Source organism: Ovis canadensis, chromosome 1, assembly GCF_042477335.2.
Source record: "Ovis canadensis isolate MfBH-ARS-UI-01 breed Bighorn chromosome 1, ARS-UI_OviCan_v2, whole genome shotgun sequence".
Lineage (NCBI taxonomy): Eukaryota > Metazoa > Chordata > Mammalia > Artiodactyla > Bovidae > Ovis > Ovis canadensis.
Genome location: NC_091245.1, coordinates 95,210,627 through 95,354,805, shown reverse-complemented (window position 1 = coordinate 95,354,805; position 144,179 = coordinate 95,210,627). Strand labels below are relative to the sequence as shown.

The 144,179-nt window shown below is 42.6% G+C and overlaps 1 protein-coding gene and 2 long non-coding RNA genes across 3 annotated transcripts; 1 reads left to right on the top strand and 2 right to left on the bottom strand.

Annotated features, from left to right (window-relative positions):
- Positions 1 to 69,095: 69,095 nt before the first annotated feature.
- Positions 69,096 to 141,649, top strand: VTCN1 (V-set domain containing T cell activation inhibitor 1). Its single transcript, XM_069602102.1, has 6 exons — positions 69,096 to 69,232; positions 112,637 to 112,701; positions 124,440 to 124,787; positions 129,796 to 130,074; positions 133,484 to 133,652; positions 139,829 to 141,649. The coding sequence occupies exons 1-5, from the start codon at positions 69,201 to 69,203 to the stop codon at positions 133,606 to 133,608; spliced, it is 849 nt and encodes a 282-aa protein (XP_069458203.1). The 5' UTR covers positions 69,096 to 69,200; the 3' UTR covers positions 133,609 to 133,652; positions 139,829 to 141,649.
- LOC138446760 (uncharacterized) lies at positions 71,425 to 100,716 on the bottom strand. The gene is made up of 3 exons (XR_011259551.1): positions 91,546 to 100,716; positions 81,370 to 81,469; positions 71,425 to 80,552 (listed from the first exon to the last, which is right to left on the bottom strand). It is a non-coding gene; the product is annotated as an uncharacterized lncRNA (long non-coding RNA).
- Positions 122,282 to 128,581, bottom strand: LOC138446754 (uncharacterized). The gene is made up of 2 exons (XR_011259549.2): positions 124,072 to 128,581; positions 122,282 to 123,317 (listed from the first exon to the last, which is right to left on the bottom strand). It is a non-coding gene; the product is annotated as an uncharacterized lncRNA (long non-coding RNA).
- Positions 141,650 to 144,179: the final 2,530 nt, after the last annotated feature.

Genomic DNA, 144,179 nt, shown 5'->3' with positions numbered 1-144,179 from the left:
TCCACTGTACAACCAATGGGCATTTGGGCTGTTACCAGCTTGAAAATATCAAGGCTGATGCTATTTTGAACACTCCAGTGCATACCTTTTGGAACATAGACCTCTTCAAGCTTTCATCCTTGGATCTGTCATTTTCAATGCTTTAATTAATGACATCAGAACCATGAATCACACAAGTACATTAGGAAAGTCAAAACTCAAAAATCTGTTGATATGTTGTAGTTATTGGCAAAAACTAATGAAGTTAAATTTAATGGGGATTAATGTAAAATTTTTTTAATATAAATTTATTTATTTTAATTGGAGGTTAATTACTTTACAATATTGTATTAGTTTTGCCATACATCAACATGAATCCACCAGAGGTATACACATGTTCCCCATCCTGAATCCCCCTCCCTCCTCCCTCCCCGGACCATCCCTCTGGGTCGTCCCAGTGCACCAGCCCCAAGCATCCAGTATCATGCATCGAACCTGGACTGGCGATTTGTTTCATGTATGATATTATACATGTTTCAATGCCATTCTTCCAAATCATCCCACCCTCTCCCTCTCCCACAGAGTCCAAAAGACTGTTCTATACATCTGTGTCTCTTTTGCTGTCTCGCATATGGGGTTATCGTTACCATCTTTCTAAATTCCATATATGTGCGTTAGTATACTGTATTGGTGTTTTTCTTTCTGGCTTACTTCACTCTGTATAATAGGCTCCAGTTTATCCTTAATGAATGTATCATTGTACATGATATCAGTTAAAACTGATATCCAGTTTTAAAAATAAAAATCCAATAATATGGAAATGGTTAAGTAAATTGTTATTTGTCTTCTCAATGGAATATTAAATATTCCCAAATGAGAATTTAAGGTTGTTTGAGCTTCAGAAAAACATTTCTGACACGTTATGCCACAAGACACAGATGCGTATATATGTTATGATTAATTTAGAATAATTATATGTATACGTAGCAAAATGTTGAAAAAATTTTAAGAGAGCTATGATGAAATTGGAGATTCAATTCACTTTCAAAACTACCTTTAATATTTTTAATGATATTATTTCCATGAAAATTAAAACTAGAAATTTTCAAAATTGTTGGACAGAGGGGCAAGGAAGCAGAGATGTGAATATGAGATACTAACCAACTTAGGGATAAAAATGCATTCATCTTGTAAGTCATAATAAAGACTAAAAGTTGTATGAGCCCAATCATTTTTGGAAATGGCCCTACTACTAGCACTGGAAGGGTGTGGGAGCAGGAGTGTGATGTAGGAAGCATCTCGGATGAACCATTAGGGGGAAGATGTGGGAACATGTTCATGAGCGGGACTTATCCCTTTCCAGTGAAAGCCAAACAAGCCTCACAATAAGCCTCTTCCACCCCCCTCCCAGAGCATAAGTGTTGTAGGGAAGACAGGGAGGATACAAAACAGCAGCATCACAAGGTTGCGGAGGGTGAGGGTCAAGGCAGAAATGAATGCGATCCCTGCTGGGGCGGCAGTTGCCGCTGAGAGGCCAGTCAGCTGCCTAGGGAGCAGTGCGGCAGGGCTGTGCTAGGAGCAGAGGGTGCTGGCAGCAGAGGCCCTGATGCCTGGCACTCTCCATCCATCATCTGAGTTCCCCTCCACCAACGGTAAATTTATGGCGCTGCATATACACTCTGAGATGGGGATGCTGGGAGGCTGTTAGCCTTGATGATTTGTAACCTATGGATTTAATGTTTGCTATATATTTTCTCTATAACTAAACTTCTTTCTACAGGTTACACTGGTAGAATATGTAATGTGGTTGGGCAAGACACCATTTGCCCCATTCGCATCAGTGCTTGCTCTAGAACGGTGATCGTCCTTAAATGGGTGGCCCTCTTCCCCCTCCTAGATAGCTGTGACTTTGAACTTGAACACTGTTACTCTTTATCCTGCTGTATTAACTTCTATCTCTGCCCAGGATATCTGTAGTATACTTACTCATGCATGCATGTGTTATATAACAAACATACAAAAAAGTATGTTTTTTAAAAAAGATAACGATTTAGCAATTTGTAAAACAAACCCCATGTAATGATACAGAATATTGCTAGGACCCCCAAACCTTTCCTAATTATAACCCCTTTCGTTCCCTAGAGGTATATACTTTCTTGATTTTCACAGTGTTTACTTCCTTATTTTTCTTTATAATTTGTCCTAAAACTTATTTAATTTTGCCTTTATAAAATTTTAATATAATTTATACCATACAGTATATGCCCTGTATTGTTTGGCTCTTTTCAATTAATATCACATTTTTAAGATTCATCTTCTTTGCGTCATGTAGCTATACTCCACCACCCCAGCTTTTCACTGTGTAGCATTTTATAATATGAATATACCATAACTTTTATTTACTCCACTCTCTATAGACATTTAGGTTGTTTCAGCTTGGAGCTATTATTCAATACTGCTATGAGCATTCTTAAATATGTATACTGGTGCACATAAGCATATGTTTTATGGGGACATATGACTCGGAGGGGAATTGCTGGGTCATAAATTATGCTTATCTTCTGTTTTACAAGATGATGTCAATCTTTTCCACAGTAAAGTGCCAGTTTATAGTTCTACCAGCAGCCTGTCAGAGTTCTTGGCACTCAATATCTTAGCAACACTTGTTGATGGCTCTCTAGTGAGTGTATGTACAACAGTGTGGCTTCAGTGGCATTTCCCTGCCAACTAAAGAAGTGAAGCGTGTTTGGGGCTTGTTGTCTATTCAGGTTCTCTTTTGTGGAGTGCCTGTTCAAGTTGCCTAGCCACTTTTTATTGTGTTGTTTACTTCTGTCTTCTTGTTGATTTATAGATTTGTGGGAATTCTTTATATAGTCTCTTGTTGGTTAAACTTATTGCAAAGTGTTCCCAATTTGAGCCTTGACTTTTCCCTCTTTTAGTGGGATGTTTTAATGAACAGATGTTCTTAATTTTAATGCAGTCCTCTGTTTCAAACTTTTATTTACTGGCAAGTGTTTTGGTATCCTGTTTAAGAAATTTTTCCTGATAGAGAATTTGTAAAGGTATTCTCCCATATTACCTATTAGAAGCTTTACTGTTTTGTTTTTCTCATTTGATTTATGATCTACCTGGAAATGATATCTGTATACAGTGTTATGTAAGGGTTTGTTAATTGTTCTTAAATAATTCATCCTTTTGGTGATGTTAAGCTTCTTCATGCTTGGTTCTACATACCCTAAATTTGAGGTTAATCTAAGTGGCAAGTCTACCAAATATCTTCACAGAATAATAATCTACCAGGTCCTTAAAATATAGAAAAGAACGTACAAAAGATCGTATGTACAGCTATACATAAAGTCTATATTATGTATAATAGTATTTATATATGCAATACACATATATATATATACAAGAAATTAAAATAACAATGAGCAAGAATGAGAAGATGTGCCCTTTACAAGGAGATGGAAAGATATGATGGTGAAGGTTACAATGTTTTGAGAGAAGGCCAAAGAGAGGAAATCTGAAGGACTGGTTATTGACAGAGAGGTCAGGAGTCTAACAGTTGGTAATTGTGGTGGATATCTATTGTTTTTCATGGTCAGAATGATAGGCCTCTTCTAAAAATCTTAGTAGAATGTTTGCTTCATGAGACCAGGCATTGATGGTCTTGTTTTCCACATTTAGCATAGCATTAATACCTAGCACAGCAGAAGCACTCAATAAATATCTGTTGAATAAATAAATGAAATACTCCTACTAAATCATAGTTGAGAGCTATCATCTTTTCACAGACCACCTACACAGCCTTCATGATAATGTTAATGATAACTTTAGTTGCATGCTTACTTTGTGCTAGGCAAGATGCTAAATGATTGACATTCATCATCTCACTTACTCCTTAAAACTACTTCACAAGATAGGAACCATTATTACCCCCACTTTAGAGATGAAGAAGCCAAAGGCATAAAACAGTTGAATAACTTGCATAAAGTATAGCTGGCAAGTATGGCAGTTAGAATTTGAAACCAAATCACTGGACCTCAGAGTTGATGTTTTTAATCTCGCCATTAAATTGCCATAGCGATTGATCTAAGCATGGCCTCCTAATCCTGCCAGCTAAACCAGTAATAATAGCTAGTGATTATTGATGACTTACTTTGTGGCAAGTAATACATAAAATTATTTGTACATGTTTCATCTCCTTTAAAACATCACATGAAACCTGTTAAAGTAGACAGTATTTTTATACACATTTTACATGTGAGGAAACGGAAGCAAATGAGCTTAAAGAACTTTCCCCAATCATACAGCTAGCAGGTAAGGGAGTCAGTATTTGGACCTTTTGCCTGCCATGCTATCTGCCTCTCCTAAGACCCTATATCCCTTTTCTCAGAAACACCTCAACAAGAGAAGCTCACCAGAATCCTTTTCTGTTCTGAAGGACGTTTGAACTTGAGCCTGTCCTTTCTGGTGGGGAACACATGAGGCTCTGAGCCCATGACAGCCGTAACCCCCATGGCGTGGCTGACCCATCTGCAGAGGAAGAAGAGTGATACTGACTGACAGAGATAAGCACCAAAGAGAGAGAGACTGAGAATCCCAGTGACTCTTTCACTCACACCCAGCTCTTCCTTTTGGAATGACAGCTTTCCAAAGAGCTATTCCCTTCACTCCTTCTTAGTCTAAGTTAGTTCAGTCTGGTTCTTGTCACTAGCTTCCAGAAAAGTCTTAGCTAAAACAGAAGGTAGTGGCACTCTCCCAAATGTATCAACATTTATGAAAAAGCATCAGAACACTTTAGAGTTTAACACATACTCTCTTTCCTGACTTTCCATTTGATGAATGAATGAAGATGATGACTTTTATAAAAGTGCCCTCTGTGGGTTTCTAAATGAATAATACCTGGTCTTGTTTTGTCAAATGCTACAACATCTTGTGTTTGACTTTCCAAAGAAGAGGATGGCCTGATTTACACTCTTTTGAACTAAGCAATTTTTTCTACCTGCTGATTTAGTTTTTTTTTTTTTTTAAATGTGTACACTTTACAAGGGATAGGTCCTCTGGGGATAATGTTTCTAAGTCCTGGGCTCCCACAGGGAGATTTCATGGTTATTTTCTTCATTGGGTTTTGAGACTATACTCTTTTTTGGAGCTGAGGAGATTTTCTTTTTCCTTTCGGTTTATTTTTTAATTGAGGTGTTGCTGCTTTTCAATGATGTGCTAGTTTCAGTGTTGTACAGCGGCGTGAACCAGCTGCATATAAACACATATCCCCTCTCTCTCGGACCTCCCTCCCAACTGCTCCCTCCAACCCACCCATCAGAGCCATAGCAGAGCACCAAGCTAAGCTCCCTGTGCCCTACAGCAGGATGCCACTGGCCATCTGTTTTATACATGGCAGTGAACACATGTCAGTCCCAACCTCCCAGCTCACTCCAATTCCCTCCCCAACCCATGTCCACACAACAGGTTCTACATCCGTGTCGCTATTCCTGCCCTGCAAGCAGGTTCATTTGCACCATTTTATCTAGAGTCCACATTCCTGTGTTAATAGATGACATTTGTTTTTCTCTGAGTACTTCACTCTGTATAACAGATATTCTAGGTCCATCCACATCTCTACAAGTGACCCAATATTGTTCCTTTATGGCTGAGTAATGTTCCATTGTATCTATGTACCATGTCTTCTTTATCCATTCATCTATTGATGAACATTTAGGTTGCTTCCATGTCCTGGCTGTAAATAATGCTGCAATGAACACTGGGGTACATGTGTCTTTTTGAATTATTATTTTCTCAGAGTATTTGCCCAGCCATGAGATTTCTGGATCTTATGTACTTTCTTTATAGAAAGTCTCTGAATCTCCAGCCTTGTTTACAAAATGAAAGGATTGGATTGCAAGAGATCTTTAGGATCTTAGGGTCTCTTCCAGCTCTGAGCTTGGTGTTTGAAACTGAGTATAACGTTAACTCGTGAGATATTGGAGGTTATTTGCATCACTGATCCTGGTATTGGCTTGAGTGAGATAACATCTGTCCTTTCATAACGTGGAAGGGGATCTCTTTTTCCTAGCTCATCTCATGAATGTTTAGAGTTGCAGTGTCAGACTCATCTACAGGATGGGACGCTAGTCCTTGGAATGCTCCTCAATAAAGGATCTATTATTCAAAACCTGTATGTGTTATTTTCCTCAAAGATTCACAACTCTTAGTTTAAAGGCCCTGAGAAAGCTTTCTTTACCCTAAGATTTTCCATACTTATTTGGTCACAGATCACTTATCTTTTTGAGGAAAAGGCATGTTGCACATTATACATGGGAGCCACAGATTTTATATCTTCTCTTTAGGTCTACTCTGTAGAGTAGATGTCACAATTGCCTTAATGTGACCGTATTGAACTGCAATCATGTTATCTTTAATTACTCCACTTTTGGGGTGTAGCTTTTTGTGAATTGAAAGTCCAAAGTTTATGTGGAGATTATGATTTGGTTTCATTGCTAGTTACCAATGGGCTTTCCTGGTGGCTCAGTGGTAAAGAATCCACCTGCCAGTGCAGGAGATGCGGGTTCGATCTCTGGGTAGGGAAGATCCCCTGGAGAAGGAGATGGAAACCCATTCCATTATTCTTGCCTCGGAAATCACATGGACAGAGGAACCTGGCAGGCTACAGTCCATGAGGTCACAAGAATTGGACATGGCTCAGTGACTAATAGGTTAACCTTTTCATTGAGCTCTACATGGCTATAAAGAGTCCTTCCAATTGACCAGAAGAGGGAAGCAGAGGATCTGGGATGGCATCCAAGGTCCCAGTCCAGACTTGGGAACAAACCTAAGACAAGGCAACAACCCTCCAGGAGTCTGTACTGAGAGGATCAGCTCCAAAGCAAAGTGATCCATTCACATTTCAACCACTCCATTGGCAGAGCATGGGGTCCCAGTGTTGGAAGCCATCGCCTTTCATCATTATGCATTTCTCAGAGTTTGCATAGGGACCAGGTTTCCTTAAAGTTGGGGAGCACCAGGAGATCCATCAGGAAGAGAGAGGTGGAAACAGCAGAAAACAGGTATGGCCAGGAAAAGAGGTCACAGCCGCAACGCTCAGGACCCGGCTTCCTCGCTGTTGTGTGTGCGTTCCCTCCACTCCCTGCGAGCAGTCTCTGCTTGGCTGGGCTCAGGTCAGAGGAGCCGCTTGCCAGGGCATTGGCCACAGTGGCCTTAGAATAGCAGCCCTGTCATCACCTGTGCCACTTGTTTGGGGTGACATGGCATTCTTTTGGAGTGGTGTCAGCCTTGGGCATAAGGTTGAAAACCAAATCCAGTCTTGTCCAAGTGATGCCCATTGCCCATGTGGTTCACAAGGAGGATATCATGTTCAGAGGACAGAGCAGGGCAATCACATAAATTCTTTATGGCATTGCAGCCTCAATCATTACTCTAGGCCATTGAGAAGCCGAGAGTAATCACTAAAGGGTTCTTCTTGCCTAACTGAAAGGCAAAAGTCAACATTAAAAGTAGACCGAGAACTCCTTGGTTTTTCTAGTAGTTATGTATGGATGTGAGTGTTGGGTCATAAAGAAGGCTGAGGGCCAAAGGATTGATGCTTTCAAACTGTGGTATTGGAGGGGACTCTTGAGAGTCTCTTGGACTGCAAGGAGATCAAACCAGTCCATCCTAAAGGAAATCAGTCCTGAATATTCATTAGAGGGACTGATGCTGAAACTGAAGCTTCAATACTTTGGCCACCTGATGTGAAGAGCTAACTCATTAGAAAGAGCCTGACGCTGGGACAGATTGAAGGCAGGAGGAGAAGGGGATGATGAGGACGAGATGGTTGGATGGCATTAATGATTCAAGGGACATGAATTTGAGCAAGCTCCGAGAGATGGTGAAGGACGGGGAAGTCTGGCATGCTGCAGTCCATGGGGTCACAAAGAGTCGGACACGACTGAGTGACGAAATAACAACAAAGACCTCCTTGGCACATTTCTCTCTATGTTTATACCTCTTTGGGCTTCTATATTTTAACTTTCTGATGGCAAGAAAAGATGAATCCAAGGAGAAGCGTGTTAAGGAAAGGAGAGAGAAACAAGTTTCTTCCAAAAGATCTGGAAGTGAGATATTGTAAGCCACTGAATATAAGCCTTCTTAGCACACCAGGGATTCAAAAGAAAAGTTTCCAATACGTGTACACTCAAAAGAATGACGGGGCCAATAAAAATACCTATGAACTTGACTCATCCTCATTACCTTTTTATCACTCTCTTGCTTGGATGTGTGGGTGGGAATTAATGGGGGTAGGGAAGTGAGGAGAGGAGAATGAAGTGGGGAACACAGAGGAGACTGTTTACTTATTCCCCTTCTTTCCCCTCCCGCCTGCCTCCTCCTCACCTTCTGTCTACCCTGTCCCCTCTTGTCAGAGCCCCGAGTTACAAATTTGAGTGTTCTCTGTTGAATGTCAGCACTCATGCTGTGTTCCCTTGCATTTTCTGCTTCCTATCTCTTGGTGGTACTGTAAGAATGAGAGAGGGGTTTTGGTGTGACTTGATGATGTTACTTCTCTTCCCCCTACACGCAGGGAACCCAGAAATACCTGCACCCTCCGCTTTCAGTGTTCTTCTAGCCATTAGTTTCCCAAGGGAGATCTCTGCAAGGCACGGAAGAGCAACAAGTGAGAATCAGTTGCTGAACTGGCACCTGGTAATTCTTAATGAGGGGCTTTCTGATAAAAGACAGAGCTTGAGCCTGTGGCTTAAGCCTCCAAGTCTGTGTTGGGGTCTTTTATGTGTGTGTGCTTAATCACTCAGTTGTGTCCTACTCTTTCTGACCATGTAGACCATGGTCTCAAAATCTGTGGCATATTGGTAGATAGAGAGCTCCAGGCCCAAAGAGGAGTATTAAATTCACATATCTTCTAGCACAATGTTGAGGAAGAGCTAAGAGATCTCATGGCTGCGCATTAAGGAGAGATAAGAAATAGAAAGTACAAAAGAACAGGGCATGGGTCCTGACTTGTCAACATAGTGACCTTCCCTACTAATAACTGGCTCTAATAAAAACCCTGGACAGAAAACAAGTTTATAGATATTCTTCCTTTGAGTTGGGGGAATTGATGAGAGCTACAGAGGGTGTGGTCAGAGGCAGAATTCCCTCATGCATAGAGAGGAAATTTCCCCATACAACTTCTAACATCTGGAAAGAAGTCATTGCAGCTTTTTGACTCCTAGGAAGAAGGCCAGCATTTCCTGAATATCTATTGTGCTCTACACTGGGCTAAGAAAGTTTCCCTGGACTATCCGTTGGGTTTCTTTAGGTGCAAGTAACAAAAATAATTCTGATCTATTTTTTAAAGCTGAAGAGGAAAGTTGTCAGGAATTTTTTTGTCCTTAGTGTGTATAATATGATATATATATCATGTATATATATATATATATCATAGTATACAGTCAAATTACTGTCTTAAAGCCACATTGGATGCTTCATAAAATTGCTAGTCAGATTGGGCAACCAGGCTCAGACAGTCTGTAGTCAAAATCAATTTCAAAATCAACTTATCCCATCTTAGTCTAAGGGAGGACCTCTCAAGTCAGTTCCTGAGGCCTTTGAAATAACTTTAACAACTTTCTTGCCACTTGAATGACAAGATATTCTATGCCCAGCTTGCACATTTCCCTTCTCAAGCCTGGAATCCAACATTCTCTAAGGAGCTCTCATTCAATTTAATGAGAAATGAGATTTAGAGGGAATAATCTGGGGAACTATTGGTCTCATTGTTAGTAGATTGTTTCTATATCTTTTCAATGGGTGGATACAGTGTACATATTTATGTAATATATATTGTATACAATAAATAATATATATTATATAACACATATTTAAATTAATACTAATTATAAATAAGTTATTCATTAAAATACAGTGTGAGCTGATACTGATAGTTTCATTTGAATTCAGGACTACAGAGATTTTATTTGGCGTTATCATCATCTTATATCCATATTCCCTTTCTCCCATATCTGAAATTTTACTTCTCAAGGATACCTATTAGGGATTGAATTGTGTCCCTCTCAAATTTATATGTTGAAGCCTCAACGTCAATGAGGCTGTATTTAGAGATAAGACCCATAAGTAGGTAATGAAGCTTAAATAAGGTCACTAGAGCGGCAGCTGTAAGAAAAGAGATGCTATGGGGCACTCTCTCTGCTTGTGCACAGTTCAGTCTAGTTCAGTTGCTCAGTCATGTCCCACCCCATGGGCCACAGCATGCCAGGCGTCCCTGCCCATCACCAACTCCCAGAATTTACTTAAACTCATCTCCATTGAGTCAGTGATGCCATCCAACCATCTCATCCTCTGTTGTCCCCTTATCCTCCTGCCTTCAATCTTTCCCAGCATCAGGGTCTTTTCATTTTGTTTTCTTTTTATTATTATTATTTTTTACTTTACAATATTGTATTGGTCTTGCCATACATTAACACGAATCTGCCACGGGTGTACACGTGTTCCCAATCCTGAACCCCCCTCCCACCTCCCTCCCTATATGAGTCAGTTTATCTCATCAAGTGGCCAAAGCATTGGAGTTTCAGCTTCAACATCATTCCTTCCAATGAACACTCAGGACTGATCTCCTTTAGGATGGACTGGTTGGATCTCCTTGCAGTCCAAGGGACTCTCAAGAGTCTTCTCCAACACCACAGTTCAAAAGCATCAATTCTTTGGCATTCAAACTTTCTTTATAGTCCAACTCTCACATCCGTACCTGACTACTGGAAAAACCATAGCCTTGACTAGATGAACTTTTGTCAGAAAAGTAATGTCTCTGCTTCTTAATATGCTGTCTAGGCTGGTCATTCCTTTCCTTCCAGTGAGTAAGTGTCTTTTAATTTCATGGCTGCAATCACCATCTGCAGTGATTTTGGAGCCCCTAAAAATAAATCAGCCACTGTTTCCCCGTCTATTTGCCATGAAGTGATGGGACCAGATGCCATGATCTTCGTTTTCTGAATGTTGAGCTTTAAGCCAACTTTTTCACTCTCCTCTTTCACCTTCATCAAGAGGCTCTTTAGTTCTTCTTCACTTTCTGCCATAAGGGTGGTGTCTTCTGTATGTCTGAGGTTATTGATATTTCTCCTGTCAATCTTGATTTCAGCTTATGCTTCCTCTAGCCCAGCGTTTCTCATGATGTACTCTGCATATAAGTTAAATGAGCAGGGTGACAATACACAGTCTTGACGTACACCTTTTCTTATTTGGAACCAGTCTGTTGTTCCATATCCAGTTCTAACTGTTGCTTCTTGGTTTGCATACAGATTTCTTAGGAGGCAGGTGAGGTGGTCTGATATTCCCATCTCTTTCAGAATTTTCCACAGTTTGCTGTGAGCCACACAGTCAAAGGCTTTGGCATAGTCAATAAAGCAGAAGTAGATGTTTTTCTGGAACTCTCTCAGTTTATCGATGATCCAGTGGATGTTGGCAATTTGATCTCTGGTTCCTCTGCCATTTCTAAAACCAGCTTGAACATCTGGAAGTTCACAGTTCACATATTGCTGAAGCCTGGCTTGGAGAATTTTGAGCATTTCTTTGCTAGGGTGTAAGATGTGTGCAATTGTGTGGTAGTTTGAGCACTCTTTGGCACTGCCTTTCTTTGGGATTGGAATGAAAACTGACCTTTTCCAGTTGACCTTTTCCTGTGGCCGCGGCTGAGTTTTCCAAATTTGCTGGCGTATTGAGTGCTGCACTTTCACAGCATCATCTTTTAGGATTTGGAATAGCTCAACTGGAATTCCATCACCTCCACTAGCTTTGTTCATAGTGATTGCGCACAGAGGAAAGCCCATGTGCTGACACAGCAAGACGGCAGCTGTCCACAAGTCAGAAAGAGGGGGCTCATCACCCTATTGGCATCTTGACCTTGGACTACCAGCCTCTAGAACCTTGAGAAAATAAATTTCTGTTAAGCTACCCAGTCTATGGTATTTGTTAAGGCAGTCTTAGCAGACTAATACAGTAGCATAATTACTTCATTGCTTTTCCTACAATGCACATACAGTAATACCATTGCTGCCACTAATAATACAATTATCATAAATAGTTTAAAAATTGTTTGCAATTTTTTTTGTTGTTCTTAGATTATATACAACTAAAGATAAACGGTCTGCCACAGTGGTCATTTGTGTTTTCTCTCTGCTTACTTTTATGTTTTTTCTTTCTCTTTTGTGCTTTATAATTTATCACAACGTATGTAGTTTTGCATGTGTGTGTGTGTGTGTGTGTGTGTGTGTGTGTATTCCCATAAGACTTAATCCCATCAAGATGTAATGTGCTTCTTGAATTTAAGGTTTATGTTTTTTAATAATTCTGAAAGTTGCACAGAAATTTTTTTCTTGAAATATTTATTCTCTGTCATTTTCTTTTGGAACTACAACTAATTGCTCTCAGTCTATTCTTAACTCTAAGTCTTTTTCATATTTTCTATTCCTTGAACACTTTTCTGCTTAATTTTCTTAGATTTACCTTCCGCTCCACAGTTGCTTCTTCAGTTGTCTTTAAATCTGCTGTTTAATTTTTCATTTGAATTTTAATGTCAGTTACTGATTTTTCTTTAATAGACGTTCTTTTAAAATCTTTTAAAATCTACCTCCTTTTATCTCTTAATCATTTAAAAATATTCACTGTGTAGTCTCTTCAGTTTGCATTATTTAATGTTTGCAAGATTGCTTAATCTACTATTGTCAAGTCTACTGACTCTCCTAAATTGTGACTAGCTTTGCCACATATTAATTTTTTATCATAAGCTGATGTTTAGTGAGGGATATTTTCCCTTTGGGGGCTTTCATTGTGCTCTTGATCAGATGTTGGTAAGTTTTTTATATAAAAAGCCAGGTAGTAAATATTCTGGGGCTTCCTTTGTGGCTCAGCAGAAAGAATCCACCTGGCAATGCAGGAGACTCAGGTTTGATCCCTGGGTCAGGAAGATCCCCTGGAGAAGGAAGCCCACTCTAGTGGGAACCCACTCCAGTATTCTTGCTTGGGAAATCTCATAGACAGAGGAGCCTGGAAGGTTACAGTCCATGGGGTCGCAAAGGAGCCAAACATGACTCAATGTCTAAACCGCCACCACCACTATATATTATCTACTATTTCTCCATGTTGAAGCACGGAAGAGATCCAAGTTAGCTTATTCTTCCAAATTGCCAGGGGAACTCTTAATCAGAAAAAGTAATGAATTTTATACTCATTGGGGAGAAAAGGACATCCCATGCTAAATTATGTTAATGTGTTTTTCTGATTTCAAGTTACACTTGAATTTCTAGAATGAAAGTTTCTTGGTTGTGATGTATGAGTCGTTTAATATACTATGAATTCAATTTAGTAGGTTTATGATTCCAGATTCATAAAGAAGTTTGCTCTAAGGTTTGGTATGTTTTTCTCTCTTTTTTCCATCCTTCCTTCTTTCTTCTCTCTTTCCATCTCTCCCACTCTCTTCCTTTTTTTTTCTTTTCTTTTTTTCTTTTTGTAGATTTTGCATTTCAGTTGGGCTTTCCTAGTAGCTCAGCTGGTAAAGAATCTGCCTGCAATGCAGGAGTCCTGGGTTCAATCCCTGGGTTGGGAAGATCCCCTGGAGAAGGGAACAATTACCTACTCCAGTATTCTGGCCTGGAGAATTCCATGGACTGAACAAGGTCCATGGGTCACAAAGTTGTCTCAGTTCTATTAAAAAATTGGATAACTTTCTATATTTATATTCTTAAAAACTTGATTAGATGGTTATCTTTTATACTTTACATGCAAAATAAATAAGTCTTGGATTTTAAATATCAATCCTGCTTTTTAAAAAAGTTATTTATTTTTAATTGGAGGACAATTGCTTTACAATATTGTATTGGTTTCTGCTATACATCAACATGAATCAGCCATAGGTATATATATGTCCCCTCCCTCTTAAACTTCTCTCCCACCTCAAACCCTGCTTTTTTGTTTTTGCATTAATTATTTTGCTTGTCATCTTTATTTTTCTTTTCTCCTCTTAAAAGGATTTTTTATCCTTATTCTAACTTCTTGAATTTCATCAATAATGCAATTATTTTCATTCTTTCTTCAATAATGAGGAAGCTTAAAAGTTATCAATTTTTGCATTGGCTGCAAGCAATTTCCTAACTTTGATTTACAGTGTGTAGGTATTCCTCTCTAAAGGAATGTTCTTTTTCCAGATCCTGACATGGTGAATTCTTCCTGACATTCAGAGCTCAGCTTAAATGCCATCTCCGAGGGGCTTTCCCAGCCAAATGTACTACCATCCTCCCCACCCACATGCCAGGCACTCCTAGTCATATCATTCTGTTTCCTTTTGTTAAAGCAAGTATCACCCCCTGATATTTTCTTGTTTTGTTGGCGTACTTCTTTATCAGCTGTCTTCCCCTACTCTAGTAAAATACAAGCCCAAGAGAACAGAGTTTGTCTTCTCAGTGCTGTGTATCCTGCTATGAGACGATGTCTAGTATCTAATAGGTGATCACTAAGTGTTAACTGGGGCTTCTGATGATAAAGAATTTGCCTGTAAGGTGAGAGATCTGGGTTTGATCCCTGGGTTGGGAAGATCCCCTGGGGAAAGAAATGGCTACCCACTCCAGCATGCTGGCCTGGAGAATTCCATGGACAGAGGAGTCTGGCAGGCTACAGTTCATAGGGTCACAAAGAATTGAACACAACCGCACGACTTTCACTTGCAAGTGTTCATTACATGAATGCACAAAAGATATTCTCATTTCATTATTTTAAAAATAGCATAATGTCATGTCATGTCAATTATACCTCAATTTGACTTTTTAATTAAAAAATAATAAATAAATAATTATAAGCCCATATGTGTCATTTTTATTTCACTTCCTCATAATAACTGTTTGGGAGTTTGCCCTTCACCTCAAGTGGATGTTTTATTTGTTTGTTTAAGTTCCAGTTTATCACTTTCTGATATGATAAAATGGCTCATATAAATTTTGCTTTGAAACTTATTGAGTTCATCTTTGTGCCTTATTTATGATCATTCTTTGTAAACGTTCCACAGAAGCTTATAAAGATGTCATATTTTCTCTTTGTAAAATAAAAATTCTATGATTCAGATTTTTTCTATGTTTTTGACAACTTTTGTTTATTTCAGCTGTCAAAATTTGAGATATGTGTGTTTAAAAGTCTCCTATAAATACAGTATTTCAAGTATTTTTCCCCTTATGTTTCTAGCATACTTTGTTACTGTTACAGAAAGCTTCCAGTGATGAGATCTTCAGTGTAGAATGTATCTTTGTTGAGTATAAAATGTTCTTCTTTGACTCATTTAATACTTTTTGACATGAATCCTATTTGTCTGAAACAAGCTACTCTGTTCTTTTTCTGAAGACAGAATCTGGGAACCTCTGATGGCTCCAGGAACTCCTTTCCTGATATAGAGCAAAAGATAAAAACAAAGCCTTAAGGACCATCTGAACTCCAAGGGGAATTAACGCACTGTATGTTTCAAACTCTTATCATGTAGGAAAAAAGGATGTATTGGTGAATCCTGCAGGAATGCTGAAATCACAGTTTTTCTAGGGCCAGGAATTACATACCTGTCAGCTAGCTTAGAAATATCCTGTAGTGTCCAGACATCAAGACTCTTCCCCGAGTGGTTGCACCCTGGACGGTATAATTGACCCTCTTGGAAGCTGTCCCTAGCTCAGACTGTGATTTAAGATAGTTGGATTCCTAACAAAGCTGAGAGAGCAGGATGAGGGGCAAGGTGTAGGAAGACCTGGCTCCTGGGTGTCTGGGCAAGAAGTTTTGCTTCCCTTAGACTCCCCTGCTTCATGTGATTGGCAAGAGTCCCAGGCATCCTCATCCGCTCCCACCTTCCTAGTACTGAAACTGAGTTATGGCCATGGAAGATGCTTGAGAAAGTTCAGGATGCTCTTAAAATGGGGTGGCGCCCTGAGAAGTCATCATTCTCCATGAAACAAAACCCCAGATAACATTCAGATTGTACCTTCAAGGCATCTGGCTAGGGTAGCAAAATAAGAAGCAAGCAGTAATGCGGTAGCAGAACCCTTGCTGAATGGCAGGACCCCCGTGCATGATTTCCCATCACTGTTCCTGGCTTGCCATGGTCACTTCTCATTATGTGAAAATGGCCTGAGCAGGGCAAGGAGCCCCTCACTTTTTCAAGAGCCATCTGCAAGTGGATGAGAAAAATGTGCTAGTTTGTGAAGTGCTGAGAGCTCTTTAGACGAAAAAATACAGCTTTTTTTTTTTTTTTTTAAAGACAGAAAGAGTCCAATGAGTTGTAGTGGAAACTGGGATTTGCCACCAGGCGCCCCTTCCCTTTCAGTGAATGGCTGGCTGGTCTGCTGCTGGAGATGCTATTGGTTGGTCACTCTCTCTTGCCCCCCTGCAATGAGTCTCCCCACTCAGGTGAGCCCCTTTCTTGGGTTAACTCACAACCAGTGACTGATCAGTAGGAAGTATAAAGCTCCTGTCACTTTGCTCCAACTCAGGAAACCCTGAAGGTCAGTCCGAGTCTGAAACTCCCTTGTGTCTTCAGGAGCCGTCCCTGCGATGCTTTTAGGGGAAGCCCCAATACACGAGCCTTGTAAAGTAGTGAGAATGATTTATCTCTTCTATGTACTTCCTCCAGAAACTGAAGCACATCTTCAGTAAGGAAGGCTTTTCCTTTTTAAGGAAAAGCCACTTTTTAAAATGTGGATTAAAAAAAAAAAAGTGAAATTGGAGGAAATTTTAACAACAACTAACATTAATTTGCCTGCCAATGCAGGAGACATAACAGGTATGGCTTCAGTCATTGGGTGGGGAAGGTCCCCTGGAGGAGGGCATTGCAACCCACTCCAGTGTTCTTGCCTGGAGAATCCCACGGACAGAGGAGCTTGGTGGGCTACATACAGTCCATAGGGTCAAAAAGAGTCAGACATGATTGAAGCAACTTTGCACACACATTGGTTTAACACTTAATAGTGGTGGTTTAGTCGCTAAGTCATGTCCAACTCTTGCACTTGATATGCACTCGCTAAGTATTTTATGCCCATTAACTCATTTGATTTTCAGAAGTCTTCTGAGGTAGAGCCTCATATTAGCTTCATTTTATAGCTGTGAGAAACTAAGCTTGGAAAGGTTCAGTGATTTGCCCAAGTTCACATCTAGGGAGTGGTGAGGGAAGACCTGAAACTCTGTTCTCTTCGACTCTAAAAACCTGGCAAATGAACAACCACACACTATCACCTCTTAGAACTATGCTACAGCGTGCTTCCCTGTAACTCCTATAAATAATGAATTCTTTTGTAGCACTGACAAGAGAATTGGATTTGGGAGAAAAAAAGGAGGGTGGATATATTTTCTAGAAAAAAAAGGGGATACTAGGTACTGCGTAAATATTAAATCCTTCCTCTTGGTCTATTTTCTTCCATGTCTGTGAAAGGAACTGGAAATAGAGTAAGAAGCATTTTTTCCAATATACAATTCATCAGGAATTTATAAAATATTCAAGACAGTAGTGTCCACAGAATGGGGCATCTTTAAAATAGTCCTTATCTGTTGCCTGAGAGATAGGGAACTATTTATCATTTCAATGACCTCTGGTTTATGCAGATAGTGTTAAGCAAAATAACTTTTAGGACATTTAAAAAATCTCTTCAAAAGAGAGTTAATTCTGTCAAGGCTATTTTCAATGTTTCCATCCTTCCTGCCTGAGTGTTTCATGTGCTGGGTTCCTCCATCCTAGCTGTAGCCACTGTGGACTATGCCCTGTGAAGTCTTGAAGCCCTGCTCATTTGAGCAGCTTTTGTATGCTCTCAAGAGATCCAGCTCCCAGCCTTCAGTGAGCAGAGGTAAATTTGCATTTCTACAAGGGCACTAAGACCCCCAGATACCAAGCACCACAAATATCAAGCACCACAGCATCTCTTTTTTTCCTTTTTTTAAAAAATTTTTGGCCACAGCGCCCAGCTTGTGGAATCGTATTAACAGTTCCCCAACCAGGGATTGACCCACGATCTCTGCAGTGAAAGCGCAGAGTCCTAACTACCAACCATCAGGGAATTCCCAGATTCTCTCTTCAAATTCTTTTCCATCCTTGCTGGGAATTTAAGTACCACCCAAAGCACTTGTTGGGCAGCATTTCAAAGAGTCTTCAACCATGCTGAAGCCTTCATGGGCTCCATCAGGCACTGCAGGCCAGATCCCGGTCTTGGGCACATCATTTGTGGCTGCCTGACTGGCTGAGAATGAATAGGACCAAACTCTCTTTCAGGTCAGGGGCCACATTCTTATACCAGATCGTCTGAGCTGGTACTGGACCAGTGTTTGCCTCCTTACCCAACACTGCAGGCCTAGCACCTGAGCCACTCTTCCCTCTGTGCATGCTCAGAGCCCTCCAGGTCTCTCCCCTATGATTTGAGCAGCCTGTCAGGTATGCTGGATTTGTCCATTCCCACCGGGAACTATGAGCTTCCCAGGTGGCTCAGTGGTAAAGAATCTGCCTGCCAATGCAGGAGACGCAGGTTCCATCCCTGAGTCAGGAAGATCCCCTGAAGAAGGAAATGACAACCCACTCCAGTATTCTTGTCTGGAGAATTCCATGGACAGAGAAGCCTGGTGGGCTACAGTCTATAGGGTCACAAAGAAGTTGGACACGACTGAGCGACTAAACAACAACAATGGGGAACTACCAGCAAGGACGCTGTTATGCTAACGAAAGATGCTCAGCAGAGGTCGCGGAGTCACAGAAGCTGCTGTGCCGAAAACTGGCCACAAGGGAGTGCAAGTGCTGGCCTCGCTTGAGAGAGTTTTCTGGGCGGAGCTCTGGCTGGGGAACCTTCGGGCCATTATGATCCAGTTTCTAATAGTGACAGTGCTAACTTCTATCGAGTATTGATTATGCGCCTGGCAGACTTCTGAGTGCTTCATTTACACGATGGCGCCTAATCTTCCCAAGAACACAGTGAAATAAGACCAATATTACCTTTGTTTTATGGATTAGGAAACCGAAGTTTAGAGAGGTATATTGCCCAAGGTCACAGACAGGGGCTGGGCCAGGATCCGCATTGGTCTGTCTTGCCGTAGTGTCCATCATTAACCTATGCTACGCTGCAGCAGCTGTGTCAGTGGCTCACGGGCTGGGCTGTGTTTAGCCTGCGAGGGTTTTGAAAGACATTTAACGTGTGAGCCAACATTTTCAATGTGAGAGATTTGACTTCTGGGCACATACAAAATTCTACTATCTTTTTAAAAAATGCGTCTGTCTGGTATCCGTGGTCCCTCAGTCCAAAGGCTCCCATCTACCGGAGGTGCGTATTGTTAATAGCTGCCTTGTTAGATGGAGACTGTGCTCCCAGTTTCTACAGAACCTGATCCAGCAGCCTGGTTCTGTTCACCTACCTGTGTGCCTCCCAAGTGCTCTTGAATCACCCAGTGCTGTGAGACAGCCCCCTAGTCCTTGGTATGGGGGTGGTAGGTATATCCCTGACCTTGTACTGCCTTGGAAACAGTTTGGGGCTAACATTCCTGTCCTCGGTTGATTTGGAATAGAGAACACAGATGTAGGCTGGTGATGATATGAAGCAACATGGCAGGTTACTAGTTTAGAGTTAACTTCAGTCAGTTTATCTCCCGGGCAGATACTGGTAGGATGAGAGGGTAGCTTGGAAAGCTCTGGAAAGTAACTGGATCTGAAATTTACCCAAGGTTGTGCCACAGGCTAGTTGTAAAAGCCAGGTTGAGTCACTTTTCTCTGTACCTATAAAAGGGAGAGATTGAAGTTGATAAGCTGTAAGACAGGTATCAGCTCTGAAACTCTGCTACTGCTTGTAAGCCATATTTTCACATGAGAGGACTGACTTTGAGAGCGTCTCTTAAGGAGGGGACAAACCTTTGTACAGATGAAAGATTTCAGTGGGTCCAGACGAAAGGTAGGTAGTAAACAACTCTCGCTGGCTCAGCTGAAGAGCCAAGGAGAGGCCATAGACCCAGCCCAGTGAGAAAAGGTGTGGCCTGAGTCTCTAGAACGCTTCGGATATCAGAGCTTTCCTTTATTTTAGTTCAGGGTCAGGATGGGCTTGGTTCTTTATTTAGAAAACCATGATAGTCATCACTGAAAACAGTCCTTGCCAGAACAAACATCTCACCCCAAACAATATCACTGGGAAATATAATTATGTTAATAGATGGAATTTCACAATCTTTCAGAGCATTCAGAGGTACTCATAAGAGCTGTACCATTTTCTACTCTCTCTTTTAAAGCACACACCTTATCACAGCAAAGTAAACCTGTTTCTCAAATTAGAGTAGCCTTGAAAATAAATAGTTATGTAACAGATTGCACTAAAAGAATGAAAGATAAGCCAAGAGATCAGGCATGAGTCCAAGAAAAAAAAAAACTTCATAATACATTTCTCTTAAACACTTTTTTAACTTCTAGAGTCTTGTAATTTCCTCTGGCCCATTGGCATCTCTCAGTGTAATTCTCACTGGCTTCTCAGAGTTGGCCTTATTTTCTCTCTGGCAAAGGTGGTGTTTACAACCTGAAATTCAGTCACTTACCTGAGAACTTGATCCCAGGTGTGACTTCCCAGTATCCCCCAAACTTGGGCAGGTTTGAGGGTAGATGTGGGGGACCTATAGGAGAGGTGTGGCCTCTTACATGAACCTGATACTGCCTGAGGCTCTCTAGGACCTCTGTGAGGAGGCCAACTTGACTGGGACCGAGCCTTCTGGCTTGACTTTATAGAACCTGGCCTCTATATCCAGGGCCAGTTGGCTTCCCTACTTGTGCTAGGACCCATCACTTAATAGAATGAAAATTTTGATCCCATAGGTCTAAAGGTACAGGCAGAAAGAGAGAGCCTGTGTTTCTAACAGGCTCCCTAGTGATGCTCATGCTGCTGGTCCACAGACTGCATCTTGAGCTGCAAGGTCTTACACGGGTGGTTCTCAGAATGTGCTACCAGGAAGACCAGCAGCAGCAGCATCCATGGGAACTTGTTAGAAATGCACATTCTTAAGCCCCACCCCTGATCTCCTGAATCAGAAACTGGGTATGTGACCCAGCAATCTGTATTTTAACAAATACTTAAGGTTATTTTGGGTTTCCCTGGTGGCTCAGCGGTAAAGAATCAGCCGGTAGTGCAGGAGACACAGGAGATGTGGGTTTGATCCCTGGGTGGGGAAGGTAACCTAGAGGAGGGCATGGCAGCCCTCTCCAGTATTCTTGCCTTGGAAATCCCATAGACAGAAATCGTCCATAGGGTCACAGAAAGTCGGACACGACTGGAGTGACTGAGCACGCATGCTAACTTTTGCTGCATGCTCAAGTTTGAAAAAACACTCTCTATACTACGGGTACATGTTGAATTGTGTCCCTCCCCAAAGATGTATGGACGCTTTAATCTCTAGTACCTGTGAATGTGACCTTATTCAGAAATAGGGTCTTTGTAGATTCTATCAAGTTAAGATGAAGTCATTAGCATGAGCCCTAATTCAATATGAGAGTGTACTAGTAAGAAGATGACCATACGAAGATACAGAGGCAGAGGGAGAAGGTGGCCATGTAACAAAGGCAGCAGAGACGGGAGTGATCCATCCGTAAGCCACAGAATGCCCAAAATGCCAGGAAAAAGCAGAAACTATAAGAAGTATTATTGCCTGCATGTTTTACAGGAAGTGAAGCCCTGCCAACACCTTGATTTTGAACTTCCAGCCTCCCCAACTATGAGACTATAAATTTCTATTATTGAAGCTGTCTGGTTTGTGGTAGCTTATTATGGCAGCCCAAGGAAACTCCAACTGTGAAAGGCTTTCCCTGCTCTGATGGAATAGCAGCTGTTGACAGGCCCTGGATGCAAGAGTTTGACTGATAGGTAAAAGAATATGGAGGAGGAAGTAGAAGAAAGTAAAAAAGCAAACAGGAAGCAGTTATAATATACAGTCAGAGGTATGTATGGTACTGAATTTTTTAAAGATATTTGTAAGTTAATTTAACAAACATTTATTGAGGCCCTGGAAACATGACAATGCTCAAGAAAAGATCCTTTTCCTCAAGAAACAGCATGAGAAAACAGGCACTTACCATTCAAGGTAGCTGCTACTCTAACGGGAAGTACAGAGAACTGTGGGAGCAAGGCAGCCATAGACAGTTGTTCAGGTTGTACACTATGCAACATATCTCTGATGTCAGCGGCCTTCCTTAGGGTCCTATGATTCATAACTGCTCAATTGAATGTGGTTACTACATTGGAAAGATATAAGAAAGACATTTAATTCATTCTTGGAGAGGAATAAAAGCTCCCCAAGGGAAGTGGGATCTAAACTGAGACCTGAGGAGTGAGCAGAAATTAGTCAGTTGAAGGAAGATGAGTGTGGGGGATTAAAAAGGTAAGTGTTTAGGAAAAGAAAAGAGCATATGCCAAACCGAAGGATGGTCAGAGTATCTGTGAGATGTGAGTCCAGTCAAGGACTCTATAGGGAAGAAGTTAACTATTAATTAAGGGGATCATCCTCTTACATTAGAGCCTAGAGCCCTCCAGGTAAATTCAATTTTGTAGCAAGGCTTTCTTTGGTGACTCAAGTATCCCCCAAGGTAGTTAAAGCTGGTAAGTCTTGGTCATAAAACTGATACAATTTGCTTGTAATAAAACAGAGTAGATATCGAATGGGAGAGGAGAGGAGAAAAGAGGGTAGGATAAGATAGAATAGGATAGAAGTCAATGCTGTGTTCAAAGTGTTTGTGTATGCGGACTGAAAACCTGTAACCTCAGCTTTCTTTTCTGGCCAGGAGTTCTATCCTTTTTTGCTGCAGTGACGGTCAGGTACTGACAAGGCCATATTGAAGCTGGCTTGTGTTTTTATTGTATCCCCTTGGAAACCTGAGACTGTGCAAAGTCCATTCATATAGAGGAAAGAACTCGCTCAAGTTCTACCCTTGGATCTAGAGAACTAGTCTTCCCCTTTGTGCTAAGGTTGAATCTCTAATTGCATAGTCCAAGCTGAGGGCTTGGCACTAGCGTGGACGAGGTAGCCACAGCTCGGCGGGGCAGCCGTGAGCCCAGGGTCAACTGGCCAGGCTGTTCCTAGTGACACAGGGTCTCCAGAGAGTGTGCTCGGTGCTTTCGCAGCAGCACATAGTAATTTCAGGTGAGATTAGGCTACAATGAGCTCCTGGGCGGTAGATGGGGTGTGGGGGGTGAAGGTGCGGCTGGGGTACCAGGGGAGGCCCAAAGGGCAGCACACAGATGGAAAGCAAAAGAGCAGGTCACAGTCTCATTCCTAGACTTGGGACCTGAGGGGTAAGCTAAGGGCTGGTTGCTTGTTTATAAGCTTCAGATTCCTTTTGGAGAAACTGATGCCATTTCCCCCAACATCAGAAATGCTAGGGATGAAAGAAACCTAAGGGTTATCATATACAAGAATCCTCCACTCCTGTCCTCTATCTCTCCAGAGCTATCCAGGCCTCCAGCCCACCAACACCTGGGCACCTTGGAGGCAGCTCCCCTTCGCCTCCAGAGAACAGCTCTGCCTGTTAGAACTTTCCCTTTGAATTGAGAGAAAATTGATCTTTCTGTAGCTTTCCTCCATCTGTTGTCCTTTACTTGGAGAGTGTTGGCTCTTTTTCCCCCTTTATTCTACCTTGCTGAGTGACCTTGGATGAGCAATTCTCCTTGGCTTTCTGTGCCTGTACCCTCTCTGCTGGTCTGAGAGAATTTCTGTCAAGATCAAATAAAATAATTATATGAAAGCACTTTGAACAAGTAGATCAGTCCTACAACACTGCAAGCCCTGGTGGTTCTCGGTTTGTTTGGCATTACCGTGTTTTGGCTCTCTTTGACTGTAACTTCCCTGAGACCTGCCAGCTGACTCTGCAGAGAACAGCTCATGTTCAGTGCCCAGTAGTCTGAGTGAGTCACTCACTGGTCTGACCTCCCCAAAAGGAAGGAAGTTAAAGCAAAGTGAGGACTTGGAAGCATTTTGGACCACATCCCTAAACATAGCACTAAGACACAATACACGTCCAAGTGTTCTGAAAGGATGGGATTTGGTCCAGGTATCCCATCAAGGACTATGTCCTGGTACATCCAAGAACTCTTCAGCAGTGTGCTTACACAAACCAGCCACTGAAGCCACTTGAACTTCAGCTGCTGGGTTGCTGCAGCAGCATCTTCTGAACCTCTGGTACTTGTGTCCTTTCCCACTCATTGTCCCCGAGCCAGTGATGCTGAGACACTGAACATCATCAGAAAGTCCCACTGCTCCCAATTAAGAATCCGCTTCCCTCTAACCAAGAGTCAGGCCCACAGGTACCTGCCATGATCCTACTCACCTGTAAAGAAATGACTATAAATGCAGTATTTCCTAATTATTATTTTGGTTGCACTGGCTCTTCATTGCAGCATGCAGGCTCAATAGTTGTAGCATGAGTACTTAGCTGAGGATGTGGGATCTTAGTTTCCTGACCAGTGCTCGAACCTGGGCCCTCTGCATTGCAAGTGCGGTGTTTTACCCACTGGACCACCAGGGAAGTATCAGTAAGTATTTTAATGAGTGTAGGTTCCTTGCTCTGGAAGTATATTCCAAGCCGTGGACTGACTTCCATCATTCAGTATTTGCTGAATGTCTTCTGAACACCAGACCCTATGTGACATGCTAGGAAATATGGATATATAAGCACAGCGCCTGACCTCAGGGAGCTTTCACTGAGGGGAGTCTTAGAGACCTCTGAACTGTAAGCGCTCTGAAGGGCGCAGGTGCTGTGACAGACTGAAGTGTAGGGAACAATAGGGGACACAGGGAGGAAGGAATCAGGGCTGTCTGAACAGGGCAGGGTAGGGTAGGGGGGATCAGAGAAATGGCCATAGAAATGTGATGCTCACAGCTGAGTCTTCAAAGAGTGTGTACTTAGTGTGGCTGGGGGCCTGAGGCAGTAGGCCGTCCATCTGAAGCATAACCTCTAGTCACCCGTCGAGGTTGGCAGTCCCATTGGATGCAATCTGATTTCTCCGTTGCTTGGTTGAGGAGCAGAACCTGGATTTCAGCTCTGTGGCATTCAACGACAGCTGCCATATTCTCATTTGGAGGCTATTTTCTTTGTATTCTCATGTCAGTTTCTGAATTCCACTAATACTGGACTTGCCCAACGTAGTAATTACATGTGTGTTTGTACCTCCACTTACCCACTTAGGTTGTGACTGTCTTGAGAGAAGAGTCTAAGTCTCTCTTTGTTACCCCTTCATTCAACAAACATTTACTAGGCCCCACTAGCGCCAAGCCCTGTGATAGCACTGCAGATACAGCATCAAATAAGACAGATGTGGCTTCTGTCCTCATGCAGTTTCCATTCTAGCAGAGAAGATGGTCATTAGACAAATGACCAATTGCAAGTGTGATCAGAGCTTTGAAAGGAAAAGCCCACTGTGGTGTCACAGGGTAAAGCAGCGGACCTGATCTGGTCCGAGGATCCCTGGCAGGTGACCCCAAAGGATGTCTAAGCTGGAAGACACTCATCATCAATTCCTGTCTGACTTGTTTTACACCTTGGTGCTGTGATCTAGGACTTCCCTGGTGGCTCAGAGGGTAAAGCGTCTGCCTACAATGCAGGACACCCGGGTTCGATCCCTGGGTCAGGAAGATCCCCTGGAGAAGGAAATGGCAACCCACTCCAGTACTCTTGCCTGGAGAATCCCATGGAGGGAGGAGCCTGGTAGGCTACAGTCCACGGGATTGCAAAGAGTCAGACACGACTGAGCAACTTCACTTCACTTCACTTCACTTTGCCATGATCTAAGGGACTTTCCAGGCGGGACTAGTGGTAAAGCACCCACCTGCCAATGCAGGAGACATTGGAGAGACTGGTTTGATCCCTAGGTAGGGAAGATCCCCTGGATAAGGGTATGGCAAACCCCTCCAGTATTCTTACCTGGAAAATCCCATGGACAGAAGAACCTGATGGGCTACATTCCATGGGATCACAAAGAGTCAGACACGACTGAAGCTACTTAGCACACACTCCATGCTCTCATGTCTACCCTCCAGTTCCAAATTCTGCAAAAACTCCAATATTTATTCTTCCCTCCTTCTTCTCTTCCTTCTTCCTGTTTCTTCATAATAAAATACCAAGATTTATCTGAGCAAAAGGTCATCCAGGAAGCAACCACATTCCCCAGCCTCCCTTGACGCTAGGAGAGACATATGACTACTTTCCTGCTACTGGAATGTGAATGGGAGTGATGTGAGCAACATCAGTACTGTATTCTTTATAGAGAAAGGGTTTGTGCTCCACTCTCCATTTCCTACTGTGTGGGAAAGAACAGCAACTGCAGTGGCCACCTTAAACCAAAGATGGGAGCTACCTCTGAGGATGGGAGAGCTGCCCAATGCCTATATATCTAGATCACCTTGGGCAACAGTGCTGTGTGTCTGCTCTAGACATCCAGCCCATCTGTGAACCTCCCAGCAAGAAGAATTAGACTTCTGCCTTTTTGAGCCACTGTATTTTGGGTCTTTCTGCGGGGAAGTTAAGTCTATAAGCTGACTCACATATCCAGGGTGTGTTTCCAGCATGTCTTTAGCTTAGCAGGGACCACAGAGGCATTTACCCAATTTGTCATCATCTGTGAATAGTTATAGCATGAGGTTTCTCTCTCTTTAGTTTAAACACATCATGGTCCCCATCTGGCTATTGTTTCTTTGAACTCTCCCTCCCTCTTTCCGTGCTTACTTGCTCCTTCTTTCATCTTTCAGGTGTGCTAAATATCTGAAGGAGAATGAAAGTCATACTGTTACGGGGTTTTTTTTTTTTTTCTTTCTTGGCCAGGTCACAATGCCTTCAGAAGAGTGGCCTAGGAGAGAAAAGGGCTGTGAATGAGATTCTGAGATGAAGAGGAAAGCCTTAATTACCTGAAACTTGGTGAATCACAGCTCTCTATTAATGAGAATGCTTCTACCACATCTTCAGAAAGAAGAAAACTGCAACCAAATAAGCTGTTATGGAGAGATGCATTCAAAAAACCAGTTTTCTAGCTTGTGCTAGAGTTTCAGCCCAGTTGGCTCTTCTCTCATGGTGGCAGCCACAGCCCAGTGAGAGATGGGATGGGAATTTGCCATACTGGCTCTGAGGCTGTCCTTTCAACCTTGCTTTATTCCTGCTTTCATATCATGGGGAAATGGGCTATAGGGTCCATCTATTATGCTTAAAAATGTTCTACAAATATGCAAGGCTGCTTGTATAACGACATTGGTTCTGGTGTTGTTTTCATTAGTAAAACAATGAAAACAATATAATGTGCATTAATAGGAAGACACTTAAATTTAAAAGTATGGTTTATCTTATAAAGAAAACAAAGGCAGTCACTTCAAAGGAGATAGTTTTCTATGGACTGACCTGCAAAAAATGTGCATGGTGTGTGTGTGTTAGCCAAACAATTGTTTTTAAATAAAAATGAACACCTGATGTTTATGTATATATTTTCATATGCCTAGAAAAACAGAGTGGAAGGACACACATGAAATTATTTATAATGGTTATCTCTGGAGAGCAGATCAGGGGAGAAGAGGGTAAGTTTTCATATTTTACTCTATAATAATTCTATGTTGTTTGTTTTTATAGTAGTAGAATTTCCCTGTGAGGCGAGATCATACTTATCCTGCTCATTGCCCATTCATGGAGAGAATATGGGGGTGATAATGACAAGGACAGTAATAATAATAACAATTATTATTATAATGTAGGTTATATAACATTTATAATACAGTAAGCACCATCCTTTGGATTTTATATATATTAATATATCTAATTTTCATAAATACACTATGCAGTAAGTACTTTATCATCGCCATCTTACATATAAACAGACAGAAGCACAGAGAGGGTAAGCAAGCTATCCAAGGTAACCAAGTGACAGAGCTGGCATTGAATCCAGGGGGCCTGGCTCCAGGGATTATTCTTAATCACTCTGTGTTACGTTGATTAATGGATGTAATGAATGAATGCTACATTTTAAAAAAAAAAATGTATTTTGGCCAAGTCTCTGATAAGTAGAAGAATCAATGAACCAGTAAAGTTCGTTCCCAGAGCATTCTGCTTAATCAAGGTCCTACAATTTATCTTTCATTGCAAGGTAATGGGCTGTTTATACTCAGAGCTTTCCAAAAGCTGAGAAGACACGGATGTTAACAGATGTTGATGAGTGACTGGGAAAGGCTGATTGTTTTAATTAAAGTAAGTGAAAGAATTAATTGCTAGCAAATTAAAAGGCTTCATCTGCCGTTTCTCGGTTCCTCGGTTTTCTGTCTTCCACCCAGAACAATAACAGGGGCGTTCCGAGCACAAGCATGACTGCCTGGCTTTTCCTGTCTGAGCAGCCTGGTTTTGCCGCTTGTGCTTACATCTGGGGATCTGGAAAGGTAGGAAAGAATTCTGTACTCCAGAAGCATCTCTATGTACTTAAGGGACTAATAGGAACCCTCACCTCTCCATTCAGGGAAAAAGGCTAAAGCATAGACTATGAGTCTTGGAGTAGAGGAATTAGATTTCATTCCATTTTTATTCTCTGCATCTCAGAGTGCCTGGCATCTAGCACATGTTTTACATAGGAAAGGTTATCGACACTGTCTGACCAGGAGAAATTTTGATGATATAGAGGAAGCTCTAAGGAAAGTAATAAACACTCCTTCATTGAAATAGTTTTCTGGATCTGCAAATAACATTCATTTGGCAATTATGAGCACATACTCTTTGCAAAGCCTGTTACTAAATACAGGTAGACACAAAATGGTCTCAGTCTTCAAGAAGCTGAAAATAGAGTCTGAGAGATGTACACATGGTGTCAGCGCTCTGACTTTAGAATAAGGAGAAGACGTTTGTAAATTTGATGTCGAGGAAAGGCTCTCTCTCCTTTTCTCCCTCTCTACTCTCCACTACCTCTCTCATCATAAAGATTACTTAGGAGTAATTTTGTGGATATATGAGATTTGTATACGTGTGGGAACTGAATATTGGCAGTACATGGGGAACAAATTAAAATTACTTCCCCAGTACAATTGAATGTGGCTTCCTGGCAGAGTGGAGATTGGTGTATCTGTGCAGAGTTGAGTTGAAGGTTTGTGTGCAGATAAATCACTCTTCCATGGAACATCAGAAGAAGAAACCACAGGGAAAAAACAGACGTGTATCAACGTGCTTAATGGGACTAACGACCTGGGGGAAGGAGAGGAGAGTTTAAGTTAGCAATTGTGCTGGCTGTTGCTCTTTCCCAGTCTTACAGAAAGGGCCCAGAGCACTACTTAACTGAGACAGAACTGTGACGGAGTTAGAAAAGTGCTAGGACAGAATTGGTGCCCCTTGCAGTTTGCTCTTCCTCAGAGTAGATCTGTGCAAGCACTGCAGTTCTGAAAAGTGAAAATGTATCAGTCGCTCAGTTGTGCTCTACTCTTTGCAACCCCATGGACTGTTCCCCCGTGGACTGTAGCCCGCCAGGCTCCTCTGTCCATGGGATTCTCCAGGCAAGAACACTGGAGTGCGTTGTTGTTCCCTTCTCCAGGGGATCTTCCCAACTGAGGGACTGAACCTCTATCTCTGCATCTCCTGCATTGGCAGGCGGGGCTCTTTACTAGCTGAGCCACCAGGAAGTTAAAGGACACCGCAATTCTCAGATTGTTTCCAGTCAGAATACTGACACTTCATTGATTATTTTTCATGAATATCTTAGTCTTTGGGAAGACAGCACAGTGTAGGGGAGGCCTCGGTGTCAGACCGCCAGTGTACAAATCTCATCAGTTATGTAATCGTGGATCAGGAAGATTTATGTGGACGGTAATCTATTCAAAGGGCATTGTTAAGATTAAATGAGATGGTATATGTAAAATATGTGGCAATCCATAAATCCTCAATAACTGCTAGATATTATCATGTTCCATAGGAACAACAAGGAGTAATGTGCGCAGGACCTTAATTTACCAAGTGTTTCATATGAATGTTCCCAGATGAAGCACTGTCCTTAAGAGTCAAACCTCTGGGCTCATACAGATCTGAGTTCAAATACTGGCTCCCTTCGCACCAATCTTGCAAACATTAGCAAACCAGTTAACCTCTAAGCCTTAGTTTCTTTATGTGTAAAATGGGATAACAGTACAGCAGATGCATAAGGTAGTTCTGAAGATTAAATAATGTAAATTGTTCAGCACATACTAAGTGCTTGATAAATGTCAGCAATTACTTATCATCCCATTTCTCCTCCTAATAGCTCTGTTCTGAGGGACCTATGACTCTGTACATTAGAGTTTTCCAGGTTAGGTTGACTGCAAACATCCACCACATTGACTTCCTTGTAGCTCAAATGGTAAAGAATCTGCCTGTGATGCAGGAGACCAGGGTCTGATCCCTGGATCAAAGATCCTCTGGAGAAGGGAATGGCAATCCACTCCAGTATTCTTGCCTGGAGAATTCCATGGACCAAGAAGGCTGGTAGGCTACAGTTCGTGGGATCGCAAAGAGACGGACATGACTGAGCAACTAACACACACACAAACATCCACAGCAGGACTTAGATCACACTCCGTACAAGCCCAGCACCTGGCTGAAAACAATCTCCAGTGGTAATGTAAGGGAGATGTTTCAGAAAATGAACTGGAGATGACTAAGAGGAGCAGCGGCTGCCCTGTGCTGGAGCAGCCGTGAAGAGATACCCCACATCCAAGGTAAAAGAAATTCAAGTAAGACAGTAGGTGTTGCAAGAGGGCATCAGAGGGCAGACACACTGAAACCATAATCACAGAAAACTAGCCAATCTGATCACACAGACCACAGCCTTGTCTAACTCAGTGAAACTAAGCCATGCCATCTGGGGCCACCCAAGATGGGAGGGTCATGGTGGAGAGGTCTGACAGAATGTGGTCCACTGGAGAAGGGAATGGCAAACCACTTCAGTATTCTTGTCTTGAGAACCCCATGAACAGTATGAAAAGGCAAACAGATAGGACACTGTAAGATGAACTCCCCAGATTGGTAGGTGCCCAATATGCTACTGGAGATCAGTGGATAAATAACTCCAGAAAGAATGAAGGGATGGAGCCAAAGCAAAAACAATACCCAGCTGTGAATGTCACTGGTGATAGAAGCAAGGTCTGATGCTGTAAAGAGCAATATTGAATAGGAACCTGGAATGTTAGATCCATGAATCAAGGCAAATTGGAAGTGGTCAAACAGGAGATGGCAAGAGTGAACGTCAACATTCTAGGAATCAGCAAACTAAAATGGACTGGAATGGGTGAATTTAACTCAGATGACCATTATATCTACTACCATGGGCAGGAATCCCTTAGAAGAAATGGAGTAGCCATCATGGTCAACAAAAGAGTCTGAAATGCAGTGCTTGGATGCAGTCTCAAAAACGATAGAATGATCTCTGTTGGTTTCCAAGGCAAACCATCCAATATCATGGTAATCCAAGCCTATACCCCAACCAGTAACACTGAAGAAGCTGAAGTTGAATGGTTCTATGAAGACCTACAAGACCTTTTAGAACTAACACTCAAAAAAGATGTCCTTTTCATTATAGGGGACTGGAATGCAAAAGTAGGAAGTCAAGAAACACCTGGAGTAACAGGCAAATTTGGCCTTGGAATACAGAATGAAACAGGGCAAAGGCTAGTAGAGTTTTGCCAAGAGAATGCACTGGTCATAGCAAACACCCTCTTCCAACAACACAAGAGAAGACTCTACACATGGACATCACCAGATGGTCAACATCGAAATCAGATTGATTATACTCTTTGCAGCCAAAGATGGAGAAGCTCTATACAGTCAGCAAAAACAAGACCAGAGCTGACTGTGGCCCAGATCATGAACTCCTTATTGCCAAATTCAGACTTAAATTGAAGAAAGCAGGGAACACTACTAGACCATTCAGGTATGACCTAAATCAAATCCCTTATGATTATACAGTGGAAGTGAGAAATAGATTTAAGGGACTAGATCTGACAGAGTGCCTGATGAACTATGGAATGAGGTTCGTGACATTGTACAGGAGACAGGGATCAAGACCATCCCCATGGAAAAGAAATGCAAAAAAAGTAAAATGGCTGTCTGAGTAAGCCTTACCAAAAAACTATGAGAAGAAGAGAAGTGAAAAGCAAAGGAGAAAAGGAAAGATATCCCATTTGAATGCAGAGTTCCAAAGAATAGCAAGGAGAGATAAGACAGCCTTCCTCAGCGATCTATGCAAAGAAATAGAGGAAAACAACAAAATGGGGAAGACTAGAGATCTCTTCAAGAAAATTAGAGATACCAAGGGAATATTTCATGCGAAGATGGGCTCGATAAAGGACAGAAATGGTATGGACCTAACAGAAGCAGAAGATATTAAGAAGTGGCAAGAATACACAGAAGAACTGTACAAAAAAAGATCTTCATGACCCAGATAATCACGATGGTGTGATCACTCACCTAGAGCCAGACATCCTGGAATGTGAAGTCAAGTGGACCTTAGAAAGCATCACTATGAACAAAGCTAGTGGAGGTGATGGAATTCCAGTTGAGCTATTTCAAATCCTGAAAGATGATGCTGTGAAAGTGCTGCACTCAATATGCCAGCAAATCTGGAAAACTCAGCAGTGGCCACAGGACTGGAAAAGGTCAGGTTTCATTCCAATCCCCAAAAAAGGCAATGCCAAAGAATGCTCAAACTACTGCACAGTTGCACTCATCTCACATGCTAGTAAAGTAATGCTCAAAATTCTCGAAGTCAGGCTTCAGCAATACGTGAACTGTGAACTTCCAGATGTTGAAGCTGGTTTTAGAAAAGGCAGAGGAACCAGAGATCAAATTGCCAACATCCGCTGGATCATCAAAAAAGCCAGAGTGTTCCAGGAAAACATCTATTTCTGCTTTATTGACTATGCCAAAGCCTTTGACTGTGTGGACCACAACAAACTGGGGAAAACTCTGAGAGAGATGGGAATACCAGACCAGCCGACCTGCCTCTTGAGAAACCTGTATGCAGGTCAGGAAGCAACAGTTAGAACTGGACATGGAACAACAGATTGGTTCCAAATAGGAAAAGCAGTACATCAAGGCTGTATACTTATTTACACCCTGTACACCCTGCTTATTTAACTTCTATGCAGAGTACATCATGAGAAACGCTGGACTGGAAGAAGTACACGCTGGAATCAAGATTGCTGGGAGAAATATTAATAACCTCAGATATGCAGATGACACCACCCTTATGGCAGAAAGTGAAGAGGAACTGAAAAGCCTCTTGATGAAAGTGAAAGTGGAGAGTGAAAAAGTTGGCTTAAAGCTCAACATTCAGAATGTTGAGATCATGGCATCTGGTCCCATTACTTCATGGCAGATAGATGGGGAAACAGTGGAAACAGTGTCAGGCTTTATGTTTTGGAGCTCCAAAATCACTGCAGATGGTGATTGCAGCCATGAAATTAAAAGACGCTAGCTCCTTAGAAGGAAAGTTATACCAACCTAGATAGCATATTCAAAAGCAGAGACATTACTTTGCCAACAAAGGTCTGTCTAGTCAAGGCTATGGTTTTTCCAATGGTCATGTATGGATGTGAGAGTTGGACTGTGAAGAAAGCTGAGCACCAAAGAATTGATGCTTTTGAACTGTGGTGTTGGAGAAGACTCTTGAGAGTCCCTTGGACTGCAAGGAGATCCAACCAGTCCATCCCAAAGGAGATCAGTCCTGGGTGTTCATTGGAAGGACTGATGCTAAAGCTGAAACTCCAATACTTTGGCCACCTCATGTGAAGAACTGACTCACTTGAAAAGACCCTGATGCTGGGAAAAATTGAAGGCAAGAGGAGAAGGGGACAACAGAGGATGAGATGTTTGGATGGCATCACCGACTCAATGGAGATGAGTTTGGGTAAACTCTGGGAGTTGGTGATGGACAGGGAGACCTGGCATGTTGCAGTCCATGGGGTTGCAAAGAGTCAGACATGACTGAGCAACTGAACTGAACTGAAACCTAAACATCTTGGTTTCCTAAACTAAGGCAAGTCTGAAAGGTAAACTTTCCTTAAACCTAAAAGCTTAGAAGAAAATGGCTTGGTTCAACATAAGACAAGTAATAGAATTTTTCAAAAATTGCTTATTCTTTTAAGCATAGATAACTCATTTATATAATTCAAAATTAAATTAATTTATTTACTTATATGTTTCTATTTTCTATCCCTGTCTTCTACATGTCCAGTTTCACTTCACTTTCCCAAACTGGTGAAGTGAAGTTGCTCAGTCGTGTCTGACTCTTTGCGACCCCATGGACTGTAGCCTATCAGGCTCCTCTGTCCATGGGATTTTCCAGGCAAGAGTGCTGAAGTGGATTGCCATTTCCTTCTCCAGGGGATCTTCCCAACCCAGGAATGGAACCCAGGTCTCCCTCATTGCAGGCAGACACTTTACCATCTGAGCCACCAGGGAAGCCCTCCCAAACTGTTAGCCATGTTAATATTTCCTGTGAATTCTTCCAGAGATTTTTTAAATGTATGCAGGAAAACACAGGAATGAGAGCAGGATATGTATTTTAGTCTGCATCTTACTTTTTAAATATTATAATCCATGTTGGGAATTTTTTAATTCATAAGAAGTGCCCTCATTCTCATTTTATAACTACATAGTATTCTGTTAAATGGATGTATCATAATAGGTTTAGCCAACCTCTTATTGGAAGACATTTAAGTTGTTACCAATTTCTTACCATAACAAGTAGCTATTGTTTAGTCATTTAGTCATGTCTTACTCTTTTCATGACCCCATGGACTGTAACCTGTCAAGCTCCTCTGTCCATGGGATTTCCCAGGCAGGAATACTGGAGTAGGTTGCCATTCCCTTCTCCAGGGGATCTTCCCTACCCAGAGACCGAATTCCCATCTCCTGCATTGGCCGGCAGATTCTTTACCATTGAGCCAGCTGGGAAGACCATAGCAAACACTACTCCAGTGAAAAACCAATTTTGATGTTTATTACTAAATTGCCCACCTATGGGAATGGCAAAGACAGGAGGAGAAGGGGGTAACAGGATTAGATGGTTGGATGTCATCACCAATTCAGTGGGAATGAGTTTAAGCAAACTCCGGGAGATAGTGAAAGGCAGGGAAGCCTGGCAGTCCATGGGGTCGCAAAGGGTAGGACACAACTGAGCGACTGAGCAGCAGCGGCAACGGCGGTGGCATCAACTGGCACTTGAATGACAGGAACAGTAGAGCAGAATGCTCATTTTCCTCTTCCTTGCCCAGATCGTATATTAATATATTGTAATTGTGATATGGTGATTTTTTTTATGGCAACAAAACTTGGTGCTTTCACTGCTTTTGTTTCCTGTTGGCTGGTGGGAAGGGTTCTGGGCTTGGCTATTGCAAGCGGGTGGTGGATAGTTGACACTGTCCTCAGGAAACGTGCAAGAAGCCTTGGCTGGAGGCAATGGCACCCCAAGAATCTCATCTGGTTCTTTGTTTTCTCCCTGGCAAGTCCTGCTAGGGAGATTTCTTTCTTTTTTTTTTTTTTTTTACTAATTTGATAGCAAAATGATATGATATTATGATATTGTATTTTGAATTTATGTTGCTCTTAGTGAACCGTTTCTTTACAGTCTTTTCCCAATTTTTCCCTGGATAATTTTTTTTTCTTATTGACCCATAGAAGCTCTTAAAATATTAAAGACATTTAACTTTGTAAAATGAATTATAAACAATTTGCTTTCATTTCACCATTTGTCTTTTTACTTTACTCAAGGAGATTTTGCCAAGCAATGATTTTTATGGAACTTAATTTTTAACTCTTTTACTTTATGCCTCTTAGTTTTTGTATCATAGTTAGAAGGTCTTTTCTACTCTGAATTTATAGAGGAGCTTTCCTTTTTGGATTTATGTTTTACCTCTTTTATTTGATTCATTTGGAATGGATCCTAGTATAAGGCACTTTACAATTTCAGTAAGAATCTGCAAAGTAGGGCAAGGAAGGAGGTCAAAAGGATATTCCCATGTGGGCTGATGACAAGTCAAACACATCCAGAAGATTCTCATAGCTTTGCCATGTTCTTTATGCCTCTCCACCCAGTCCTTTGGCTCAGAGGTGAGTATCTGGCCCAAGATAGGGCAATCAGAGCCCTTCTCCAAAATTTCTGAACTTGGGGCCGGAACGAGAATCAGTCAGGCAGCCATAAAAAGGTAAACCTTGTGAGTTCCAGGGGCCAGACTTCCTTCTGCCTGAGATAGCCAGACAGCACTGAAAGAACACACCAACCCAGAGGAAAAGGCGGAGATGATGGAAAACTATTCCGGAGTACAAAGGAAAGAGCCGCAGATACACACAACAGCATGAATCAGCCTGGGCGGAAGAAGCCAGGCAAAAGTAAGTATCGACCATATGATTCCATTTTACAAAGCTCTTGAAGATGCAGACTAACCTAGAATGTCAGAACTCAGATCAGTCGTTGTCAGAAGAAGAGGGTGAAGTGTGCCAGAGTGGAGTGGGAGAGTGGAATGACAAAGGGGTGTAGGGGAAATTGGGGGTGACAGATATTGTCCCTGTCTTGATTGTAGTGATGGTTCATGGATGGGTGCGTGTTTCAGAACTTTTCAAATCATGCACTATAAATCAGTACAGTTCACTTTATGTTGATGCTATCTCAACAAAGTTGTTTCAAAATAAAGCAGAGATGAGGGGGAAAATAAATCAAGTACAAATGAGGAATGTATGTATAGGAGGAAAGGAAAACAAGAGAAAATGAATTCAGTTGGGATCTAGTTCTCTCATTCTAGATGCCCACACTTGCCCTTGAGTGCGCCTATCCTATTTGTCCACCTGACAAACTTCTAACATATTCCAAGTCCAATTCGGATGTTATCTTTTTATAGCCTTTTTGACTCTCTCAGGATGAATTAATTGCTCCTTCATTTCTGTATGTGTTCCCATAGCTCTTATCATCGCTGCTGTGGTGACTGATGAGTCTGTCTTTCCCACAAGATGATAAAACCTCTGAAGAGCAGGAAGTGTGTCTTATTTATCCTTAAAAACCCAGAAACCAGCATAATTCACAAAATGTAGCAGGTGCTCACTTAATGTCTTTTAATTGATTTAAATGGAGGGAATCAAATTCAACCAATGGTTATCAAGTCTTTTTGAACACTCCTTAATATAACTCTTTTTTAAAACAAAATATTGCAAGGACTCTCAATAGAGAATTCAGATAAAGGTGGAACTGACCTGGCTGACAGAGTCAATTTGAGTTTGAATCAGAGGCTATTTTCTCACTCTGGTTTTCAATAGTTTTCTATCTGCATCCATGTACAGCATATTTGTTTTTCTGTCGTCTTCCTCTGTTTCCTGATCTTCTCTGCTACCTAAAGAAGACTCCACTCACCCTCTCTGGGAGCACCCATAACCCTCCTGTATCTGTATTTCTCTTTCTGACTTACTCCACTTTGTATAATAGGCAAATACTGTACATTGACGTATATATGGGGAATTTAGAAAGATGGTAATGATGATCCAACAGGCTGGGTGGCAAAGGAGACACAGATGTAAGGAACAGACTTTTGGACTCAGTGAAGAAGGCGAGGGTGGGATGATTTGGAAGAAGAACATTGAAATATATATATATTACCATTTTTACGTATTTACATCTATATGTAAAATAGGTGGCCAGTGCAAGTTTGACGTGTGAAGCAGGGCACCCAAAGCTGGTGCTCTGGGACAATCAGAGGGATGGGGTGGGGAGGGAAGAGAGAGAGGTGTTCAGGATGCGGGGACGCATGTATACCTGTGGCTGATTCATGTTGCTGTATGGCAAAAACCACCACAATATTGTAAAGTAATTATCCTCCAGTTAAAATAAACTAATTTTTTAAAAAACTCTCCTGTATCACAAAAGACCCCAGAAGAAAACTCTCTTGTGTTACCAGGTGTTCCTGCTCCAAGGTTTCCTGTGCCGTAAGAAATTCCAAATTGTGGGGGTGGGGTGGGAGAAATGGTTTTGGACAAAGAGATCCCTGACCACAAAAACAGATCTCATTAAAAAAAGGCCTGTAGCTACTTGCTTAAATTACTAAGCTAGTTTCCAAAAAGTTAGGTGATAGAAACAGCTCACCTCCAAAGGGCCGAGGAGGCTGGGAGTTAGGCCACTGCTGTTAGGTGCTTCTCCTATCAGTTGGTCCTGCCAGCAGGGTCTTAGGGCTTCCCTGGTGGTTCAGGTGGTAAAGAATCTGCCTGCAATGCGGGAGAACTTGGGTTTGATCCCTGGGTTGGGAAGATCCCCTAGAAAAGGGAAAGGCTTCCCACTCCAGTATTCTGGCCTGGAGAAATCCATGGACTTCAGTCCATGGGGTCGCCAAAAGGTGGACATGACTGAGTGCCTTTCCCTCCCTCACAGAGTCTTAATCTAAAATTTTGAGTCTGTGGTCTTCTATTTCCAAAATTCCATTTTACAGAATTGATTCTGGAATTATTTTCTGACTTGTATTATCCGAAGACTCACCACATATTAATTTTCCCTGCAGTTTTTTCATCAGAGCTGGTTCAATATGAAACCCAATAGGCTATGTTTGGAATGCATAGAAACCATTCAGAACATTGTGGCCTATAGAATTTATGATAAAGATAAAACGGAAGCAACATCATTGTGTTTGCAGGCCAAATGAGGACATTGGATAAGATGGTCTCCAAGAGCTCCTCCAACCTTGTGAGTTTATGATTTCTGGGCAGACAGACAAGAACAGCAGCATAGGTTTGGGGTGAGCTGTGTGAGAAATAAATTGTTCTTTGCACAGATGAATAGAGTATAATAGCAATAAATCTCAGAAAGAACATTTCAAAATTATCTTCAATGTGTCATTGTCTGTACAGTTTCATTTTTGTATTGTTTTTTCTTACTTTTTAAGTAATGCCTCTTGTAGAGGGTTTAAAGTGTTCAGTGTTCAGTGTTCAGTTTAAAGTGGTTCAGCAAATGTTATGTCCATTTGTGCTATCTCCCATACCCCAGGACAAGTCATTAGAGGCAAGGACCTAAGGACATTTGGCAAGGTCAACAGGACTAAATGAGGAAAGGAGAGGATTTTTTCTAACTGCTAAAAATGCAGAAAGAGGGTGTTTCAAAAGTTAGTCTGTTGATAAGAATTTAATGTGTATTTGCCCAAACCATTAAAGTTATATGGTTAGGTTACCAGGCTAGATCCCAACCTAAAATATGAGAAAACATTAAAAAACTTTATTTTTATATAGGTAACCTCATCTATAACATCATTTTCTTGGGGGAAAAAAGTCCATTTTGGGTTCTCTGCTACAATGCTGTGGACCTGTCTCCCTCAGCCTAGCAGTAGAAGAAACCTGCAGTGATGGGGACAAATGTGGGAAGTTGTCTTCAGACACCCACAGTTCATCCAAGCTGTATATCTGCCTTCTCTTAGAAGGAACACTTATTCCAAACTGGGGAACAAGGGAAAATTACCTTGAAGGGTGGAGTTCTGCATTATTGACTCTCACCATTCTTATGTTTAAATTACGTTACAAATTGAACACTCACAACAGACTGCCTGTCTTTGCATTTAGTTTACAATTCTGTTTTGTGACTATGATTGAGAACTCAAGGGTTTTTTGCTCTGTGTTACAATTAGTAAATGATTTTATGTTGCTTGATGATGATAAATTTGTTTTTGAATTTCATTATAGTATCTAAATTGATTATCATCATAGACAAATAGGTACTGACAAATAGATGTCAGTATTTTTCTTATGGTAGAAATGAATGATACAAATTGTTTGAATTACTATGTTGTGGGTTTCTTTTTAACTTACAGGAAGAAAACAAAAAAAAAACAAAACACAGAATGACGAAGTGTATTTTGAACCAAACAGGAGTTCAGTCATTCATACTACAAACATTTATTGAGCATTCTGTCCTCTGGATTGAAGATAAATAATTCACATTTCCTGCACTCATAGAACTCATGAATTACAGGAAATAAAACAGATAAATAATTCTACTCAAGGCAAAATGAGTAAGTACCATAAAGAAATATTAATAGCAGAGCTCTTTGGGCAACATAAAAGGAGGAAAAAGCATTTCAGCTGAGACAAGAGAAGTTTCCTGGAGAAACTGGTGCAGAAACTGGTCCTTCTTAAAGAAGAATCTAAAAAGTGATGGGCAGAGAGCCCACCAGGGGGAGAACGGAAAACCATTGGTGGTTTTTGGAAGGGGAAGTGGCATAGTTTAGCTGAGTGGTTTAGAAGGCAAACATATACAAGTCCAATGATAATTGTAGTGATTCAGATGAAGTCAAGATGCTTGAACAGTACTAACGGGTGTGTACAGAGCACACAGATTTAAGAGATGCTAAGGAATCAGGGCTTCCCAGGTGGCGCTAGTGGTAAAGAACCCCCTGCCAATACCAGATATGTAAGAGATGCAGGTTCGATCCCTGGGTCAGGAAGATCCCCTGGAAGAGGGCATGACAACCCACTCCAATATTCTTGTCTAGAGAATCCCATGGACAGAGGAGCCTGGTGGGCATGACTGAAGTGACTTAGCACACATGCACATATGCAAGGAAACAGAATCAACAAACTTTGGGGATCCTTTAGAAACACAGATTTGAAAATCAGGAAAGGCAATTACTGAAATTACAAAAGAGTGGTTTTCAAGCTTATCAAGCGAGAGAGTTACCTGGAGAGCTTAAATATCAACACAGGTTTCAGGCTCTACCTTGTGGACGTAAAGATTCAGTGAGATTTAGGTTTGGTCCTAGGAATCTGCATGTTTAAGCAGCATCCCAGAGGATTTGGATGCACCGGGGCACTGACCACACTTCGAGAAACAGCTCTATGGAAACAGAGGTCACCAAGAGGGTAAGCAAAGCCCCAAAAGGGGCTGACCTGGCTTTTTGGAAAATGAGGAGACCTGGAGTTCCTCCCTTTTCCCCTCTGATTCTCCAAGACCTGAGATTAAAGTCACCTTCTGGGAGCTCACTCTTCTAATGTAAAATAATGCATACAATAGACACACACAAAAATAAAATGGTTTTAAACAGTGCCATGAAGAAAATAAAGCAGAGTAAGGGCTTGAGAATTGTGGGGTTTGCGGGGAGAGGGAAAGGAGGTGGAAGGAGAGTAGGGGCAGCACTTCTGGACTGAATCATAAGGAGAGGCTTTCAGAAAACGACAGGAGTCGAGGTCTGAGAAGAGGACGTGGCCAAAGGAGATGCACGTTGCAGGCATGGGAGCAAGATGGGCAAAGATGATGAGTGAGGAAACCACCCTGTGTGTTCAGGGAATGACTGCAGGGCCAGAGTGCTGGAGCAGAGTGAGGAAGGGGGCAAGTAGTGAGAGCTGAGGGCAGAGGAGAAAGCAGTAGTCAGGCCACAGAATAAGACCCTGTTGGATTCGGGAGTTAGCTCTAAGGTGTGGGAGGACCTCCTTGGAGGCTTTGAGTAGGAGAGTGTCATGATGTGATGTGCTTTTTGGAAGAGTCACTTTGCCTGCTTTAGCCATAGAGTGTGGCTATGTGGGATGAGCTGGAGGCACTGAGATGGTTTCAGATAGATGCTGCAGCAGCTGGCACATGGATGGTAGAAGTGGAGAGATGGGGGCAAACCTGTGTTCTGAAAGGAAAAATGACGTAACTTGCCAATGCATTAGCTATGCGGTAGCTTTTGAAGTTTTTTGCTTGGTGGAAGGAACAACTGGACACATGAGATGAAGCTTATGTCATATGGCGGAAGCTCAGGGAAAGGAAACCACAGGGGCTAGTATCTCAGCATTGCTAATGCCTCAAACCATGATGGCACGTGGTAAGCTCGCAATAAATATTTCTTGACTGAATTATTGAAAGACTCGATGCTAGAGAATAGCTAAGAAGATAAGTTCAGTTCAGTTCAGTCGCTCAGTCGTGTCCGACTCTGCAACCCCATGAACCGCAGCAGGCCAGGCCTCCCTGTCCATCACCAACTCCCGGAGTTCATTCAAACTCACCTAAGGAGTGGGAAAAAATCCCTTGGTGGGATTTTGAAGTGTGTCGGGGCAGCTGGCGGGGGTTGGAAGTGTGTCGGGGCAGCTGGTGGGTGTTGGAAGTGTGTCCAGGCACCTGGTGGGATTTCGAAGTGTGTCGGGGCAGCTGGCGGGGGTTGGAAGTGTGTCGGGGCAGCTGGTGGGGGTTGGAAGTGTGTCGGGGCAGCTGCTGGGATTTCGAAGTGTGTCGGGGCAGCTGGTGGGGGTTGGAAGTGTGTCGGGGCAGCTGGTGGGTGTTGGAAGTGTGTCCAGGCACCTGGTGGGATTTCGAAGTGTGTCGGGGCAGCTGGCGGGGGTTGGAAGTGTGTCGGGGCAGCTGGTGGGGGTTGGAAGTGTGTCGGGGCAGCTGGTGGGGGTTGGAAGTGTGTCGGGGCTCCTCTGGTGTCACAGTGACCAGCACCAGTCACACCTAAACTCCTGAAGTCACCACCAGGCGGTTTCAGATCCACTTGCATCTGTGCGTGCCTGCTTCTTCCTGCAGGTTTTTCGGCATCCTTGGGTCAACTGTGTGCATTTCAATTGGTATTATCGCAGCAAACGCCTATATACCAAAATTTACCATTTTAACCGTCTAAGTGTATAATCCAGTGACGTTTTGTACATTCAGTATTGTACATTGACAGCTTGTACATTCACACTATTTCCAGAATACTTTTATCATCCCCAGGGAAATCCATGAAGCAGTTTCTTCCCATTTCTGCCTGCCCCCTCCCCTTCCCTGGCAACCACTAATCTGCTCTCTGTCTCTATGGATTTACTTATTCTAGACTTTTCATATACACCAGCTCACGCAGTCTGTGGCCTTTGTGCCTCGCTTCATTTACTTAGCATAATGTTTTCCAGGCTCATCCATGTTGTAGCACGTATCAGCACATCATTTCACTCTGTGGATGAATAATATTCAGTTGTATGGATAGATCATATTTTGTTTATCCATTAGTCCATTGATGGATATTTGACTTGTTTCTATCTTTCGGCTACTGTGAATGGGGCTGCTATCAACATTTGTGTATAAGACGTTTTTATGCCTGTTTTCAGTATGTGTGTTGGGAGGGTTGTTGAGTTATATGGTAATATTTTTTAACTTTTGTTTATTTATTTTGGTTTCAGTAGGTCTTTGTTGCTGCATGTGGGCTTCCTCTAGTTGTGGCGAGCAGGGGCTAATCTTCATTGCAGTCGCACAAGCTTCTCATTGCTGTAGCTTCTCTTGCTGCGGAACACTGGCTCTAGACAGGGGGGCTTCAGTAGTTGCCTCACATGGCCTTAGTAGTTGAGCCTCAGGCTTAGTTGCTCAGCGGCATGTAGGATCCTCCCTGACCAGGGATCAAACTCTTGTTCCCTGCATCGGCAGGCAGACTCCTAACCACTGCACCACCAGGGAAGCCCTTTGTGTTTAACTTATTGAGGAAATGTCCATCAGTTGAGCATCTTTTGAGACATCCTTTCTGATGTCTTTCTTGACACGTCCTTTCTCCTCCCATTCGAGCTTTCCCTTTTTCTGTGTATTCCCACTGTTTCTGATGTACACATGTCTCCTGGCACCTGAACTTGAGTTTAGCTACCTTGTGCTAATATTACCCGTCTTCTGTTTAGTGGATTATAAACTCTTTGAGGGAAGAACTCAAGTCTTATTTTTCTCTGTATGGTTTACTGCAACTCCATTTACCTTTAGTAAATTTACAAACTCTCAATAAATCTTTGCTGGGAAAATGACAGTTCTCAGTGCAGAAAAGAGTTTCAAGCAGGGTGACTTTTCATTTGGGGAATGGAGAACTTTAGATGCTACAAAGTGGTAATTGCTGTTTTTAACTGTAATTGCTGGGGCTGTGATGGCACACCCAGGTTGCTAGTACGTTTATACAGACATATAAAGAGGGGGTATGTGTGAATATGTGTGGGGAAGAGGAGGCTGTGTTGTTTATGTTGAAGCTTTTTGACAGTTCACCTACATCTGCAAAATCCCTGCAAAATCTCCCTACCAGCCAAGTGACCTCAATCAAGGTAGAAAAAACTTCTCCGAACTTCATCTTTAAAAAAGCCTGAGTTGTTGGACTTCTCTACCGCTATGCTGATATCTGAAAATGCCGCCTTTGATAAGCCATAGCTCTGCCTAGAGAGACTGAATTTTTGGCAATCTTGCAAAATCCCAGGGTTTAATTAAATTGCTTTCAAAGTAGCTTTACTTAATGGGTCATAGGACAAAACATTGAATTAACACAAAGCATTTCCTAATGGAGTGAAAACAAATGGGAGGTGGCTTTTCGTGTGAGCTTCCTGTAATTGGAACTACCAATCAGATGTGCCGCATGAAGGCTCCCTGATGGAATGCTTTTTGTCTCTGAGTCAGCACACAAAATCAAATGCTGAAAAAGTGTTGACTTTCCAAGTCCAAAAGCAGATCAGATAGAGCCGAATAAGGCATGGCTTCCACTCACAAGGAGCTTATAATCTAACTGAGGAGTTGAGAAACAGACATATAAATGATAAACATCAATTTCAGACATGTAAGAGCTAAAGGGGTAATATAAACAATTGGTAGTATTAGATAGGGCAGGGGGTCGGTGTTAGGGGGCAGGGAGAGATGCTACTTGAGAGTGTGGAGAAGTAGATTACAAGGTTGTATATTTCAAGTGACAATCATGACATGCGTCAGGAGCATGTGATGGTTAAGGGCTTTTTAATAAATTATTAATAGTCTAAATGGAGCAGTATATTCAGGTAAGGGAATATGGGGATACTCAAGTGGCAAGGAGAGTTTGGAACTCAGATTGAAAAGAGCATGGAAAATAAAAATAAGTTTAGACTTTATCCAGTAGGGAATGAGAAGACATAAATGGCTCCTTAAGGCTTCTGAGAGGGAGAGTGACAGACACATTGACAGTTATATTTATGGAAAAGTAATCTAACAAGGTTTTATAGGCTGGCGTAAAGAGAGAAAATAATGGAAAAGAGAAATAAGTTAATAGGCTATTGAAATAGTCCAGCAGCGAACTGAGAGCTTGAACTAGAGCAGGGGCAATGGGATATAAAGAAGCGTGGGAGTAGGAGGTGGATTTGCAAATAAAGTTGGCTTTTCTATAGTTTTAGACAGACATTAAAAAGTGTGAGATTTTATGTTTAATTTTTTTTATTTCTGCTTCATATTTTCCAGCACTACTCTGTTGGAAATCAGAACTTCCTTAGCTGATGAAGGGGATCATAGTAAGCCACCCCCAAACATACCACTTTGGCTTACAGGTTATTTTGAGCTGAAGGCAATTAAGAAATAGCATATACAGGAGAAACTCTGACCTCCCATTTTTGCCTGAAAACAGGGCATAAATTTCCCCTTGGAAGGGTAACAAATTTACATTTATAAAGATTTCTCCCTCTCCAGCACCAGAAAGAGGAGAAAAATTTTAATCACCAGAGATGACTCATCGCTGGAGACAGCACTGACTGTCTGCATAACAAGCCTGACTCAATAACCTTTACTACCATACTTTTACTAGTCACCTTCCCATAGTTCACTAAAAGCCCAAACACCCCCTTTCCTTTGTCTAGTCACTTCTCCACAATTTACTGTTGTTCAGTTGCTCAGTCATGTCTGACTCTTTGACATGGACTGCAGCACGCCAGGCTTCCCTGCCTGTCACAATCTCCAAGAGCTTGTTCAAACTCATGTCCATTGAGTCGATGATGCCATCCAACCATCTCATCCTCTGTTGTCCCCTTCTCCTGCCTTCAATCTTTCCCAGCATCAGGGTCTTTCCAATGAGTTGGTTCTACGCATCAGGTGGCCAAAGCATTGGAGTTTCAGCATTACTCCTTCCAAAGAATATTCAGGACTGATTTCCTTTAGGATTGACTGGTTTGATCTCCTTGCAGTCCAAGGGGTCTCAAAAGTCCACAAATTATTACCCTTTCTTAAGGTGCTATGTGAGAAGGCAATGACACCCCACTCCAGTACTCTTGCCTGGAAAATCCCATGGATGGAGGAGCCGGGAAGGCTGCAGTCCATGGGGTCGCTGAGAGTCGGACACGACTGAGTGACTTCACTTTGACTTTTCACTTTCATGCATTGGAGAAGGAAATGGAAACCCACTCCAGTGTTCTTGCCTGGAGAATCCCAGGGACGAGGGAGCCTGGTGGGCTGCCGTCTATGGGGTCGCACAGAGTTGGACACGACTGAAGCGACTTAGCAGCAGCAGCAGCAAGGTGCTATGTAGGCACCTGGGTCTAACTTCTTTGGGTTTTCCCTTATTTTCTGTGAAGCCCTCATGTATATGCAAAAGAAAACTTTTCCCTGTTACTCTGTCTTTTGTCGTTCAATTTGCTGGCTTCAGGTACTGAATCTAAGAGGATAGAGGAAGAGTTTTTCTTCCTCTATAACGAACATTCAAAAATGCCCTCAAGCAACTGATCACTGCTAAATCATGTGACCACTTTCATGTATAGACTTGAGTCTTAATCTCAAGTGGGGCCTAAGTGCTGCCTGGCAAACTGAATACACTTCTTTAGTAAATTCACTGGAATGTGAAATCTGCATGGGCAGGGATCTTTGTTCAGTTTACTGGCATATCCCAAGAGCCTTGAATACTGCCTGGCACAGAGCATGTGTAGGACAATGTTATGGACAAGTGTTTTATACTTTTTCTTCTTTCCTCAAACCTCAAACCCCCAAATCCTCAGACCTCAATACTCAGCTATTGGCCTTGCTACTTACTTCACTGAGAAAATGCAATTAATCTGAGAAGAACATGCACATACTCCCACACCTAAGTCAACCACCCCCTTGCAAACTTACCCATATTTTTCCCTTCCCACTTATCACAAAGGACAGTTTGTCCCCGCTCCTATCTAAGTCTGACTCTCCCAACTGTACACTGCATCCCACTCTCTTCTGCCTACTCAAGAGTTTGTTCCTGCAGTCAACTCTTCTCTTTCCTGCATCATCAGTTTTTCCTCTCAACTGGATAATTCCCATCAGGATACAGATGGATTTAGGAGAAAACCCTGATGCAGAAAGTAAAGAGGTGTTCCAGTGTGTGCTTGGGTGCTGGCAGCCTACAGCTCTGTCAAGCAGACCTGCCTTTATGTGTCCTTGGGCACTCAGAGAGTCTGCTAAGGGGTTTTCCCCAAGGTATAATATTGTGCCTGACAATTAGTAGGTGCTCGGGAGGGATTGGGGGCAGGAGGAAAAGGGGAAGACAGAGGATGAGATGGCTGGATGGCATCACTGACTCAATGGACATGAATCTGAGTGAACTCCGGGAGTTGGTGATAGACCCGTAGGCCTGGCGTGCTGCAATTCATGGGGTCGCAGAGTCGGACACGACTGAGCGACTGAACTGAACTGAACTGAATCAATATTCACTGAAGAATGAATAATAACCCTCATCTTAAACTATCCTCTCTTGACTATGCACCCTCCAGCTACCATCTCATCCTTCTGCACACCTTTTCTAGAAAATTCCACAAGAGCGTTATTTATATAATTGCTGTTTTCACTTTTGAGCCTCTTAGTCTCTCTTGATCTCACTCCAATTGTGCTTTCATCTCTAGGACCCTACTAAAAACTTTGAGATTGTCAATGACCTCCATTTCGACAAGTCCAATTCCTAGACCTCATTTACTTGACCCTTCAAGCAATCATTTGACCCAGGGGATAACCTCTCCTTTTTCCCTCACTGACCTCTCTTTCTCAGTCACATTTGCTAGTTTCTACTCCGCTCTCCAACTTCTTAATGTTGTAATGTTCCCATTTCTGCCCTCAGACATTTTCTCCATCACATTTATTCCCATACTTTACTTCCTAAACTAGATGCTGATGATTCTCAAATTTATATCCAGGCTCTGAATTTAGGACTTATCCAACATCTCCTCCTGGATTTTGAGTAAGCATCTCTCTCTGTTTCTTCCTTTAAATTTCAGATGTATAGAAACAAATGAATTATAATCTTTTGTTGATGCCATATTCATTTTTTTGTTTATTTTTAGTCAATGCTTGGCCTTCTTTTCCATTTATTTATTTATTGCTTAATATACTATAATAAATATCTGTGAACATATTACATGATAAAGAAACTAGAATGTCTACAATAATGTAAGTCATCCTCTATGATCTTCCCCTACCCCATCGCTGTACTTCTCCCCACCCAGTTAACACCCTGGTACCATCTCCATTACCACAACTGCCCAAACCACCATCGACTCTCTCCTAGACTGATGCAATAGTCTTCTAACTGGTCTTTCTGCTTCATTTTTGCATCAACAACCTCCCTTCCCCATCCATCCCCACCTCCTCCTCCACCCCTAGCCAATCTATTCTCTTCACTGCATCTGGAGTGATGCTTTAAGGTCAGCTCATGTAAATTCTATGTGACTAACCAAAATCTTCAATGGCTTCCCATTCTCATACCAGATAAAATTCAAAATCCTTATGATGGATTGCAAAGCCCTCCATGATCTGACTCTCTGAGTCCTCATCTGCTACCATCATGCTCGCTAGTCCTTCGGCCTAATATCTTTGAAGTAGCTATTCCAGCTGCCTACAATACTCTTTCCCAAAATACCTCCCCGTCACTCTTCCTTATTTTATTCAGGTTGTTACTCATCAGTGAAGCCTTCTCAGCTAATCATTAAGAATAGCACTCCTCCTCCACTTCCTGAGTCACTTCCCAATTTCCTTATTCTGTCCACTTGTACTTACCCTATGTGTATTTGTTTATTTTCTGTCTCTTCCCAGTAGAAGGAATGTTCCAGGGGCTAGGACTTGCTTGTTCACCAGTCTAACCCCCAGTGAAACATGTCTGGTGCTGGGCAGGCACTTGTTCCCTGGAAGCAGACTCTGAGACTGGGTTAGTGTGCGTGACTTCCCTTAGGGAGGGCTCTGTCAAAGGGAAGGGGGAGGAAAAAGAACTGGGCACAGGGAGAAGTTGGGTGATGATACAGTCTTAATAAAGGACTTGGTTAATCCCATAGGAAGCTCTGAAGCTGGGATGGCCCTTCAGAGTTGTACCAAACACCTGGGTTTTTATGATCCAGGCATTCATGGGGCTTGCTCGAGAAAGTGGCATGACCTTGGAGGAAGGGCTCTCTTTAGCTCTGCAGGGTATCATGGGCTAACAACTGAGCGCTTACTGCCAGCAGCACTCCTGGGACCTGGGGAAATAATTCCTTCATTTCCAGAGAGATCTAGGTGGCCCGCCACAGCAGTCAATAAAGTGGTTGACAGATGAACTTTTTGAGCTCCAAGAACACCAGAAATGGGTGAGGGTTCATGACATGCAACAGAGGGAGGAATTGGGAACCAGGTCAGTGAATCTTCACACCCACAGTCCTCCGGTTGCCTCCCGTGCCCAGGACCATGTGCAGGCGCTCTCTGATGGGCCCCAATGGTTACAGTGTGACCCTGCCCAGGAGAGAGAAATGAAACATAAGCACAAACTTCCATGGTACAAAGCAGTGTATTGTAACCAAGTAGTGCTTATGAAGAGAAAAGAGGAGGGGAGTGAGGGGAAGGATTGAGGAAGGCAACATGGGGGAGACTTTTGAAGCCTTGGAAGGTGGATAGGTATTGCTGAGCATGATCAGAGGGAAGACAGCCAGCAGGCTAAGAGGGGGTAGACCAAGAGCTCCGATGCAGGAAATCCTGTGCCATGGCATCTCCCCTCTCTCTCCTTCGATACTTGGAGGCTTTATTGCACACAAATCCCTCCAATGCCAACATCACATGCATGTTCAAGTTCAGTCCTGAAAGAGGAAAATGCTGCCTCTTTGCTACCAATTCTATCAGCCTCAGGGAGATAATTTGTAGAGTTTTATGTGACCTGTTCTATTTTTAACACTGTAATGAGCCAGTAAATCCCATCAGGCACACTATAAATCTGTCCCTTGTATTTAGGAAACAGAATCTAGCAGCTACAGAAAAGACCATGTCTTTTGAAGAGAAGCCAGTGCAGCGGTAGCTGTCTCTGATTAAAAAAAGTTAGACTCGGGCTTCCCTGGCGGCTCAGCCATAAGATCGCCTGCCGACGCAGGAGACACGGATTCGATCCCTGGTCTGGGAAGATGCCACATGCTGCAAATCAATGCAGTCCGTGCGCCGCAACTATTGAGCCTGTGCTCTAGAGCTGGGCACCACAGCTGCTGAGGCCACGTGCCCTGGAGAACCTGCTCCACAACAAGAGAGGCCACCGCAACGAGAAGCCCACGCGCTGCAACTAGAGAGCAAACTCCACTTACCACAACTAGAGAAAAGCCCGTGGAGCAACAGAGACCCAACACAGCCAAAAATAAACAAAGGGAAAATGTAGACTCAAATAAACACGTGTAGAGATCATCACTGAGGTAACCTTACCGTTGAAGAACTTGAGCCCAGAAAGGTGATAGGACTTTGTCAAAGTGACACAGCAGATCAGTGTCAGGTGAAGCCCAACAATACGCACATGGCCCCCAGACTCCTTGTAAAGGACTGTCTAGATCTTTGGCCAGGGCTCCTTAAAGGATGCCTGCCTCCCTCCTTCTTAAATGAACAGCAGCAGGAGCCACTGGCCAACCCAGATGCTGGGTCAAGTGGCAGCTCCCACCTAATTGTACCAGTCCAAACAGGAGTGACACAGTGAGTCAGCTTGGAGTCTGGCTTTCTGTAGCTCAAGAATGGCAAGACGGGGAACAAACCATGGGCTTTATTTTTGGGGTAAGAGAATGATTTACAAGGCCCTGGCCCTTGGCTGGGATAGAGAATAGAAAATCCTCTAAGGATGTGATTTCAAAAATAATCACTTGAAACCATGGTTTCAGCTTGAGGGTCCAGTATGGCTTTGTGTTTTCCTGCCAGTGAACTGATTTCTGTTTGCCTAAGCTAATCACCCTGAATAGCGCCTTCCTGATCTGCTTTAGAAATGAGCCTCTCCCTCTCCCTCCTTCCACTATAAATGGATCCATTTCTTAAGGCTCTAGATCTCTTTGATTGTTTGGTGGCAACCTCTGGCTCTAGCTTGGAATGTGTGGGATATCTCATGACCAAACAAGGGACCAGGATGAAGACTGAATGTCAACAGTGATTACTGCAGTGTTTGACTCCTTGGAATCAGCAACTTGATGGGAAATGACTTGCTTACAAATTAGACCTGGAAGACACAACAAGCCCATGTATGAAATTATACAAAGTCTGATCGCAGGCCTCAGAAACTTAGAAGCAGGTAGAGGAAATAAGAGAGAGAAGCCCCAAAACTCTAAAAATAAATATTATTTATTCCCATGTGGCAGCTTTAACTCATGCTTAGTTTTTTTCAGTAGCGAGCCACACGACCACAAATCCTTGGGTGGGGGCCATGTGAATCTTTTATTCATAATTATCAGAATTCAAATAATCCACGCTTAGACTAAAAGTTTCAGCAGGGACTAAGTTCACATAAACACTTTGTTGATCTTTATTATCCTATTTGTCAGGATTCTCATAACATCCTATTTCAAGATGAAATTTTGGTAAAAATTATATTTTATCAAATTATATTGTTTCTATTATTATTTTAATGGATAAATGCCAGGTGGGGCTAATCCAGGCAAAAACAGTTATATACCTGTTATGGGTGTGGGATGGAACTTGTTAGACACTAGTGGCCTACTGGCTTGAATGTGAAATAATTGGTAAAAATGTTTTTGTTCATCTGAAAATCTCAGCCTCTCCTTATGGGTCACATTTTGCAGGCTTGAGTTCAAGATGTCAATCATCCATCCCTAGATTTTCCATCCTCCCCTCTTATTCATTTAGTAGTGGGTTAACCAGGCCAGTAGACGTCCCTGGTGGCTCAGATGGTAAAGCGTCTGCCACCTCGTGGCTATAAAAGTACTCAGTTCAATCACTTCCTATTATTCAGGTTTAACCAAGATGTGTCATGGTGGTGGTGGTGCTGATAGTGTATGTCTTGTACACTGATCATTATCAAATTGATGCCAAGTTTTCTCACCTGTAAATTGGGGATGATTATTCTAAACTGAAGGCTTGATGGGAAGATTAAGTTAGTAGACACTATGCCTGAGAATCTTTGACACACAGTTGGTCACCTTCAATATGTTTGTGAACCTGAATTCATGGGGATCTTTCCACACTCATTGGGCCACACCTGCTATCAGTTATTTGGGTTAAGTCCATGTGGCCTCAGGCATCTGTGCTAAGAGTGCACCTTGGGAGTTTGGTACATGGCTTGTTATGGAAGGTCAGGGCAGAGAAGGGAACTGGGCTTTCCCGTCAGGCCATGAGCTCTGGAACTGATTACATTGGGCCAGTACTTCTGAATCCATCTAACACCAGACTCTTCCATGACATTTGCCTTCTCTCAGTAAGATTTTCCTCTTTTGTGTGTCTCCTGGTCCCTCAAGATGGCTACATTTTCAATCAGCAATCATTTGTTGAGCAGATGCCAGGCACAAGGCACTGTGTCAGATGTTGTGAGGGAGGCCCAGAGAATCACTTTTGTTGAGTATTTGCTATGCAGCAAACTCTGAGCTGGGCTTCCCTCTTGGCTCAGACAGTAAAGAATCTGCTTGCAATGCAGGAGACAGGGTTTGATCCCTGGATTAGGAAGATCCCCTGGAGAAGGGAATAACGGCTCATTCTAGTATTCTTGCCTGGAGAATCCCATGGACAGAGGAACCTGGCCCGCAACAGTCCATGGGGTTGCAAAGAGTTAGACATGACTGAGTGACTAATACTTTCACTTTTCAAGCCCTGAGCTAGGCCTTTTACATACTTTATCTCATTTACAAAGATGAATAAGACTGTCTTCAGCCATAAGGAATGAAACATCGTTAAAGGAAAATAAGACATATACACACAAAAAATAACTATTCCAAGTGTATAAAACTGAAAATCAAGACATTAAGAGAACTGAGAATTTAGAGAAAACAAAGGTTCTTGCCTGGAGAATCCCATGGACAGAGGAACCTGGCCAGCAACAGTCCATGGGGTTGCAAAGAGTTAGACATGACTGAGTGACTAATGCTTTCACTTTTCAAGCCCTGAGCTAGGCCTTTTACATACTTTATCTCATTTACAAAGATGAATAAGACAGTCTCCAGCCATTAAGAGAACTGAGAATTTAGAGGAAACAAAGGTGACTGCTAAGGGATGGGGCCATGACTGTATTCAGAAGGAAGGATGGGTTTGATTGGGTCTTGAAGGATGGGCAACATTTGGGCTGGGAAAGAGAAGAAAATGAGGCTGCCCACTTGGGGAATTGCACAAGCAAATCTAAAAATGGGGATGAATCCCAGCTGTGCCCATCAGACAGTGAGTAGCCCACTCGTGAGGTTGGGGTAGGACAATTTCCCTCCCCTCTCTGTACCTGCCCCCCACCCCACACAGACAGACAGAATAATGGAGAGGCAATCACTTCAGCATCAAACAGACTCAAATCCCACTTGTGTTCCATGCCAGCTAAATTAATAAACCTGTCTGAGTCTCAATAACTTCATCTCTGAAATGGGAATAAAATACTTCATCTCCAGGTCTGTTATGAAGATTAGATGAAATGATGATATGTGTAAACTGTCCAGCTCTCCATTCTGGCAATAGTGAGACCAGAATAAAAGGCTGTATCTCAGCAAGCACGTGTATATTGATTGAGCATCTGTGGTTAGAGCCGTTCGTGGTTTGCAAAGTACCTTCACCTACACAGGCTCATCAGGGTGGGCCTCCCCTTTGCTCTGTGTGTAGGCAGGGCTGGTGTCACTGGGGTCCCATTTTACAGCTGGGAAAATGGAAGTTTAGAGAAGCCTGGACTTTCCCAAGCTCTTAACTTTACAGTCAGATAGACCCATGCTCAGACACTGGCTCTGCCGCCATCTGCTAGCTGGGGCACCTCTCTGAGCCTCAGCTTTGCCTTCTGTGGTCAGCTTAACACATCCATACCTGCATCCTTTACTAAACATTTAATTTGATCATTTAACTTTTTTAATGTATAATAAGTTTCAAAACTTAAAAACTGCAAGAAGCTATGTGATGACAAGTGTCCTCCTCACCCCGTCCACTATCCGTCATGTTGCACCACATCCCGTAAGTAACCTGCGCATGCTTCAGCCAATCACTGTGTGTCCTTTTCTGAGTCTCTACACATACAGAAGCAACTCCAAATGCATGTATACGTGCTTCTGCATCTTGCTTTATTTTTCAAAGCGCGTCTAGGAATTCTTTCACATCAGCACACACCAGCTTCCTTATTTTCTTCGGCAGTCGGTGTTTCATTACCTGGATGTGCTGTAATTCATTCAACGAGTCTCCTACTGACTGACACTGAGGTTGTTGCCAGTCCTTTGCTATTACAAACAATACTGCAGTGGATAACCTTGTACATACACCACTTTGTTGTTTTCATATGATAAATTCTTAGAAGCCCATTACTGGATCAGACTTGGGCAATGTCATGTTCATAGCTATTGTTAAGTTGCCCTCCATCAGGTTATATACCCACCTGCAGTATACAAGTGCCAGGGCAGTGTGTTGTCAAACTTTGGTCCTGTTACCAATCTGATAGGTGAAAATAGCATCTCAGTGTAGTTTTAATTTGCATTTATCTTGTTATGAATGAGATTGAGCATATTTTCAAAAAGCTCTTTGTATTTCCCTTACTGTGAACTGTATGCTCACATCCTTTGCTCATTTTTCCATTGGGTTGTTGGTCTTCTATATTTTATAATAAGAACTTTATACAAGGAAAATTTAATCTTGGAAATGTAAACCCTTTGTGATATGAGTTGCAAATAACTTTTTTCTTTCTTCATTGGTTGTTTGCCTTTTCATATGGCTTATTGTATCCATTATTTGCACGTATTTGTGTGTTAGAATCCATCCCCAAACTTATCAGCTCATCACAACAGCCATTGCGATGCTATGGTCTGGGCTTAGCTAAGAGTCTGTCTCTGTTCCACAAGGTGTCAGCTGGGCTCACGGACGCTTTAAAGTCAGCCAGTGGTTAGTGTCCTCACTCATGGGCCTGGTGGTTGGCTGGCTGTCAATAGAAGGTCACTCGTCATCCAGTAGGCTAGTCTGGTGTTCTTCTCATGATGGTCACAGGTTCCAAAAACAGCAAGACAACAAGTACCTACCAAAGCCCAAGTGTTTTTAAGCCTCTACTTGAGCCACATTTGTTACTGCCTCAGTGGCCAAAGCAAATAAGGCTGGATTCAGGGTAGGAAGGGAACATCTGAGGGTATAAATAAAGGAAAGAGATTTTTGGCCATTTTTTAAAACAATCTACATTTATGGGATTTGTTTGGGATTTTAGTTCTTTTCCTTGGTGTTACTATTGTTTGTTTTCCTATGTAGCGTTTTATTTTTATAGTAATGTAATTTGTCAGTCTTTTCTGCCATAGTGTCTAGATTTTAAGTTATAAGTAGGACGCCGTTCTTCCACTCTGAGGTTATAAAGGTAATTCTTACTATCTTCTTATACTTTTATGGCTTCACGGATTACATTTAAGCTTTTATCCATTTGGAATTTATCCTTGTGTTCACTCCACATTTATATTCTTAAGTAAAACGTAATCTTTCTCTATTGTCAGGGTAAGCAGTTATACTCAGTAACAAACAACTCCTAAATTTTAGTGGCTTTTAACAAGAAAGATTTATTACGTGCTCACGCCGCATGTCCACCATGGTCTGGGGTAAGCTCTGCACCCCATCAGCTTTACTCTGGGACCCAAGGTGACGGCCCACCCTCCCCCTAGGACACTGCCCATCTTGTACAGAAGACAGACCAAGACCACATACACAGTACTTCTTACAGCTTCCTCTCAGAAATAGCACTTGCTTTTCATGGGCTAAAATGAGTCACACAGCCAATCCTGATGCCAATGGAACAGCAAAGTATAATCCTCCCGTGAGGAGGGACAACAAATAACCAAGAACATTTCAGTCTTTCACAACTGTCGTTTCTGTTAACTTGCAGCTCTGGGAAAGGATACACACAGGGCTGAAGCTGCTGGTGACTGCATCTTACCAGCTAGGTCAGGAACACCATCGCTGGTCTGGGATTAGGCATGCCAGAAGCAAATGACCCTCACACCTGACCTTTCTCTCTCAGATCTTGTACCCTGTTCAGAGCAAGGGATGTGTGTGTAGTCTGGAGCAGCAGAGCATATAAAGAGAGGAACAGTGAGCCTCACCTAGGAAACTGGTATGAGTTGAGTGGTGTCACCTTAAAAAGATACACTGCAGTATGAACCCCACCCCAGTACCTCAGAATGTTACCTTTTTTAGAGATAGGGTCTTACAGAGGTAATCAAATTAAAATGAGTTGATTAGGATGAGTCCTAATATGACTCATATCCTTAAATAAAGGGGAAACTGGGATACAGAGGGAAGATGATATTGAAACAATTTACCTCAGATTGAGACTTGAACCCATGTCCTGGGACTCCATCCCAGCTAAAACCCACAGTCTTCCAAGTGAGATCACAGACCTGGTTTTAGGACCTAATGACACTCTGGTTCTTGATGTCTCATCACAGAAAAAACTCAGTGAGAGACAAAGTGATAGGTGAGAGTGGATTTATTTAGAGAGAAACCCTCCCACAGACGGACTGTGGGCCATCTCAGGTGAGAACGGTCTCAGAATGTGGCGTGGTTCCCTTTTATGGGCTGGATAGTTTCCCTGGCTGATGAGTGGGAGGATTATTCCAAACATGTCAGGGAAGGGGCAGAGATTTCCAGGAATTGGGCCACCACCCATTTTTTGATCTTTGAAGGTCAGCCTTGGAACTGTCTTGGCGCCTCTGGGTGTGTCATTTAGCTTGCTGGTGTGTTACAATGAGCGTATACTGAGGATCAAGATCTAGTCAAAGTTGACTTGTCTGCTATCTTGGACCCATTTGATTCCAGTTTATGTTGTGTCCTTGGGCTATGCCATGCTTTCAAAAGTTGTGCCCTGCCCCCTCCCCTCCTGTTTCAATATGAATACACAGGAAAAAGACAGCCATCCACTAGTGAAGGAGGGGCTGGAACAGATCGCCTCCAAAGGAACCAATTCTGTCATCAGACTTCCAGCCTCTGGGACGGTAAGAAAATAAATGTCTGCTGTTTAAGTCACCCAGTTTATGGTGCTTTTTCATGGCAGCTAGCAAAGGAATACAGGGACCATATCCCAGAGCTTGGTAAGGGCTGCTTGGGTGCTAATTTGAAGCATTTCTGATGTCACAGGTTAACAGAAAAGAAGCCCATGGTCAACTAGCAATGTCTTCCTTGAATGCGAGGTGGGAAGTGGCAGTGAATTTGGAGACAGCTGGCCAGGGAATCCACTCAGGTTCCAGTACATGGTGACTCTGTGATGACAGCAAGGGTCACAGCAACTTGTAAACGGGTGAACTTCGGGGCAGGACTGCCAGGAATCCATGACTGAGGGCTTCACTGAGGATGAGGGAGGGGGGACAGAGAGTAAGCCTGCCATCTACCTAAATGTGGGTCCCTAGCCTGTCTGGTGATGGAGCAGCCAGCACTTCACAGATGAGAGGGCACCAGCAACCAGCAAGAGAAAGTCAGGGTCTCAAACGAAATGATAGCTCCTTAATATTTTACTAGATGTTAGCATTCCTTTCAATTAGCCTTTTTGAAGTTTGCTATATTAAGACCACAAAGTCTGCCCTTCTCAGCTCTGCTAAGCATCATGAGATCTCTGCCTCTAGCAGAGTAGAGTAAGATTCCACAGCCCTGAAAAACACAAAGTATTTCTCAGAGCAGGTTTTAGAGGGTACTAGTGTGTAGGAAAAGTCCTGAAATATTGATGAAAACGTCCAGAGATGTGGATGTAGTGGTTACACTTGCAGCAAGTATTTCCTTCCTGAAGGCAGATTCAACACCAAAAAAAAGCAACAACAAAAAAAATTTTTAATGTTAATCTCTGAGGTGTGTGTGTGTGCACATGTGTGTGTGTGTGTAATATGCCATAGCTTGCTGGGTGCTCCATGGGACACCGTTGTAATGTGGGAGCCAGACAACACTTTGGATGTAGATATTAAGTTTGACTCAACAGAAGTGGGAGTGATGAGATGTCTTCGGAAGTGACTTCAGAGGTAGAGCCCACCAGAGAGAGAGATGGAGCAGAATAAGATAAAATAAGTGTATCTTTTGCTTATGGAACAAACTACCCCAAAAATAATGACTTAAGGCAACATTTTATTTGTTGGTGTTTATGCAGGTCAGCAATTTGGGCTGGGCTCAGCTGGGCGATTCTTGTATTCCCCTAAGGTCACTCATGGGCTGCAGCCAGCAGGCAGTTCAGCTAGAGGCTGGTTGACTGGGGCTCTCAACTGGCGTGGCTCATCTCTGTGCCACAGGCTTTATCACAAGGCAGCAGGAGAGCCTTCAGCAGCCAGAGAGGGCAAGTCTGAAGACACACACACCCTTCAGACCTCTGCCTGTATCACATTTGCTGACATCCCAGAGTCCAGCCCAGGGTCAGTGCAGGAGGGGACTGCACAGAGGTTTAGATATATGAAGGCATGAGTCCTTGGTGCCTTCAGTGTAAGACTCTTCCACGGTTTGCCTTTCTGAGGGCCTCTGTAACATGTTCTGAAACTCTCCGAGATAAAAGCCTGTAGTCTGCCAGAGATTAGACGGTAGAGTTCAGGAGGCAGTGAAAGTTTTATTGTATTCATTTCTGTGATCCCTTCTATACACACAGGCAAGTAGGCCTGGGAAAGTTCACATTATTGACCTTGAACAAATCCCTTAATCTCTAAGATTCAGTTTCCTGTTGGCAAAATTCACCCCACAGGGTTACGGTCGGGGTCATGTGAGCTCATGGCCTTTTGCGACACATGTTAAGTGGGCGCCTCCCTGTCAGTCAGGATAGGCTATGCAGGAAACTTTAAACTGGTGCACAGGGAAATGTACAGTATTCAGTGAGAAAACAGAGCTCCAAGTGACTAAGCTGCTTAAATAATTTAAAAAAATTCAGAAGATCTTTCAGTTCTAGATACATTGTTAATCTTGATCTTTGTCTACTCAAATCTGACAAGGAGAAAACAGATCGGCTTTGCCTTTTGTCCTAATCCTAAACTATTCTTCTATCTCAAAGGCAGCTCATTCTCTCTTGCTTCTAACAGCATCAATCCAGCTCGCAAAACATCTCCTCTAGAAAGTGTTTGATGAATCACACCCGATTTGATCCCTGCTCACTTATCCATCAAATATTACCAACTCCTCTCTAAGTGTCTGGTGTGGTGCTAGGACCTGTGACACAAAGATGAATGAGGCCTTGTTTTTATCCCCTAGTTGCTCACAGATGTGATAGATGCTTAAACAGGAAATAGTACTGTCATTGTGTGCTGTGAGAGAAAAACATACATTTACTCAACAAACATGTAACACCCCTTACTCTCTGTATGCCTTATGCTGGTGTGAAATATAAAAATGAACAAGGGGGACTTCCTGATGGCCCAGGGGTTAAGAATCCACCTGCCAATGCAGGGGACATGGGTTCCATCTCCGGTCTGGGAAGATCCCAAGTGCCACGGAGCAACTAAGCCTGTGTGCCAACAGCTACTGAGCCCACGCTCTAGATACCATGTGCAATAACTACTGAAGCCCGTGAATCCTGGAATCCATGATTCGCAACAAGAGAAGCCACCACAATGAGAAGCCCTTGTACCGCAAACCGTGAAAACCCGTGACCAGCAACCAGCGATGAAGACCGACTGCAGCCAAATAAATGAGAAAATAAAATATGAACAAGATAGCTTTGTATTCTCAAGGAGTGTCTAGTGAAGGAGTCAGAGAAGTGTCCAGTCATAATTTAGGAACTCAGAAGTAGGCATGAGGTTCTCATGGAAGCACAGAGCATGGCACCTGCTGGGGGGAAGTGGTCAAGAGTAGTTTCCTATAGAGTTGATCACAGACAAGGAAAAGGCAGACACAGCAGCATGTTACAAAGGCAGTTTGGAGCAGTTTGAGAGTGCAACATCTGGGGGAACCCAAAGCAGCTCAGCATGCCTGGTACACAGATCTAGAACAGGGGTGCGAGAGCAGAGTCTGGAGAAGTTGGTAGAGGCCAGACCATGGACGCTGAGGAACCATAGATCATTGCAATCCAGAACGTGGACTGATCAGAAATGCATTTTAGAAAAGTCACTCCAGTGGAAGTAGGTAGATTGGCACTTACAGGGGCAGACTCAGAGGTACAGTGAAACAGGAGGCTGTTTAACAATCCGCGTAAAGTGGGAAGTGATGAGGATCAAATTTAAGAGATACTAATAGGGACAGTATTAGGGATAGATAGAACTAACACCCCCAAAAGATGTCCTTTTCATTATAGGGGACTGGAATGCAAAAGTAGGAAGTCAAGAAACACCTGGAGTAACAGGCAAATTTGGCCTTGGAATACAGAATGTAGCAGGGCAAAAGCTAATAGAGTTTTGCCAAGAGAATGCACTGGTCATAGCAAACACCCTCTTCCAACAACACAAGACTCTACACATGGACATCACCAGATGGTCAACACCGAAATCAGATTGATTATATTCTTTGCAGCCAAAGATGGAGAAGCTCTATACAGTCAGCAAAAACAAGACCGGGAGCTGACTGTGGCTCAGATCATCAACTCCTTATTGCCAAATTCAGACTGAAATTGAAGAAAGTAGGGGAAACCACTAGACCATTCAGGTATGACCTAAATCAAATTCCTTATGATTATACAGTGGAAATGAGAAATATATTTAAGGGCCTAGATCTGATAGATAGAGTGCCTGATGTACTATGGATGGAGATTCATGACATTGTACAGGAGACAGGGATCAAGACCATCCCCATGGAAAAGAAATGCAAAAAGGCAAAATGGCTGTCTGAGGAGGCCTTACAAATAGCTGTGAAAAGAAGAGAAGCAAAAAGGAAAGGAGAAAAGGAAAGATATAAGCATCTGAATGCAGAGTTCCAAAGAATAGCAAGGAGAGATAAGAAAGCCTTCCTCAGTAATCAGTGCAAAGAAATCAAGGAAAAGAACAGAATGGGAAAGACTAGAGATCTCTTCAAGAAAATTAGAGATACCAAGGGAACATTTCATGCAAAGATGGGCTCAATAAAGGACAGAAATGGTATGGACATAACAGAAGCAGAAGATATTAAGACGAAGTGGCAAGAATACACAGAAGAATTGTACAAAAAAAGATCTTCACGACCAAGATAATCACGATGGTGTGATCACTAATCTAGAGCCAGACATCCTGGAATGTGAAGTCAAGTGGGCCTTAGGAAAGCATCACTATGAACAAAGCTAGTGGAGATGATGGAATCCCAGTTGAGCTATTTCAAATCCTGAAAGATAATGCTGTGAAAGTGCTGCACTCAATATGCCAGCAAATTTGGAAAACTAAGCATGGCCACAGGACTGGAAAAGGTCAGGTTTCATTCCAATCCCCAAAAAAGGCAATGCCAAAGAATGCTCAAACTACTGCACAGTTGCACTCATCTCACATGCTAGTAAAGTAATACACGAAATTCTCGAAGCCAGGCTTCAGCAATACGTGAATCGTGAACTTCCAGATGTTCAAGCTGGTTTTTAAAAAGGCAGAGGAACCAGAGATCAAATTGCCAACATCTGCTGGATCATGGAAAAAGAAAGAGAGTTTCAGAAAAACATCTATTTCTGCTTTATTGACTATGCCAAAGCCTTTGACTGTGTGGATCACAATAAACTGTGGAAAATTCTGAAAGAGATGGGAATACCAGACCACCTGACCTGCCTCTTAAGAACCCTGTCTGCAGGTCAGGAAGCAACAGTTAGAACTGGACATGGAACAACAGACTGGTTCCAAATAGGAAAAGCAGTACGTCAAGGCTGTATATTGTCACCCTGCTTATTTAACTTATATGCAGAGTACATCATGAGAAATGCTGAACTGGAAGAAGCACGAGCTGGAATCAAGATTTCCGGGAGAAATATCAATAACCTCAGATATGCAGATAACACCACCCTTAAGGCAGAAAGTGAAGAGGAACTAAAAAGCCTCTTGATGAAAGTGAAAGAGGAGAGTGAAAATGTTAGCTTAAAGCTAAACATTCAGAAACTGGAGATCATGGCATCTGGTCTCATCACTTCATGGCAGATAGATGGGGAAACAGTGGAAACAGTTTTTGGGGGGCTCCAAAATCACTGCAAATGGTGACTGCAGCCATGGAATTAAAAGATGCTTACTCCTTGGAAGAAAAGTTATGACCAACCTAGATACCATATTGAAAAGCAGAGATATTACTTTGCCAACAAAGGTCTGTCTAGTCAAGGCTATGGTTTTTCCAGTGGTCATGTATGGATGTGAGAGTTGGACTGTGAAGAAAGCTGAGCACCGAAGAACTGATGCTTTTGAACTGTGGTGTTGGAGAAGACTCTTGAGAGTCCCTTGGACTGCAAGAAGATCCAACCAGTCCATCCTAAAGGAGTTCATTCCTGGGTGTTCATTGGAAGGACTGATGCTAAAACTGAAACTCCAGTACTTTGGCCACCTCATGGGAAGAGTTGACTCATTGGTAAAGACTCTGATGCTGGGAGGGATTAGGGGCAGGAGGAGAAGGGGATGACAGAGGATGAGATGGCTGGATGGCATCACCAACTCGATGGACATGAGTTTGAGCGAACTCCAGGAGTTGGTGATGGACAGGGAGGCCTGGCGTGCTGCGATTCATGGGGTCGCAAAGAGTCGGACACGACTGAGCAACTGAACTCAACTGAACTGAATCCTATATGACTGCTGTGCTTATAAGATAGAAGAACAATTTAGGATTAGGACAAAAGGTAAAGCAGGTGTGTGAAGCAAACACGAAATCTCTTTTCTGGTTTCCCCCGGTCAGCCTTGGGGAGAGATGAGGAGAGATGCAGAGACATTCAGAAGAAGGACCCTGTGAGAGAACAGGGGAAAGCAGCCATCCTTAAGTCAAGGAGAGAGACTTCCAAAGAACCCTGCTGGAACCACAGTCTTAGACTTTGGCCTCCAGAGCTGTGGGGTAATGGCATTTCCATTATTTAAACCATCCAGTCTGTGGTACTTTGTGATGGCGACCAGAGCAAGCTAAAAGAAGCAAGATGGACATGTACACAGTATAAAACTGATAACCAATATGGGCCTGCTGTATAGCACAGGGAACTCTGCTCAATGTTACCTGGCAGCCTGGATTGGAGGGGAGTTTGAGGGGAGAATGGATACATTTATATGTATGGCTGAGACCCTTTGATGTCCACCAGAAGCTATCACAACATTGTTAACCAGCTATACTCCAATACAAAATTAAAAGTTTACAAAAAAATTAAAAAGAGAGAAAGAAATTTTCTGCCTTTGGGGAGGGTCAGATGTATAGGAATTATTGAAATTGCTGCTCCACTTCCTTTATCCTCCCCAGACCCAGAAAGGATCCAGTTAGCATGGGTACCGCATAAGTCCCTGGCATGACTCTTTCACTTACCAGAGGAAGGGAAGGCATGTCAGATACTCCACACCCTAGTCAGGGAAGAGGTGCCTTGGAGAAAGTTAAACGAATGTTCCCAAAGTCACATGAGGGATGATTCGAAAGATCTTCCCATAACTCTCCTACCCTGTTGGTGGGAATGTAAATTGGTGTAGCCACTATGGAAAACAGTATGGAGGTTCCTTACAAAACTAAAAATCCAGCAACCCCACTGGGCATATATCCGGAGAAAACTCTAATTCAAAAACATACATGCACCTCAATGTTCACAGCAGCACTAACCACAATAGCCAAGACATGGAAGCAACTTAAATGTCCATTGACAGAGGAATGGATAAAGAAGATGCGGGCACCTATATACTCTGAATACTACTCAGATGTAAAAAGAATGAAATAATGCCATTTGCAGCAACGTGGATGGACCTAGAGATTATCATACGAAGTGAAGTCAGACTGAGAAAGACTAATATTAATATCATATGATAGCACTTATTTGTGGAATCTTTTTTAAAAAAATGATACAAATGACTTTATTTACAAAACAGATACTCACAGACATAAAAAACAAACCTATGGTTACAAAAGAGGGCAGAGTGAAGTGAAGTCGCTCAGTCATGTCCGACTCTTTGCGACCCCATGGACCATAGCCTACCAGGCTCCTCCCTCCATGGGATTCTCCAGGCAAGAGTACTGGAGAGGGGAAGGCTAAATTAGGAATTTGGGATGAACAGATATGCACTGCTGTATATAAAATAGATAACCAGCAAGGCCCTGCTATATAGCTGCTGCTGCCATTCAGTTGCTAAGATGTGTCTGATTCTTTTCGACCCCGTGAACTGTAGCCCACCAGGCTCCTCTGTCCATGGGATTCTCCGGGCAAGAATACTGGAGTGGGTTGCCATTTCTTTCCCCAGGGGATCTTCTCAACCCAGGGATTGAACCCACATCTCCTGCTTGGCAGGTGGATTCTTTACCACTGAGCCACCAGGGAAGCCCAACACTATATAGCACAGGAAACTATTTAATATCTTGTAACAACCTTTAGTGAAAAAAAAATGTATATATATATATATATATAACTGAATCACCTTGCTATACACCAGAAATTAACAAGACAATGTAAATCAACTATACTTCAATTTTTTTTTAAGCCTAGAGAGGAAAAAATATATAAGAAATGAAAACAAAGCTCTTCCCACGGTTGAATTGCCCTCTCCTTTGCTGTCTTCTCTCCACTACCAGTTTCCTTCTTCCTTTCCCAGCTGTGCTCCGTGCTTATTCCGGCAGACTCTGCACCAACCCTGGAGTCATTCTGCTGAAGTCCTGGGGAATCTTTACCCTGAAATAAACACAGTCAGCCAGCCTGTAGTTGGTGAACCAGCTGGTCCGTGGATGCTTCTTATCCAGGGTGCCCCTCTGGGGGGGATGGAGGGGGTGCAGGAAGCAATACAGAGAGAGCAAGCTTTGGGCCTTAGACTTCTGTCTTGTTAGAAATCTGAGTGCTAGATGAAAGGTCAGAGACCAGATTTTCTTTTTTTTTAATATAAATTTATTTATTTTAATTGGAGGCTAATTACTTTACAATATTATTAGGTTTTGTCATACATTGACATGAATCCGCCACAGGTGTACGTGTGTTCCCCATCCTGACTGTCCCTCCCACCTCCTTCCCCCCATCCCATCCCTCTGGGTCATCCCAGTGCAGCAGCCCCGAGCATCCTGTATCATGTATCGAACCTGGACAGGCAGTTTGTTTCACATATGATAATATACATGTTTCAATGCCATTCTCCCAAATCATCCCACCCTCGCCCCATCCCACAGAGTCCAAAAGACCGTTCTATACGTCTGTGTCTCTTTTGCTGTCTCGCATACAGGGTTATCATTTCCATCTTTCTAAATTCCATATATATGTGTTATTATACTGTACTGGTATTTTTCTTTCTGGCTTACTTCACTCTGTATAAAAGGCTCTGGTTTCATTGACCTCATTAGAACCGATTCAAAAGTATTCTTTTTAATGGCTGGGTAATATTCCATTGTATATATGTACCAAAGCTTTCTTATCCATTCATCTGGTAATGGACATCTAGGTTGCTTCCATGTCCTGGTTATTATAAACAGTGCTGCAATGAACATTGGGGTACATGTGTTTCTTTCAGTTCTGGTTTCCTCGGTGTGCATGCCCGGCAGTGGCATTGCTGGGTCATAAGGCAGTTCTATTTCCAGTTTTTTAAGGAATCTCCACACTGTTCTCCATAGTGGCTGTACTAGTTTGCATTCCCACCAACAGTGTAAGAGGGTTCCCTTTTCTGCATACCCTCTCCAGCATTTATTGCTTGTAGACTTTTGGATCGCAGCCATTCTGACTAGCGTGAAATGGTACCTCATTGTGGTTTTGATTTGCATTTCTCTGATAATGAGTGATGTTGAACATCTTTTCATGTGTGTATTAGCGATCTGTAAGATATAAACATCTGAATGCAGAATTCCAAAGAATAGCAAGAAGAGATAAGAAAGCCTTCTTCAGAGATCAATGCAAAGAAATAGAGGAAAAGAACAGAATGGGGAAGACTAGAGATCTCTTCAAGAAAATTAGAGATACCAAGGCAACATTTCATGTAAAGATGGGCTCAATAAAGGACAGAAATGGTATGGACCTAACAGAAGCAGAAGATATTAAGACGAAGTGGCAAGAATACACAGAAGAACTGTACAAAAAAGATCTTCATGACCAAGATAATCACGATGGTGTGATCACTCATCTAGAGCCAGACATCCTGGAATGCGAAGTCAAGTGGGCCTTAGAAAGCATCACTACAAACAAAGCTAGTGGAGGTGATGGCATTCCAGTTGAGCTATTTCAAATCCTGAAAGATGATGCAGTGTAAGTGCTGCACTCAATATGCCAGCAAATTTGGAAAACTCAGCAGAGGCCACAGGACTGGAAAACGTCAGCTTTCATTCCAATCCCAAAGAAAGGCAATGCCAAATAATGCTCAAACTACCGCACAATTGCACTCATCTCACATGCTAGTAAAGAAATGCTCAAAACTCTCCAAGCCAGGCTTCAGCAATACGTGAACCGTGAACTCCCTGATGTTCAAGCTGGTTTTAGAAAAGGCAGAGGAACCAGAAATCAAATTGCCAACATCTGCTGGATCATGGAAATAGGAAGAGAGTTCCAGGGAAACATCTATTTTTGCTTTATTGGCTATGCCAAAGCCTTTGACTGTGTGGATCACAATAAACTATGGAAAATTCTGAAAGAGATGGGAATACCAGAATACCTGACCTGCCTCTTGAGAAATCTGTATGCAGGTCAGGAAGCAACAGTTAGAACTGGACATGGAACAACAGACTGGTTCCAAATAGGAAAAGCAGTACATCAAGGCTGTATACTGTCACCCTGCTTATTTAACTTCTATGCAGAGTACATCATGAGAAACGCTGGACTGGAAGAAACACAAGCTGAAATCCAGATTGCCAGGAGAAATATCAATAACCTCAGATATGCAGATGACACTACCTTTATGGCAGAAAGTGAAGAGGAACTAAAAAGCCTCTTGACGAAAGTGAAAGAGGAGAGTGAAAAAGTTGGCTTAAAGCTCAACATTCAGAAACTGAAGATCATGGCATCCGGTCCCATCACTTCATGCGAAATAGATGGGAAAACTGTGGAAACAGTGTCAGACTTTATTTTGGGGGGCTCCAAAATCACTGCAGATGGTGACTGCAGCCATGAAATTAAAAGACGCTTACTCCTTGGAAGAAAAGTTATACCAACCTAGATACCATATTCAAAAGCAGAGACATTACTTTGCAGACTGAGGTCCATCTAGTCAAGGCTATGGTTTTTCCTGTGGTCATGTATGGATGTGAGAATTGGACTGTGAAGACGGCTGAGCACCAAATAATTGATGCGTTTGAACTGCGGTGTTGGAGAAGACTCTTGAGAGTCCCTTGGACTGCAAGGAGATCCAAGCAGTCCATTCTGAAGGAGATCAACCCTAGGATTTCTTTGGAAGGAATGATGCTAAAACTGAAACTCCAGTACTTTGGCCACCTCATGCGAAGAGTTGACTCACTGGAAAAGACTCTGATGCTGGGAGGGATTGGGGGCAGAGGAGAAGGGGACGACAGAGGACGAGATGGCTGGATGGCATCACTGACTCGACGGACATGAGTTTGAGTGAACTCCGGGAGTTGGTGATGGACAGGCAGGCCTGGCGTGCTGCGATTCATGGGGTCGCAAAGAGTCAGACACAACTGAGTGACTGAACTGAACTGAACTGATGTCTTCTTTGGAGAAATGTCTGTTTAGTTCTTTGGCCCATTTTTTTGATTGGGTCATTTATTTTTCTGGAATTGAGCTGCAGGAGTTGCTTGTATATTTTTGAGATTAATTCTTTTCAGTTGCTTCATTTGCTATTATTTTCTCCCATTCCGAAGGCTGTCTTTTCATCTTGCTTATAGTTTCCTTTGTTGTGCAGAAGCTTTTAATTTTAATTAGGTCCCATTTGTTTATTTTTGCTTTGATTTCCAATATTCTGGGAGGTGGGTCATAGAGGATCCTGCTGTGATTTATGTTGGAAAGTGTTTTGCCTATGTTCTCCTCTAGGAGTTTTATAATTTCTGGTCTTACATTTAGATCTTTAATCCATTTTGAGTTTATTTTTGTGTATGTTGTTAGAAAGTGTTCCCTGGTTTCATTCTTTTACAGTGGTTGACCAGTTTTCCCAGCACCACTTGTTAAAGAGATTGTCTTTTCTCCATTGTATATTCTTGCCTCCTTTGTCAAAGATAAGGTGTTCATAGGTGAGTGAATTTATCTCTGGGCTTTCTATTTTGTTCCATGGAGTGGGTTGCCATTTCCTTCTCCAGTTGCTGTCAGGTGAGTGGGTTAGAAAATCTGGTCTCTTTTGAGAAATGGCAACTCACTCCAGTATGCTTGCCTGGAGAAACCCATGGATAGAGGAGCCTGGTGGGCTACAGGCCATGGGGTCACAAAGAGTCCAGTGCAACTGAGCGACTATCACTCACCCAACAATAATGTCTAGGGAGCATAAATTCCCTGTCGTTTTGGAGTCTCAAACTAGTTATGACAGTGGTGGGACAGGACCTCTCACCATTTAACTGAGGGATCTGCTCACCCAGCAGTGCAGTCTCAGGGCCCCCAAGGTGAACTCCGTCTTGAGTAACAGACTCACACTTTGTCATCTGGGCTCACAGCCTTCTGAGGTCCCTCGGCACGAGCCCCACCCATGAGAGATCCCACCAGGAATGACCCAGCCTCTGTCTGAGCATCAGCCACACGGGAAGGGCTCCCAGCCTCCCGCTTCCTGGCACAGACCTGCCACTCTGAGCCATTCCCATCTGTTCTTGGGTGGAGACGCACTCTCCCTCCGGAGAGCTCCCTCTGCAGACTCAGAAGAGATGTGTGTGAAGCAGCGGGCCTGGGAAGCTTTTCCTTCCCACTCTCTCCCCTGGGTCAAGGCTTGGCAAGGTGGCTCTGTGTGCGCCAGCCCTCCCTGGCTGGGATGGGCAGCCTCTTGCCTGCAGGCACTTCTGCAGAGCAGCGCTGTTTCCTCATACCTGAGCTGTGCACGGCAGCACCGACCACTCCCGGCTGAACCCACTATTTAAGGCCAGCACACCCCAGCTGGCTGTGAGTCACGGCACTAGGAGGGCAGCGGCAGCTCCACTCACCCCAGCACCCAGCGCCCTGCAGGAAGGGCCCCTTCCCCCGCCATGGCTTCCCTGGGGCAGGTCATCTTCTGGAGGTAGTGCTCTCTTCTCTATCTTTACAGGTGCAGGGAACCGGGGTGAGGTCTTGCGGGACTGCTGAAGACTGCTGGGCCATCCCATAAGTCCCCACTGTACCCTTATCTGATCCAGCATTGGGCTGGCATGAGCCTGGCCAGATAAGAGCTTAAGAGAATTGGATTTAGCATCACACCCCGGCCACTCAAAGCCCCCATTCAGGGTCAGATTGGTTTTCTGCCATGGAGGGTGGGCTGGCACCTAACAGCTCTAAACCAAGGAGTGTGGTGCCAGCTGGGACAGTAAGGCTCTTGTGGGGGTGCTAAGTAGGATGGCGTGGGGCTGCTTGATGGGGCGGGAGGGAATCTATGACTGACGATGGCTGGGGTGCAGGGGGACCCTCTATAAGCCCCCAGGATGGAGGAGGTGAGCATGCTTTGACTTTTCTGTGTGTGTGACTTCTCAGTACTGCTGAGTATCTCACACCAACACCCCTCCTCAACTCTGGCTCCAGGGTGGGGTCCCTAGTTTTCCTGGGGGCTCCTTGGAGAGGAGACCCCTGCTGCTGCTGCTGAGAAAACAAAACTTTGTGGAAGGCCAAAGTCAGCCCACCCTAGGGCCTGGGATGGGACAGGGGGAGGACGTAAAGAAACAGCAGCAAGGGGAGCCTGAGGCCCTGGGAACTGCGGTTGGGCAGGTCCATCAGCAGAGCCAAGAGGATGGAGGAGGGGGATTGACAGAATGAGCCCCGCTCCCCGGAGATGAAGGAAGCCCCAGCTCTTAGCTTCTGCTCCTCTCACAGAGCTCCCTTTAGTTGCTTGTTTATCCATCAGGCCGTTGCTTACCTTTCCAGAAGGAAAGGGATGGAAAGTGAAGGAAAAGTTTTCCTGAAACGGTTGGTGATTGACCTTTGGTCACAATTTGTGATGATGTTTAAGAAGACTGGTGGATGTTGGTCCTAGGGGTTGTTTGTGTCTTTTCCAGTGAAAGGAAAAGCAGAGAGAGAGGAAGGGTTAACCTCAGATTAACCTCAGATGAAGTTTCTGAAAGACTGAGAGAATGTTACTTCTTAGAGGCAGGCTAGAAAACTCTCTTCCTTAAAACAAAACATCAGCTCACGGGTGTCCTCCTGAAGCCGCCAGCCCTGAGTTAGGGGCTGGGGGCGCTCAGGGTGGCCGCATGGCTGTTGGGCCGCGTTCCCCTTCCTGTGTCTGCGAGGACACCCTGCTCCCTTCCATTTGGATTTTTCTGCCCAGTGAGGATGTCCCAAGAAGCACCTACGTCAGAGGACCTAGCGTTTTGCCAGCACCTTCTTTCTCTGTACCCTGGGCGAGGTGCCTCACAGTGGCTCCCTGTAATCCTCACCACAGCCTGTGAGGGTTCATGATCACCTCAGAGGGGTTAAGTCACGTTCTCAAGGCCACACAGCCTGAAGGGGCAGGGCAGCGTTGGAATCCACCCTACCCAACTCCGAAACCCAGTTCTGTCCCCAGTGTCACGCTTGACTCCACTCCCTCCCCAGTGCCCCCCTTCTCCCCCCCCTGCCCCCCGCCCCCCTCCTTGCTTCTGCTGAAACACTCCTCATGCAACAAGTGGGTCTGTTGTTCCGAGGAAGGATGTGTGGGCTTTCTAATAATACATTACAACCAGCCTGACTGGTTTTTCAGGAGGATTAGCAGGAGGTGGGTGTTCAAAATGCAGATCCCACCCTTCAGAGACCCACTGGAATCCACAGAGGCTCCTCTTGTTGACCCCAGCATGCCTTGGGAGTTCTTTGTGCTCTGCGGTTGCAGAAGCAGTGAGGAGCCAGGAGCGGAGCATGGCCAAATCTTTGCGCAAAGAGGCCGCTGGGAAGATGGTCGATGGCAGGCTGGGTGGGGAGCAGGGCTCTGGAGGGCTCTGCCCTAACAAGCCTCTTTCTTTGCCATAATTTCCTTAATTCATACTCACACCTTTACTGAGATTGGTGGTATGGGAGAGTTCATGAGAGGATCTGCCATCCTCTGTGGACCCCGTGGATTATTTCCTTAAATAATTACCAGAGAGCTTACTACCTTCAAAACTCCTCCTCAGGATGCAGGGGGATGGAATGCTGGTGTGCAGGCTCTACTGGGCCTGGCCTCCACGGTACATTTAGAAGCTCTGTGGTCAGAATTCTCTTCTCCCTTTCCCTTTACGGTCGTCAGTGGGAGCAGACTTCACCCAAGGAACATTTTGTTTCAGCTTTTTTTAAAGTAAAGTATAATCCATGTACAATATTACATGTTACAGATGCACAGCATGGTGACTCACAATTTTTAAAGATCATATATGAGCTTTCCTGGTAGCTCAAATGGTAAAGACTCTGCCCACAGTGTGGGAGATCCCAGTTCAGACCCTGAGTCAGGAAGATTCCCAGGAGAAAAGAATGGCAACCCACTCCAATATTCTTGCCTGGAGAATCCCATGGACAGAGGAGCCTGGCAGGCTACAGTCCATGGGGTTGCAAAGAATCCGACATGACTGAGCGACTTATACACACACACACACTCATACTCAATTTATACTCTTAGGATCCGACCCCTCTATTTCCCCTCCTCCGTACCCTCTCCCTATTGGTAACCACTAGTTTGTTCTCTAGATCTGTGACTCTGACTCTTCATTGTATTCACTAGTTCATTGTATTTTTTAGATTCCACACATAAGTGGTATCATACAGTATTTGTTTTCCTCTGTCTGACTTATTTCACTTGGCATATTGTCCAGTAAGTCTGCCCTTGTTCCTGCATATGGCAAAAGAGCCATTCTTTCTCATTGCTGAGTAGTGTTCCACTGTATCTCAGCACCACCTCTTCTTTATCCGTCCATCTATAGATGGACATTTCGGTTGTTTCCATGTCTTGGCTATTGCGAATACGAACACAGGGGTGCATGTATCTTTTTGAATTACAGTTTTGTCCAGATACGCCTAGGAGTGGGATTGCTCAATCATACAGCTACTTTATTTTTAGTTTCTTGAGGAACCTCCATACTGTTTCCCATGGTGATTTCACCAATTTGCATTTCCACCAACAATGTAGGAGGGTTCCCTTTTCTCCATGTCCTCTCTAGCACTTGTTATGTGTAGACTTATTAACAATGGCCATTCTGACCAGTGTGAAGTGGTTACCTCATTGTAGTTTTGATTTGCATTTCTCATAATTAGTGATTTTGAACATCTTTTTATGTGCCTATTGGCCATCTGTATATCTTCTTTGGAGAAATGTCTGTTTAGTTCCGCCTATTTTTCAATTGGGTTGTCTGTTTTTTTGATGTTGAATTGTATGAGCTGTTTATATATGTTAGATAGTAATCCCTTACCCATCATATCATTTGCAAATATTTTCTCCAGTTCAGTAGACTGTCTTTTAATTTTGCCGATGGTTTCCTTTGCTATGCAAAAGCTTTTAAATTTATTTAGGTCCCGTTTGTTTACTTTTGCTTTTATTTCCTTTGCTTTAGGACACAGATCTAAAAAAATATTGCTGTAATGTATTTCAAAAGCTGTTCTGCCTATATTTTCCTCTAGAAGTTGTATAGTATTTGGTCTTACATTTAGGTCTTTTAATTCATTTTAAGTTTATTTTTGTGTATGGTATTAGAGAATGTTCTAATTTCATTCTTTGACATGTAGCTTGTCCAGGTTTTCCAGCACCACTTATTGAAGAGATTGTCTTTTCTCCACTGTATATTCTTGGCTCTTTGTTGCAGATTAATTGACCATAAGTTCAACCCATGGCAGAGAAGGCAATGGCGCCCCACTCCAGTACTCTTGCCTGGAAAATCCCATGGACAGAGGAGCCTGGTGGGCTGCAATCCATGGGGTCGCACAGAGTCAGACACAACTGAAGCGACTTAGCAGCAGCAGCAGCAACCCATGGAGGTTCTTCCCTGGTGGCTCAACAGTATAAGAATCTGCCTGCAATGCAGGAGACATGTAGGAGTTCGGGTTCGATCTCTGGGTCAGGAAGATCCCCTGGAGTAGGAAATGTTAACCTGCTCCAGTATTTTTGCTTGGAAAATTCCATGGACAGAGGAACCTTGTGAGCTACAGTCCAAGGGGTCACAAAGAGTCAGACACGATTGATCACGCATACGCTCCCCTTAGAAATCCATGGATGGAGAAGTAGTGATCCCTTCTCTAAAGGGTTTACATTCAGTTGACAGTATTATGAAAGCACCTACTATGTGCCAAGCACTGCATGAGGCACTAGGTCAAGGGCAGTTAAAACACTGTAAAGATTTTAGGTTAATGGGAAAGAAAGACTCCCAACAGACAATTACAACCTTCTGTTGATCAGCCATGAGACAATAGAGCAGAATGAAACTGGAGCACTTCCCTAACTTAAGAATTTGGAGACGGTTTCCTGAGCCGGGTGATGGCTGGGCTAAGTGTTGAGGATTGATTAGCATGATTCAGGTGGAGAAGGATGGGAAGGGCCCTCTAGGCAGAGGGGATAGAGCCAGACAGGATAGGATAGGATGATAGACTAAAGCTCATGAAGCGGTGTGAGGTGTTGGAAAGCTATAAACTACTCTGTATCATCAAAAGAGCCTGAGGTTTGAGGCAGGGAGTGCTGAGACGAGGATGGAGAGGCTGAGTCAGGTCATGCTGGGCCTTCATCTAGCAGACTCAGCTGGGAATTTGGTGTGGGTGATGAGGAGCCATCATGGGTCTCTAGCAGGGGAAACTTGGTGTTTTTCATCTTAGGCAGGTTATTCCAGAGGCAGCGTAGAGGATGAATATGAGGACAGATTGGTAGGGAAATAGGTAAGGAAGATAAAGACCTGAAATTGAGAATGGTAACTGAGGTCCAGAGAAAGGAAACCTAGTCAAGATACACGTAGGACTTCAAATTGGTGGTATTTGGTAAATGAATGAAGGATGGTACAGAATAGGAATGGATGAGAAGGTTGGAGCCTGGAATGACCCCCCATGTTCTTGGATTAGGTACAGTGAGGTGGGAAACAGAGACAAGAGATGAGAATTAGTTAACTTTGGCACGTGTAGAATTTAAGGTTCCCCTGGGAACCTTAGGTGGTGATGCTCAGTGGACAGTGGAAGCCTTGAAGCTGAAACTGGGAGAAGCCAGGGCAGGAGATGTCAGTGTGAGATTCAAAAGTGGGAGGCAGGGAGTAGTCACCTGGAATGTCTTCTAAAGAGATCCTGTAGAAGGATAGGAGCCAGGGGCTGGGCATGGGAAGCTGAAGAACACCCATGTTTAAGGGAGGGCAGAGGAAGATGAGTCAGAAAGATCTGGGAGCAAATGGTGGGAGAGGCAGGATAAAGACCAGGACTGAGGGTCTCGTGGATGTCAACAGAGCAGTTTCATGGAGCACCCAGGGCTGGTGGAGGTGTCACACAGGCCTGGTGCTGGTCGGAAGATCCAATCCAGACAAGAATATGGTCTAAGTAGCATTTAGCAGAACTCATGTGGCTTTGCACAGAAAATGAGGAGGACACACTGTCAAGTAGCTCCTGAGTCCAACTGAGACCAGAAAGAGGCAAGGATCCTTTGAGTCTGTTTTCGTGGGTGCATTGAGCATGAGCAGTGAATGGAGAAGATCAAACAGCTCTAGCATCTGATTGCTTTCCTTCCAGAAAGCAGAGACGCAAGCTGAAGTCCAAGTGAGGCCCAGTTAGCATGGGTTTCAAATTGTCCCTCTGCTCTCCTTCCCTCCTCTCTCCCATCCTTTCTTTCTCTTCTTCCCCCCGCCCTCTCTTCCTTCCTTCTCCCTAGAACCGTCATCTATCCCATTCTTTCTCTTCTATCTGAAGGGAGTTCTTTGAAGCATTTAAGATTGGGGAAAATCACCAGCCTCAATGGGATTGATGAAAACAAGTCAAAGGAAGGAGGACATGTCAGACATGTCTTTCTCCCAGAGGAAGGTGGACGAAACCGAGAATGAGGGAGGCTAGAACAAGGAGGCTCAGGGAACTTTGTTCCAAAAGCTTGGTTCCCCATTCCCCACAAGTTTTCAAGCTGGTGGCTGGCTCAGACATACCAGACTTTGATGGCCAGACAAAGTAGTGCTTGGCAACATAACAAGTTTGCCTACTGAGAAAATTTTACCAAGGCCTGGACTGGGGAGGATCTCACCACAGGCCATGATGACACTTGAAATCCATCAAGATATGAAGAGAGGGACCCAAGCTTCAGACCCTCTGAGCCTAAAAAACCTGAGACTTCAGGGCTCTGAGGGCCCATCCTCTTGAGTCAAATAGAGAGCTGGAAAAAGAGATGAACGGCACACTGAGGATTTAAACAGGAGGTGCCTGTGTTCCCCCCACACCAGATGTAGGTTTTCTCCCCATCTCCACCTGCGACCAGGCTCCCCCTTTCTTTCAGCATTCAGCTCAATGCCACAGCCACTGTGAAGCCTTCCTGGACTTTCTTGTTGCTGTTCAGTGACTCAGTCGTGTTCAGCTCTTTACAACCCCATGGACTGTAGCATGCCAGGCTTCCTGTCCTTCACCATCTTCCAGAGTTTGCTTTCCCAGGCCTTTCTAGTTGCAATGAATTGCTCCTTATATGTTCGTGGTCAGCCATGTTGATAAATGTCTGTTCCTGTGCCCATTTCCTTCCCTCTGTGGGGTTGGCTTCTCAAAGGCCTGGCCTTTGTCTTGTCTCTTGTTGTAGGGAGGCAGTCTAGCGCCACGGCTACCCCTCTAGGCTCTGGAATCACACTGCCTGAGTTCAAATCTGTGTGGCACCTTGAGTTCTGTGGGCCTCAATTTACCTACCTATGAAATGGGCTGATAATAGACCTAACTTCTAGAGTTGTGTGAATGACATGCGACAGTTCTGTGCCTGCACATCCTGAGAGCTATTGCTAGAGTCTTTATCTGCAAATCCCTCTAGAGTGCTGATACATGGCTATGACATATGCATTCTAGCATACTTTGGATAAGTTGCTACTGGGGTTTCTTAAAGACAGGTCACTCTAGCAACACTCTGGGAATATTCAGCTTCTTGTTTGGAAAAAAAAAAGTCCACCTTACTTCTGTTATCTGTGAGTCTGAGACAACTCTTATGCAAACCTGAGGATGGCCAGGGTTTAGAATAACTCTCTGGCTCTGCCAGTATTAAGTATTAAGGTAGCTGAGGTGAGTCTGGAAGGTCCTTGTGTGTACAAGTTCAGTGTCTAAGTCTTCCCATGAGGCACTGCTCAGGGACTGAGCCACAGCCTTCATTGGGCCACTGGAGCTCCAGAGCTATGACCAAGCACCAGATAATGGTTAATTAACTAAACCACCCCATACTCCTAATTATCTCCATTTCAAAGATGCAAATGTTGAATTAAGATGAATGCACAATGTGCCCCTGGTCAGCCAATGGCAGAACCAACAAGTTCCTACCTGGACCTGTATACTGACTTTGATTAGAAAATTATCTTTGTAATCAGTTCTGCCTCATCTCCTGCCACTAGAAGCAGAACTCAGCTCATCACCCGCAAAACTCCTCAGAGACCAGAGACCACCAGGGCGCTAGAGTTCTCAACCAGCCGAGGAGGGTGCTGGGCCCAGAATAGCCTGGGGCCTGTGGTTTATCAGCCTGGGGTCTGTGTTCTTCCAGGTGGCTACTCTAGATGAGCGAGTGCAGGAGTAAGAAATGGTTGAAACTCGGTAAAAATTAGATCCTTTCAGAGCCTGAAAATTTAGAAAGTCAGTACACCCCCTCATTTTATTGCTGGGATAACAAAAATAAACTGGCAACTTGCCTTAAGGTTGTGCAGTTAAAAATGGGTAGAATGATGCTCTTTCAATGATTCCATATTGCCCCATGACCCTAGCTAAAAACTGTTAGATCCCAACTGACCACAATCTACCCAAACATCAAGGATCTAAGAGACCAAAGCTTCACCCATAATTACCTTTGATGTAGGAAGAAGTGGAAATAATGTTGGTGCTGGAGTTAGCCTCACCTGTGTTCATATTCCAGCTTTCCTCTAGGTGAGTGACCCCAAGTAAGTGACTTAACCTCTCTGTGTCTTCATTCCCTCAGAATATTGGAGTTAATAATCGTATCAACCTCAGTTGTTGTGAAGACTAAATGAGTTAATACATGAAAAGAGTTCAGAGCAGCACCTTGCTCATAGTTAGTAGACAGTGCTGTACGTGTTAGACACCCTTATTCAATGATCCCCTCTTACTGTTTTTACAGAATGACAAAGTGACTCAGAGGGAGGCAGAGAAATAACCAGTCCTAAAGTAGCAGCTCTGCCTAAGGGTCCTCTGTGTCCAGATTCTTCTGGGATTTCAGTGGACTTGAGACACCTTCTTCTCTATCCCTGCTCCGTGAGATTCGGGAAAGCGCTTGGCTGCCGGGGGTGGGCACTCTGGCTCCACAGTCAGTGTGCTATCTTGGCAGGGGCAGGCTGCTGCAGGTAAGAAAGCCAGGTCATATTTCTCCTTAGGCTGGCTTTCCACAGTCCCCAGCCCTCTGCCTGGAGTGTTTCAGATTTACTATCACATCACTTTCAAATGTATTCCTGCCACTCCCAGCACAGCAGTAATGGGAGCAAGGGCCGGCAGTTTCCTCTCTTTCTCCGCAGATTTAGAATGAGAAATTCCATAGAAGAAAAAGCATGAAAGATTGGGGAAACAGAGCATCCGTAAAGTGCTGGGGCATTGAATTGTCTCTTTTTGCCTCCTGTCTTGGCTCTTCATCGCGTTCTCCTCGCTCCTCACCTCCCAAAAGGCCATTCCATACCTCTCTCCTCCCCTCAGGTCTCCTGCAAGCCTCCTCCACCCGCCCTCCATCCCCAGTCTCAGATGATGATCTTGCTTTATCGTTTACCAGGAAAATGGGGCCCATCAGACTTCTGACTCCTCCACCTTTTCTCTTCTCCAGCTGCCTGCCGCACTCATCCGCACCCTTTCTCTCTTCCTCCCCTGCTGGTACCAGAGGATGAGCCCAGCTCCAGGCAAAGGGCGAGGCCGCTGCTGCCTGGGTCTGTTTCCTCTCTCTTGGTCTGGCCAGCACCTCACTTCTCCTCTGCTCCTGCAGCACCCATGTCAGCATGCCGCCTGCACATCAGTGTTTCTAGCTTAAAAGTCCTGAGAGTCAGCCCTATGACCTTTCCAGCTCCCATCCCCTCTCTTTTCCCTTCACAGAAAACTTGTTGAAAGATGCTCAAAGTTAGTGATCTTATGATTTGCAGGTGTTATAGAGGCAGCGTCAGGGGGCGGCTCCCAGACTGGACCCTGGCCCGGGAGGCTGGGATGCAATCCCAGCTCCACCACTTTCCAGCTGTGTGGCCCTGGGCAGCTTCTCTATCCTTTATGGGCATGAGGTGCTCACTTGTAAAATGGGCATGACGTTAGAATCTACACTGTAAGATTGTGAGAAATTTCTGAGTTGATGCCTGTAAAGCACTTGGCAGAGAGTGTAAACCATGGGTTCTACTACTGTTCTCTCCTCAACTTACTCCATTGGGGTTTTGTCCCCACTGTGCCGAGACATTGCTACTGTCAATGTCTCTAGTGACCTCCACATTGCCAAATCTAATGTCAGCCTCTCTGATCTGATCTTGTCTTCACATCAGTATTCAACACACAATGTCTCACGACCTCCTTCTTGAAATACTTTGTTCTGTGCTTTACACGACGCTACCCTCTCCCTCTCCCCCAGAGACACTGGTCCCACCTCCTAGGGTTGTCCTCTGCCTCTCTATGCCTGGCCTGGTGGTAGCTGCTCTCCTCTGCTGCCCACACAACTCAAAACCACCACACTCTGCCTCCAGGGAACCCACCTCTGGAATGAGGAGAAAGCCTTTCACTCACTTTATGCATTTTATGATTGACTGTACTCTTTGCCAAAAAGCCTTGGGGTTCAGGAACAGAATATAAAATTGTGGGGACAATTACCCTTTAGAACTTCAGGGTCAGGATAAAGTCCTACGAGATGAGGGAAGGTTAAGCTGTGTACTACCAAGTGCCCTGTGGGAGGGAGCTTTCAGACCCCAGAGGAGCCTGGACTGGAAGCCTTGAAGCCTGGGGTTAGGTTTCCAGACAGGTCCTGGTGGGAAGCCCCATGGCAGGATAGATGTGAAAGAGGAATTATTTCAGTCAAGAAGTTGACCTGTCCAAGGAAGCAGCATCCTATCCTCTTCCTCTGTCTCCACTCTTTTTGATGAGGATCCAAGTCTTGGTGACTCTCTTCACAGCTAAGAGAGAAGTCAGTTGATGAGAAAGCTGTGATGTTACCCTGATGGCTGTAGGTCAGGGGGTCTTTGTCCAAAGACCTTAACATATGGTCATGGCAACTCAGCAAGAGCTATCCAAGTCTGAAGCCCCTGCCACAGCCACCTTTGACGTGGCCCCGCTTTGTGGACACTCCCCTGTGGAGGGGCTCCTCCTCCTGGCAATTACCCATACCATATCCTCCAGGATGGCATCCAGGGGGTGCTGGGGGTGGGCTTGCATATGGCTTCTTGCCTAGAGTCGGAGTGGGACGGGGAGAGGAAGCAGGACTTCCGAATGTCCCTTACTTAGAGGTGTTCCCTGCCAAGCCCTGGGGATGCCCCGAAAGTCTCTCCCACAGGCCTGAAGACCTGAACAGAGGAGCTCCTTGGCACCAACAGCTGCTTGTGTGCGTGCTCAGTCCCTCAGCTGTGTCTGACTCTTTGTGACCCTATAGGCTATACATAGCCTTCCAGGCTCCTCTGTCCACGGGATTTCTCAGGCAAGAATACTGGAGCACGTTACCCATTTCCTTCTCCAGAGGCTTTTCCTGATCCAGGGATCGAATCCATGTCTCCTGCAGCACAGGTAAATTCTTTACCACTGAGCTGTGGGGAAAGCCCTCAGCAACAACCTTACCCTCTCACCAACAAGTAGCTGAGGGGGTGTTAGGGCAGCATCCTAAGCAAGGCTAGAAAGACATTGTCCCATGGACACAGCTCAAGAATGAGAGCTAGGTTCTCAGTTAGTCCACAAAATCCACACACTCCATGCTGTAGCAATAACTGTGTGCTTGTGGTAGGAATGTTTTCGGCTGTTTTCCTTTCTCACTATAAATGGACCATATTTCTGACACCTGGAGATTCAACAGGGTTTTGAGGCCCTGCTGAGAAAGCTCATCATCATTTATAAAGAGTATTGCTAATAGGATCCTGTCAAACACAATTTAAATGCAGATGGTAGAAAATAGCCATTGGGTATTAGAGTGCTTGTAGACTTGGGGATCTGCGCGGGCGGGCTGATTCTTGGTCTGGATGCAGAGGCAGAAGGGCTGTTGAGGTGAATGATGGAGCCAATGGAACATGACTGACTACAGTTCTGGCTGGAAGGTCCTCTCCTTGATACCACCTTCCCATCTGGAAAGAATGGAGAGGGGGTGTGTTGGGACTTTCTCAGAAGACATTCTGGTGTTGGCTCAAAGCCTAAGGAGTAACTGGTATAATTTTTGTTTGGGTTGTTGTTTTTTTTTTTTTTTCTGTGAAACAGTAGAATAACATTGAGGAATTTTTTTAAAAAAGGAAACAAAAGATCATCCATAGTCCTATCACTATAAATGACTATTTTCTTTTTTTGTTCTTGCCCTTTGTAAGCCCAACAGTAAATCATTTTTACATAGTAATACAGTGTGTACCCTTTCATATTCTACTTCTTCCATTGAGCCTTTATGTATTAAAGCTAAATGTTTTAAAGCACTTTTACAGGTAAAAAAAAATATCCTTATACCTTAATACAGCAGCGGTTGTGACTCTATACAGTAATGGGCACTTCTGCATGTTTATTGGGTTGGGAAGTGCCATCTGGGCCACCTTCCCAGAAACTCAACCCCAAGGCCTGACGGGATTCCCACATCTGCTTGCTTCCCATTCTGCTCAATCCATTATCCTGTTACACGTGAGCATATTGGGGTCCAAGCAACATGCACCATTCAAGCACCTAACACTCTCTATATTAAGCACTTAAAACAGTGGCTCCCAAAGGGAGTTCTGAGGACAATGATATTGCAGAAATTTCCCCACAAGAGTTCTGTAGTCAAACAAGATCGAAAGTGCTGAATACTCTTAGGTCGGGCTACATGCAATTGCCAGTGTTCAGTTGTTCTTGACCTCTGAAAGAGGGATTTCAAATAGTTCAGCCTAATACACACACACACCCATACTCCTCTGGGACACTCACCATGCACATTAGCATATTAAGAGCTATAGAGGGATCTCCCTGGTGGTCCAGTGGTTACGAATCCCTTCTTCCACTGCAGGAGGCCCAGGTGTCTGCCATGCTGCCAAAAAAATAAAAACGCAAGTAACAACCAACAATAAGAGCTTTTGAAAAGTCCTATAAAGAAATCTATTTGCTTGTGATTGACTTAACATAATCCTTTTAAAAATAATACTTATTAATATACACCAGGACATGCTTTGGGAAACTAGGGCCTGGAGTAATTGCAAAAGAATACAAACATGTACATAAATGAGGAAGCCCAGGGCAGCAGGGAGGGCTGAGCAAATAAACGCTCAGGGGGGAAAGAGCAGGTGGGCATCTTCCTTCCTGGGACTGCCCACCCATCTTTGAGACCCCAAATCATCACATTTTCAGCCCTCCTCCTTCTACAGTGATTCTTCCTGAGTGACCTCTACTTTTTTTCTCCCTCATAAACATGTAGGGAGGATTCATGAAGTGACAGCAACGGCTCACCCCATATTCTTCAGATGACAGATACTAAATAAACACGGGAATTATTTTGACAGCTCTCTCATTATAATAATTAGTTCATCTTTTTAGGATGTTATTATCATCCCAGTTCATAAGTGATCATTTAATTTGCTTACAACTAGGAGGTGAGTTAAGCTGATCTGTCTGCAGGAAGGAGGCTCTGACCTGGCTACGGTCCCCGGGGGGGAGTGCCTCACACGTGCTCTATAAAGAACGTGGGCATGTGGCCAGCTCTGACTATCTTGTTCTCCAGGCACCAGAGCCAAATGTCCAAGACAGAGACTGGAATTGTCGGCTGGGGTAGATCCAAGTGGCAGACGATGGCTTAGCCAGGACTTAGTCCTCAGGGTCTCTAATCCCTATATGTCCCCCACTGTCCCACTGTCTGGAATTCTTCCCAGGAGAGAGCCTCTAATAGACCTGTCCATCATTCACACACTACCACTGGACATCAGTGTGACTGACTTGGGGAGCGATGGCATTTTGGTCCCTCTGGTCATCTAGTAGAATGTTACGTGTGGATAGGAATTATCTGATACTCCAGGGACGTGGAAGGTGAGAGTTGAAAGGTAGGGTGTCACTTCCCTGTGAGAGCCCACAGTTTATTTAAAGTTCTTAATTGTAGCACAGAGATTTATTTTTTTAATATTTATTTATTGGGCTGTGCTGGGTCTTAGTGGCAGCACATGGGATCTTTGATCATCTCTGTAGCATGTGAGATCATTTGGGACCTAGTTCCCTGACCAGGGACTGAACCTGGGCCCCCTGCGTTGGGAGCAAGGAATCTTAGCCACTGGACCACCAAGGAAGTCCCCATGGTGGCATTTAAAAGACATTAAGTGGGACCCTAAGAGTTTTGTAAAGGCACTGCCCAGAGGGAGCATACTTACAGAGGAAATTATTGGCCTCTCAAGGGCATTGCTACAGACATGCAATTACCAAGAAAGGATAGAACAAGGTTATTTGATTTCTCATGATGTGAGTGAAAGCAAAGCCTTTAACTTCAGCTGACTGAAACAGCGAACACAGATAAGCTTTGAATGGGCCACACCATCTTTCAGATCCTCACGTCTCATTTGTCATCTATCTGTCAAAGTCAAATAATCTTTATAATGTCTGCTGTGAGAGCTCTGAGAGCAGAGGAAAACAGAAGGGGCGGAGTGTTGCTGTTTTTCTTCAGCTGTACAGTAGATGGGAAAAGATGGACTTAGAACCAGTGGAGCCTGACTTGACCTTCTTTTCCAAATGTATCCTGTGTGGTCCTGTGCCAGTCACTTCATTTTTATTAAGGACAATAAATGGGCTTCCCAGAACCACCTTGAGGATCAAAGGTGATAAGATACAAAAGATGGTCTCACAGTGACATGGAAGGCAACACACAGCTCTCTTGCATTACCTGACACGTCTACGTCTTTCATCGAGAAACTGCCTTGCTCATTGGAGGAAGATAACCTTTTTAAAAAAACCAAGACCCATACACCTTTAAAAAATTTTTATTTATTTATGTTTCGGTTGTGCTGTGTGTTTGTTGCCACGTGGGCTTGTCTCTGGCTGTGGCAAGCAGGGGCTGCTCTCTAGCTGCGGGCTTCTCACTGCAGCGGCCCCTCTTACCGAGGAGCACAGGCTCTAGGGCCCGCGAGCTTCAAGAGGCTCTTTCAGTTCAGTTCAGTTCAGTCACTCAGTCGTGTCTCACTCTTTGCAATCCCGTGAATCTCACCACGCCGGGCCTCCCTGTCCATCACCAACTCCCAGAGTTCATTCAGACTCACGTCCATCGAGTCAGTGATGCTATCCAGCCATCTCATCCTCTGTCGTCCCCTTCTCCTCTGCCCCCAATCCCTCCCAGCATCAGAGTCTTTTCCAGTGAATCAACTCTTTGCATGAGGTGGCCAAAGTACTGGAGTTTGAGCTTTAGCATCATTCCTTCCAAAGAAATCCCAGGGCTGATCTCCTTCAGAATGGACTGGTTGGATCTCCTTGCAGTCCAAGGGACTCTCAAGAGTCTTCTCCAACACCACAGTTCAAAAGCATCAATTCTTCAGCACTCAGCTTTCTTCACAGTCCAACTCTCACATCCATACATGAAAAAACCATAGCCTTGACTAGACAGACCTTAGTCAGCAAAGTAGTCTCTGCTTTTCAATATGCTGTCTAGGTTGGTCATAACTTTCCTTCCAAGGAGTAAGCGTCTTTTAATTTCATGGCTGCAGTCACCATCTGCAGTGATTTTGGAGCCCAAAAAATGAAGTCTGACACTGTTTCCACTGTTTAGTTCTTCGCTTTCTGCCATAAGGGTGGTGTCATCTGCATATCTGAGGTTATTGATATTTCTCCTGGCAATCTTGATTCCAGCTTGTGCTTCAAAGAAGCACAAGAAAGCAAGAAAGATCAAAACTTAAAAAAAAAGATAAATCTGGCTATTTTCTCCTTTTCTAGGTTGACATTTCTCATAGACAAAGTTCTAGATTAATGAAATGCTCAACTTTTATAGGTTCAGCAAATAAGCATTTTCATTAAGAGTGATCCCAACATACTCCATTCATTCTTATCAACATGTTATCTGTTTGTAAATGCTAATTACCTGAGGCAGAAAATGTGGGGCCTGTGAGATAATCTGTTTAATACATGTAAGGGATTCAGTGAAGCACAGGATGGTGGCTTTCATCAGCATTTCCCAAAGGTATCCAAATGTGAAGGAAATGCTGTTTACTGGGACTCCTGGTGCTATTCACCTGGGTCCCCCAAACTGAATCTGGTCTCTATCACCTCATCTTATAAATCACCTACTGAGCTATGAAGAACATGCCTGCTAACTTAAAGGAAGAAAAACCAGTTATGGGTAACTTCTAGCATGCATTCACTGGGTTCTGGCTTTTCCTGTGGGAGCTCTATGATAAGTACAAACCATTGATCCAGGAAATTGTTGTAAGTGAACAACTTTGTGGGAGCATCTCGTTGAAAGATGCCTGTTCATACATTGTCTCAAAGAAAGTTCAAACCTAGGGAAAACAGAGCAATGTTTTTTTTTTAAAAATATGTTCTTATCTGTTTTACAAAAGTAATATGGGGACAGTGGATAGAACTTGGAAAATACAGAAAAGCCCAAAAGAAAAAACATCTAAATCTATACCATCCTGAATCTGGAGATAACCACCTTTAACATATCCTTTCAGCCTTTTTTCTCCATATTTAGATTTAATAAATGGTAGCATACAGTACATATTATTTTAGAAGCTACTTTCTACTTACCAATTTTGTGACCATTTCTCACATAAATAAACATTCTTTTATAATGTGGTTCTTTACAACTACATAGCATCACCTCTAGAGATGAACCTCAATTTACTCAATCAGCTCCCAATTCTCAGAAATGTAGGTGCTTCCAATTATTTGCCCACAACTATTATGCTAATTTTAATCAACACTATAGTTAATGTCCTTAGAAATGCATCCTGCAGGTTCTTTACTGTAGACTCCTAGAAGCAGAATCGCTGGATCAAGACTCCCCACGCACACTGAAGCATTATGGTACACATGGCCAAACTCCTTCTGTCCCTACCCTAAGTGAAGTGAAAGTCACCCAGTCGTGTCTGACTCTTTGCAGCCCCATGGACTATACAGTCCATGGAATTCCCCAGGCCAGAATACTGGAGTGGGTAGCCTTTCCCTTCTCCAGCAGATCTTCCCAACCCAGGGATCGAACCCAGGTCTCCCACACTGGAGGTGGATTCTTTACCAATTGAGCCATAAGGGAAGCCCCATCCCTACCCTAAAGTTTGCTCCAATTCACACTCCTACCAGACAACTAGCCTCCCCAAAATAATAATTTTTACATAAGCCTTTTTCCAGGACCAGAACTAACCCTGCCAATGTTTTGAAAAAGAAAATGGCAAATTTTGTATCTAATGTTTCCACCCTTCCTCATTATTGAGATGTTCTTTCTTATATCTTAGTCTCTTCCTTCTTAATTTACCATCCAAGCCTAGTGTAAAGTAACTAATACACTCATTTACAACCAAGTATCAATGATTCATGGGGTCGCAAAGAGTCGGACACCACTGAGCGACTGAACTGAACTGAACTGAACTGATCAATGACTAAGGGGCTTGCCTGGTAGCTCACATGATAAAGAATCTGCCTGCAAAGCAGGAGACCTGGGTTCAATCTCTGGGTTGGGAAGATCCCCTGGAGAAGAGAATGGCTACCCACTCCAGTATTCTTGCCTGGAGAATTCCATGGACAGAGGAGCCTGATGGGCTACAGTCCACGGAGTCACAAAGAGTCGGACATGACTGAGAGACTAATACTTTCACATCAATGACTACTGAGATAAAATATTATATTATATATTTTAATTAGAAACAAAACCCAAAGCAATACATCTCTTGTAAGGTTTCACTTCATAGTCAAGCTAAAGATGAGTTACTGTGAGGTGGAGAAAGTCCCAGAGGTAGTAAAAGAGAGGCCAGGTTTTCTTTGATGCCCATTTTTGTTTATTGAAGCACAGTTGATTTACAATGTGTTAGTTTCTGGCATACAGCAAAGTGATTCACTCATATATATATTTCAGATTCTTCTCCATTATAGCTTATTGCCGTACTCTTCCTTCTAATGCTGCCCTTTGGCAAGTCTCCCTTTTGGAGGAAAATGAAGCACACAGCCTCTTTCTTCTCCCCACAACTCCTCAGGAAAATCTTGGTGTTTTCTGCTAAGTCTGCTCACCCAACTACTCGTGATTATGAATTCAGTGGAGTAAGCCATGCAGAGCAGTCTGGATGTGGTCTAAGAGAAAGGGAAGGGCCGAGTGGATTTGCAGCTGAGAGAGGATTTGAGGCTATGAGGAAGAAAAGACAAGTGAGTGGATTTCAGGGGAAATCTGGTGAAATTTTTGAGAAGGGAAAAGTTTGGGGAGCTAACAAGAACAGAAGTTGAGGAAGAGGATTTTTTTTGAAGTTTTTTTTCTGTTCAGTTTCCATGTAATGCCTTTGGATACTTTTCTACATGTCCATTGGTTTCAGTTAAACTTTTCTATTGGATTCATAATTCTTTGTAACATTGTCAAAAATCAGACCACAAGATGTTTGGGGTTTATAGAATTTGCAATAGCAATGAGTCTCTAGAGCTTGACTATATGTATGTATAATAAATAAGGGCTGATATCTAAATCTATATTTGTATTTAGAAGGTAATTTTAATTGTTTCCATAAAACCTTCCCCAAAGTGTAATTTAAATAGACATAACCCTGAAATAAAAATATGGGCTGCCATCCATTTGGGCTGCCTCATGGACATGTTTTGATTCATAGAAGAGTATGTGCCAAAATCAGTCAGCTCAGTTTGGCATTTGTCAAATGTCTAGGATGAGTCAGGCACTATGTCTGACACTTAGGGGAATAAATGTGACTGATATATTGATCCAACATGACCAGTGGGTTATAATCAAAGCAAGATTTTATTTTTATCTTCCTCTGACCTTGTAAAGTACATTCAGTAGAGAAATACATGCTGAAACTTCTGAAGCCTCTGATGAAAATGTCCTACTCATCATCTGGCTGATGTCCCCTCAGTCCTTCATTCCCCAAAAGTCTACATCACACATGACTCTCAATGCTCAGGTCTCATCTCCCAGGTAATCCTATTGGTGGGAACTCATTATGGCTCCAGGATATCTGGTCTGTTGGACAAACTCATCTATTCCGTATTTTAGGAAAAGAGTTGTTGTTGTTGTTTAGTCACTAAATTGGGTCCAACTCTTTTGAGACCCCATGGACTGCAGTGCACCAAGCTCCTCTGTCCATGGAATTTCCCAGACAAGAATATTGGAGTCAGTTGCCATTTCCTTCTCCAGGGGATCTTCCCAACCCAGGAATCAAACCCATGGCTCCTATACTGCAGGTGGATTCTTTACCACTGAGTCACCTGGGAAGCCCTGTGAAGGAGTGGCGACCTCCAAATGCATATTCTCTTTCTCTTTCTTTCTCTCTCTCTCATTGACCTGTTCTGTGCTATACATGCTGGGCTAAGTCGTTTCAGTCATGTCCAACTCTTTGTGACTCCATGGACTGTAGCCTGCTAAGCCCCTCTGTTCATGGGATTCTCCAGGCAAGAATACTGGAGTGAGTTGCCATGCCCTTCTCCAGGGCATCTTCCCAACCCGGGGATCAAACTCACGTCCCTCGTGTCTTCTGCATTGGCAGGCAAGCTCTTAACCAGTAGCACAGTCTGGGAAGCCCCTATGTTCTAGATCACATTAAATTTCTTAAGTATGAGTTTGTCTATAGTCCATGGTGTCCCCACCACACCACAACTTCGTGCTTTGTGTGTTGGGAGGGGGAAGAGTATGTGCTCATAGCAGAGGAAAAAGTTTTTTTCTCCTAAGAAATAGCATCACAAATCTTCTCTTTCTACTTTGATTCCTTTTTATAGTCCTTCATCTGATTGAGGTAGCTAAGAATCATGGAACTGGTTGTCAAAGATTCCGTTTTTAAACTCTAGAGTGATGTGGTGTCTCAGTTTGGTATGCAGCCTCTATTGTATCTTGAATCTCAGCTGAAGCTTTAAATTTAACATCCTATTATTACACAAAAACAAAAAGGTGCAGTTCCTGTTCTTGAGAAATTGAGAGGAGATTAAAGAAGACACAAATGTATAAATAGATCATTCTAATACAATATGAAAAGTGTCAGACAGAGAAATGTACAGGGTTGATAAGGGCAAGGAGACAGCTTCTAATACACATTGCCACTATTGAGGGAGGCCATACACAAAAGAATAAGGAGTCTGTGTAGCTTGCAAGTGAGCTGAAAGAATGTGATATCTTTTTAGGAACTTCAGAACAAATGCTATTGATTTGTCCCCTAGTTACTCAAGTGCCTGGAAAAAATGATTAAATTATGGGTCTGGGGTAATACTGCATAATTGGTTAAAGTGGAGAGAAAAGGGATCCTTTTTTAAGGGTTTGAAAGGAAGCCCAGAAATCTTGGCAGACAAATGTGAAAATAGTTATGCTGTCTGAATCTGCCTTGAGGTATTGTGGAAACAGGACTGGTTCTGGAGCCTGGGCTACTCAGATGTGCCTCATGTACCCCTTGGCTCCACGGCATCAGTGACCATACAGAGGGCATCTGGACACGCCCAGCCCTAGGCAGAAGCAGAGAGGGAGCGCGAGGGGCCCATCGCCCACACCTGCCTTCTCACTCTCTGCATTCTCCATGCTACCCAGCTCTTCCTTTGCCTTTGGAATGAATAGTTCGTTGCATGTTCCCAGCCCCTAATCCCAGCATAAAAGATGACATTATAAAATTGCTTGGAAAATAGCAGAAAAATCTAGGAATGAATCTGTTCCTCTAATGTTTTTTCTTCTTTTGTTTTTCCTTTTCTGATTTGATGGTTTTCTTTTGTATTATAACATGCTTGAGATCCTTTCTTTTTGTTTTTTGTGAATCTATTGTATGTTTTTGATTTGTGGTTACCCTGGAGTTCAAGTATGTTGACCCATAACTATAGCTACTTTCTTTAAACTGATAGTCACATAAATCCAAACACATTCTAAAAGGTACACATTTTTATACTCTCCTCGCCCACAGTTTGTGATTTTGATGTCCTATTTTACATCTTCATACTTATCCTTTTGCTGATAATTATAGTTATAGTCACTTTTACGAAAATTTTTGATTGTTTTTTAATCTATATACTGGTTTATTTAAGTGATCTTCAATACTTCTATATATTTACCTTTCCTATTATGATTTTTCCTTTTCCTATGGATTTTTGCTTCTTTTCTCTTCAGAGAAGACCTTTGAATATTTCTTCTAGGGTAGATTCAGTATTGTTGAATTCTTTTAGTTTTTGCTTGTGTGAGAAAGTCTTTCTCTCTCCTATTTTAAATGATTATCTTGCTGAGTAGAGTATTCTAAGTGCAGGTTTTTCCTTTTCCTTTTCATGACTTTGAATATATCATGCCACTCCCTTTTGGCCTGCAAAGTTTCTGCAGAGAAATCAGCTGATAACCTAATGGGGTTCCTTTGTAACTGACCCTTTGTTTTTCTCTTGTGGCCTCTAGAATCCTCTCTTTAATTTTTGCCATTTTAATTATGGTGTCTTGGCATGCGTTTGTTTGGGTTCATCTTGTTTGGGACTTTCTGTGCTTCTTGTACCAGGATATCTCTACAGGATATCCTTCTACAGGTTTGGGAATTTTTCAGCCATAATTTATTCAAATACTTTTTCAATCCCCTTTGCTCTTTATTCTCCTTCTGAAACCCCTATTATGTGTAGGTTGGAATGCTTCATATTACTATATTATCCCATAGATCGTGTATGTTGCTTTCATTTGTCTGTTTGCTGTTCTGATTGGATGGTTTCCATTATTCTATCTTCCAGATCACTCTCTTTTTTTCAATTTTTTTTCTTCTGTGTCATTTAGTCTGATATTCATTGCTTCTAGATTGATTTTTATCTTGGCAATTGAAATGTCTAATTTTGATTGGTACACCTAGACTTTCTCACACTAGATTGGTTTCTAGTTCCTTATCTCAGTTATCTGCATTTCTGTTGATAATCTTGTTTAATTCCTTTAACATTTTTATAACCTCCTGTTTGAACTGAGGTCCTGGTAGACTGGTGAGCTCTGTTTCATTCTTTGTTCTTTCAGGGTATTTATCTTGTTCTTTTCATTGAGAGAAGTTCCTCTGCTTTTCCATTTTACTTAACTTTCTCTGTCTCTGTGAATTTAGGAGAAAAAGTTACCTACTGTGGTCTTGAAGGGTTGTTTTTCTGTGGGAGTATCCCTGTGTAGACTGTGTGAGTCCGGTGTCTTCGGTTCAAGGCCTGGTTTGGGTGTACATTCCAGCCATGTCTTTCCTCAGTGGCTGACCGTCATCCTCTTGGTAGGGGTCACAACCAAGAGCCTGGCTGGATGTGGGGGCAGGGCGCCCTCTCTGCTCCGTGACCATCACCACCCTGTTGGGAGGCAGGGTCTGCTCCCCAGTTGTTGCAGTAGAAGCCCCAAGTTCAGTCAAACTCCATTGCCCTTGCGTATATGCCTAGTCCTAAAGGAAGTGGCCACTGAAGCAAGTCAAGCCTCCACGGTCACAGAGAACCCATACACAGAAGGAGCCCAACGTCATCTCCCTTTCTCTGTTGTCTTCATCCCAGACCTAGTGCTGGGCTGTGGTGTGATGGGTCTAGGGGCTCAGGTGCTGTGCCTGCAGGAACTGAGGTGCTATGTTGCCACTGGGGACCTGCGCTGCCTCTGTGGCAAACCTCTCCCAGGATGCTTCCGCCCCAGATCCAGCACCAAGCTGCAGAGTAGGGTGAGTGGAGCCTGAGCAATCCCACTGGGAAATGAACTACTTCCTGCTCCTGCCCAGGGCCTATCTGCCTGAGATTCCATCCCCAGCCACTGTGCTTTGCTGTGGTGCCAATGTCTGCTGTGCCCAGGCCCTCCCCCGCCATGCATGCTAACAATGGGCTCCACGGCTCCCCCTGGGCCAGGCCCTCCTGGCTGTCTCCACATAGCTAAGTCAAGTCCTCTCCCAGGGCCTGTCTGCCTAAGATTCAGCATTCAGCTGCTGTGTTTTCTTGTGGTACTGCCCACGATATCTGCCAGGTGCGTGCACTGACAATGTCTGGCTGGCTCACCTTGCTGCCCACTGTTTGTACTGATACCCCTCTCTGCTGTTCAGTTCCATCACACCGCAGGTGCCCTGGTTTGTCTCTGCACAGGTAGACCGGATCTTTGCTCGCATCTCCTGGCAGACTGAGGTGTGGAGCGAGCCGAACCAGGAAGTTCTCCTCTTCGGATTGGGAAGTGCAGCAAGGAGGCTCTCTCCCTGGTGGTTCTCCCACAAAAAAGAGAAAAAAAAAGAAGGAAGGAAAAAAGCGAAATGCACTCTCAACCCAGGCCACAACAAATTTCAGCAAACGGAATTCCCTGACCTGACCACTAGCTCAGGTCTCTCTCTGCCCTGATTGTTAGCAAACCAGCATGGGCCTTCCACGCAATTAGAGCCTAGGTTTCTCCAGCGCCTCTGTTTGAGGGGATTTCCCAGCATGCGAGTGGTCTCCCCTGGTGGGATCTGCCCCTGGGGATTTTCTCTTCCTTAGAGATCCCTCAGGGGCACCAGTCCCATACTGAGATCTTTTTTTTTTTTTCTATCTTACACTGTTACGTGGAGATCTATCTTGCAGCTTTGTTTGTACAGGAAATGTGCGGCTTTTCTCTGAGAATTGTTCCACACGGGGAGTATATTTTTGATATGTTTGTGAGCTCCCCCTTCTCTAGCCTCTTGATCCTCCATCCCCTCTTTTATATTTTTAACCTCTTTGTTTCTCCATACTATACCATGTGTAATTCTTCCACTCTTACTTTGGATTAACTATTTCTCTCTTCCAGTTGTATTCAATCTACCACTTAACCTGTTCAGTAAGTTTGAACTCAATTATTTATTCTTCTTTTCTATATATTCTGTCTGGTTCTTTTTCAAATTTTTCTTTTCAGCTTTTTTAGTCTCTTGTTCCTTATTCGGGCTTGCTTTCCCTCTTCCATTTATTTTAACAAATTTGAAAGGCTTATTTTATAATCTGTATCTAGCAGTTTCAATATTCAAAGTCTTTTCATTCCCAATCTGTGGCTTGTTTCTACCAACTTTTGTTCATGTTAGTTTTTTGTTTGTGTACTTAATAATTTTTTTATTATGAACTGATTTGAGGGAATTTCATTTGCAGAAATTCATTGGAGCCTGGGTTGAGAGTGCATTTCTTTATCTTCTTTTTTTCTTTTTTGAGGTGGGAAAATTATTTATTTTTTAATTTTTAAAATATTTTCATTGAAATATAGTTGATTTACAATGTTGTTAGTTTCAGTTGTACAGATATATATATCTGTACAGATATGTATATATGTATATATCTGTACAACTGAAATTTGTACAGGTCTATATATATATGTAGGCTTCCCTAGTGGCTCAATGGTAAAGAATCCACCTGCAATGCAGGAGACATGGGTTTGATCCCTGGGTGGGGAGGATTCCCCAGAGGAGAGTATGGCAACCCACTTCAGTATTCTTGCCTAGAGAATCCTACGGACAGAGGAGCCTGGCAGGCTACAGTCCATGGGGTCATAAATAGCTGGACATGACTGAAGCAACTTGGCACACATGCATATATCCTCTTAAAAATTATTTTCCATTATAGATTATTACAAGATATTGAGGATAGTTTCCGGTGCTATACAATAGATCTTTGTTGGTTATCTACTCCCTATATGTTAGTGTATATATGTGAACCCCAAACTCCTAATTTATCCCCCCACTTTCTGGTAACCATAAGTTTGTTTTCTGTGTCTGTGAGTCTGTTTCTGTTTTGTAATTAAGTTTACTTGTGTTATATTTTAGATTCCACATACAATAGATATCAAAGGATATTTGTCTTTCTCTGTCTGACTTACTTCACTTAATATGATCATCTCTAGGTCTATCCCTGTTGCTGCAAGTGGCATTTTTTCATTCTTTTCTATGATTGAGTAGGACTCCATTGTGAATATATGCCATATTTTCTTTATCCATTCATCTGTTGTAGAGTATATTTCCTCTGAAATATTTCCTTCAACTTCTATCAAGCATCAAAACTTTACCTGCTAGGAACTCTTTAAACTTGATTCTTGGTTTAGGATTCTTTGGGGCTGGATGTGTTGTGAATTCAGTCTTCTAAACTGCATGATGACTGAATGATATATACCCAGACTCAGGGGAGTAATTTTTTTCTCTTCACTCAAAATTAAGACCAAATGAGGCTATTGTTCTTTGGGGAAGTAGGGATCCTAGTTTACCTGAGTCTCCAATTGGAGCCCCTAGCTTGTGTCGTCCCTTAGCGTTGTCTCTGTGTTCTGCATGACTCTTAAGACAGAAGCTTTGGGTCACTGGGAAGCACAGCCAGCCGCTGTTCACCACTCTCTAACCTCCCTGGATTCATGTGTCTCCTTCATTTTCAGCCTCTGTACATCTCACTTCTTTTTCTTGCTAGCAAAAGCAAATGTTCAAAAATAATATGCATGTGGTTTTGCTTTGTTTTATTCAGTGTTTTAAACACTTATAAAGTAAGATGGTTATTTTTAATATATCTATATTCACTGTTGCTAGAAAGTTAAATTTTCATTCTCTGCAAAGCTCCTTTAAGCACTCCTCTATTTCATAAGTCATTCCTGGAGAGAAATTATATTGGAGTATAATTGATTAACAATGTTGTGTTAGTTTTAGGTGTACAGCAAAGTGATTTGGTTATACATATGTGTATATATATATGTGTGTGTGTGTGTATGAGCGTATCTATTGTTTTTCAAATTCTTTTCCCATTTAGGTTATTACAGAATATTGAACAGAGTACCCTGGGCTATACAGTAGGTCCTTGTTGGTTATCTATTTTAAATATGGTAGTGTGTACATGTCAACCCCAAACTCCTAATATTTTCTTTTACAAGAGGAAGATAAACGATAATTTCTGCCATAATTGGATGCTCAAAAGTTAAGAATGTGTTAGTTTCCCTTAGTAACACAGTACTGATATTTAATTTAACCATTACTTCAACAAGTTTTAAATACTATGTGCTAGACACTCTGAGGGAAACGTTTTCTAAGGTGGAGCACTTATTCAACGAACATTAACTGCCTACAATATTCCAAGAACTGGAAAAACAGCATGAACAAAGCACAGAGATGAGAAACAGCCTGGCCTATTTAGAGGCCCAAAGTAATGTAGAATAGATGGAACATGGAGGTAGGGGCCAGAGTGGGGCAAGAAATGGGATAAAGTATCCACAGATTTAGGCAAACTCTTCTTGAGCTTACATTTGTGTTCAAACTTTAAACTTTCAGAATTTATATGCATGCCTCACTTTTCATTCTCAAATCAATACTTGAGATTTCAGTCTTAAGCTTTTACTAGAATATGGTATCTGAATGTGTTCTGAGAAGTCTTACTCAGAAGATTAAAAGAAATCCTGTGTTTCCTTGTAGCCCTGTAACCATCTCCGGGTCTGTGCCAGATCCTGGGTCTCAGTGGGTTAGGGTGGCTCACAGGGTCTGGGATGGGAGTTGGGGGTGGGTTTTGGAGAACACAGTAGGTTCTTATTGCATGTAGTACCAGGAGACTGCAGAAACCATGAATCTACAGGAGAAAGTAGAGACCAAGGCGCCAGAACTCAGGCTGAACCAGAAGGGAAAGACCAAGAGCAGAGTCTGAAATCATCACGAGAAGGTCTGGGTTCAAACCCAGCTCCAGGGCAGAGGCAGGGTGCAGAGTCCCGGAAGGCCAGGGAACTTCATGTCTATAGCAGACAGGTCCACAGGGGAGTTCAACTTGAGGATGGCTGTGGTTCCTAGGACAGGGAGCGCCTCCCCTGCATTGGGTTTCAGAACCATCCTTGATGTGGAGAACCGAGGCTTGTTATAGAGCACACGGCAGCACCAGGGCAGCTGAAGAGTGCAGCTCAGACAGGCCGACCAGGTCCTGAGAGAATGGGCCTGGCAGCCCGATTGCCACATCTCCATCCTTAAAACCTTCCCAATGGCCACACTTGGAGAACTGTGCCTGTGGCTAAAAGATGAGAATGTGGGTCCTAGCAGGTGAAGATTTGCAGCAGATCTGTAGTCCTGGTAGGACTTTTGGAAGACTGAACACCATATCCCTACTGATTTCCAAGACACAGTGGCCTGCTTTTCTCTGGGATATTTTCTAGGGTTACTGAAATAGAGAGTGAATGATGGAAGCATCAGAGTCAACAGATATGACATGGTATCCCATTTCAGGATGCAGAGACTTCAGACTGCCTGGGACAGATATATGTGCTCAGCTAGAGAAAAGCTCTGAGGAAGACAGATGTACTTGTTTCTGGTTTTCTTAATGAATAAGCAGTGAACTAATCCCAGGGTTAGGTGTTCTGAGAGGATACAGCCCAAGCAGTTATCTGAATTTCTTCAGTGACAGCGCGTGATCCTGAAGGCAGGTCAAGGAATACAACACCAAACAGTCGCTGTGGCTTTAGGGTATGGCAAAGGTGATGGGTTTCTCTGGTGGCTCAGGAGTAAAGAATTTTCTGGCCAGTGCAGTAGACACAGGACGTGGCTATGATCCCTGGGCCAAGAAGATCCCCTGGAGAAGGAAATGGCAACCCACTCCAGCATTCTTGCCTGGGAAATCCCAGGGACAGAGGAGCCTGGTGGGCTGCAGTCCATAGGGTCACAAATAGTCAGACATGACTTAGCAGCTAATCTGCCACCACCAAAGGATGAATGGCATCATTCTTAACACCAGCCCCTGTTCCCATCGAGACTTCCTCAGATCATGAGTGCTGGGCTCTGGGAGGAATTGATAAGGAGCAAGGATGACACAGCGCTTTCTCTCAGTGTCGTCCATTCCAGAGACGATCTGACTGAGGTGATGTGGGCCAAGCCAGGGAGAAGGCAGTGGCAAAAGAAGAGCAGCCCAAACAACAACTGTGATCATGAAAACGAAGTGCTTGTTAGCAGCCAAACCTCACCCTGGGTGCTGTGAGCGTCTCCTCAAGGCTGGTTTGAGACTCACAGTTAAGCTGTTGCAGTGCAGGCCACACAGACCGCTTAGAGGACACCTGCTTCTCTCACAGTACAGACACTTCACGGGAGGTTTGGGAAAGGTTTGAAGTGTGTTTGTTGTTAAACACAATGAGATCAGTTATGCTGCTGAAGGAGTCTTCTGGAAATGTTTTTTTTCCTCCAGGGTGAGAATAAGGAGGAACGGGAAATACAGGTATGATTAGGAAAAGGACTTGTGTTGACTTTTGTCTCACTCTGCTTGTGTACCTGGCCAATGAAATGCTAATGTGGGCTTTGTGGGCAATCAGGGGACAGTTATAAATAGAGCTGGCTTAAGAATAAAATAAAACGGCTTTGCCGCAAACCCAACATTGTCTGGGGAAAGGTGGTGTCTAGTTATGAACATTCTATATTTTTCCACCTGACACTCCTCCTTCTTGTTTTCCTTTCAGGATTTCAGACAAAAGATAGAAGGAGACCCTTTCAGTCCATGTAAAACTGGCCGTGTAGTCCTTCCACCAGTTACAACTGTATGAAACATGAGCCTCAGCACAGAACTGAACACTGGGGTTTACAAAACTTTCCATGTCCAGTTCTAACTGTTGCTTCTTGACCTGCACACAGATTTCTCAGGAGGCAGGTCAGGTGGTCTGGTATTCCCATCTCTTTCAGAATTTTCCACAGTTTATTGTGATCCATACGGTCAAAGGCTTTGGCAGAATCAGTAAACAAAAGTAGATGTTTTCCTGAAAAAAAAAAACAAAAAAACAAACAAACAAAAAAAACAAAAAAAACCCTTGGATTTATATAAAATAGAGTACAATAATGAAGGCCATGGATGATGGAGTCTAATTTCCCAGGGATGAGCCCTTGGATGAGATCCTTGATAGTGGGTCTTGGTTTCCCCGTCTATGAAACACAGATATTATTACCTCCCTCAGAGGGCTGTTGTGGGGATTAAATGAGGTCATACACTCAGTATCAATTATCATTGTTACGTGATTAACAAAAGTTTTAGGAGGCAGGTACAGAATACAGAACTCTGGCAATGGCAAGGCCAGAGCAAATGCCAGGGAGTATCAGATTACAGAATCGTTTAACTACTGTATTTGAAAGGGACTTCAGGGATTGTTCCCACCCTTGTTTAGTGCCAGAAGCTCCTCCCTTCCCTCTTCTCTCCTTAAGTGGTTGCTCAACCCCAGTGTGCATACCCACACACAGTGATGCGGGGCTGCAGGCTCAGGCCAGTGCAACAGAGTTCTGTTGGAAAGTTTCTCTGTGTGGCAAATCTAAACCTAACCTCTAGCATTTTCACCTACTGGCTTTGCTGCTTCTGGGGGGATGGAGAACAGGCCCATATAGCCTATTTCGTTTTGGAACGATCACCACTACAGTTAGTCCTCTCTGATAACTATTCTTCAAAAGGCTTCTCTTCTAATCACACCACCACCCTGATCCTGTTTTTCCTGGACCCATGATTATCAACCTGGGTGACACACCTGGAGATGGTGTCAGGTTGTCACGAGAAGGGCAGGGGTGCTACTGGCATCCCGGCTAGTGGCCAGGGATGCTGCTAAACAAAATACAATGAACAGGACAGCCCCACAGCCGAGAATTATCTGGTTCCACTCGTCAGCAAGGCTAAGCTTGAGAAACACTGTCCTAAATATACACATGAATCAGTGTTCTTCTTTAAATATGGGCATATTTATGCCCAAATATGCAGTCAGCTAACATTGCCATTGGACTGGCATTACTTTGCTATTAAATTAGCCTTGATTTGTTATTAAATTAGCCTCAATTCGCTACTAAACTAGCCTCGACTCGATGGACACGAGTTTGAGCAAGCTCCGGGAGTTGGTGATGGACTTGGAAGCCTGGCATGCTGCAGTCCATGGGGCTGCAAAGAGTCAGACACGACTGAATGACTGAAGTGAACTGAACTAAATTAGCCTGAGACTCAGGTAGTTGGTACTGATCAGCCAATTAAAGCCCCCTTTCATGTGTTGCTGCTAACTCAGGGATGAGGCCCATGTGGTCACTTAGAAATCATTTATCAATAGTGGTCCTCTCTCTCGCTGAGTCTGGAGGCAACCTTGCAGTCTTTTCCAACATGATATCCCAGGCCACCACCATCAGTCATAGAAAAGAAGCTGGTGTGCGAGATGAAATCCACTCGCTGGTCCTGTCTCTCTGGTTTTGTGGCATCGGGGCCCAGGTATGATGTAATCCCTGTGCCCGGACTTTGGAGTACCCCACAATCCTGTGTCATGATCCCTAGTGGCAGCTTGAAAGAAGAGAGGATTCCTCAACTTGACTTTAAAAAGCACCCAAGCTTCTCATACACATTTTCCTAAAATCCCTTTCCCCAACACAAAGCCATGCTGTCCACTGTCATTAAGGCAGTATGGGCAGAGCAGAGCTGCCCAGAAAGGATGCCCCCTCTTCTACACTCTCCTCAAGCTCCCAGGAACAGCTCCTTCTCTTTGCCAATTTTCTTCCTCACTCTCCACTCCCCACTCTTGCTGCTCATTCTCTGATCCACTCTGTGATTTCATTTCCTGAATCCACACTGGCCTGGATTTCTCCAAAATGAAGAGGTGAAGGAGAGGAATGTAGAGGTAGGGAAACATACTCTGGATTCTTCAGGGAATGAAAGAACTTGAGTACTCAGCAATCTAAGCTTCCCACAAACCTAAAACCTACACTAATCGATATCTAGAGAATGGTACATAGTTTTGCCTTGAAGCCCAATGCTTCACACAGAAAGAAAAAGTGAAAGAAAGTGAAGTTGCTCAGTCATGTCCGGCTCTTTGCGGCCCCGTGAACTGTAGCCTACCAGCTTCTCTGTCCATGGGATTTTCCAGGCAAGGGTACTGGAGTGGGTTGCCATTTCCTTCTCCAGGGGATCTTCCCAACCCAGGAATCAAACCCGGGTTTCCCACACTGCAGACTGACGCTTTACCCTCTGAGACACAAATAATTCCTTTTCTCCTTTTCTGGGGAGGAAAAAAAAAAAAGAGAGAGGGAACCTTTTTGGATAGGCTGTAATGTCTTCAATTTCAGCATCCCTTTATAAACCTAGTTACTTTATTAGTTTATAAACAAAGTAATATGTTTGATTTATTCAAATATTTACTTGATTTACTCAAATATTCTGCTTGTAATGTTTAAAAGTAGAATTTATTCAGATTAATCCCATATTTGCTAACTTAATCTAGTTTTCAGAATATTAATCATTTATCAGTGGCACGAGTAGTGGTAAGCTGATAGTCTATAAGAAATACAGTTTCTCTCAGTTTTCTAGGTATTTGAGGAGGAAGAAACTGGACAACAGAGAAACCATTAATGTCTGAATAAAACAAAGAGCATTTGATGCCTTCTCAGATGACTGCTCTACATAACGGCATAGCAAATCTGGGAAGTCCTTGTTTTCAGAAATAGAGCTAGAGAAGATATTCATGGGTGGGGCTGAGGGGGCCTTCCAAACTTGCAGCCTCCTGCCATATGGCAGTTTTTCTACAAGTATGGCTCTTAGGAGAACAGGCTCACAAACTGGACTCCCTGGGTTTGAGACCTGGCTCTCCCACTTTCTAGCTGTGAGAGTTTGGTCATTTACTTAAGTTAAGCCTCAGTCTCCCCACATGTACGAAGGTAAAGATAGCGACACTTGCCTCAAGGCATTACTGTAAGGAATGAACGAGACTCTGGATGCATAGCACTGGCACACAGAACAGGACCAATAAGCATTAGCTATTGTTTAATCATCCTTATGGATCTCTGATACAATAAGAGTTGGTCCTTAAAAGGTAGGTATCTCATCCCAGTTTTCTTTTCTTTTTGTTTTAAAGACCTGATGAGAGTTCACTTCAATGCAATTGACAAGGAAATTTGATTGTTTCAGTGAGATAACATTTTAAGATAATAACTGGAATTATGACTAATTACACTATAACCAGACATATCATGGATAGCAGAGACCTTGAATTGATAAACTTCTAGGAACTTCATACAATTTTGAAAGCACATATTAATAACACATTCCATAAAAAAATAAACTAAAGAAGATTAAACATTTCTTCTTTTTCAACAAGGAAATTTATTAGGGTCTCACATGCTAGTAAAGTAATGCTCGAAATTCTCCAAGCCAGGCTTCAGCAATATGTGAACCGTGAACTTCCTGATGTTCAAGCTGGTTTTAGAAAAGGCAGAGGAACCAGAGATCAAATTGCCAACATCTGCTGGATCATGGAAAAAGCAAGAGAGTTCCAGAAAAACATCTATTTCTGCTTTATTGACTATGCCAAAGCCTTTGACTGTGTGGATCACAATAAACTGTGGAAAATTCTGAAAGAGATGGGAATACCAGACCACCTGACCTGCCTCTTGAGAAATCTGTATGCAGGTCAGGAAGCAACAGTTAGAACTGGACATGGAACAACAGACTGGTTCCAAATAGGAAAAGGAGTACATCAAGGCTGTATATTGTCACCCTGCTTATTTAACTTCTATGCAGAGTACATCATGAGAAACACTGGGCTGGAAGAAACACAAGCTGAAATCAAGATTGCCGGGAGAAATATCAATAACCTCAGATATGCAGATGACACCACCCTTATGGCAGAAAGTGAAGAGGAACTAAAAAGCCTCTTGATGAAAGTAAAAGAGGAGAGTGAAAAAGTTGGCTTAAAGCTCAACATTCAGAAAACGAAGATCATGGCATCTGGTCCCATCACTTCATGGGAAATAGATGGGGAAACAGTGGAAACAGTGACAGACTTTATTTTTTGGGGCTCCAAAATCACTGCAGATGGTGATTGCAGCCATGAAATTAAAAGACGCTTACTGCTTGGAAGAAAAGTTATGACCAACCTAGATAGCATATTCAAAAGCAGAGACATTGCTGACTAAGGTCCATCTAGTCAAGGCTATGGTTTTTCCTGTGGTCATGTATGGATGTGAGAGTTGGACTGTGAAGAAGGCTGAGCACTGAAGAATTGATGCTTTTGAACTGTGGTGTTGGAGAAGACTCTTGAGAGTCCCTTGGACTGCAAGGAGATCCAACCAGTCCATTCTGAAGGAGATCAGCCCTGGGATTTCTTTGGAAAGAATGATGCTAAAGCTGAAACTCCACTACTTTGGCCACCTCATGCAAAGAGTTGACTCATTGGAAAAGACTCTGCTGCTGGAAGGGATTGGGGGCAGGAGGAGAAGGGGACGACAGAGGATGAGATGGCTGGATAGCATCACTGACTCGATGGACGTGAGTCTGAGTGAACTCCAGGAGTTGGTGATGGACAGGGAGGCCTGGCGTGCTGCGATTCATGGGGTTGCAGAGTCGGACACGACTGAGCGACTGAACTGAACTGAACTGGTAGCCAGAAGGAGGTGGTACTCCATTTAATGGAGTGATTGTTAGGTCAAAGGGATTGCCTATGTGGAAGTTCTGAAACTGCAGGGTTAGAGAATCATCAATTTTGTTTCTTGGTAACTCATGACTATAGTCTGCCTGCTGCAATATAGATATCTATAAAGTCAACTAGCTCATATGTGGTCGGAAAAGAGGGGACTGATACAGTTTAACATGGACATAGTATTGAGTCACTTGCAAATTCTTCCAAGGCGAGAGGAGCTGAAATAGCAGAAAAGAATGACAGTGTCGGTGGGAAGGGCTGAGTATGGCTTTCTGTTCTATTTTTCTTTTAATTTTAAATGAACCCATGCACTTGGGGCTCCCACCCCCAGGTTCCACTTCCCGCCACTGTACTCACCTTTACCACAACCTCACTGCCCCATATTACCTTAAGTTGGAGTTTCCACTCAATGGTTTCTGTGCATTTAAATTTTTCCATGCAGCAGCTTCTGGGCCTGCTAAGCTGCCTGCTTTGGCTGCCAAGTCATCTCCCAAGGTACCAATTACTATGTCTCTTAAGAGACCGATCACAGAGTCACATGGGTTTTGAATGGTCTTCCCTTAACCCTATTTTTTCCCCTACAAGCCCTCGGGAACACAGCATGTCTTAACAGAAATGCCTCATTTTTTTCAAGTGCCGCAGAAAGGGCCAGCAGCTGAAGCAAAGACAAATGAGAGGAGCAAGCGAGGCCATCCTCAGGTTGTGTGGTTGTTTTATGCTGATCCCCAGCCTGCAAGGCGGGGCCCCTCTCCTGAAAGGCTGAGGTCTGCAGCCCCTGAAACTCCCCTCTGCGGGCCCAGAGCCCTGTGCTATGATGCTCGGGCCCTGACCCTGTGCAGTGCAGCAGAAACAACTTTTCTTTTTGGTTCTGCCTCGGAGACAGAGTATATATTAGCATGAATTAGCTAAACATACTTTTGGATGAAGCCTTTCTCTTTATTTTCTTTGAAATTTGTCCATGAAAATGTACTTTGATTCTCCCTATTTCTCTCAGATTTAAATCAGTTCCTGAAATGAAGTGAAGTGAAAGTCGCTCAGTCGTGTCTGACTCTTTGCGACCCCATGGAATATACAGTCCCTGGAATTCTCCATGGCAGAATACCAGAGTGGGTAGCCTTTCCCTTTTCCAGGGGATCCTCTCAACCCAGGGATCGAATCCAAGTGTCCCATATTGCAGGTGGACTCTTTACCAGCTGAGCCACCAGGAAAGCCCTGAAAATAACTTCCTACCTTCCTAGAATTCCTGTGAGAACTTGCTCCTCTCTTCACTGAAACCCTCACCACATTATGTCTTATTACAGTGGCATGTATATGTGCCTGTGTGTGCAACGTATGTTTGTGTATGTTTTATGCGTGTGTGTGTGTGTCTTACCTCAATTTACTGTAAGGTTCTTGAGGGCAGGCATTTGGTTTACTTCATCTGTCTACTTCCTCCATAGTGCCCAGAACAATGTCCTGCACTTAGGAAGTACTTAGTAAATGTTTATTAAGTGAACAAATCTTCCAAAGACACTGGCTGCCATCTGGGGTTTTTTGTTAAGAGAGTCTAACAAACATGCGCTGTGAGTTCCAATGCAGTTGGTTAGAAGACACAGTTTTGCATTAAAAATTTCCTGTAGCATAGTTATTAGAAATTATTCTTGGGAAGTAAAAACCAAAAAGCGATGTAAGAACACCTTATGTGAAATATTTTATTCATCTTTTTAAAAAATTAACAAGCAGCAGACAGGAATTATTTCATTTGGCTGCTCTGATAGTTCCTGCTTCTCTTTCCAAGGCTCTGGAGGTTGAGCTGTTTCCCAAGGGAATACCAGCTCAGAACAAACCTCAAGGTGATTTCTGCTTAGAGAGGGAACCTGCTGACAGACAGCAGGGCTCTGCTTCCACTGCAGAGGAAGCATGTGGGCCTGGGGGTGAGGGAGATGGGCTCAGCTGCTCTGACTATGATGTACAATCTCCACTGTCCCCTCCCTGCTGGTGAGTGTCCAGGTATCTATTCAGTGTCTCTGTTGTCCACTCCCCTTGTTAGAGAGGGTAGGCCTGTGGCAGGGAGGTCTGTGATGGCCCAGTGGGCTGGAAGGGTGGTCTGGAGTGCAGGATGCCAGGGGCAGTGTGGGAAGCAGCAAAGCTGGAGAGAGGGTTAAGGCTCCCTTTGGAAGGCCATGTTATCTATATCACAAAGTGGATTTTTACCATGAGGGAGATGGAAAGGCACTTGAAGTTTTAAGCACAGGACTAGTATGATTAGTTTTGTAGTCATTCTGACCAGTAGCTCTGTAGCTAAGCAACAGGTGGTCCTCACAAGCATTTCCATTGGCACCATCAAGGAAATGTATACTTAGTTAGAAACCTGTGCTTGTTATATAACCACAGAAGGAAAACAAGAATGGCAATAGTTAATATCGCTTAAAGCTTCCTGTGTGGATCTGTTCTAGGTGATCTTTTAAAATGTGTCATCTCGCTCTTCACAAGAAGGAATGGAAACAAGGTCCGCAGTTAGTACCTAGTGGTGCTGGGATGTGAACCTGTTCAGGCTGGACCCAGAAACCGTGCCGTGATTACAGCATTATACTGCCTCAGAATCACCCTCAGCCCCACTTCGACTAGGTCATCTCCCCTAAGCCACACTCATATAGAAATTCTGGGACTTCCCTGGTGGTCCAGTGGTTAAGAATCCACCTGCCAACGCAGGTCCCTGGTCTGAGGACTAAGATCCCACGTGCTGTGGAGCAGCTAAGCCTGAGCACCACAGCTCCTAAGCCTGCATGCCTCGAGCCCGCGCTCTGCAACAGGAGAAGCCATGGCACCACAGTGAGAAGCCTGTGTGCTGCAACTGGAGAGGAGCCCCCACTTGCCCCAACTGGAAGAAGTCTGTGCGCAGCAACAGACTCCGTGCAGCCAGAAATAAATACAGAAATAAATACATAATAAAAAATTCTGAAGTCACCACTGATTCTGGCCAGGTGAAGCATGGGTTAGCAAGGTTTAGTCTAAAAGCAGGGCTGTCAGGAGAGTGTTGCAATGATGCCACTGAGACATGGTGGTGACCAGGAGCAGTGGGGACAGAAATGGAGGAATACGAGAGAAATTAAGGAGACCAGGACCTGATCATTCAAACAAATGAGAAAATGTACACTGAATGTTTAGCACCAAGCCTACTACATGCTCTTTTTGATATATCGAAATACTTATGATATTTTTGTTATTACCAGTTGGGTTATTCTCCAGATTTAAGTCATAGCTTTTAATAATAAGCATGCAGTAAATAGCCAGTGGTAATTTTTTTTACAGTAAAAAAGAAACATATGAATAGCCCTGTATGGAATATGCAACAATCATTGCCCATTTTGATCTTAAAACAAGATCAAAGCTAGGGCTGCTGTAACAAAATACCACAAGTTGGGTAGCAGCAGAAAAAAAATATTGCCTCACTGTTTTGGAGACTAGCAGTCTGGGTGGTTCCTCCTAAGGGCCATGAGAAGAATCTGTTCAGGCTTCACCCCTAGCTTCTGGTATTAGTTGGCAATCTTTGGTGTTCCTTGGCTTCTAGATCTCCGCTTTCATCTTCACATGCTGTTTTCCTTGTGAGTGTCTGTGTCCAAATATCCCCTTTATATAAGGACACCAGTCATGTTGAATTAGGGCCCACCCTACTCCAGGGGTTTCCCTGGTAGCTCAGCTGGTAAAGAATCTTCCTGCAATGCAGGAGACCCCAGTTCAATTCCTGGGTCAGGAAGATCCACTGGAGAAGGGATTACACCAGTCATATGGAATTAGGGCCTACCCTATTCCAGTGCAGGTTTCCCTGGTGGCTCAGACAGTAAAGAATCCACCTACAATGCGGGAGACCTGGCTTTGATCTCTGGGTTGGAAAGATTCCCTGAAGAAGGGCATGACAACCCACTTAGTATTCTTGCCTGGAGAATCACCATGGACAGAGGAGCCTGGCAGACTACAGTCCATGGGGTTGCAAAGGGTTGGACATGACTTAGCAACTAAGCACAGCACTACTCCAGTATGATTTCATCTTAACTAATCACATCTGCAATGACTATTGCCAAATAAAATCACATTCTTAGGTCCTGGGGGTTAGGACTTCAAAATATGAGTAGGGAGGGGCACACTTCAAATTGTAATATTTTTATAACAGATGGAGCAGGAATTACTCCTACTCCCACTGTATTATTATTTTTTAATATAAATGTATTTATTTTAATTGGAGGTTAATTACTTTACAATATTGTATTGGTTTTGCCATACATCAACATGAATCCACCACAGGTATACACGTGTTCCCCATCCTGAACCCCCTCTTCCTCCTCCCTCCCCATACCATCCCTCTGGGTCGTCCGAGTGCACCAGCCCCAAGCATCCTGTATCATGCATCAAACCTGGACTGGCAATTCGTTTCATATGATATTATACATGTTTCCATGCCATTCTCCCAAATCATCCCACCCTCTTCCCTCTCCCACAGAGTCCAAAAGACTGTTCTATACATCTGTGTCTCTTTTGCTGCCTCGCATACAGGGTTATCATTACCATCTTTCTAACTTCCATATATGTGCGTTAATATACTGTATTGGTGTTTTTCTTTCTGGCTTACTTCACTCTGTATAATAGGGTCCAGTTTCATCCACCTCATTAGACCTGATTCAAACGTATTCTTTTTAATGGCTGAGTAATACTCCATTGTGTATATGAACCACAGCTTTCTTATCCATTCATCTGCTGATGGACATCTAGGTTGCCTCCATGTCCTGGCTATTATAAACAGTGCTGTGACGAACACTGGGGTACACGTGTCTCTCAGTTCTGGTTTCCTCGGTGTGTGTGCCCAGCAGTGGGATTGCCAGGTCATGTGGTAGTTCTATTTCCAGTTTTTTAAGGAATCTCTACATTGTTCTCCAAGTGGCTGTACTAGTTTGCATTCCCAACCAACAGTGTAAGAGGGTTCCCTTTTCTCCACACCCTCTCCAGCATGTATTGCTTGTAGACTTTTGGATCGCAGCCATTCTGACTGGCATGAAATGGTACCTCATTGTGGCTTTGATTTGCATTTCTCTGATAATGAGTGATGTTGAGCATCTTTTCATGTGTTTGTTAGCCATCTGTATGTCTTCTTTGGAGAAATGTCTATTTAGTTCTTTGGCCCATTTTTTGATTGGGTCGTTTATTTTTCTGGAATTGAGCTGCAGGAGTTGCTTGTATATTTTTGAGATTAATTCTTTGTCAGTTGCTTCATTTGCTATTATTTTCTTCCATTCGGAAGGCTGTCTTTTCACCTTGCTTATAGTTTCCTTTGTTGTGCAGAAGCTTTTAAGTTTAATTAGGCCCCATTTGTTTATTTTTGCTTTTATTTCCAATATTCTGGGAGGTGGGTCATAGAGGATCCTGCTGTGATGTATGTCAGAGAGTGTTTTGCCTATGTTCTCCTCTAGGAGTTTTATAGTTTCTGGTCTTATGTTTAGATCTTTAATCCATTTTGAGTTTATTTTTGTGTATGGTGTTAGAAAGTGTTCTAGTTTCATTCTTTTACAAGTGGTTGACCAGTTTTCCAAGCACCACTTGTTAAAGAGATTGTCTTTTCTCCATTGCATGTTCTTGCCTCCTTTGTCAAAGATAAGGTGTCCATAGATTTGTGGATTTATCTCTGGGCTTTCTGTTTTGTTCCATTGATCTATATTTCTGTTTTTGTGCCAGTACCATACTGTCTTGATGACTGTGGCTTTGTAGTAGAGCCTGAAGTCAGGCAGGTTGATTCCTCCAGTTCCATTCTTCTTTCTCAAGATTGCTTTGGCTATTCAAGGTTTTTTGTATTTCCATACAAATTGTGAAATTATTTGTTCTAGCTCTGTGAAAAATACCGTTGGTAGCTTGATAGGGATTGCATTGAATCTATAGATTGCTTTGGGTAGTATACTAATTTTCACTATATTGATTCTTCCAATCCATGAACATGGTATATTTCTCCATCTATTAGTGTCCTCTTTGATTTCTTTCACCAGTGTTTTATAGTTTTATATATATAGGTCTTTAGCTTCTTTAGGTAGGTATATTCCTAAGTATTTTATTCTTTTCGTTGCAATGGTGAATGGAATTGTTTCCTTAATTTCTCTTTCTATTTTCTCATTATTAGTGTATATGAATGCAAGGGATTTCTGTGTGTTGATTTTATATCCTGCCACTTTACTATATTCATTGATTAGCTCTAGTAATTTTCTGGTGGAGTCTTTAGGGTTTTCTCTGTAGAGGATCATGTCATATGCAGTGAGAGTTTTACTCCTTCTTTTCCAATTTGGATTCCCTTTCTTTCTTTTTCTGCTCTGATTGCTGTGGCCAAAACTTCCAAAACTATGTTGAATAGTAGTGGTGAAAGTGGGCACCCTTGTCTTGTTCCTGACTTTAGGGAAAATGCTTTCAATTTTTCACCATTGAGGATAATGTTTGCTGTCGGTTTGTCATATACAGCTTTTATTATGTTGAGGTATGTTCCTTCTATTTCTGCTTTCTGGAGAGTTTTTATCATAAATGGATGTTGAATTTTGTCAAAGGCCTTCTCTGCATCTATTGAGATAATCATATGGCTTTTATTTTTCAATTTGTTAATGTGGTGTATTACATTGATTGATTTGCAGATATTGAAGAATCTTTGCATCCCTGGGATAAAGCCCACTTGGTCATGGTGTATGATCTTTTTAATGTGTTGTGGAGTCTGATTGCTAGAATTTTGTTAAGGATTTTTGCATCTATGTTCATCAGTGATATTGGCCTGTAGCTTTCTTTTTTTGTGGCATCTTTGTCAGGTTTTGGTATTAGGGTGATGGTGGCCTCATAGAATGAGTTTGGAAGTTTACCTTCCTCTGCAGTTTTCTGGAAGAGTTTGAGTAGGATAGGTGTTAGCTCTTCTCAAAATTTTTGGTAGACTTCAGCTGTGAAGCCGTCTGGACCTGGGCTTTTGTTTGCTGGAAGATTTCTGATTACAGTTTCAATTTCCGTGCTTGTGATGGGTAGGTTAAGATTTTCTATTTCTTCCTGGTTCAGTTTTAGAAAGTTGTAGTTTTCTAAGAATTTGTCCATTTCTTCCACGATGTCCATTTTATTGGCATATAATTGCTGATAGTAGTCTCTTATGATCCTTTGCATTTCTGTGTTGTCTGTGTGATCTCTCCATTTTCATTTTTAATTTTATTGATTTGATTTTTCTCCCTTTGTTTCTTGATGAGTCTGGCTAATGGTTTGTCAGTTTTATTTATCCTTTCAAAGAACCAGCTTTTGGCTTTGTTGACTTTTGCTATGGTCTCTTTCCTTTTGCATTTATTTCTGCCCTAATATTTAAGATTTCTTTCCTTCTACTAACTCTGGGGTTATCCATTTCTTCCTTTTCTAGTTGCTTTAGGTGTAGAGTTAGGTTATTTATTTGACTTTTTTCTTGTTTCTTGAGGTATGCCTGTATTGCTATGAACTTTCCCCTCAGCACTGCTTTTACAGTGTCCCACAGGTTTTGGGTTGTTGTGTTTTCATTTTCATTCATTTCTATGCATATTTTGGTTTCTTTTTTATTTCTTCTGTGATTTGTTGGTTATTCAGCAGCGTGTTGTTCAGCCTCCATATGTTGGAATTTTTAATAGTTTTTCTTCTGTAATTGAGATCTAATCTTACTGCATTATGGTCAGAAAAGATGCTTGGAATGATTTCAATTTTTTTGAATTTACCAAGGCTAGATTTATGGCCCAGAATATGATCTATCCTGGAGAAGGTTCCGTGTGCACTTCAGAAAAAGGTGAAATTCATTGTTTTGGGGTGAAATGTCCTACAGATATCAATTAGATCTAACTGGTCTATTGTGTCATTTAAAGTTTGTGTTTCCTTGTTAGTTTTCTGTTTAGTTGATCTATCCTTAGGTGTGAGTGGGGTATTAAAGTCTCCCACTATTATTGTGTTATTGTTAATTTCCCCTTTCATACTTGTTAGCATTTCTCTTACATATTGCAGTGCTCCTATGTTGGGTGCATATATATTTATAATTGTTATATCTTCTTCTTGGATTGATCCTTTGATCATTATGTAGTGTCCTTCTTTGTCTCTTTTCACAGCCTTTGCTTTAAAGTCTATTTTATCTGATATGAGTATTGCTCATCAGGAGTACTGCTTTCTTTTGGTCTCTATTTGCATGGAATATCTTTTTCCAGCCCTTCACTTTCAGTCTATATGTGTCCCCTGTTTTGAGGTGGGTCTCTGTAGACAACATATATAGGGGTCTTGTTTTTGTATCCATTCAGCCAGTCTTTGTCTTTTGGTTGGGGTATTCAATCCATTTATGTTTAAGGTAATTATTGATAAGTATGATCCCATTGCCATTTACTTTATTGTTTTGGGTTCGGGTTTATACACCCTATTTGTGTTTCCTGTCTAGAGAATATCCTTTACAATTTGTTGGAGAGCTGATTTGGTGGTGTGGAATCCTCTCAGCTTTTTCTTGTCTGTAAAGCTTTTGATATCTCCTTCATATTTGAATGAGATCCTTGCTGGGTACAGTAATCTGGGCTGTGGGTTATTTTCTTTCATCACTTTAAGTATGTCTTGGCATTCCCTCCTGGCCTGAAGAGTTTCTATTGAAAGATCAGCTGTTATCCTTATGGGAATCTCCTTGTTGTGTTATTTGTTGTTTTTCCCTTGCTGCTTTTAATATTTGTTCTTTGTGTTTGACCTTTGTTAATTTCATTAATATGTGTCTTGGGGTGTTTCGCCTTGGGTTTATCCTGTTTGGGACTCTCTGGGTTTCTTGGACTTAGGTGATTATTTCCTTCCCCATTTTAGGGAAGTTTTCAACTATTATCTCCTCAAGGATTTTCTCATGGTCTTTCTTTTTGTCTTCTTCTTCTGGGACTCCTATGATTCGAATGTTGGGGCATTTAACACCGTCCTGGAGGTCTCTGAGATTGTCTTCATTTCTTTTAATTCATTTTTCTTTTTCCTCTCTGATTCATTTATTTCTACCATTCTATCTTCTAATTCACTAATCCTATTCCCATTTTAAAGATAAAGAAACTGAGTCTCAGAGAGACAAAGTAATTCACCCAAGGTAAGTGATTCAGGTCACAAATGCAAGTCCTCTCTGTCCAGCTCAGTAGTCAGAAAGCCAGACAGTACCTCTTGCTATGAGTTTGTTGAGCTATTCTCACACACTTGGACCAATAATATTTGAGGCCACACCTAGGTGTGTAAAGAAAGGGGGCAGTGGTCAAATGTGGTCTCTTCTTGGAATCAACTGCAGATACCTTGTCAGTCCTAGTGATCATTTTGCTTATTCAATTGTTGTCCCCATGGCTGTACCTCATGAGGGCTTAACCTCTAGGGGAACTGTTTACTCAAATTGTTCCTTGTGAGTCTATCGTTTCTCTCTGGTGGGCCCATCCCTGAGCTGAGGGGAGCTGGGTACAATGAGCCTATTCAGGGCAGCAAGTAAAATGCCCTGTGCTTCCCTTCTCTCTCTATAGCATCATTCTTTGCCTCCCTGTGCCTCTCTTTTGTCCTGCCTATTGCATAACATCAGTGTGGGTGCAGGGAACGTGTGAGTTGGCAGCAATGAGACTGTGGTGGAGGACACCTGCCTGATGACTTGTGCACCGGAGCAGGCAGCACTGGGCAAGCTTCCCAGGGACTGCTTTGCCACCACGCCAGCTCTGACCTGCACCTTCTGTTCTGTCTGAGTCACTCTCAGCAGCTCAAGCTGGTATCCCCTAATGGGTTCCTCTGGGCAAAGAGGAGGGACACACCCCATCTTGAACCCCCATCCCTGGCAGTGTAGGAAGTAGTCAAGTGCAGATTCTCGAGACAGAGTCTAATCCAAGCTCTGCCACTTACCAACCATGTGAATTTAGGGAAGAAGCTTACCATCCCTCTGTCATGTCTTCATCTGTAAAACGGAGACACGTTTGTTTACCTCATAAGGTTATCACATGATAACCTTATGGATAAATGACATAGTCCATAAATGGTGCCTAAAACAACATGTCTGTGACATAATTCTAGCACTCAGTAAATGTAAGTAGTATTTCTTTATTTGTTTACTTCCTAAACATCATTTATTAATCTGCTCATTGAAAACTGGCAAGATACATATCAAGAAGTTACCAGTTGTTATGTCTGGATGGTGGAGTTTCAAGTGACTTCATTGTCTTATTTTTGCTTATCTGTATTTCCTAAGCTCTCTGTAATAAACTTCTTACTGTTTTAATAAAATAAACTCTCAGTGAGGATCTACAGAGTGAAGTGGACTGGTGGGTACAAAGCAAAGATATGACCGCTGTCCTTAGTGGAGTTTAAAGTCTATGGAGGGAGACAAACAGATAGATTAATGATGTAATAAGGGATGCAGTAATGCTCAGGGTGGGCTAAGGATTGAACTAGTCTCCCTCAAGTGGCACCTGGCATTACAGAAATGCCATTGGGTTTTCCCCAGCAGTCTTTGTGTCTGATCTTCACTGATCTGGAAATAGGAAAGTAAGACGATGCACATAGTCAGACAAAAGGCCACTCCTTTAATCTATCCCAGCACCCAGGGGGCCGAGGATGGAATTGTGGAGATCCCTTTCTAAGGCACCTATTTCTAGGAAAGGACATATTTTGAAGAAAAAGTTGAGAGTCTTTATATGGTACCTCTTACAAAGGGCAGGTATGAGCCCAGGTTGCAAAGCAGCAAAGTGGAATAAAGAAGTAATTTCCTGTTTCTTTCTCTCTCCATAGCATTATTAGCATCATCATTATTCTGGCTGGAGCAATTGCATTTATCATCGGTTTTGGTATTTCAGGTATGTGATTTCCTGCATTACCACAATCCATCCGCTGCTCATCAGTAAGTCCCTAATCATTTAATGTGTAAAATGGCAAGAACACAGGGCCTGAACCCAGAAAACCTCAGAGGAGAGCCCTGGTTCTTCTACTTATTGACTGTGTTCTCTGTCCTTTAGTCATTTAACTCCCCAGACCTCAGTTCCCTCACATATGATGGGGAAGAAATAACATCTTCATCACCAGGTAGTTGAGAGAATCAAATGCAATGTCTCTCAGACTGTTCTCTTCACCAGACAGTGCTGAAGATATCATTCTGGGATCATAGCTAAGTGCCTTGGCTGAGCCATTCTATCAACAGTTGACCTGAGTAGATGATTCCTTTGCAGTGGGGCTTCAGCTGAAGTGTTGAAGAATATCAAGTCTTCAAACACAGCGTTCTTAAACAGAATACTTAGTGGTCATAATTGCTGTTCCATGTGGGAAACAGACGTCATTGTGGCATGGATGGTGACTTTCCAAAGGCAGTCAAATGATCTCAGTTGCAGGAACAGTCCTCTCTTCTGTGTAGGCCACGTCTCAGGAGCATCTATTATGGATGCCAGATTAAGACACTGAGTGAGTTAGACCAGCAGCTGTCCTCTCTGAAGCAAGTCATTTGCTTCATTTCCCTTGAAGCGCCTGACTCAGGCCAACACATTTATTTTAACTTAGACTGTGGCCAAAGCTGTCAATTGATAACTTTAGTTCTTATAGTTCCAGCTGTCTTTTCTCTCTGTCACTTTCCTCCATTGTGTGTGCTGCCACTAAATAGTAATCACAAGGCCTAAATGAATAAAACTCATTCATTTGTAGATGTGTTTGCCTAGAGAAGATATTAACATCTTTTTCCATTTTCTTTATCAATAAAAATGTGTATTTTGTCTTTCATCTATTTTTCTATTGGGTTATCTTTTTCTTTTTGATATGTAGGAATTATATGCTGAGTGCAATTTTGTTATATGTATTGAGAAATCTCTTTTACTCTCTGGCTTGCTTTTTCACTGTCTTATTGATGTCTTTCAATGAGTGAAGTTCCTAATTTTAACACAGTCCAATTTATCTTTATCTTTATACCAGTAACTTTTTGTAAGCAATTTGTTTAAGATGTCTACCTATTCCAAGGTCATAAATATTTTCTTCTAGGTTATCTTGTGGAAGCTTTAACATTTAACCTCTCACATTTATATCTACAACCATCTAGAAAAATGTTGTGCACGGGCAAAGACGGTGGTTAAGATGGGTCAAGACACTATCATTCCCTCACTTCTCATTAGTGTTATTTTTATCATAAATCAAGCATCCAAATGTGTATGGATCTGTTTCTGAGCTCACTAGCCTGTTTTATTCTAATGTTCTTTTATAATTTATTTTCTCTTTATCTTATCTCTTCCTATTCCTAATCTTGGGTGCTCTTTCTCCCCAAACCCTCTGTCATCTTAAAATAGATTTATAAGGTGTTAATTAGCTTTATAGTAGTTTTGAAGGAATCAGGTTTTGGTTTTGGTTTTATTTTTACTTTCTCTGATTTCCTTATTTAATTAATTCTAGCTTTTATCTTTATTAATGTTCTTCTTCCTGCTTTGTTTTGCTGTCTTTTAATTCTTTTTTAAAAAGTAATGATCCATTTAAGTTCTTTTTTATTTAAAAAATCTTTGTTGAAGTTGATTTATAATGTTGTACTAATTTCTGCTGCATAGTAAAGTGACTCAGCTATACACATATGTACATTCTTTTTTTAAAAAAAAAAATTATTTTCCACTATGGTTTAAACCAGTAGACTGGATATAATTCCCTTTGCTATACAGTAGGACCTAGCTGTTGCTAACTTTTAATTCTTTTTCTAGTATCTTAAAATAAGCACTTCACAAAACAGTATGTCCAGAAAGCCAATAAATAGATCCCAGTAGATACTACCATTTTGTTTTCCAAAGTGATTTACCAAGTCATTCTTAACCAGAGGTGTATGAGGGACCCAGTGTGTCTCGTCCTCACCAACACTGGATATTGTGGAATACTGCTGTGATTTTAACTTTTATTTCCTGGTGGCTGAGAGACGTATGTTTTCAAATGAGAAACATAATGTTGAACGACAGAGCAAGACACAGAATAGTACATTCTATATGAAAGACGGGGACTTCCCCGGTAGTCCTGTGGCTAAGACTCTGAGTTTCCAGTGTAGAGGGGGCTGGGTTTGATCCCTGGTCAGGGAACCAGATCTCAAACGTGTAGCGACAGTTCCTTGAATACAAAGAAAACTCTTAAGTGTTTTTTGAATAGACAAGTGGACAGAGGCATGGAGGGGTAAATACATAGACAGAAGTTACAGTTCACTCAGTTCAGCCATGAGCTACCAATAGTATTAAAACCCTACCACCAATGAAAGGTTTTCTGCCTTCTTTCTACCTCATAAAGTAAAAGCCGGTTATTTTGGATTAAATGGACTGTTTATTAGTTTAACACTATTTAGTTGGCTTTTTCTCAATTGCCTATATTAAAAGAACCAAAACTGGTGCCTGAGAGCATGACATTACCACACTTTAAATGAGTTAGATAAAATGTTAGCTGGATTAATATACTAGACAATGAAATTAAGCAAACAGCATTAGGTAGATGATGGTGGTGGTGGTGGTGGTGGTGGTGGTGATATTTTTCAAATCTTTTTTGTGTTCGCCTCATGGTGCCAAATAACTTTGCATATATTATCTGATTTACAACTCACAACAAATAGATAAATATTACTATGTACTGATTAGAAATTTGTGTAAAGTTGCACACAGCTAGCAACTAGGCACAAACACATAATTGCATTTCAAATCCTGACATTTGCTTCCAGAACCCACACTCCCACCCATTGCCCTATACCCATGATACTCATGCAGAGCTGTAACACAGAAGGATGTTTTCTGGTGTACCTTGCAGGCATTATTCCTGAGACCACAGATGATAAAGATATTTCTAAATACAGAAAAAAAATCCATTTCTTTGTAACTTTCCTGAGGCTGTATAGGCCACCTTCTCATTGGCATTCCAGCATTCCACTCCTTCTAAACTCTAAATATGGACCCCAAATGCATTTGAGGTGGTTGGTTGGGAAGAGAGGCTGAGCAGCTTCCATCAGGCTGGTTTTAGGGCAGCCTTCATGGATGACCCTTTAAGAAGGAGGGAGATGCAGTGGAAAGGCCCCTGACTATACTCTGCTAGTCTCTGTGCTATCACTCACCCCCTGGGTAACTTTGAACAGCTCTGTGTGGTAGAAACACTTAGAGATCGGAGTTGCTTTAATCGCAAGGATAACACTGTGTATCCTTTGGGATGTAACTTAACTTTCTAGAACCTCACTGGTAAAATAGTGAGAGTCATTGTGGGAATTAAATGAGAAAGTGTTTATAAAGTGCCAGACACATATGTATAATAAATGGCTGCTATTATTGTTTACATTGATACCATCAGTGCCATTAATAATTTGCTATTATTAATGCATTCACACAGCACCTCCTAAAACTTGAACAATTTCCTGGCCACACCAGGCAATTCCTCTGAAGTTAGGAAATCCTGGACAGGAAGTCACAGGACACTCCCTCCTAATGATGCCCCATCTTTGGTCACTGGATAAAACAATAAGGCATGTGCTTCTGGCACCAAAACACAAACATTGAAGGGGTTTAGAAAGAAATTGATACATATTATTTTTTTCACTGGAGTTATCTGGGAAATTAAATAGATGTTGACCTTTCTTATACTTCTTTTAAGGTTTTTAATTGTTTTTATTTTTACATGAGGAAGGGATATTGTTTTTGTGGGTAGGCTCTCCACATATCTCAGTCTGGCCCTGGATATCAGCAAAATGTGATAGAAGGAATACAGACTTAGAGCTTCCCTGGTAGCTCAGCTGGTAAAGAATCCACCTGTAATGCAGGAGACCCCGGTTTGATTCCTGGGTCGAGAAGATCTGCTGGAGACAGGAATGGCTACCCGCTCCAGTATTCTGGCCTACAGAATTCCATGGACTGGAAAGAGTTGGACACCACTGAACAACTTTTCACTTTCAGGCTTAGGAAAAACTCAGACAAGACTGAGTTTGATGCTGGCTCCACTATTAGCTAGATGTAGGGCTTTAGGCAAGCCATTTAATCCCACAGAGCTTCTTTACCCTATTCATAAAATGGGTAGAACAATATAATTCCTACATCTCAAGGTTGTTATCCGGCTTAAACTGAGTCACTGCAAGCATTTAGTAAAATATTTCTTTCCTCCTGGTGTACTGATCTGCAATCTTTCTAAATGATTCTAACTAATAATGGTCATCAATATCATTGATTTAAGGTTCAACACATGGCAAGTCAGGTACCATGCTAAGCTGTTTACTTACACTGTATCATTTAGTCCTTTCAGGGACCCTCTGAGGGAGCTACTACTATTAGCATCCCCATTTTACAGATGAAAAGAATTATGGAATAGAGAAAATAGAAAACTTGCCCAGGTCTCATATCCAATAAGTGGCAGAGCTGGGACTTGATCACCCACAACTTGATACCTGTTCTTACACGCCAGGCTCTGCTGCTGCTTCTCTATTGTTCAGTTCCTAAGTCATGTTTGACTTTGTGACCCCATGGACTGCAGCACACCAGGCTTCCCTGTCCTTCACTCTCTCCTGGAGTTTGCTCAGATTCATGTCCATTGAGTCAGTGATGCTATCTAACCATCTCATCCTCTGCCACTCCCTTCTCCTTTGGTCTTCCATCTTTGCCAGCATCAGGGTCTTTTCCAGTGACTCTGTTCTTTGCATCAGGTAGCCAAAGTATTGGAGCTTCAGCTTCAGCATCAGTCCTTGCAATGAATGTTCAGGACTGATTTCCTTTAGGATGGATTGGTTTGATCTCCTTGCTGTCCAAGAGTCTGTCAAGAGTCTTCTCCAACACCACAGTTCAAAAACATCAATTCTTCAGCACTCAGCCTTCTTTATGGTCGAGCTCTCACAGCCATACATGACTACTGAAAAAAACCACAGTCTTGACCATACGGACCTTTGTGGGCAAAGTGATCTCTTTGCTTCTTAATACACTATCTAGGTTTGTCATAGCTTTTCTTCCAAGGAGCAAGCATCTTTTAATTTCATGGCTGCAGTCACCATCTGCAGTGATTTTTGGAGCCCAACCTGCTTCCCTACATTGCTCCTTTCACTAGCCTGGCCCAGCATCCTTTCTAATGTTTTCTCACAAAGCAACTGTTCTCCTCCACCCTGCCCTCTTCTCTGGCAAGAGTGGCACTGACAGGTGCTTCCCCGGGTGCCAGCAGTGCAGGCTTAAACCTATGTGTTTCCACACTTCCACCATGTGCTATGGTGCCCATCCAGACAGCTGGCTGCAGTGGATGCTGAGATGCTCTCTATGCTATTGAAAGTCACAGAACTTACTGAGTCATTTCAAAGGAAAGTTCATTTTCCGAGGTTTCATCCAGTGGTATTGGGCATCCCAGAATCATAATTTCTATAAAGAATCCTTGCCTTGAGCTCAGCCTGGTGCTCTGTGACAACCTAGAGGGGTGGGATTCAGGGTGTGGGGTGGGCAGGTGGCAGGCACAAGAGGGACGGGATTATATGTATACTTATGGCTGATTCAAGGTTTCCCTGATGGCTCAAATGGTAAAGAATCTGCCTGCAGTGGAGGAGTCTTGGGTTCAATCCCTGGGGCAGGAAGATCCCCTGGAGAATGGAATGGCTACCCATTCCAGTATTCTTGGCTGGAGAATTCCATGGCCAGAGGAGCCTGGTGGGCTACAGTCCATAGGGTTGCAAAAGAGTGGGACACGACTGAACGATTAACACTTAATGGGTGATTCACCTTGCTGTGCGACAGAAACCAACACAACACTGTAAAGCAATTATCCTCCAATTAAAAATAAATTGAAAAAAAAAGAATCCCTGCCTTGTGTTACCTATATCCCCACTTTCCAAGAGATTCCTGCTCCTACTGCAGATGGCAGTTAAATAGTGCCCATCCATGTGAAAACAGAAAGACCCCAATTTCAGCTTGCTGCCCTCTGACAATCCTGATTTTGCATGCAGACCAGAGCTGTGGTAGTAATTAGCCCTCAGGAGCTAGAGAATTCATTTTCAGTGAGTGGTTGGGGCTTCTGACTTTAAAGAGGTTTGATGGAATCTTAAGAGACCAGTGGAATTCTTAAAACCCATGCCTGTTTAACAGAGTTAAAAATACAAAACTCTAACCGTCTCTTAAAGTCATTTTACCCTCAACCAGCCACACAAGAGCCCCTAGTGTTTAAGAGACCTGGAGAGTCACATTAGACCAGACTGTGGTTCCTAGAACATAGCTCCTTGAACCAATATTTGTTGGCCAAATTGAAAACAGATTTCTTTTTGAGAGAAGCAATATTTGTATGGTATTGCTTGCAAATTAAATTTCATTTTATCACTTGTAACCATCATTTATTCACCTAACAAATAAGTATTTATTGATTGCTTTCTGGGTGCAAAAGCAATGCCTAAGGTCCTCAGGGTTTTTAAAATTCTCACTGGCTTTTATTCCTCCTTGATTTGCTACAAGGAGGGGGGGATTTAATCAACACTGCACTCATTTCATCTGCCACATCTTTAATGCAACCTTAAATGAGCTAGAGCTGGCGGTGAGTCCCTGGGGCACTCCACAGCTGCCTAGTTTTAATCATTACATTTTCTAAGAGATATTTCAACAAATTCTCCACCTGTGGGCTCAAGGCCAACACATTAAAATTAATTTGGTAACATAATTACTGAACTATGATAAGTCATTACCATTTCATTCTCTCCATAAATTGTGCTAATCATGTACTTTTTCTAAAAAGTAATTTTTCAATTCAACTTTAATGGGACTTTATAAACGACAATCAAATTTACCCTTGCTCTAAAATAGTTACATTTGCTTTATGATTTTATTGAGAATCATGGTGTATTTTCATTGCTTTTTCTATTTTTCACTGACTCATATTTCCCCAAAATTTAGATGGGATAATCTTGCCAAATGTTCCTTACTCCTACAATCACTTTGGACAGAATCATTATTTCAAACAGTGTCTTGATTTCAACTGATTTTCATTCATTCATTTATTCGTTCACTCAACAAACATTATTTTTCTCTGTAGAAATAGCACTAGGCACTTGTCTTAGTTTGCTCAGGTTGCCATGACGAAATACCATATGCTGAGTAGTTCCAAGAGAGGTCCCCTGGCCTGTTGAAGCATAGAGCTGAATAGCACTGTGGTCTGGTCTTCCTGTAGGATCCAAGAAGTCTGGTAGCCTTCCTTCATTTTGTCTCACTTTTCTATACCCTTTGGTTTTTTCTGTACCAAGCTGGCAATATATAATCCTATCTCTATTCCTGGCTTCTGTTGTGGTGGCTATTAAAATCCATGAGTCATACATATCATCTCCTTATCAAATGGATGTTCACCCACGTCCTGAGTGCTATCTTCAGAACAGTCTTCTCATTTTTTGCAATACTGATAGGCTGAGAATTTTCTAAATCTCAGTTATGGATCCTTTTTGCTTAACAATTTATTCTTCAATTCATCTTTCTCCTTTCCCATATTTTAGTATAAGCAGTCAGGAATAACCAAGCCACTCTTTCAACAATTTGCTTAGAAATCTCCTCAGCTCAGTATCCAATTTTATGGCTCACAAGTTTTACCTTCTACAAAACACTAGAACACAGTTCAGCCAAGTTCTGTGCCACCCTCTAACAAGGACTGCTTTTCCTCCAGTTTCCAATAATGTGTTCCTCATTTCCCATCTGAGACGTCACCACATGGACCTTAATATTCACATTTCTAGCACACACCTTAAAGCTCTTTTAGCCTCCACCCATTACCTAGTTTCAAAACTTCCTCCATATGCTTATTAGGTACTTATGATAGCAGCACCCCCGCTTCTCAGTACCAAAATTTATCAGTCAGGGTTCTCCAGAGAAACAGAACCATTAGGGTAGGTGCGGGTATGTGTGTGTGACGGGGGGATATAGGGAGGAGGCGAGAGAGAGAGAGAGACAGTGATATTTAGAAAGAATTGGCTCACATGATTGTGGACTTTGAGAAGTCCTAAGATCTGTGGTTAGCAAGCTGGCTGCTAAGTTGTTTCAGTCGTGTCTGACTCTGTGCAACCCCATAGATGACAGCCTACCAGGCTCCCCTGTCCCTGGGATTCTCCAGGCAAGAACACTGGAGTGGGTTGCCATTTCCTTCTCCAATGCATGAAAGTGAAAAGTGAAAGTGAAGTCGCTCAGTCGTGTCTGACTCTTAGCGACCCCATGGACTGTAGCCCACCAGGCTCCTCCATCCATGGGATTTTCCAGGCAAGAGTACTGGAGTGGGATGCCATTGCCTTCTCCGTAGCAAGCTGGAGACCCAGATAATTCAGTTCCAGTCTGAGTCCAAAAGTGTGAGACCCAGAAGATCAGATGGTGTAGTTCTAGCCTAAAAATAGGCAGGCTCAAAATCTGAAAAAGCACTCCCCCAGAAACATCCTCACAGACATACCCAGAAAGTGAAAGTGAAGTCGCTTAGTCGTGTCCGACTCTTTGTGACCCCACGGACTATAGCCTTCTAGGCTCCTCCATCCCTGGAATTTTCCAGGCAAGAGTACTGGAGTGGGTTGCCACTTCCTTCTCCAGCGGTTCTTCCCGACCCAGGGATCAAACCCGGGTCTCCCGCATTGCAGGCAGATGCTTTACCGTCTGAGCCACAAGGGAAGCCCGGAATATCTGACCAAATGGCTGGGTACTGTGTGACCCAGTCAAGCTGACACATAAAAGTAACCATCAAAGCGTTTACAGGACTTCCAAATATGATTACGACAGTTTTTCCTTTGAAAAGCTTACTAATTAGTGCCAGAGACAGACTAGAGACAAAGTAAAGGGAGATAGATGCTACAATAAAGGCAAAGAAAAGCATTCAGGGAGAGTCAAGAGAATCTATTAACTCTGCTTTGGCAGATCAAAAAGAGTTTCATGTGAAGCCCTCAGTCTGAATAGCCTTGAGTATAAGTAGAATTTGGACAACTGGTGATGAAGGAGAAGAAGGAATTATAAACTGTAGGTGCAAGATGAATAAGTGTGCGTGTCAAGATGCACAGTACAATTATAACCAGTACTAGCCTGCAATATCTTGGATATCAATCTGTCAAGTAAAAACAAATAAAAAGCAAACTAAATCTTTAAAGCAATGTTCAAGAAAATACGAAAGCAAGGGACTTCCCTGGTGATCCAGAGGCTAAGGCTCCATGCTTCCAGTGCAGAGGGCCTGGATGTGACCCATGATCAGGGAACTATATCCCACATGCCACAACTAAAGATTTCATGTGCCGTAAGGCCTGGCACAGGCAAATAAATAAAAAGAATAAAAAGAAAACGCCAAGGCAGAGCAAACTCTTTTCTCATGATGAGGTCCTCTGTTAGAGCCCATTTGTGAGCCCCACTGTTCCAGGATTCTGTTCAGGAAGAGATGTGTCAAATTTGTTATTACATTGAATTTTTTATGTTCTTTCTTTTATTGAAAAAAATCAAGTACATCTTTGCAAAAATAAAAATAGAATTTTATTAGAGCAGCACAAAAGGGAAAGAAAGAAAAGGCAGGGGATGGGGTATGTTGCACTCATACTACACAGCTAAACTGAATACTACCTTCTTTTATATTTTTTCACCCAAATCTCCCACATGAATGGCCATTCATGGCAGTTACTCCAAAGCCTCTCATTTCCCATACTCTAAAGCCTCCAAAACATCCTTCCAACTCAGCCTATGCACGTGTTTTTGTTTCCTCTGTTTCCTTTTTACTGATAATTTTTCTTCCATTAGTAGCTCTCTGTTCTTTATAATATAAATTCATCTAGCTTGCTTCTCCAGTTCTGTCCCACATCCATTACCTTCATCTGTTTATAAAGGCCTAGGAGCTAATGAGACATTTCCAATCCCTTATGGGCTGGAAGACACAAGAGGCCAAAGATATCCCTATGTTCATAATATCAACCTCTTTAATTTGAAAAATAGCAAGTATCCTTTGCTTATATATTTTTACATTGAAGGCAGCAAATAAATAAATTGCTTGATATGCAAACTACAGTAGTAGAAAGTACGGCTGGAAAGGCAGCAATAAGGGCTAATATATATGGGCATTTCCTATGTGGCCCGCAGTACTTCACTTTGAAGGCCATGTTGTTAGTCTGAAGTTTACTCCACAGCCCTTGGCAATCATGGAAGGTCAGCGATTAGAAAACTGACATGGGGGACTTCCTTGGTGGTCCAGTGGTTAAAAACCTGCCTTTCAGTACAGGGGATGTGGGTTCCATCCCTAGTTGGGGAACTAAGATCCTACATGCCACAGGGCAACTAAGCCCATGTGCTGCAACGAAGATCCAGTGCAGCCAAAACAAAACTTCAGAACTAAAAAATAACAAACAGTATTTTTCTTTTAATTGAGATGTTCAGATTGTTCTTTAAAGTCTACCTGGATGCAAAGATGAGTGGCAGGAACACCAGTAAGGAAGCTGAGAAGTCCAACTGAGAAGTCCAGCTGAGAAGTGCTCAGTACCCATCATATGTAGGACTTTCTGGGTTATAAGAAAGAGATGTTTGTGCAGACCATTATAATCAGTGCTTGTTTAAAGGATACTCAGAAGGTGCACAGAATCTAGACCTGAAAACCTTCAGGATCTAAGACAGCACTGAGATGGGGGGACTCCATTTTTTCCTCTCATGGTCTCCCCCACACTTCTTTGGGTCTGTACCACTCTCTTCTTGAGCTCAAAGACCCATCCTTCTCCTTAGCTTCACATCCAAATCACAGGAGGCTCTCAAGAATATTCAGTTAATTAAATCACCCCATAGACATCTTCAATCAGCAGCCTCCAGTACAGCAAAAAGAGCTGGTCAGTCCTTTACAGACTGAGTGGGCAACTGTAGAAGAGACAGTGGACATGGCTGTCACCATAATTAATACTTCTACTTGGGATATGTTTGGAGAGGAGGGTGTGATTTCTATCTTCGGCCCCAAATCAACTGAGTACCATTCTTCATTATACCATAGCTAGCACTCTAACCTTGATCAAGTCACTTCTATTCTCTATGCCTTAGTCTCCTTATCATTCAGGTGGAGATAAAAGTAACAGCACTTTAGAACTTGGCATTCTTCAGAATTATTAGCCACGTTTAGTTAACCTGAGATTTCATTTCTATGCTACTTCTGGTTAACTAAGAATAACAACTACCTTATATGGGTAATTACAGTTTGCAAATCAAGTTCACATCCATTTGATTTTGATTCTCACAAGAGCTCTTTAAGGTAGGTAAGACATGTATCCTTACCTCCAATTTTCTGAAATCCAGAGGTGTAGCCAAGTTCGCAAAGCTCGTAACTGACCAAACCAGAATTGGAATCCTCATCTCCAAAACTCAAGTCCAATATATTCTCCTCTTGTTTGGTCTCAAGGTTTTGGTTGCTTGCTCTCAGAAAGCTATAGTATAGCTTTTTTAATCAGCTATTGGCAGATCTGCTGTAGGTATAAAAACTACTGTCTTAATGCTCTATTATGTCTTCTTTTTTCCTGACTCTCCTATTTTGTATATTTCTAATTTATTACAGAAGTCACTGTTTGGCTTTTTAATGATGAAGGATTTGGTGGAAGCTGTTCCAAAGCTTCCCTTGGCATTGACCCTTGTTTCCTGAATTTTAGGAAGACACTCCATCGCAGTCACTACTCTCACCTCAGCTGGGAACATCGGGGAAGATGGCATCCTGAGTTGTACTTTTGAACCTGACATCAGACTTGCTGATATCGTGATACAGTGGCTGAAGGAAGGTGTCATGGGCTTGGTCCATGAGTTCAAAGAAGGCAAAGATGTCCTGTCAAACCAGGATGAAATGTTCAGAGGCAGGACAGCAGTGTTTTCTGATCAAGTTATAGTTGGTAATGCCTCTCTGAGGCTGAAAAATGTACAACTCACGGATGCTGGCACCTATAAATGTTACATCATCACTTCTAAGGGCAAGGGGAATGCTAACCTTGAATATAAAACTGGAGGTAAGTTACTTTTGAAAAATGGGAAAGAAGGGGCCAGGAGATATTTGAGACTAGAGAGTCTGAATAGCTCCTGAGTGACTAATATCCAACAAAGACCATCTGAAGTCTGTTAGCCACCATCCTTGCTGTCTAAGACCCACACCAACTCCAGGAGTAACCCACTATAATACTAAGTCTTAAAATCTTCTGTTCAGGACTCTAGCCTCTTCTGAATTTCCTCATATATCCCCTGAAATATTTTTCCAAAATACTTTTTCTCCCTCAGTAGCTCTCTGTTCTTTCTCTTTTATGGTAGCCTTCAGTCTTGCTAGTGAAAGAAGACTATATATACTCTGGTCTGAGACTTTCCTGTTCTAAGTGGGCTCTGAAATCAGTGCCTCCAGGGACTCACAGCAGTGGAAACCATTATAGGAGAAGTTCAAAGGTAACTGACCAAAACAATATTATCCTATAAACTCACTAATCCTTCTCCACCAAAGTCCACACTTCCTTACCAACTAAATTTAACATTTTCTGAATTTATGTACAAGGGACTCAGATACTATAAGAGTATAAAGATGATTAAGAAAACAAAGATAATCGTCTTCCCTTCTAGAGCCAGAGCTCATAGTGTAGAGCTCATACAGTTGAGGGTCAGGGCAGAGATAAGAAATATGTGTAAAATCTATAATAATTGGTAAAGTGTATTAAATGCTTGAAGAGAAGATATAGAATGATTTGGGATTCAGAGATCATATCCAAATGCATAGGGAATAAAGGGATGGGAAGGCCCCCATGGCGAGAATTTGACATTTAGTAGGAGCCTTGAAAGATAGAAAGTATTCTGAGACTTCCCAGCCTAAGTTAGTCTGCACAGGTCTTTCTTGGAACTCTCATGACATGTATATGTAATGGTCTGAAGCACAGATCTAGAGACAGACCTGGGCACGTAACAGTGGCCTGGGCAAGGGAACCTCACTGAGACTTAGCTCCTCCATATTAAAACAGAGATTAAGAGAGTCACATCAAAGTTACACTGGAGCCAACTGAAAGGACTTCCAGTGGCAAAGCTGGAATGATCTGAGCAATAACATAAACAACATAATATTAAATTATAACTAAGTATAAAATAAAGATACAAGTCCATTCTTACATGAGTGAGATGAAACAAATTTTCTTTACAGATGAATCCCAAATAATATTTTTAGATCTCGCCTCTTCTGAGAGGTTGAGCTTAGAACTTCCTTGCTCCCCCAACCACCACACTTAGGGTGTGTTAGTAAAGTCCAACTTCCAAAGAAACCTAGCAAACACAGCCTCAGCCAGGTGATCAAAGTTAACGTCCTTATGATTAAGTCTTGCTGACTGCATATACTCTCTGATGTGACATAATGAGAACGGCACTTTAACTTCTAGTGTTTTCCTCTCCAAAATCCAAGATCTCAGTCTAATAATGAGGAAATCATCAGACAAATTCCAACAGAGGACATCCCACAAAATATCTAGTCAGTACTCCTCAATAGAATGGTAAAGGAGAGATCTCTTCAAGAAAATTAGAGATACCAAGGGAACATTTCATACAGAGATGGGCACAATAAAGCACAAAATGGTATGGACCTAACAGAAGCAGAAGATATTAAGAAGAGGTGGCAAGAATACACAGAAGAACTACAAAAAAGATCTTCATGACCTAGATAACCATGATGGTGTGATCACTCACCTAGAGCCAGACATCCTGGAATGTGAAGTCAAGTGGGCCTTAGGAAGCATTACCACAAACACAGCTAGTGGAGGTGATGGAATTCCAGTTGAGCCATTTCAAATCCTAAAAGATGATGCTGTGAAAGTGCTGCACTCAATATGTCAGCAAATTTGGAAAACTCAGCAGTGGCCACAGGACTGGAAAAGGTCAGTTTTCATTCCAATCCCAAAGAAAGGCAATGCCAAAGAATGTTTAAATCACCATACAATTGCACTCATCTCACATGCTAGAAAGTAATGCTCAAAATCCTCCAAGCCAGGCTTCAACAGTACGTGAACCGTGAACTTCCAGATGTTCAAGCTGGATTTAGAAAAGGCAGAGGAAACAGAGATCATATTGTCAACATCTGTTGGATCATTGAAAAGCAAGAGAGTTCCAGAAAAACATCTACTTCTGCTTTATGACTACACCAAAGCCTTTGACTGTGTGGACCACAACAAACTGGAAAATTCTTTAAGAGATAGGAATACCACACCACCTAACCTGCCTCCTGAGAAATCTGCATGCAGGTCAAGGAGCAACATTTAGAACTGGACATGGAACAGACTGGTTCCAAATAGGAAAAGGAGTACGTCAAGGCTGTATACTGTCACCCTGCTTATTTAACTTATATGCAGAGTATATCATGAGAAATGCTGGGCTGGATGAACCACAAGCTGGAATCAACATTGCTGGGAGAAATATCAATAACCTCAGACATGAAGATGACACCACGCTAATGGCAGAAAGTGAAGAGGAACTAAAGAGCCTCTTGAAGAAGGTGAAAGAAGAGAGTGAAAATGTTGGCTTAAAACTCAACATTCAGAAAATGAAGACCATGGCATCTGGTCCCATCACTTCATGGCAAATAGACAGAGAAACAATGGAAACAGTGACAGACTTCATTTTGGGGGGGGGGCTCCAAAATCACTGCAGATGGTGACTGCAGCCATGAAATTAAAAGACTCTTGCTACTTGGAAGAAAAGCTATGACCAACATAGACAGCATATTAAAAAGCAGAGACATTACTTTGCCAACAAAGGTCTGTCTAGTCAAAGCTATGGTTTTTCCAGTAATCTTGTATGGATGTGAGAGTTGGACCATAAAGAAAGCTGAGCACCAAAGAATCAATGCTTTTGAACTGTGGTGTTGAAGAAGATGCTTGAGAGTCCCTTAGTCAGCAAGGAGATCCAACCAGTCCATCCTAAAGGAAATCAGTCCTGAATATTCATTGGAAGGACAGATGCTGAAGCTGAAACTCCAATACTTTGGCCACCTGATGTGAAGAACTGACTCATTTGAAAAGACCCAGATGACAGGAAAGATTGAAGGCGGGAGAAGAAGGGGAAGACAGAGGATGAGATGGTTGGATGGCATCACCGACTCAATGGACAAGAGTTTGAGTAAGCTCCAGGAGTTGGTGATGGACAGGGAGGTCTGGCGGGCTGCAGTCCATGGGGTCACAAAGAGTCAGACACAACAGAGCGAGTGAACTGAACTGAACTGAGTACTCCTCAAAACTGTCAAGGTCATGAAAAACATGGAAAGACTGAGAACATGTCACAGACCAGAGGAATCTAAAAAGACATGACAAATAAGGGCAATGTGACATTCTGATTAGGATCCTCCAATAGGAAATGGACATAGTGGAAAAACTGATAAAATTCGAATGAAGCCTGGAGTTAATAGTAATAATATATAAACAATATTAATAGTTTCTCAGTTTTGACAAATGTGTCATGTTAGCGGAATATTAGCAGAAACTGAGTAAGGAGTATACAAGAACCCTCTGTACTATCTTTGCAACTTTTCTATAAATCTAAAATTGGACTGCAAGGAGATCCAACCAGTCCATTCTGAAGGAGATCAGCCCTGGGATTTCTTTGGAAGGAATAATGCTAAAGCTGAAACTCCAGTACTTTGGCCACCTCATGCGAAGAGTTGACTCATTGGAAAAGACTCTGATGCTGGGAGGGATTGTGGGCAGGAGGAGAAGGGGACGACCGAGGATGAGATGGCTGGATGGCATCACTGACTCAATGGACGTGAGTCTGAGTGAACTCCGGGAGTTGGTGATGGACAGGGAGGCCTGGCGTGCTGCGATTCATGGGGTCACAAAGAGTCAGACACGACTGAGCAACTGAACTGAACTGAAAATTATTCCATGTACATGTACTTCCCTGGCAGTCCAGTGGTTTAGACTCCACGCTTTCAATGCAGGGGGCACCGGTTCGATCCGTGGTTGGGGAATTAAGACTCCAATGCTGCAGTGCATGGCCAAAAGATAAACAAAATCATTCCAGAATTAAAAACTTATTTTTTAAAGTGGTCACAATAACAGATATACCTGAGACTGTTTTGACAAACAAATGAAATAATGTCTAGAATTTGGTCCACAGCCCAGAGCACACCCTCAATAAATGGTGGTTCATTGTCATGTACACTCAGGTTCCCACATCATCTCCCAGGAGCTCATTCCTAACCTGTTCCAAGTGTGTGAGTCTAGTCTCCCCTGCTATGCTGCAGGCTCTTTAAGGGTAGGCCAAAACTGTCCTTCCACTTCTCACTCAACAGTGGCACAGTCCTGGGCAAAGGAAGATGCTAAATATATTAATAATGTGTGTCCTGCCCTTTTGGCATGATAAACATTTACTGGCCAAAGTCCACAACTTAACATTTTTTACAAGTGTCTCTCTGCCTAAATAGATGAGGAAGTTGGTTTTAATTTCAAAATGTACTTGCCAGCCCAGGGAGAATTATCTTAGAAGAAAACAAATGCCTGTCTTTATTCATGGATACCAGGGCAATCCCTACCCAAGCAAACTTCAAATCTCCATGATGACAAGTCCTGTGTGTGGAATCTCTGTGGGTGATAGGTGAATGCTCTTTGTTTCTTCCTTCTCCCTTCCCACCCTAACTTTACCCTCCAGGCCGAAAAATACATAAAATTCAGGAGGCTTCACAGGTGCCTGGGAAAATAAACACCCAACTTCCCTAGCTAATAAAATTTTTTGTATGATCACTGGAACTCTTCTTACGTGGAGAAATTTATCTGTGTAACATTACATCTAGAACATAGGTCCTCAGAGTTTGTGATATTGGCCAGAATGTTGTGATATATAGCAATACTATGAGCAAATCACTTTTTGCATCTATAATACAATGAGCCATACACAGCCCACTGAGAAAGTACTGAGTCACTTCAGTGTCTTTGTTGTAAGACCTAGCACCTCAAAGGCTATATTGTCTTATCGTCCAACCTTGACATCTGTCCTTTTGGCCTGCAGCCTTCAGCATCCCAGAGGTGATCGTGGACTATAATGCCAGCTCCGAGAGCTTACGATGTGAGGCTCCCAGATGGTTTCCCCAGCCCACAGTGGTCTGGGCATCCCAAGTTGACCAGGGAGCCAACTTCTCAGAAGTCTCCAACACTAGCTTTGAGCTGAACTCTGAGAATGTGACCATGAAGGTTGTGTCTGTACTCTACAACGTCACAATCAACAACACTTACTCCTGTATGATTGAAAACAACATCGCCAAAGCCACAGGGGATATCAAAGTGACAGGTGGGCTCCTTCACACTTGTGGTATGAGTTTATTGCGGTTATAATCAAGTATAAATTAAAATTTTGATTTCTTTTACAGATATATTATGTACCAGGGTACAGAAAGTTTCACTGAGACCTCAATCACAATTCCAGTTGAGACTGCATTATGTAAGAACAAAACTAATACAAAACAGTATTTATGGCCTACAGAGCAAAGCTGACAATTAGTTTTCATTTGTATGCCTTCTTACTGCCTGGAGAGCAGTGTTTAGGATTCTGAGGCCCTGTCTAACTCAGAAGGATTGCTTTGGTAAAGCAGTATCTAATAAAAAAAAAATCATCTACATGAGAAAAAGAGAGTTCTTCCATCCTGTGGAACAAACGGACGACTGCACCAATTAGAACACTTTCAGTTGCCTATAACACAAAACTAAATCAACTCAGGCCTAAGCTAAAAGGGTATTAGGATATCTCATGAAACCAAGGTCAGGAAGTACAGTGTGACTTTAGGAACAGCTGGAACCAAGAACTTAAATTCCATTGGTATTCTTTGTCTCTCATTTCTAGTTTATTCTCTAGTAAATTCTGTCTAATTTACTCTCCTTTTGTTTTAGTCAACAGGGAAAAATATGGTTGCCAAGAGCTCTTACCTTTAAAAGTCTCTTTCAGACACAGATGTGTATAACGGACTTTTGGACTCAGAGGGAGAGGGAGAGGGTGGGATGATTTGGGAGAATGACATTCTAACATGTATACTATCATGTGAATTGAATCGCCAGTCTATGTCTGACGCAGGATGCAGCATGCTTGGGGCTGGTGCATGGGGATGACCCAGAAAGATGTTATGGGGAGGGAGGTGGGAGGGGGGTTCATGTTTGGGAATGCATGTAAGAATTAAAGATTTTAAAATTTAAAAAATAAAAAACTAAAAATAAAAAAAATAAAATAAAATAAAAGTCTCTTTCACTCAAGAGAGAGACTAGACTGAAGCTCAGTCCCTCAGTAAGACTTGACATTCCCAGGAAGGCTCAACTTCGGTCAGCTACCTGTGCTTAGACCAATGAGACAGTACTTGCATGAAAGGCCTTCCCAGAAGAGAAGGGAGAATAAAGTGTTAGCCATTTAAAACAATGAGTGTTAACAAGAGTATCTCAGTTTAGATCTCAATTAAATGCTCCAAACTATATAATGGATGCTCCTAATAGAAATGGCAATAACTGAACAAACCACAGAAATTGAGCACAGCTTTTATTCAGTGAGCAGTTTCTTTTTCAGTGCCTGCTTATCGGATACATTAGAACGAGTGTTCCATATACCAGCAGGAGGACTATATACAACTTTTAGAAGTGTGACATAGCTCAAAAATCAACATAAACTAACATAACTCCTTTTTACCATATGCAGGGTAAGTTTTTAAACAATTGAAAGAGACTGTGAGGTTTATATCCTGTGTTCTCTTATTGCTAACTGGGGTCACTCACTCAACAAGTATCTATTGAGTGCCAAACACATGAAAAGCAATTTGTAAGTCCTACGAAACACTAAGATGAATAGTGCAGTTGTCATAAGAGAAGTTAATCAGGGTGAATACGGTGTCTAGGGGAAAGAGCTATTATGAGTACAGTGGCTCAATACATGAGAAAGAGTTCAAGCTGGGTTTTGAAGGGAAAAAAATGACTTTAATAGACTAGAAAGGCATGAAGCCAGGAGCCTATATCAGTGTCTAGGGGAGAAATTACAAGGATCTGAACTTGGGCAGTGACAATGGGAAGGAAAGCGGGAAGAATCAAAGGTTAATGAAGAAAAGAATCTACAAGCCTTGGTGACACAAATGTGCAGGCCAAGAGAAGGAATAACTTGAAAGGGGTCTGATATTTCTACCCAGATTTCTTAGGAGGTTAGTAATGCTACCAAAATCAACGATAATGAAAATGCAGGAACAGCAACGTGTTTGGTAAGAAATTAAAGATTTTAGAGATGCTGTGTTGAAAGTGTCCACTGTGAACAAATGCAGAGATGTCCAGCGCTTAGCACATGACAAGCCTGGGGGAGGCTGCTTCATCCCTACGCCACAGACTTCTTCCACGGGAAGAGCCCCATACTACCAGTGCAACCCTTCTAGTCTCTCTTCTCCCCTCTTTCCCTCTTTCTCAGAGGAGGAGGAATTAACTCACCCCATCAGTGAGTTTATTAGGGGAAGCATAAGTGGCTCAACACAAGAGCTGAGCTGCTTGTGTTATTCTGTAACATAAGGAATTATGTTCCTTTCTCTCTAGCTAACCAGAAATTAGCTCCTCTGAGTCATCAGTTTTCAGGGGCAGGATTTGCCCTTGCGGGAGAAAGCAGGCCCTGGTCTTAAGATGCCTGCAGCCTACTTCCCTGCAGACAAAGCATAATTCTTTATTATCAGCTTTATCAGGAATAAAGGTGATTTTAGTCTTCCGGTTGCCTCACTTTTTTCATCTTACTCTTTAACTGGTTCAGAGCTCAGTGGGGGAGAGGGTGTTTATTGGACTCCTTTGAATTCAAACAACAGGCACTCAAAAATATGTGCTGAATATTACATTTTTAAACTGACATACAGTAGTAGTAATTATAAATACAGATGTGGAATTTAGGACAGAATTGGGGCTAAGGAGGTGGATTTAGAAATGATCAACTTAATGGAAGCAATGTTTATTAGGCTTGAGTGGGGTTACTGTTATTTTTATAGCTAATACTTATTGAGTGCTTACTATGGGGCTAGGTTCTATTCTAAGTGTTTATACATATTAACTCATTAATCCTCATAAGAAACCTAAGAAGTTGATGATTATTTTAGCCTTATCTTATAGATGAAGAAACTGAGGCACATATAGATTAACTTGCCTAAACTTGCCTGAAGTCACACAGCTATTAAGTGTCAGCGTGAAATGAACTAAATGACACTGGACTGTCTAGGGACAAAATAGAGTAAAGAATAATTTAATTCTTCACTTTGGCCTTTCTCTACTTCAAAATGAGAACAATATTTTCTCATTACTTGGTAGTGCTGTGATGAAAGCAAATGACACAGAACCTGTAAAGGTCACTGTCTAGAGGGAAAAAAATGTGTCTGAAACCAAGGACTGGCGGTGGCTGTTGGTTTAGCCTATTTTTTATTTGGTAACCAATAGCAATCTGTTTATTGGCATCATTTTTCATTTGGCTGAGTGCTCACTGGACTGGAAGAGAGAATGGAACATCTCTCAAGAAAGGGAAAGCTCTGCTTTTAAGACAGTTACAGAAAGATGGCGAATGGGTTACAAAATTCCCCCCAAATTAGGGCACAAGTTATATTAGGAACAACTCGTTCTTCTTTGGGGGTACTTTTCTTTGTTAACCAGCCATGTGAAGAAGACATCACCTTTTCCTCCTTGATTCTGAACTTTTCTCTCTTCCTTTACAGACTCGGAGATTAAAAGGCGAAGTCACCTACAGCTGCTGAACTCAAAGGCTTCCCTGCGTGTCTCTGCTTCTTCTGCCATCGACTGGGTACTCTTGCCGCTCTGCTTTTATCTGATGCTAAAATAACTTACCTTGGTTACACAGAAACATGCAAAGTCATTGTATGACAGGTGAGATGAATCACAAATGGTGTTGGGGATCCTCTGTGTATGTTTGTGCTCGTGTCCCTAACAAGAATCAAGCAGCCCCCAGCATCAGCCTCAGAGAGAAACATTAATAATGCCAGGGTAGTAGGCACTATTTCCACTGCAATGGTAAAAGGTAAGCACTTGTTAACAAAGAGTATAGACCTCCCTGACAGACTTACAGGAAAACCAACTCTATACAATTCAAGTATTTGTATAAATTCAAACACCTTTTCGTTTATTGAGTCATCCTTGAAGGAAAACAGCTTATTGAAAGCGAAAGAGCTACTTGGCCCTGACTCATTTCTCTGAATTTCACAAAGAAGCATGACATGAGCATAATCACGTAAGCAGCTTCTCCCCACCCAGCAGCGCCCACCCCCCAACAACAAAGCCCCCGTTGACTAGAGACTGGACAAAGCACTCACCAACTGGCCTTCCTGCTGAGACTTCCCGCTGTCCCTTCAGTCCTTTGGCTCTAATTATTGGTAGGACATTTCTTTCTAAAGATTCTTCTGTATGCAGGATTTGCATACCACTGAGCTTATGAAGTTACAGTCAACACTACCACTTTACTCAGTGGACTGCCACCATGCACCAGGCTCACAACCTTAGAGCTATTTTTGTCCCCCATCTGTCCTCAGGTCAATTTGATACCAAGCTGTACAGTATTTGCCCATATCTTTCAGACTACCCTAATCCAGCTTCATCATTTTATGCCCCAACTAGTTCTAAAATCTTGTACTTATCCTTCCTTTCAGGTGATAGGAAACAAGGAGCCAGAATTTTAAAAATTCAAATGCTATTTTCATCATAGCATTCCTTTACTCTGCAACCAAAAGTGACTCTCAGGGCACTGTCACATCAGAGTTAAGTCCTCAGCTCTGCAGTCACACTTCTCTAACTTTTTCTTCTCAAGTCTCCTCCTCTCGGCTATCTACCACTCTCTGTCCTTGCTCCCTCTCTGTCCTTGCTCCCTCTCTCTCCCTTCTTGGGAATCTCCTCTACTCTATGGTAACTCAGGTCCACACTTCCTTCACCCATTTCCTAATGGTCCTTTTATTTCACATCCCTTTGGTGAGCCTGTATAATTTGTAGTATCTTACACTCTCTAAGGCACATATATTCTTTGCCTAGATAAGTCCTCAAAGGCAGGCAAGAATCTGTTAGATGCTTTGCTTTTTTGAGTATGGTGAAAAAAAAAATTATTTATTTTTTAAAAATAGTGATTTAATTAAAAATATGTTATATATGTGGATAAAGGTAGTACATGAATATTATAAAAATTGCAAAGATTACAAAAATTGCAAATAATTAAATTAGAGGAAACTCTTTTGGGGCTGCTGTGGCGATCAGGTCAGATCATGTTTCCTGAGTTAATCTTGTTTTGCTATAAACAACATGCGTTTGTTGTATAGATTTTTGTTTGCACAGATTTTTGGATTGTGTTTTCATTTTCATTTATCTCCAGGCATTTTTAAAATTTCCTCTTTGATTTCTTTATTGACTCATTGGTTGGTTAGTAGCATGCTCTTTGGGCTCCACATGATGGGTTTTTGTTTTTTTTTTTTTTTTTTTGGCAGTCTTTTTTCCTTATAGTTGACTTTTAGTTTCATAGCATTGTGATTGGAAAAGATGTTTTTACATGATTTCAATTTTTTTTAAATTTACCAAGGCTTGCTTTGCTGCACAGCAGCATGTGATTTACCCTGGAGAATGTTTTATGTATACTTGAAAAGAATATGTATTCTGATGCTTTCAAATGAAATGTTAGGTAAATATATATAAAATCAGTAAGGAAACACTAGCCTTAAATGACACATTAGACCAACCGGAGACTTTATACTGTCTGGATGACCTGTCCATTAACGTAAGTGAGGTTTTAAAGTCCCCTACTATTATTGAGTTACTGTTGATTTCTCCCTTTACATCCATTAATATTTGCTTTATGTATTTAAGTGCTCCTATAGTAGGTGCATATATATTCGCAATTGTTATATCTTCATCTTGGATTGATTCTTTGATCATTATATAGTGTCCTTGTTTCTTATAACAGTCTTTATTTTAAAGTTTATCTCATCTGATGTAAGTTTTGCTACCCTAGTTTTCTTTTGATTCCAACTTATGTGGAGTATCTTTTCCCGCCTCACTTTCAGTCCCTGTGTGTCTTTAGATCTGAAGCGAGTCTCTTGTAGGCAACATACATACAGGTCTATCCATCCAGCCACTATTGATTGTCTATTGATTGGAGCATTTAGCCGATTTAAATTTAAAGTAATTATTGATATGTATATTCTTATTGTCATTTTTGTTAATGGTCTGGGGGGTTCCTTTTGTTAAGGCTTTTTTGCCCCTTTCTTCTTTTGTCCTCTTGTGACTTGAGGACCATCTTTACTATTATGTTTGGACTCCTTTTACTTTTCTGTGCAGCTAGCATAAGTTTTTGGTTTGTGGTTACCATGAGGCTTTTAAATAGCAATAAAATATACACATGATTGTATTAAGTTGCTGATCTCTTAATTTCAAAGTACAACTCTGCATTTGGGCTCTCCTCCTGTCTTGATTACTGTTTTCGATATCACATTTCGCATCTCATTGTTTTACATATCCCTTAGCTGCTGACTAAAGATAGAGATGATTTTTACCGCTTTTGTCTTTCAGCCTTCCTACTAGCTTTGTGCATGACATGATTCCCTACCTTTATGTCTGCCTTTACCTATGAGCTTTTTCCTATCATAATTTTCATGGTTCTAGATTTGGCCTTTTCTTTTTAAATTAGACAAGTTCCTTTAACATTTCTTGTAAAGCTGGTTTGGTGGTGCTGAACTTTTGCTTGCCTGTGAAGTTGCTGATATCTCCATGGAATCTGAATGGGAGAGTCTTACTGGCTAGAAGTTTCTCGGTTGTAGGTTTTTCCCTTTCACCACTTTAAACATATTGTGCAATTCCCTTCTGCACTGCAGAGTTTCTGCTGAAGAGTCAGCTGATAGCCTTCTGGGAGTTTGCTAGTATGTTATTTGTTGCCTTCCCCTTGCTGCTTTTCATATTTTTTTACCTTTAGATTTGGCCATTTTAATGACAATGTGTCTTCATATGTTCCTCTTTGGCTCCCATGTGGGACTCTCTGCACTTCCTGGAGTTGGATGTCTGCTTCGTTTTCCAGAGGAAAGAAGTTTTCAGCTATTATGTCTTCAAATATGTTCTCAGTCCTTTTCTGTCTCTCTCTTCTCCTTCTGGGACCCCTGTAACATGAATATTAGTGCACTTGATGTTGCCCCAGAGGTCTCTTAAACTCTCATTTCATTTTTTTTTTTTTCTGTTCAGCATCAGTGATTCCACTACTGTCTTTCAGTTCACTCATCCATCATTTGCTCTAATGTTGGTTCCTTCTGGTTTATTTTTCATTTCAGCTATTCTATTCTTCATCTCTGTTTGGTTGTTCTATATATTTTCTCTTTGTTAAAAACGTTCAACTTCTCACTCTTTGTGTCTCCCGGTTTCTTTGATCATCTTTACAGTCACTGCCCTGAACTCTTTCCCAGGTAGACTGCCTAGCTCCACTTGGTTGTTCTCTGAGGTTTTATCTTGTTTTTTTTGTCTGGAACACCTTGCTCTGTCACCTCGTTTTGCTAAGCTGTTTGTATTTTTATGTATCTGGTAGGTTGGTTACATTTTCCCATCTTGCTGCTAAGTCACTTCAGTCGTGTCTGACTCTGTGCGACCCCATAGACGGCAGCCCACCAGGCTCCCCTGTCCCTGGGATTCTCCAGGCAAGAACACTGGAGTGGGTTGCCATTTCCTTCTCCAGTGCATGAAAGTGAAATGTGAAAGTGAAGTTGCTCAGTCGTGTCCGACTTCCACCTTGGAGAAGTGCTGTTTTGTAGGAGACCTCTTAGGTGTCCCAACAGCACACTCCCCTCTCATCACCCAAACTATACGCTCTTGAGTACTTTATATGAGGGTTGCATGGGTCCTCCTGTTGTTTCAGGTTGTCTATGTGGGAGGTCTAATAGATTTGGTTGACCCCTAGTCCAATTGGTATCCAGGCCATCCACATGAGTTGAGGCTGTGAGCTACAGGGGAAGCTGACTGTGGAACCTTAGGGGGACCCAGGGCTAGTGCTGGGTCATGGATGGCTGGAGTCAGGGTCCAGGGAACTCTGGTAATGTTGTCTGGTGAGTGACAGCAAGCATGTCAGTGCCAATCTGCTGGTGGGCAAAGCTATGTCCTGGAATCTGGTTGCAGGGCCCAGAGCTGGTCTTGGATTGTTGGGGGAGGGGGAAGGGGCACTCCTGATACAGTTGGGACCAGGGTCTGGGTGTCTCAAAGTTTGTGTTGGCCTGCTAGAGGGCAGGGCTGGGGCCCATCTGGTTCTCAGGGCAGGGTCTGACTTGCTGGTAGGCAGGCTAGGTCTGCAGGCTCTGGGATTGCGGTTTTTTGCATGTAGTGTCTGCCCCCTTGTGGCTGAAGCTGGCCCAGAGGCTAGAACAAGCTTCCTGAAGGGCAGCATCCAGGCCCAGGGGATTCTAGGGCTGGTACCTGCCCACTGGAGGATGGAGTTAGGTCCTGGGCCCTCTGGTGGGTAAGGCCACATCCAGAGGCAGCTATGGTCTCAGGTAATCTTAAGGCAGCCAGTATGCTGATGGGCAGAGCTGTGTCGCTGCCCAGTTAGTTGCCTGGCCAGAGACATCCGAGCACTGGTGACTCATACTGTTGAGTGGGGCCAGGTCTTGGTGCTAATGAGCTACAGGCAGAATTACACACTGGTGTTTGTCAGTGTCCACATGGTAGAAGCTCCCCAGAATGGCTGCCATCAGCAGTTGTATTCCCAGGGTGACGTGCAGTTGCTTCCTGCCTTTCTGGGAGACTCTCCAGGATCAGTAGGTAGGTCTGACCCAGGCTCCTATCAGATTACTACTTCTGCCTGGGTTCCAGAGCATGTGAGACTTTATGTGCACCCTTTAACAGTGAAGTCTTTCTTCCCCAGCTCTTTTGCTCTCCTAATAGTAAGCCCCGCTGGCCTTCAAAGCCAAGTGTTCTGGAAGCTTATCTTCCTGGGCTGGGGAGCCTGAGGTGGAGCTCAGATCTCTCACTCTTTGGGGAGTACCTCTGCAAGGTAATTATCCTCCCGTTTGTGGGTCACACACCTTGGAGTAGGGGACTTGATTACATCACGAGTCTGCCTCTCCTACCCGTTTCACGGTAGTTCCTTCTTTACATCTTTAGTTGCAGATCTTTTCTGGTAGATCCCAGTCTGTTTCATCGATGGCTGTTCTGCAAATGGCTGTGCTTTGGTGTGCCCATGAGAGAAAATGAGCTCAGGGCCTTTCTACTCCACCATCTTGGCTGGGGATCTCTTGACCTGCTTTTCATTTTCTCTCTTGTTCCCCAAACACTATGGTGCAGTGTACAGAAGAGATTTTTTTGTAAGGAAATCTACCAATTTCCATCATTTCCAAACTCCGTGGTTGTCATTGGAGGGAGGTTTCTCTGAGGAAACTATCCTTTGAGGATCTCATTAGAAGGAACCCTTTCTTCTTTCCTTGATTCTCATAACACTGTAAATGAGTTTTTAATATACTACAGCTAGATAATCTGACCTATAAAGTATAGCCTATTCATCTTTATTTGTATTCCCTTATAGCAGTGATTTACAATCTTTTTTTTAATAAAATAAGACATACAAGAATATATGTTCACATGCAGTATGAAAAGAGTTATATACTGTCACCTGGTTAGCTATAGCTTCACTTTTTTCTCTCTAGAACTATAGTGGGGTAACCTTAAATCATTTTTTTAAAAACAAATGAAGAGATCATTACTTGAGATACACATTATAACTTACCATGACACTTTAGGTCACACACATTCCTTGGCTGAGAACTCAGAAGTCATCTTTCTACTTCGATCTAGAAGCTCGCCCATAGCTCCCCTCTCAGTTCCTGTTTGCTGTGAGGATGATCCCCTTATTAAGGGGAGACTCAAGTCATCTCCTTTCCCCTAGTGACCCATGACACCATGTGGCCTCAATAGAATATCATCAAAATACAGAAAAACAAATCAAGTTCTGAACAAGAAATATACAGTGGAAGGGAGACTTTCAGTGTTTGATAAGTGTTTGCTGAATGGCTGTAATGGTATCTTATTGCTATTATTTTCAGAATCCCAGGAATCTGTAGAACTATTTCACCACAAGATATGACCTAGTTTTATATTTCTGGGGGGAAATGAATTCACATCTAGAACTCAGGAGTGAACAAATAAGATCAAGAAGCAGAAAGAAGCCAAAAGCAACCCACGGAAGACTTCAATATGAACAAGATAAATTTATCTTCAAAGACATATATTAAAAGTTGCGAAATAATTCATCTGAACCAGAGAAGTGTATTAATACTGCCAGGTAAAATGCATGTGGGACAAGTGTATCCCCATATCTCAGGGACCTCACCATTCCCACACAAGGAGATAATGGGATATTGCATCTCTTTTGTCGCTGAATCTTTAGCTATATTGCAGTGATGTTGCTCTGAGGAAGTTTCTAGAAAGTTCTGATTGCACTATAACCATGTTTTATAATCCACAAATTAAACTGTAGTGGATTCAGTTAGAAGTTGATAATGTGCTGCCACTTCACAATTTAGAGGCGGCTGCATTTTAGTGGGCTTCCCTAGTGGCTCAGACTGTAAAGAATCCGCCTGCAGTGTAGGAGACCAGGTATGATCCCTGGGTTGGGAAGATCCTGTGGAGAAGGAAATGGCAACCCACTCTAGTATTCTTGCCTGGAGAATCCCATGGACAGGGGAACCTGGAGGGCTACAGTCCATGGGGTTGCAAAGAGCTGGACATGACTGAGTGACTAAGCATGCACGCACACATTTTAATGATGGGTCGAATGATTCACTTTTCATTAAAATGCAAAAATGCCCTGGCATCTCCTCCCATCTGACAAATGCCAAGAAAAAATGTAGAAAATGATCATAATTTTAACATTAAAAATGTAGTTGGGTGACACTGATTTTCTAAACTATGTCAGCATCTTATTTTTAAAACAAACTAATGCTATTTTACTTCTCAGATGATGCTTATCCTTGAATGGTCCAGGGAAAGGACCTCTCATCTTGACCATGTGTAATATTATGTCATCACAAGCTTTGAGGCTTCTTCTTTATATCCTGATCAGACAGTGATCACCTCAGTTTTCACCAGCATCTAGAGCAGTGGGACTCAAACAGGTGATTCTGTACCACCCCCAGAGACAGTCAAAAATTTTGGAGACAGCTTTGTGGTCACAACTTGGGGGTGCTGCTGGCATCTAGTGGAGAGAACCCAGGCCGCTGCTCAACATCCTGCAATGTACAGGCCGTCCATCTACACCAAAGAATTATCCAGCCCCAACAGGCAGCAGTGCTGAGATTAAGAAACTCTGATGTAGAGTAGGAAAGCATCTAGAAAAGAGGGGAGCAAACAAACCTGTTTGCTTCCTAAAATCAGGCATTAGCTTGTGTCTCTCTGGCTGCTGCCTCAGCAGAGCGAGCCAGAACTCAGTTTCAGGCAACCAGGAATTCCTGATGGGATTACCCTCAGCTGGTTGGAGCTCCCACTTGCCTTTCCTTTTTTTCCTACTCTACAAACCAAGTCCGGTGAGACAGCTGCCTGAATTTCACCGCAAGTTCTCTCACTCTGAATTTAGATCTCAGGACTCTGCCTAGTCAAAATTCAAATTAAGGCAACAAAAACATGTAACTTCCTTGAAGCAGAGACTTCCAAAAGCAAGGGCAATGAACCTTTGAAGTGAGGCCCTCAGAACTGAAGCCCTGCTAGAAAAGAGGTTTTGTTTCTAACTCCATCCCTGTATTTTTCACGTGGTGCCTACTGCCCTCCCTGGCACTTTGGACCAATTGTGCTTATATTACATTTTGTTATAGAAAACTTGACTTTAGAGTTCTGACCATTCAAGAGAAGGATTAAATACACATTTCCTATGCTGCTGTCTGCCTATTTTGTCGAAGAACGTGAGTTTAAGGGAAAATGGATAAAAAGCCATAGATCAGGTTCTAAAGATTAGTACTCAGCACATAGCAGACCTTCAATAAATGTTTGTTGAATGATGAATAAATGAATGAGTGGAAATGATAGGAGCCTATGGCAAGGTGGCTTGGTCTAGTTTCTAGTTTTCTTAAGGAAACTGCATTCGGCTTTACCAGCCTGCCAAGTCTCCACCTGGGAACATACAGTAGGCTTGAGGCAAATCTCCCATTTGAAGGAGAACACATATCAGTGCCCAAACCCATTACCCTAGGATCAAAAAAAAAATCTGACTTTGACTACTCAGGAATTATTAAATTCTCAAATCTTCAGAATCCTCGTTCCTAGTCCTTCCACTTTTCAGATGAAGATTCCGAGGCCCAGGGTAAAGTGTGAGTAATTAGCTATCCTCAGGCTATATAATTTGCCCAAAATCATACCAGCAGTTGGTGGAAGAGTAAAACATAAAAAAAAATTTTAATTGCCAAAGGGCAAATTCCCAGGGGACTTTGAAATACCTCTGTTCTCAAAGGTCTTCTGCAAGAAGAGAATAATGCTAACCCTTGTGGCTCAGCTGGTAAAGAATCTGCCAGTAATGCGGGAGACCTGGGTTCAATCCCTGGGTTGGGAAGATCCCCTGGAGAAGGGAAAGGCTACCCACTCCAGTATTCTGGCCTGGAGAATTCCATGGACTGTATAGTCCATGGGGTCGCAAAGAGTCAGACGTGACTGAGCAACTTTCACTTTCAAACTCAGAGAGTAAACCGTGAAAGCACAACCACTCCCAACCCGTGTTGCTTCTTTGGCCTTGTCTCTGAGTACACAGTGGTGTGCAGATGCATTAGACAACAGATGCATCATATTACCTGAAGTACAAAGGCGAGAGCACGATGTACGTTGCATCCAAGGAAGCGCAACTCTGGATGCCAAAAGCTAGCATATTTCTGAAGTATAACAGTTTGAGGGAACAAGTCAAACTTTGAGGAGAAGTATTGGCTACCAGCTATGCCCAGATTTGTTGTGAGTGTATACTGACTTCAATCTCTACATTGTTAATTGGGAGATGGGATATGCAGGGGGTCGTTACCACATAATAAAGCTTCTATTAATGAAATTTGTAATTCCTAATCTCCCTTCAGCTGGTAAGTCTCCTAACAGCCAATTGGCTGCTCTAATTCATACTGTCCCAATATATGCCCAAGCGCCTTTCTCCTTCTAACCTTGTCTTATTTCTTTTTTGACATCAATCATCCAGGAGTTTCAGTATGCAAGCCATGAGTAAAAACTAATAGTCACAAAAACAGAACCTGAGAAATGCTCTCTTTTTTCTTTCCTTAAATTCTACTTCCCTAAAGCAAAACTTTTATTTAGGCTGTCTCTGAGTGGTCCTCTGCACTATGATTTCACTCTTCTCTTCTGTCTACAAATGCAGCTTAACACAAACTCAGACATTGTTTTGTTTATTGTTTTTCATTGCTGAGCACTTGGACACTATTAAGACGACGACAAAATAAGGACGGGGCCTAGGTAGTCCTTGGAAGTTTGCTCTTAGAAAAGGATCAAGCAGACACTCCTAGGAAGCCTTATTTACTGATAGCACCTGCCAAAGAGGCCAAAGAGGTTAAGTCACCACTTAGAAGGGGGGGTCTGGAGTTGTCACTCAAGGAGCCTCTGTGTCTATGAGTGGCACAGCTCCCCCAGATAATGATATGCCTGTCTCTTCTCAAAGTCATAATTTGACCTGCAGCATTATCTTATCTCTTCAGTTCAAATCTAACTGTCTGGACTAAGAAGTATTCTTAGCACTTTCAATTTTAAGATCCCTTGTGAACAAAGCTAGTGGAAGTGATGGAATTCCAGTTGAGCTATTTCAAATCCTAAAACATGATGCTATGAAAGTGCTGCACTCAATATGCCAGCAAATTTGGAAAACTCAGCAGTGGCCACAGGACTGGAAAAGGTCAGTTTTCATTTCAATCCCAAAGAAAGGCAATGCCAAAGAATGCTCAAACTACTGGACAACTGCACTCATCTTGCACATTAGCAAAGTAATGCTCAAAATCCTCCAAGCCAGCCTTCAGCAGTACATGAACCATGAGCTTCCAGATGTTCAAGCTGGATTTAGAAAAGGCAGAGGAACCAGATATCAAATTGCCAACATCCACTGGATCATTGAAAAAGCAAGAGAGTTCCAGAAAAACATCTACTTCTGCTTTATTGACTATATCAAAGCCTTTGACTGTGTGGACCACAACAAACTGTGGAAAATTCTTCAAGAGATGGGAATACCACACCACCTGACCTGCCTCCTGAGAAATCTGTATGCAGGTCAGGAAGCAACAGTTAGAACTGGACATGAAACAACAGACCGGTTCCAAGTAGCGAAAGAAATACATCAAGGCTGTATATTGTCACCCTGCTTATTTAACTTCTATGCAGAGTACATCATGAGAGATTGAGAAACACTGCACTGGATGAAGCACAAGC

Coding starts and splice junctions, on each gene's coding strand:
- VTCN1 (XM_069602102.1), top strand. CDS start 69,201: ATGGCTTCCCTGGGGCAGGTCATCTTCTGGAG. Junction 69,233..112,636: donor GGGCAGGTCATCTTCTGGAG/GTAGTGCTCTCT, acceptor CTCTCTCCATAG/CATTATTAGCATCATCATTA. Junction 130,075..133,483: donor AGGGGATATCAAAGTGACAG/GTGGGCTCCTTC, acceptor CTTCCTTTACAG/ACTCGGAGATTAAAAGGCGA.